The sequence below is a fragment of the Chamaea fasciata genome, unplaced genomic scaffold (genome assembly GCF_029207755.1).
Source record: "Chamaea fasciata isolate MVZ Bird 193981 ecotype frontalis unplaced genomic scaffold, bChaFas1.0.hap1 SCAF_4, whole genome shotgun sequence".
Taxonomy (NCBI): domain Eukaryota; kingdom Metazoa; phylum Chordata; class Aves; order Passeriformes; family Sylviidae; genus Chamaea; species Chamaea fasciata.
Genome location: NW_027094089.1, coordinates 71,659,197 through 71,781,092, shown reverse-complemented (window position 1 = coordinate 71,781,092; position 121,896 = coordinate 71,659,197). Strand labels below are relative to the sequence as shown.

Here is a 121,896-nt window from a genome sequence, read left to right as displayed (position 1 = left end):
GGATGGGGACCACCTGGAGAGCACACGAGACCCTTTATTAACTGGTAAACATCCCTCATAAAAGAGTGGTTTAGAGTTCTGCTTATGACTTCATCTCTGAGAGGTTTGGACAGCAAATGCAGAGTCTAATCTTAAAAAAAAAAAAAAAAAAAAAAAAAAAAAAAGGAAAAAAAGGAAAAAAACGTGGCTGGAGATGCATGGGTGGAGAAGCTTGGCTCGGGCGGCTGCCGATGTGAGGCTGCCTGTGAATTGGCATCAGCAGGGGAAGTTTGGAACCAGGACCAATTTATTCTTTCTTTGCAACCTCCGCTGAGACTGGGGAGGCAAAGGAGAAAAAGGCATTTCGGCCCCAGTCACTTTCCCCATTTCAACCGGCTTCGGGAGGCAGGGTGGAGGAGGTCTCTCCATTCTCTTCCCGGTTAATTGTCTAATTGGGGAACAATGCGCCTCTCGCACCCGCCTGCCCCTCTCCGGAGGGCTCCGGGCGAGCTCGGAGGGACCCGTCCCGCCGCACCGGGCTGCGGGTCCCCGCTCCGGGTCTGGGGGCCGGGGGGAGCCCCGAGGGGGCGGCCGGGCCGGGCCGGGGGCGGGGGGGCTCCGCTCCGCGGAGGCAGGCGCTGGGGGCTCTCCTGCGCCCAGCAGCTGCGGGAGCTTTGGAAATTGCAAGGAGGCTCTCGCAGAGCTTGTGAACCCTCCTCTCCCCGAGCCAGCGCCCCTCCTCTGCAGCGCTGACGGTACAACGATATAATAATGATGGGTGGCTGAGGCTCGCATTTGAACTTGCAGGCTCGCTCCCTTTGCCCACAGCTCGGTCCCGGCTCCGCGGCTCGGAGTCAGGTGCTCGCCGGCGGGAACCGAGCGAAGGAGGGGGAGACCGAGCTCCGGCACAAGGGGAGACCCCGGAACCACTGGCTGCTTCCAGCACTAACGAGGGGATTTACTCTTTCATGCGGCCACTGGGACCTCTGGACTAGCCCAACCACCACGTTGTGATTTTTTGCGATATCTGCAACACGCTACCTTTTAAGGTAACTATAACTCTTTTATTGCGGGTCGGTTTTTAGTGTTCCCCCCCCCCCCTTTTCTTTTTTTCTATATGTCTGATTGCCAGAAAACACCTAGTCTAAGATATGAAACAATTGTTTTACTGCTTATGCCAACAAAGAGTTTGAACTCTTAAGCGGGAGGGAATAGTGATGATTGGTGAATTTAAATAACCTGGGCTAAGTTCAACGACACGCGGGGGAAGAGGACAAGGAGGGATGCTCGGGAACCCACAAAAAAAAAAAAAAGAAAAAAAAAAAGAAAAAAAAAAGGAAAAAAAAAAACGGTGAAAAGAGGAGAACAAAGAAAACTAGGGAATAGAAGACTTTGGGGTGGGAGGCCTGACAGAAGTGTTCAGTGCTCGTGGTTTGGATGGCTGGGAAGATAGAGCCGCACCTTGGCGTGCGACGAGGCTCCGGAGGGAGACGAGAGGAGGCTGTTCCTTACGAGTGTTAAGTGCACAAAGCGCCTGTGTGGCAGGAGCGACGAAACGGACCTTTCCCCTTGCCCACCAGTTTTCTAGCGCTGGGAAAAGTGTGCGCTCTGCGTCCTCCACTCCTGTGTGCTCCCCATATCCCCCCCCCTCCCCCCCCTTTTTTTTTTTTTTCTCCAATCCCTTCCCCTGATGTTCCTGGAAAGCTGCTCGCAGGGCAGAACAGCTCTGAGGTGCTCAGCATCTTCTCTCCAGAGGAGCGGGAGAACAGCGTGCCCCGAACCACATTTTTTCTACGGAAAGGGGGGCGGTGGGGTGAGGAGGATCGCAAGGTCAGTGGAGCAAAACGCCCCCTCTTACACCCACATCCAGTTTCTGGGGCACGGGCTTTGCCTTCCCACTCTGCTGCCCGGGATTTCGCCTTTGTGTTACAAAGGCAAAGTGAGAGCACGGTGGAGGGCAAGCGGGGAGTTCCGACGGCGGGAAGGAGCGGGTGTGTGTGTGTGCGGGGACGGCAGCAGGACCGCGGGCAGCCTCCGCCGGCCCCCGGCATCGTCCCCACACAAAGGGGCGGCGGGCGGGGGCCGGGGCCGGCCCTCATTGTCCCCCTGGTCACGTCCTCCCGGCCACCCCCTCTCCCTCCCTCACAGCACCGGCTCTCGAGATTAAGCCCTCTCTCTTTCTCTCTCTTTCTCTCTCTTTCTCTCTCTTTCTCTCTCTTTCTCTCTCTTTCTCTCTCTTTCTCTCTCTTTCTCTCTCTTCTCTCTCTCTCTCTTCTCTCTCTTTCTCTCTCTTTCTCTCTCTTTCTCTCTCTTTCTCTCTCTTTCTCTCTCTTTCTCTCTCTTTCTCTCTCTTTCTCTCTCTTTCTCTCTCTCTCTCTTTCTCTCTCTTTCTCTTTTTTCCTTTTCCCCTTCTCCCTTCTTATCACCCGCTTCCCTCGGTTTTTCTCCCTTTCCCCCATTCTCTTCTTTTTCTTCCTCTTTTTCTCCTTCTTTCTCTCCCTCCCCTTTCTCCCTCCTTCCGTTCCTTTTCCCCCCTTTCCCCTTCTCCTTCCCTCTTTAACCCCCTTTTCCCTTCTTTTTGTTTCTTCCCCCCTTCGCTTTCTTCCCTTTCCCCACAGTTTTTTGCCCCCCTCTCTCCCCTTTTGCGCTGTCCCTCCCCTTTTTCCTCTCTTCCCCTTCCCCCCCTTCCCCCCTTTTTCTCTTCCTCCCCCCACCTTTCCCCCCCTTTTCTTTCCTTTTTTTTTTTTTTTTTTTTTTTTTTTTTTTTTTTCCTTTTCTTTTTGTTAATTGAGGCGTGAGCATTGAAACGCATGCAAAAAGTAAAAAACCCCACAAACCCATCCCAGGATGGGAGAGCGTAAATATTGGGTGGGTTCAGGGATTGCCTTTATTTCCTTGCCTTTTTTATTTAATTTTTTTTTTTTTTAATTTTTTCGCCTTTCGGCCTGAGCGAAAGGGGAAGTTTCCTCCCCCACAAGGAGGGAGCGAGGCTCGGCGGGGCGAGCCCGGGACGGGGCGGGCGCGGTCCCGCGCTGCCGGGGCGGGGGAGGCTGTGGCAGGGCTGGGCTTTGGGGAGGTCTCGTTGTCGCGTGTCCGCCGGGGGGTCGCGGGTTTAGTCCTGGTTTTGGGGTGGCGGGCTCGGCACCGTTGTGGGGCCACGGGTTCCGTCCCGGTTTGGGGTCGTGGGCCTGGTCCCGGCCCGGGGGCGCGGCCGCTGTCGAGGAACGGGGCGGGCGCGGCGGCCCCTCGGCGCCCCTTGGCGGCGAGCGGCGGCATGGCAGCCCCCGCGGCCGCCGGTTTCCCGCCAGAGGGCTCCGGGTCCGTCACCGTGAGGGGAAAAAAGGCCAAACTCCCCCCAAATCACCGCCGTAATAAAGTAATTTTAAATACCCAAGACCTCCTCGACAAAAGCCCCTGTCGCCGCTGTTCCCTCGCACTCCGCATCCAATCCTGGGGGTCCTCTTCACAAGAAGAGAATCCAGAGGAGGCACCCGGCTGAGCAGAGGGATGGAGCAGCTCTGCTGGGAGGAAAGGCTGGGAGAGCTGGGATTGTTCAGCCTGGACAGGAGAAGCTTTGGGGTGACCTCAGTGTGGCCTTGCAGGGCCTGAAGGAGCTGCAGAAAGGATGGAGAGAGATGACAAGGGCTGGAGAGACAGGACACAGGGAATGGCTTCCCAGTGCCAGAGGCAGGGCTCGGTGGGATATTGGGAAGGAATTGTTCCCTGGGATGGTGGGGAGGCCCTGGCACAGGGTTCCCAGAGAAGCTGTGGCTGCCCCTGGATCCCTGGCAGCATCCAAGGGCAGGTTGGACACTGGTGCTTGGAGCAGTCTGGGAAAGTGGAAGGTGTCCCTGCCCACAGCAGGGGGTGACACGGTGATATTTAAGGCCTCTTCCATCCCAAACAATTCTGTGAGTCAGTGATCCTGTGGCACAGGAGCAGCAGTGTCCCGCTGGACAGCAGGGTGGGATTGGCACGTTTCCAATTCTGGGCAGCCCCTCAGTGCCTGGGCTTGAGGTGTGAGGTGGCACTGGGGCTGTGGAGGTGGCTGAGCGAGGGGAGGGCACCTGCAGCCACCCTTGTGCCCAGCACTGGCACTGGGTGAACCCCAAGAGGTGCTGAGGAACCCCTGTTCGAGCCTGCAGGGCGGTCCTGGTGCCTAACACCGTGTTAGCAGTGCAGGGTTACATCTATAGGAGCCATGAGCGACACCTTCACATCTTTTCCACCTCTTGCTCCCTTCATCAGTGTGGGTGCTTGAGAGAGGTGGGCAGGAGAGGCCCTCAGTTCTCCTGGAACATGCTCATCAGGGCACCAAGCCTGACAGAAGTCCAGGTGCACTTGGGCAATGCTTTCAGGCACAGGGTAGGATTGTCAGAGTGTCCTGTGCAGGGCCAGGAGCTGGACTTGGTGATCCCTGTGTGTCCAGCTCGGGATATTCAATGTTTCTGGAAGGCAGGAGCAGGAAGGTGGAGCCGGGATGATGTAGAAGAAGCAGCGTGTGCTCATTGCTCCACTATGCGCTGCCTCTGGCAGTTCTCCCCTGTGTCTCTGCGTGGCTGTCCCAGAGCCTGGGGCTGCTCCTGGCATAAAAGCATGGGGCTGTGAGGGATGTCCCGAGGCAGCAGCTGCTGCAGCCAGGAGCGTCAGGACATGCTGTGCTCTGGTCACTGCTTCTGTCTGTGCTCCAGCCTGCAGGCAGCACCGCAAGGGCTCAGCCTGGAGGAGTTTCCCCCACAGCTGCTGGAGGTGATGAGGAAGGGATGATGCAGACACCCCTAAGACCTTCTCCGACACCTTGGGAGAGCCTTTCCAAGGGATAACAGGCCAAGCAGGGGCCCCTGATGAGTCGGATGCAGCCTGATGTGCCATGTGTCAGCACAGTGGGATAATTAATCACGAGGCAGAGAGGTGGTGAAGCTGGCAAAGTTAATTAGGCAGCGCTGATGGTGAGGTGGACACATTAACAGTAATTAGCAATTAACAGTACCAGGATTAAAGGATTGCAGAAGTAAAAGAAAATGCAGAATGTGTGCATTTGAGGAAGGATGACACCTGTGAAGTTTTCAGAGCTTGGAAGGTAGCAAGGGATGTGCTATGACTGGGATTGATCATTTCCAGCTTATTGGGGTTCCACTGGAAATTGTAATTTACTGTTTTACCCACTAGAATGAGCAGCCTTCCTTCTCTTCTCTAGGGCCAGGTTCTATCGGGTCCTACCCTTTTTTTTTTTTTTTTTTTTTTCCTTTCAATCTTTTATGTCATTCTGACTTTCACTATGAGGGTCAGATGGGCAGAGGCTGCTTTTTTAAATATTTAAGGAACATATCCAGATTTCTCAATGCAGCTGTAGAGCATGTGCAGAACCAATCTCAGTGTGACCTGAGAAGTTGCAGGTTTTAGAGACATTGTTACCTCTATGAAAATGGTTAATTCCTCATTGTCTCAGCTTCAGAGAAACCAGGAATATTTTTGGATGGAAAGCTTTAGTCTCTTCCACACCAGGACACTTCGCTTTCTGAACCTGGAGTTTTAAACAGAAAGAGAGACATGATGTTCTCCCATCTGGTTAAATTAAAATAGCATTGGTGTGAGATCAAGCTTACACTGCAAACTAAACACAAGCTGGAATTTGGTCAGAACTTACTGCTCCTATGAGTTTTTGCTGTAGTAAGGGAAGGTAGCAGCGCCTGCAAAAATAGGAGCTTGCTCTCTCACCCCAGATAGAACGCCTACTGCTAATTTTTAAAGATGTGAAGTTTGTCCAGGATTTTGGCATCTATTGGTTAAAAGACATTGCACTCAGGGTTGCATGCCATTTTGAAATGTAACACAAATTCCTACTGTAGATCCATCTGCCTGTAGTAGCTCCTAATAAAATGGATCAGCCCAGTTGGAAACCAGCCAGCAGGCAACCCAAGTTTGGTCACGTCAAGTGAGGTACTTTTTTAGTAGAAGGTGGAAATTAAACACTTATTCAAGTCTTGCAGCTTGAGTTGGCAAGATTTGCTCACTGTGTCTGTAGTATTATGGATTTCTTTTACTATGGTTGTAGTGACACCAAGGGGGAAAAAAAAATCTTGTGGAAAAAGGTATAGTTAGAAGGATTTTGGCTAATTGCAGTGGACTTAGGGGCAGTACAGCAGACTTCTGTGAAGCACAGAGTGCAGGAATGAGAAACACAAACCTGTTTTATAGCAGAGATTTGGCTCTGGAGGCTACAAGAGAGCACAGCCCGCTGCAGCCTCTGCCAGCAGAAGGGCAGGAGACAGGGGCAGTCACATCCAAGGACCTGGAAATGTGGGCAGGAATCAGGGGGAGGTGTAAGCAGCAACCTCTGCCTCACCTCTGTGTCCTGAGGATGATTTTTGGCACCAGGTCTGCAGAGCTTTGTGTCTTCCTAAGCCAGGCTACCCTGTGGGGCTCAGCAAGGTGCTGCTGTCATGAGTCTGCATGTTTGGGGAGGGTGGCAGGGTAATTGCACGTTTAATTCTGGCAGCTGGAGTGGAGCTGCACTGGGCAACCCAGGAGTGTTTATGGGAACCACCAAGGCCTGGAGCATGAAAACCAGCCATCAGATGTGGAGGGTTGTGTAGAAATCATGATCCTGACCCTAAGGGCTGACAATCAGACCATGATTCCAGAGTTTTTCATTGCTTAGAGTGAGCATTTCAGGATAAAGGAGATTTATAAAAGGTCAGGAGGTGGTTTTCCAAGAGTCAAGTAGGGATTTTTGGCAAGTGTCTCATATAAAGCTTTGTGCTCAAACAATGCAATTTTTTGGAGCTATCCAAGCCCTGGGTACAGCAGGTGTAATTCCTGCCCTAGTGAAAGGCTAGGAGCCATCACAGCCAGGAATGTCCTCTTCTGTTCCCATGGATACCTTGAAGATTGCCCTTCCACAGTTGCCTTTCTGTTTTCATCTGTCCCTGTGGCTGTGTGTGTTGTGTTTGGTGACTGCAAGCGTTAGCAGTAGGGTTTGTGTTCTTACTGAACATGGAAGCAGTTGTGTTATGACAGCAATTGCAATGAGCTTCCAAGGGCAACAGGATTCCACTGGCACGTGCCAGGCACCCAGGTATGCCAGGTCAGAGCCAGGGAAGTGAGCCAGTTGGTGGTTGCAAAATGTAACCAGCCCTGTTTAGGTGCAATATCACCATTGTCAGGAAAAAGAAAATACTTCATTCTTTTTCTTGTCCAGTTTCTTTGATTCTCTTGATTCTGGTCCCAAAAGGCAAGGTTGCCTCCAGGGGAAGGAGGGAGATAAAACTTTTGGGTAGACATGGAGAGCTAAACTTATAAAACATTCTGTTCTGGACTTCGGTGTCACTGTGGATGTGGCCAGTGTGTAACACATGGGAGCACATGTGGGCAGGACATCTCAAAAGGTCTGGAGCCACTCAGCTCTCACAGGAGCCAGAACTTTGTCTTGCAGGCAGGTCCTTCAGTCAGCACCTTGGAAGGTGGAGAATTCTGTCAGTCTTCTTTTCATGCTCTCATCAGAGCTCTTGTGTTACTGTAGGAACTTCACTGCAGTGGTTTTGGTGCTTGAAGCTTCCAGCAGTTTTGGGATACAAAGGTTGCTTGAAAGTCCTTCTGCACATCTGTCGACTCAGACTGACATCACTTTTTCTTTTAATTATTGTGTAGTACTGAGGCTCATTTAAGTGTTTATCTAAGCAGGCACGTGACTCTATTTCAGAGCTGGTCCATTGCATGCAAAGGACTTTGATGTCTACAGCTCTGATCTTGTGCAACCTCCTTGCTCATAATGACCTTCTGCAGGGAGTTTGCACTGGGGCACAGTATAGAATTTTAAAGTTAACTAATAAATAGTCACATGCAGCTTGACTTGTGTAAATGTAGGAAGACACAAAAGTCTGGCTGAGTGGTGTTGGGGGTAAGTGTTAGGGTCTTCAGAAGAAGTTTTATGGTGTGTAGGGTGTAAGCTGAATGAAGTCCTCATTCTAGTTTCAGACTTAGTTGAGAAAAGTGCAAATTCCATGAAGTTCATGTTGCAAAATAAGTGATATCACTCCCTACCCTCCGCTGTCCTGAATGGCTGCAGCAGAGATGGGGCGTCCTTGGCAGCGTGCAGCCTGCTCTGTGGAAAGCAGCTGCATTTCTCCCTCCACGCCCAGGGAATAGGTTGTAGCACATGTTTTGCAGTGCAACCAGCTGGCTCTGGCCATCCATGTACAGGGAATGGAAGGCTCTGGGGTTTTCAGCCCTGTTGAAGGGGAATTTTTAACTTGCCTCACTGGAAAGGCTTAGTTGGAGATGTTTTGCTTCTTTCCCGTGCTGCTCAGACGTTGCAGGATGTGTGCCAGTTCACACAGACTCATGTGGAGTTTGGGCTGCAGCTGTGAGCTTGTGAAGAGAACTGTCCTGAGGTTGAACACATCACCAGGAGTTTTCTGAAGTGGCCTGTGTGTCTTTGCTGTCATGTTCAGTGCAGCCTGTGGAGTTTTTAAAAGTGGAAGTTTTGAATTGTACATGTGTGCAGTGCAGGTTCCAGAGTTATAACGCAGACATGTAAATATCTATTAAATCTCTGCTTCACTGATTCTTAAGGCAGTTCAACTGCAAGCCCTCTTGAGCAGGAAAAAACTGTCAGCTTGCTTACTTGTCCAAGTGAAGAGCTCAGGTAGCAGATTTTGCAGCAATATCAGGAAAATCAAGGTTGTGATAAAAATTTGTCAGTGTTTTGACAAACTGCTGCTGAGAGTAATTTCTTATGTTCGGATGTTCATAGCACATATATGTAACTATATGGCTGAAGGATTATTTATAAACCCTTTGTAGTTGTTGGTGTTTGTGTGTCTTGCAATGCTTTTGTAACTTTGGGTATATTTACAGGTTCAACATGTGTAACTATGAACTGAAATGAAAACTGAGAAATAATGTTGTGAACATGCAATTTATTATCGTGTACATATGATACATGTGAAGAGCTTTCCAGCTGTTGGAAGGTGTAAAGGAAAGTGAGAAGGAAACCCAAAGGGAACTGACATGTCAGAGAATCATTCAGGATTCAACAACCTGAAACCCATTATAAATCTCTGTTCCATAGAGACACATGGTCATTATCACAAATTTCCACCATGAATTATTAAATGAAGATGCCTTGAAAGCAGGAAGGACTGCTTCTGATACCAGTGACAAGTATTAATGTGCTGAGTTACAAAATTTGCTAAGGACACAGTGCAAGAATAACCACTTCTTTGTTCTTCATTTCTAGGTCAAGATGTTGTTAAGTATAAAAAGTATCTTATGGATGTACTCTACGTTAGTTATAACATATATGCTGCCTAAAGGTAAGTCTTCTGTACATAGAACATTTAATTAAAATTAACTTAGTGGTCTAATTGGTAGGAAACAGTCGAAACTCAGGAAATTGACTTTCTTTGCCTCTGCCATGCTGCATCACGTCATTAATTTTGTTTCTGTGTCGTCCTCAAGGCATTCATGATTTATATCTACTTGGGTTGCCATGAGCTAAGCTGGGGCAGGTCCCTTGGTTGCTGGGGTCTGGAGCAAGGAGGTGTGAGGGCAGCTGCAGGTTTGGGTGGAAAGGAAGGAGGCCTTACTACCTCTCTTGGTGATTACATGCTAAAACTGAAGTATGTATCCATATGTGGTTGCCATGGTTATTTGAAAGTTTGGGTCAGGCCTTCAGTAACGAAAATATCCCAACAGCTGCTGCAGACTCACAAAATTGGGAAAGCAGCTTCCCAAGTCTCAAAGCAAGATTTTTCTGTATTTTCTTTCCAGGAACTCAAACTGATTTTAGCCTTTGGGAAAATCAAATTTACTACTTTTTTTTTTCCCATCTAGCTGGAAACACTGTTGCTAGTAACACCTTCAGGTAGTTCTGAATGATAAAAGGACTGGTTCATTAGTGGAACCAATTAAAAAAGAAAGGATAAAAGATTTAGATTGGATATAAGAAAGAAAGGTCTGGTTCAGATCACAGGCCTGACTCACTGCCTTGCACAAATGCAGAATTCAGGGATACAGGGATTGAGATGGCAGCACTGTATGGGGGGAGGTGTCACATGGATCCTTGGTTTTGTAGGATGTGGGATGGCATCTTTACATGTCCTCTCACTCCACCCTTTATTACATCTTAAGTGGCTCATCTTATTTCCAGAGTGGAATTTTTGGTACTTAGGAGGGTTTTTTTATGAATGTCTCATTCTTTGGAATGTAGATCAGGTTGTAACCCATCCTTATTTGCCCAATTTTTTCTGAAAAAATTCAGAGAGACCCTGATGTTCCTAGAACACGCTGTGAACTTTGTAGGGTTTCCTCTTTAAATTGGGGGCCATTCTTTTGCCCTGCAGGATCTTAGCCATTTTCAAACTATGGCCATAGTGAGGAGGACAAGGATGAAAAAATCTTCCTTTTTCATGGATTGGTCTAATTCAGGATCCCAAAGAATCTGTGGGATCAACTCATGTCCTTATCTTTTGTAGAAAAGTCAGTTGGTACAATAATATTTTTGAGGATGAGTGTTAGAAGACTACACACAATCTTTTTAAGTATGGCTTTTGTTTAAAAATGCTGTAAACAAGAAAATATATATCAATATTCTGAAAGACAGACACCCTAAGTTTCAACCTTTTTTTTTTTTTTAATCATTAGTTTGGATTTAAAATTGAAGCCTTTAAATCTTCAGTGAAACACCAATTCCCAACTTATCACTATTGCGGTTTACAAGCTGAATCTTGTGGTTATAACTGGCTTTTTTCCTACCTGTTTTAGGTGGCCATTTGTGGCATAATGTTGAGTTGTGCAACATTAGAGAGATTTACATTTGCCTGGCTTATTGTGAGTGTCTTGAAGACCATAAAAGTAGTTCTTCATCACTCTGCATGTGCTTCTCTTATTCTGCTTTCTTAGACCACAAACCACATGGTAAAGGACTCAGGGAAGTTTTTGTTTGGTCTCAGTCCATTACCTGTCGGTGTTTCCTACAAGTTTCACTCATTTTAATTCATTATTACCTTCACTAAAAGAATTGTGGTAAATGAGAAGGCTTCTCTTAGGCTCAGTGCTAGCAGCTGAATTGACAACACACACAATTTCACTGATCTTTTCTATTTCTGCTGCTAGACAGGGCAATGTACCATATGTCCCAGCAGGTTGTCGATGAACTGAAAAATTAGATGCAACGCTTTTCTTTTTTTTTTTTTTCTCATAAATTTAGCTAAAAATAAATAGAATATTTTATTCTTTAAGCATGTGGGATTTGTCTGCATAGTCAGTAGCAACATTCTGTTCAGTTAAACTCAATTATGTGGGAAATTCACTCCTCTAAGCAGTGTCACACCATGCAGGGCACTCTTTTCTTCAGACTCCTTGTTCACTGCAGACCTACTGGCCTGGTCATTGTGGTTAATGTGATACAGAAGGGCAGAATTCTGTTCTTTTTAAGAATTATCTAGACTCCTACTTTAGGAATTTTGTAACATTTACCACAGAACAAGTGTACATGTTTTGAAGAAAGAGACTTTGTTCTCAAGCAAGAATAATTTTCTCCCCACCTCAAAAGGAGGACGTCCAGCTATGTGTCATTGATCTATCACATCCCATTGATAGGGGCTGACATGGAATATAAGCTTAGCAAAAATGCTAAAGGGGAAAAAAAAAGGTTATATAGATTAACACAAGATACTGACAACTTCTTCATTGGTCAGTAAATTCTGCTAGACTAACTAATTTGGACTGCTGCAGGAAATCAAGCTTTTTTGGAACTGTGCAGGAACATAATTTAATCTTGTATTTCAGATATTACGTCAGCCAAATATTTTATTTTTCTCTGGGGAAAAACTTCCTCCTCCTCCTTTCTCCTCCTCTTCTTCCATCTCGTCTTCCTCTTCTACCTTCTTCTTTTCTTCTCCTCCTTCTTTCTTCCCCTCACCACAACAAATAGTTTTTAATAAAGTGTGATGTAGTGCTTTCTAAAGTTGGACAGAACTGTAGCTATACAGAATCTTCTGTTCTGGAAAGTAGCACAGCTTAGTCAGGATCTAGTTTGCCTATCAGGATGGTATGTGTTGTTTGCTAAGGCTTCTAGCTGGCTGATGTGAAGACACGAATTTTAAAAGGAGGAAATTTCCTCAGGGTTCAGTGCTCATATTCCAGGTCACTCATAATCAGAAACAATGCTCTTAAAAAGTTTATTGAGGTTCTGTCAGTCAATATAATTTTAATTTAGTCATTCTTCATTTAAGAAGAAAGTTCCTGTTAGGTGTATAGATGACAAGGGATCATATTAAATTCTAAATATTTTGAGACTGATTTTAATCTCCCACCTGTGCAATTTGGCAGTAATTCCATCACAAATGATAGAACTGAGAATTCATTCTGTTTCTTTATCTCTAAGGACTGTAACTCTGTGAAGTTTCAACAAAATAAAGGTGATAGAAAAGATCTCTGGTTTCATCAGTTTTGATACTTTCATCCTGACTCTATCTGACTTGTGTGCCCAAGGAATTCTAGTTTGGTAGGCATGGATGGAAAGGACCCGAGAACTTCCACTCAGAATTCTGTGTCTTCCTTGTTAGTTAATTTTTCTCTTTTTCTGGCTAGTACTTTTTTATTGAAATGCTTGACCACTAAGCTGATGATTTCTTGTATTGAACTTGTTTGGATAATACCATTAAGACTTTGTCTTGTGGGAAATTTGTCTCTGTTAAAAATAATCAGTTTAATGAGCAACTTTCCTTTTTTCCTCTTTTTTCTTTCTCTCCCTCCCCCCCCATTTTTTTCTGTTTTCTTTCTTATTTTTTTTCTTCCCCCCCCCCCTCTTCTTTTTTGTTTTCCCTCTTCTCCTTTTTTAATTCTCTCCCTCTGCTCACTCTTCCACTCCACCCTCCAATCTTCTACTCTTTATGGAGAGATTATATTTTTTGTCATAGAGAAACAGATAATTTTCATGTGCTGGTGTCTCCTGTTTCAAGTATCACTCTATTGATGGCTATTATTAGGTTACTATATTTCTAAACTTTATGAATCCTAGCTTCCTTCAAAATAATGATGACCATGTTCTACTTTTCAAAAATGTTAGAGTGAAGGACTGTGAAAGAGGTAAAATAGTTACTGTTGTGCATTAGCTTTTAATCCTCATTAAGCCATTATGTGTGATGAAATACATCACATTAAAAAGGTAAATCCATCAGAATCCCTCTCTTCAGTTGCAGTGTGCAGCTTGGATGAACAGTAGTCAACTTCGCCCTCAGGATATTGTCAGATGGGAGCATTTCACTGTGAAATGTTTGCAGCTGGAGATGACATAAAAAATGATAAAAGTCCTGATCATGTCAAGTCTGAACCAAGTAGGGACTTTTTGTGTGCTTTACTTCCTCCTTTGCTTTTACATCCTGAAATATTTAATTTCTGTGATGTTTAAAGGCCCTGAGGCTACAAGGAAACAACTTTGAAAGGGTGGCTATTTGGGAGACTCTCACTGGAAAGGCTTTTGTTTCAGCATGTGTGCAATAAAAAGAATTAACCCCTGAGAGAACAGCGGGGTCAGGGGTGACAGGGGTGCAGAGCCATGGTCTTTTTTCCTTCTGAGGACAGGAACAGCTGCTGTGAGGTAAGGCAAGGTGTGAACTCCAGCAGCTCCCCTGCAACCACGCTTTTGGCCAGTGAGGTAACTCATCATTTTTCACTCAGAGTGGTGTTCCTCCTGTGAATTGAAGAAACAGCTCCTTTAGTTCATCTGTCACCTAAAATTTCAGACCATTTTCCAAAGGTTAATTACTTGGTGACCATAAAAAATGGAAAAATAAGGCAGAATTGAATTTTCCCAAAGAGAGACATGCTCCGTCATCAACCTAAGATGTACCAAGATTGATACAAACTCTTTTTCAGCTTATACTCCCCAGTCCTGTTACAAATCAGCTAAGGTTCATGGATTTAAGGCTTTGCATTGATGAATCATTATTTAACAATGAAATATATCTGTTTCTGATTTTTCTGTTACACTAACGTGATTTCTCCTTTCTCTATCCTCGCTCACTCCTCTTTTTCTAGTTAAAGCAGAAAAAAAAACCCTGATCAAGGGATCTCTCTCTGGAACTTCAGTCCTGCCATGCTTCTTTTCAACCACACCCACCATATCCTCCAGCTATGCTGCTGAGTACCTCCGGATCAAATGGTCCAAGGTGGAACTGGACAAAAGTGGGAAGGATGCCAAGGAAACCACGGTCCTGGTGGCCCAAAATGGCAACATCAAAATAGGCCAGAGCTACAAGGACAGGGTGTCTGTCCCGAGCCATTCTGAGGAGACCGGGGATGCCTCACTGACCTTCTCCAAGCTGCGTGCCAGCGACGCTGGAGTCTATCGCTGCGATGTCATGTACGGAGTGGAGGACACACAGGGTATCGTCTCTCTGGCTGTTGAGGGTAAGGACCTGTGTATTTCATTTGTACCCAACAGTTAGTCCAGTTAAAGCAGTGAAACTTAGTAATTAGCACAAAACTAGAGAGGATTTGAAGGAGTGCCTTTAGCGATTTGCCTTTGAGTAGGGTGAAAAGAAGTAACTTATGATGAAAGGGACTTAGGATGAAAACAAGCCACCGAAGCTATGGTTGACCTGTCTTGATGTCTCAAACTATGCCATCAAAAGTGGGAGCCACTTTTTTTGAAAAAGGAACATCAAGCATGAAGGAAGTGCTTATTGCCCAGTAACATATTTTGGATGGGCAGAAGGAAAACTCATCTGGGAGAAGCTGCAAGAAAAGAAGTAGGGAGGTGTTTGCTAAATGTGGGGCAGGCAGTAAAAACAGTTTTCTTGTCATCTCTATTAGGAAATAGCCTCCAAAATTTTGAGAAGGAGAAGTCTATGTGTTGTAAAACAGAAGAGACAGGAGTTTCAGAACTGTTGATGTTGGAGAAGACATCTAAGATTATCAAGTCCAAACATTAACCCAGCACTGCCATGTTCACTACTAATCCCGGTCCCCCAATACCACATTCAAACATTTTTGGAACTCTCCCAGGGATGATGACACCCCCTCTTCCCTGGGAAGTGTATTCTAATGTCTTACCACCTTCTCAGTGAAGTTCTAGTTCCTAATGTCCAACCTGACCCTCCCCTGGCACAATTTGATGCTGTTCCCTGGGAGCAGAGCCCCCCCACCCTAGCTGACCCCTCCTGTCAGGGAGTTGTGCAGAGCCAGAAGGTCCCTTCTGAACCTCCTTTTCTCCAGGCTGAACCCCTTTCCCAGCTCCTTCAGCTGCTCCTGGTGCTCCAGACCTTTCCCCAGCTCTGTTCCATTCCCTGGACATGCTCCAGCCCCTCAATTTCTTGTTGTGAGTGGCCCAGGGCAGCCCCCAGGATTCGAAGTGGTCCCTCAGCAGTGCCAGCACAGGAACAGTCACTGCTCTGTGGCTGGGACAACTCAGGTGCCATTGGCCTCCTGCCTCCCTGGGCACCTCTGGGCTTATGTCCAGCTCCTGTCACCAACATCCCCAAAGTCTTTCTATCTTTCCAGCACCTCTGCCCCAGCCTGGAGTGTTCAATGGGTTTAAGCAAAACAAAAGAGTGAGTGGCCAAAGGAGCATGTGATGTGTAGGTGTTTATCCCCTCAGAACCTGCTCGTGGAGCATGGCACAAGGGCTGCTCCAGAGCTCCATTGGGCTGGCACTGAGCCTGAGCTAACAGGCTGTGCTGAAAGGCAGAGCATTAACCCAGGCTCTGTTTCTAGACCCAGGTTTCTGCCTGTGCTTAGGACAACACAGATGTGTGGATGGATCTCCTTGTAGGAGCCTCCTTGCTTGGGCCCTGTCTTGCACACGCCTTTGCAGCTCGGTGTTTTTTGGAAGTTCACTATTTACTCAGGTGGATGAATCCCAAAACAAACTTTAATATCTGCTGCTGGAAATTGTGTCTTTGGCTCAGGATTTTTTGGTGAGCTTAAAATGTATTGTTCTTCGAGTCTGCCTAAGCTAATGTGAACAGTCTGTTGGCAGTGATTTCACAAAAGGATTTAAAGGTGTGGCCTTAATTTGGAAATACAGTAAATCAGTGTAGCCATTAATGTCTGCATAACTTCATAAACTGTTAGGTCCTAATAACAAAAGCAAAAGAAATCCTGGTTTGAACATTGCTTTTCATAATCAGTCTACCTGGCATTTCTTACCCATTTTCAAGTGTTCTGTTGACAACATATCTATATCCAGGAGCAGCAGATGTTTATGACAATAAAATATCAGATGATTTATGGTGATACTGTAGCTTTTGTAGTTGCTGCTCCTGGAAAAATGCTGCAAAGCGTTGAACTGATTAGATTTATGATTTTATCTCATTGAAAATTTTACTCCGTTTTCTTTCTGCAATTGTTCTTTTCCATGACTACTTTAATGTCAGAATTTCAGGAGAGGAAAAAAGCTAAGTCTTGATCCAAATGGAAAATTGGTTTGCTAGACCATCATTTGTGTACCCATTCTCAATTTTCTCCATTATGTATACAAATGGCATTTATTAGACTCACAAGAACTTCATGTAAATGTGGCTGCTCTGATCTTTTGCTCCATACTTTATGGTTTCTTATGATTTCAGCTTTTATTTGTAAACAAAACAAAAAACAAACCCAAAAAACATTAGTCACATGCACAAATTATCTCTGTTGTTTATTTTTGAACCTGCACCCCAAAGTGACACCATTTGAAGAGACGTGATCCCCTGCACCCCCCCTTTGTGCATTCTGCAGTGCCTGTCCTGATTGGGGTGCAGGGAGGTACTTCCATGTTAACTGAGGTAATTCCAGAGCTGAGGGATAGCTTGGTTCAGCACTGTGCTTTGGTCAGCTCTCCTGGGTGGAGCAGGACTGCTGAAGCTCTGGTAAAACTATCACCAGTTTTTTAATTCTGCTCATTCTTGCTCAAATTAAGTAGGCCTAAACTTTTTGGCAGAGTTCTGCTGAAGCAGGTGTAATTCCTCTTTTGCCATTATGATGAATTTATAGGGGTTTTTTAATGCTTCATTGGGTATTTTTAAACAAATTCAGGACTTTTGTTCTATGTATTTTCAGGGTCTCAATTTGTTTTATGAACACTCCCTAATTTTAAACTTTCAAACAAAAAACATAATGCAGCATCAATGAAGCCAGGAAGATAAGATTAGACAGCTAGTCTGCTTGTTTTTCAAATTAACCTTTGTAGCATAATAGATAGCTGGGGGAGCTAACTTGAATAAAATTACTGTAATTGCCATTTCTCTCCTTTAGGTATCTGGGAACACAGAACTGCTATTGAACATACTGTGCATCAAATAAATGTATTTTACCAGTGATAGAATGTATCGTGAATGAAAAATGGGATTTCTGAGGAAGAATAATTTTCTCAGTAGCATACAGATTTTCCCAGGTTAAGCTGAATAGTAGGTATTAGTCACTGAAAGTAGAACTTCTAATGCCTAATTATTTATTTTGGCTGGGTCTGAAGTCCAGGACTATACAGAAGTTGTAACTGTGAACTTATTTTTTTTTTTCCGTTTAGCTATCACAACAGACAAATTTGATAACTTGTGTGCAAATATCCAGTTAATTTGCTGTTTTAGATGCCAAATAAACTTCTGAAGTCAGATTCATATGTTATTTGCAATAAACTGTTCAGACAAAAGATCTGGCTGTCCCAGGGTCCTATTCCAATGAAAGCAGTTGATATCAAAGTACAAACTTAGGCATTTAACATCTTGCTGTCAGAGACCTGTCACCCATGGAATTACCCACACAGAGACTTTTGTTATTTTATCCTGAACAGATATGGATTTGGTTTTTCCCATTTGTTTTTTGAATGTCTGTAGATTTTCATTATCCATGGATGGACAATGGACTCCTGGTTAAGCCACCACTTAACCACAGCTGATTATCTTAGTTATCGTTCACAAGGAAGATACTTTTCATCACACACATTGCCTTTGTCTCTGCAGTACATATTTCTGCTGCATCCTTTTTTGACAGGTAAAGGCTTTCTAAACAATGACAGGATCTTGGAAATTGGCATAAGTCTGTGGCCTTCCTTTTCCTTGATTATAGGAATTAACGATGCCAGCTACCTGGGTATCAATAGCTGCTTATATTTGGAAATAGATGATCTTTAAGATCCCTTCCATCCCCAACCATTTTATGATTCTGTCTCAGAGACATCATCAAGACACTGTGAATTCACATGGGATCCTTTATCTGCTGAGTAGTGCTTGGCTGTGTGTGCATCAAACAGAGATCAGATATTTTCATCTGAATATCTGTTTAAGTGTCTCATCTTAAAGCAAAAAACCTGAATTGGCTTGCTTAATTCTAGGAATGTGAGCAGTTGTGTTTTGGCTGGGGTGGCTTTGTGCGCACAGCCCTGGGTATCTGGGAAAGTTGCAGCAAAGTGTAGGAGAAGAATGACATATTGGGTTATTTGATCCAGTTTTCCTTTGGCATTGCAAGTCTCCACGTTCTGTGCTGAGCCGTATGGCCAAACCCAGCAGAGAAGACCCATCCACAGGGGCCTGGTGCTCTCCACACTGCACCCCTGAGATCACAGAGTTACTATTTTGCATTTTGCACTTGCTGAGGGTGTAAGAGGGAGGAGGGAAACACTTAATTTTAGCCCATGCAGGAAGGTTGGGGCAGCCAGGTGTCTGCCTTACTCATTTTTCACGCCTGCAGGGCTGTTCTTGGGGCAGGCAGCTCTGCAAGATCACTGGAGGGGCACTTTCCTCACACTGGATACCCCCTTTCCTGTTACTGATCATAGAGAATGCTTTCCTGACACCCTGGTTGCCGCTATAATTACACTGACCTCCCGGACAGGGATTTTTTGTGTTCAAAATGGATCTAACAGCATGGGAGTGTTAGAGGCTTCAGCTTCTCACAAGGAGAGGAATGAAGAATCTTAGAACATTGAGTTGGAAGGGACCTGCTAGGCTCATCCGAGTCCAGTCCTGGATATGTAGAACAAGTATTTCATACTCATTTTCACTTCCATGTGTTTTCTTCTCTGCCTTCTGTGCATGTTCCTCCCAAATTTTCCCTTTGTCTCAGAATCAACTCTTCCTTCGTCAGATTCTGTAATTTGATCTTTCTACGGCATTTTGTCCTTTTCTTCTAACCTCTCTTTGTGTTATTAAACCCACAATTCTAACTGTTTCATACTGGGAGTCCTTGGTCTCTCAGCTTTTGGATCTTCCTGGGTGAGGTAAGCTCTCTGCACTATATATCCCTGTCACCAATTAGGGAGATTTATAGGTGACTGTTTTAGACTCAACTTGTAACTTTCACGTGATGCTACCTTGGGTGAGTTGAATTACAGAAAGGATTTTATAAAAAGTATTGAGGTACCTTTCTGTGTCCACATTTATTCCTTCTCTCTATTTGTAATGAAGTCTACTTTTATAAAATACATTTAAGCTACTTTGTAAAAATCTGACCTAAAAATGAAATTACACAATACTTTTCATTCTGGAACATTTCTGAATATTTAATGAAATACTTGTTTTCTATGGTGCTATGATATTGGGCAATTAAGAAAAGCATGTATGATTAAATGTATTCAAAATTAGTAAGTCTGAACAAACCACTCATTTGAGTTGATTTTTTGTTCTCCTCCTTGGAGATAATTGGATTTAAAGGGATCAGAGTGGCAAATGGGATCCTCCTAGTTTACTTACTCTTTTGTCATGACTTCTCATTGAATATTTTTTTTTACCAATAATGAGAGCACTTTATTCTTTTCTAACTGATATTTTGGGAAGTCACTCTTTTCCTAGGCCTTATTTACTCAGTTTCTGTTTGATTCTGCTGCAAATCTGAAAGACTTCTTTTTTTTCCCCCAACTTTTTTTTTTGTGTTTTCTTTTTAAACCCTGTAAAGACAATCCCAGGCTTAAGATATTGATCTTGTTAATGGAAAGAAACAAGAATTAGGGAGGCAGCTGTAGATGATAATCCCCATTTTCATTTTTATGCAAACTTGTCTTTCTTGCAAGCATTTTAATGATAACAAATGAAAGTTGTTTCCGAAGTGGGAACGATGCCACTCAGTGATGCTGTTAGCACTGGGAGATGGTGTGCTGACAACCTAATTGATCTATTCTCTCTGCAGCAGAAATCCCCTTCTTTAATCTCATAAATAGGCATTTGAAGAGCTGCTTTTACCTAATCTTTCGGATTTACCTGTCTTGAAGCCTTACCACCTCTTGATGTTGAACTTCCGTGTAAATTATCATGGGCTGCTGGATTTTTCAGCTCGTGTTTTACTCTCCTGCCTAATGGATCCTGAGAAATCTTCCTGGCAAGGGAAGAGCACAATTGGTAGCGGCCATCTAAGGATCGCAGAGGGAAATTAATTTCTGGGTGATAAAGACCCAGGGTCTACATGCAAAGCGTGCCAGGAAGAGGGAAGGAAATGTTCTGGCCAAGCTGCTGTGTCCCTCACATAGAGTTCGGGAGCATGGCAGCCGCTGGGTGGACAGGCTGGTGTGGTTCTGCCTTGGGCTGGATGCAGGAGCATGCTGGTAGAGTAATAAAGGACAAAACCACAGGTGAAGCTCAGCATTGATCCCTCCTCTCATTATCTGGAGCTGTTCAGAGTCCCTGTGCCCCTCCACCTGTGTGCTGTGAGGCTGGACGCAAACATCGTGCACAGGGGAGCAAAGTGTGAGCTGGTGCAGAAAGTGTCTGTCCCTGGCAGGGCCGGGAGAAGGTACTTTCCCTCCCCACCGTAAGTTCCCTGAGGCACTTGGCAAGGCGAGCCTCTTCTTCTCAGGTTGCCAAAGCCCAAGACACGGTTCAGAAGACGGGTGCAAAGCCTAGAGAGAGAGAGACACAAACAAATTATTCATGCAGAGAACTGAAAATGCTGCCCTATTCCCTCCTTTTCATACAGTGCTCATTCCTGTAATCCATATTTTTGGGGGTGTATTTGTAATGTAAATGCCTTCTGTATTAAGGCCGGGGAGGATCTGAACTATGAACTGAACTGTGTGGCAGCTCTGGCAGTGGGGCGGGGGTTATTTCAGGGGTCTGCACCACAGTGTCCAAGGTCTGAAGACAAAAATTAACAGGATAACAAGCACTGCCATCGCAGTCTTTTCCCTTTAGGTATTTGCTGTGTGAGACAACTTCTGAGATTCAGGCTTTATGTTGCCACATCCAACACTGCATGTGGCAGCAGCGTGAGCTCACTAGTGAAAGTGAACTATAATTTATTAGCCATACCAGGAGCTAATAAACTAGCTTCCCCTGCAGTTCCACAGGGTTTTGATGCATGATATACAATAAAGCTGCAACCCAAAGGGGTGTAACCACAGCACTAGGCTCTTACCCACGGAAACCCTTGTTTGTTAAAAGTTAAACACTTCACGTTTTTATTTTCTGGTCTAAGACATGAGATAAATGACAAAAAGGCGTTCACCCTTGCTCTGACAGAAGTGAATTTTGGAAGCTACAAATTGCTTTCCTATGAGTGCTCTTTCTTGCTGCTACTCCTTCCTGTAATTACACTGACTTTGTTTGCCAGATGTTCAGTGACAACATTATACCGCTGTACTCTGTTTTCCAGTTGCCTTATTTGTTCCTAGGACAACTCCTTTCTTGCCTTTTCTTTTGGGGAGGAAATAGACAAAGGGGGACGAAAATCCTTTACAAATGTTTTAAAGTGCAAAGACCGGGACAATGGGTTTTGCCCCTCTCTCTGTCTAACTGAAACAATGAAAGTCCTGCACTTTAATCTTCTTAGCCCCAGGGGTCTTCTAATTATTGCAGCTGCTGCACAGGCTTATGCATAGTGACGTCCTCCTTCCCATTCATCTCGGAGGCTCTTTCATGTCCATCAGCTCCTCACTGGAAATGGAGGAGCCTGCAGCTCTGAGAATAGGTGAAGTTTACCTTGTGAATCAGGGCGAGGAGAACAAAGCATTCCCCGAGTTCCTTTCCAGGATTTACAAATGACCAAAGGCTCTTCTTTGCCTCTGCGAAATCCACTTTAAATTGGCTGGGATATTAACTCTTTAGTCCTGCCTTGTTCAGGTGGCACACGACTGTGCCAGGGTAGGAAGGGCAGCGTGCTTCCTACGTGAAAAAAAAAGGAAGGAATGAGAGGTGAAATAGCTGGTTGTGTAAAATGCACTCATATGTTTAAGCAGAAGGAGGCTTTAAAAAAAAATAACATACAGCTTTACAAAAAAATGTTGCCATCCCCTCTAAGGTAGCAAAGCTTTTGGTGGCTGTAATGAGAAGTAGAAACTCTTGTGTCCAGTTTGAAATCATATACTATCACTTAAGCAATCTCAGAAAAAAATTATAAAAAAGAGACAATCCAAGTTCACACAAAATACATTTTAATTAAGATTAAAACAACAAACTGAATTAACAAATTGCTTCATATACTTCAGCATTTCTGACTCAGCATCAAATATGCTTTATTACAGAAACACCAATGTTATATTAAAAAAAAATTAAAATGTTCATATATGTCCAAAAATAACATATAGTAAAGTCAGATGCACAACTTGTGAATATTATTATGGGTTCATAGTTATGAAGAGGGTAAATATTTTATATCCTTCTTTTGGGAGCTCTGTAAAAGTTGCCCGTTTTTGAATTCTAGATCCAGAACACCAAGCAGGCCACCTGAACTCCTGTTTTTATTTACTGCTGTGCTGCTAATATAGCAATCCTCATTTATACCAGCAGGTGCTCTGCTCACAGGGTCAACCACTGCTACTAAATTCTGAATATATTAAAACAGATATTTTTATGCACACCACATGTTAAAAAAATATAAATCTCTAGATAGTATTTTTTGTGATTTTAAGGTTTAAATGCTGACATTGCCTAACTCTGTGTTCTGGGGTGGTTTAGCAGTGAAACTGTGGGGAGCAGGGTGTCCCCCATTCACATTGAAACTCTCCCTTGGCTCCCAAAGGAGGTCCTTTGGCATCCCAGCACAGGATGAAGATGCCCTTTGGAAGCTGTCCCTGTTCTCTGCTTGTTCTTGAAATCTGCCCAGAAATTGTTTGGAACGGTGTTGTGGGACCTGAGCCAAATAATGCAGTGAAATAACCTAACAATTTAACACCCTTAATGACTAAATTTCAGGCACCTGGAAAGTTTAATGTAATGATACAAACACAGCCATAATTTTCCGGGGTGTATTCTTCACTTATCACTGTTGCCAAACAACACTTGGATCCATTTGAAGCTGAAATTACACGGTTGCTTGGAAGAAGCTGTTTGTGTTGGGCTTTGTCAGTTTTGAAAGGCATTTTATGGGGACACTGGTGGTCTGCACGCTTCCAGTTAGTGACTGCAGCTGGTGTGTGACTCCCTATTAAATGATGAAATAAGGGGATTCCCAGCCTTTTGTCTTTTATTTCCTGTTTTTCTGCAAGTGGCTTTGATAAAAATTTATGTTTGATGGCTGAGTAGTTTTCAGATATTTTCTGTATTAATTTCTTAGTGAATCACGACAAGAAGAAAAATGTGTATTCTCTACTTATTTGCCATATGCAGGTTATTGATGACTGGCAAAATTTTACTGAATTTGTCTGCATGAGAAAAATATTTCTAAATAAGTTGGAAATTCTTGCATCAGCAGTTTGTTAAGTCAGCTGCATTTCTATTTGCAAGCTATCTTTCAACCATGCTCTAATAGCAAAGTTGCGTTGTAAAATTAATTATTGCTACAGTATTACCATTTTCCCAAACTTTATTAAAGTACATTGTTTCCTCATCATGAAGTACTCTAGTAAAACCATCAGAGAAAAGGAACATTTAATGGTTTAGGGGCTTGGTTTTTTTTGGTGGTGTGTTTTTTTTTTTTTTTTCCTTCTGTGGATGTTTTATGGTGTTGAAACACTTCTGAGGATTTTAGAGTGCAATCAGTTAGGTATTGCAAAGGACTGATTTTTTAAGGTGGGATAACTGTTTTCTGCTACTTCAGTCCCCTTTATGGTTTGTTGCTGTTGAGCTGTTGTCAAATTCAGTGGGAATTGTGTGTGTGTAGAAAACAATGTGGCTTATAGACAGATCCTGCATTAAACAAAACTATCTTCACACCAGGCCTCCCACTGCAACAGTTTGATATGCTCCAGGAACTGCTGAAATGGACACCCGGCCCATCACCTATTAACAAATCTGCTTCAGAAAAAGCACATTTTTGTGGGTATTTTGTCATTACTGGTAGCAGCCACTAGAGGGGGAATATCATTTATACCGTAATAACTCACCTTTTTGTACTATTTTTCATTGTACCCATCAGTTTTCAGCATTGTGGCAACACCTAGGTAAGGTTACAGAGTGGTGATGGTTGCAGAAACAACTCAATATATGCCACTGACAGGGGTTTTTTTGGCTTCTCAGGTGTTGTGTTTCACTACCGGGCCGCCACCAGCAGGTACACCCTGAATTTTACCCAGGCCCACCAGACTTGCTGGGACAACGGCGCCGTCATGGCCAGCCCGGAGCAGCTGAAAGCAGCCTACGAGGATGGGTTTGAGCAATGTGATGCTGGATGGGTATCTGACCAGACTGTCAGGTGAGGCTTTCAAAATGCCCCTTCATGCTTTTCGCAAAATTTGTTTGTCTTGCCTGTGCAAACTTAAACTGCTGTCTTGCCATAATGGATGCCTTGGAGTGGCTACCTAGAACAGAGGCTAGACAAGATTGAGAGAATAAAGTGGGCATTTATTAAAGGCCATCAATAGATGCCTTGGGCAGTCAGAAGCCTCCCAGAGGCTACACCTAAGACGGATGATGCTCATGAGTTTATCACACAATTGTAAGTTTGGTCTTTTGCATATCAGGGCTAATCCTCCAATTACAGCTTCAGGTAATGAAGTCATTTACCCCCACTTTGCTCCCCCCCCCATTCATTTTTGTTTATACTGTTCAGGCCTGAGGCTGTCCTTGAATTTCAGGCCTAGAGGAATTATTTTGTTTGACTAAAATGTGAAGACAGTAAGTAACACTCTATATGGAGTTTAGAGTTATACACTAATGTAATACAGGATTTGAAAAATATGAAGGCTAAAATCCTAAGGCATCAAAATGATAAATTTTCTGCATTCCCAGGTATCCAATTAGACATCCAAGAGTTGGCTGCTTTGGAGATAAGATGGGAAAGAAAGGAGTCAGGACGTACGGGCGCCGCTTCCCTAATGAGACTTACGATGTTTATTGCTATGTGGAGCGCATGGAAGGTGAGATGGGTCTGCAAAGCCTGAAAGTGCACTGCGAGGCTTAAAAAGTGACTGGGGAGCCTAATGTGGAATAGCAGAGAAGGAGAAAATTCCATTTAAAATAAGTATTGGCTGCTCTGGATCCGAAGGGAATTGCTGAATGGAGGGAACCTATAGTTTGTGGTCTTGCTGGTCCTAAATAAAGGCCAGTGTGGAGTCTACAAAGAGGCTGTCAGGGTTCAAGCTGCCTGTAGTTGGTGCAGTAGATCTTACAAAAGTTGCTGTTGAAGTGTCTTATTTTTTAAATGTTATATTAAAGTATTTTCAAAGAAATGCATTTGATGTTTGAGAAACTATATAAGATATATAGTATATACAAGGATAGTATACACGAGGAAAGTATATACAAGGATAGATGTAGTATATCTGCTAAATGTATTAGAGTTCAGCAAGCATGTAATTAAGGCTTTTTATATGTCCATGGCATAAAATTAGACAGATATTGAATTGCCATCTATGTTTAGTACTATCTTTTTAATAATGGGCCATCTCAGATTCTGAAAGAAACAAACAAGAAAAAAATCTTTTTGGTTTCTGGGTCTTGTTTAATAAAATTATTAGAGAGATATTTTGCATCCAGGACTAAAGTACATTTTCCACTTACTACAGTGCTCTGAGCATATCATACTGCTTCTGTTTGACAGGTTTTTATTCATGCCAGTTCCACAGTTGCTTTCTAAAAAAACCCCTGATAATTCCTAACTAAACATCTTCAGGGGTGTTCCTTGGCTGTTACACATTTAATTTAGTGCTCTTAAAGTCGGCAGAACAATAAATCAGCCTTGGCTCTGGGCAAGCCTGCCTTTGTATGTTATATATATTTTTAAAAAACAATTGCAAAATGCAGGTGCTCAGTGTTTGCTTGTAATCTGTTTTAGAGAAGATGTAGATTAGGTTACAACAATTTTTCTCCTGCTGATGACTTACAGAGATTTTAGTTACCGAAATCAGTAAGTGTTTTATTTTTAGTTGCTGAAGATCTGTTCTAGAAAATTTGGAGATTTATGGAATACAAGCAGCACAGGTATTGCAAAGCCTCCAGAAAACATAAGTGCTTGAGAAATTTGTAACTTGAACTTGAAAATTAAGTGGCAGAATTTTGTTAGGCCTTCTCATTGTCTTAATTTTAGTTACGTCTTGTTTACATCTGTCAGTGAGTAGCACCTGTGAACATCTACAATTCATGACATTTCATCCTCCATCAGTCCTTGATGGGATTGGATTCTGAATCTCTTTTAAATCAATGCTTTTAAATTCAGTTTGTGTCTTTCCTAGCTTACAAAAAGAAGGTTTAGTAAAAAACCTAATGTGTATATTTGCTGGTTGAAGACCAATCCTTTCTTCCTTTCCCTCTTCAAGGACAGAGAAGTATCATTAATACAGAGAAGATTGTCCTGGGTGCATGTGAGCCAGCAGTTTCTCAGGGTCAAAAGATATCACTAAATTTTCAAAAATAAAACTTAAGTCAAAACTGAAGCAGTTTTCACTGAGGATGATGGTCTCTGCTTGGAACAGCCTGGAAACAGACTGTTGCATGGTTCAAAGAGGCTGCAGTGACTGTGCAGTCCTCATGGATGAAAATGTACAGATCCTCAATTTCTCATGGACATTAATTGATTCTTCATTATAAAATTTCATTTGCCAGGATTTATGACCTGGTTTCCCTCTCTGGCTGCATCTACACTTCTGTCCCGCTGCTGTGGCCTATCAGCTGGACTGTGGTGACATGATCTGCTTCTATATGAAACATCCAGATTTTAACAAATATATAAGCTAGAGCACAACATTGTAGAGATTTGGTTCATTATATTGCATTCATTATATTGAACAAGTTTAATGCCAGATTATAATAATAGCTAAAGACACACCCAACTTTTCCCTATTGTTGCTCTTTGGTTTTTTTGTTTGGTTGGTTTTTTGCTTGGTTGGGTTCCTTTTGTTTGTTTTGTTTATTTTGTTTTGGGTATTTTTGGTTTGCTGGTTTTAGTGTGTGTGTGTGTGTGTGTGAGATTTTATTATTTTCTTATTCTCTCAGAAGTTTTAAAATCAGGACTGTGACAACAACTTCTATGACTTCCAGAAGGAGTTTATGGGTCTAGAGCATAGAAACAGTATAGTTAGATTCTGCTGACATGCAGAAGAGTTAAATTACTCTTTTTGGATTAGGAGAAACAGGCACATGCTAGGAAAACACTGTGCCACATCGTGGTGTAGGATAAGCCATTCCTCAGTGCCTTCACAGAAACTTGAGCCTCTAAGCCTTTTTCAGGAGGGGCTGAGGAGCCAAGGTGGCTTTGTCTGTGTAACAGGAACAATTTGTGTTAGGACAGGGATTAATTTCAAGTGAGGAGGAGCTTGTTAGAAGATACCCAGCATCCATCAGAACAACTCATCCACAGAAGATGGAATTTTAGACAGGGTGTCAATGGAGTTATTGGAAGGTTGAACTAAACTAGATTGCTGTGCTGGTAGGAAACTTACAGTTCAAGAGCTAAAATTATGTCAGATTTTTGATGGCCCTGTTCACCAAAAGTTGATCCTGAAAGGTGTGACCTTTAGCTCATGACTTAATTCATAGCAAAATGAATCCATGGCACTTAGGGTGTGCTTCAATACAACTTTTTCCATGTGAATTTTAAAGCTCATATCTGTGTACCCTGCTCTGATTTAATGCCAAACCTATTAGACTTGCTTGCACTAAAGAGGTCCTTATTTGGAGGGTCTGTGTCAGTGGAATAACTATTCATGGCACAAGCCTGACTAATGATATCAAAATTTGGGCTATAACAAGGATGTCACCAGGGAAGTCATTGAACACTTATTAGTCTGTTGGCTGCTGTTGGTGTGTTACCCCAGAAGGCCATAAATGGTGGTGGGAATTCTTGCAATACATTTTAAAATAAATGTGCATTGAATTTGCAGTACAAATTTGGGTATTTGCACTGAGGATTTGTAGGATCAACCCCATCTCTATTTTATTCCTTTTTGGCCATATGGAATCAGGAAGTTAGCCAGAGACCCAGATTTCTCCTTAAATCACAAACTATTAGCTTAAATTGAAACCAGTTATCTGGGCTATCTCTAACCATTTCCTTGTTCTGAGGAAAGCCAGAGAGATTAATGACTGCACAATTCTAATTTAAATAGTATGAGTTTTGCTGCAACAGTCAGAAGAATAACTGTGGGAAGGATTGAAAATTTCTGAGCTCCTGGAGATAAAAATGAAAACTTGGAGCCAAAGCGTCATTAAAAAGGTACTAGGCATGGTGTTTTATTGCAAACTCTTTTACATTCCTCATATTTCATCTCTTATTTCAGTGTACCAAGCACTAACAGAAACATTTAGGGTATTTTAGCTGCAGGAAGTAATTTATGATTAAATATTGTAAAGTGACTGAGCTGCAATGGTTTGGGTGAGGATCTCTTAACACCACCAGCCAAAGGGATGTCTCCTGTGGTATAATCCCTTGGATGGAGATGGGTGGTGGGTGAGGAAGGGTTTGAATTTTTCAGACAAGCAGTGTGTGCTTAATTTGGCAGCGCTGTGGTGTCAGAAGGGGACATAGAACCACCACCAAAGCCCACTAGTGGAGTGAGGGCTTGTGCTGAGCCAAAGCACAAACCACCCCATCAGGATTGTCTCCTGGCCAGGCTCCCTCAGAACCCATGTATGCCTGACAAGCGACTGTCATGTGCAGATGGAGCACTCACTCTAACAGAGTTATTTTTGGGGTGCCTGTGTACAGCCTTCCTTCCATGCACCATCTCCTCCCCACAGTGAGTGTAGGGAAGAAGGACAAAAACCAAAACCGGATGTCCTTTGAATACTTTCCACCTACTCTCATGCGGTTTTGCTGTTGTCATGGAAATTTCTGTGAGAATGATAGTCATAATTAAAGGAGTCATAATCTAAAATGTGGCGTCATGTGAGAAGTTTCTTCTGTGTTTTGGGCACCTAAAGATCTCTGGAGTCTATTCTGATTCTGGAGTAACAACTAGATTAGATTTCAAAACTTTGACACTGAGAAAAGCATATTTTTTTCTCCAGTTCAGAGCCTGTGGTAGAATGATGAGCCTTTCCATTATACTGGACACTTATCCAGCCTTGGATTATGTGACAATCATTCAGGGTTAAGTTCTCGAGAGGATTCCTGTTCAGCCAATGGGTCTGCACAGAACAGACTCAAGACATTCAGGAAAGTTTATTTAAATCACTGCTGCTGTGCATCAAAAGAAATCAACTGACTTGTTCGGACATGCAAGAGAAGGACTTCTTCATCTTGTCCAGCCTTCTGCTTTAAAGCTGAACCAAGCTGCTTAGATGTTTGTGGTTTTCCAGCCCTGAAGAGTGGTTTTGGTAATTAGTGGCTTTGTTAAGGACGCCTCTTTATTACCCTGGTGTGTCAAAGAACCAGCCCTGAACAGCAGAGAAAGAGGGGTGGGGGACGTGGAAGTTCTTGGTCCTGAAGGCACAAGGGTATACGTTTTAGTCTTCAAAGTGGTCACGGTATTCCTGCTTCTTTGCACACTTGACTTGTCCTAGGAATGAAGTTTTGAACAGATTCCACACTTTTGAGGAAAAGAAAATCGTGATGGCAGTCTCATGACTGCCAAGGCTTTGACATGCTGGCTGTGTCCAGGTGAGGAGCAGTAACCACAGGTTACAGGTGCAGATGAGAAAATGCCCTCAAAATGCTCTAGATAACATCAGAAAAAATGGCATTTTGTCACTCTCAGCCAGCTTTTGTCTCTGGCCCAGGACGCCCTTGTCTGCAGCTGTAGTCACGGAATCCAGGAGCCCTAATACCCCCAAAGGACATCGCTGCTTGATAAACTAGGTGGGTTCCAACTCTCAGAAACAAATGAATAGTTCTGGGGCTCACCACAGGCACGCTGTGCCAAAAAAAAAAAAAAAAAAAAAAAAAAAAAAAAAAAGACTCCAAAGGCTCCCAAATTCTTAGTGGGAGATAGTGTTTATTCTCAAACAAAACTAGCACCAAAGGACTAAAATGAAAAGGCACTGGAAAGTTTTTGTCTTGGCTTTGTTTTTGTTTGTTTGTTTCTTTTTAAATTGTGAGAGTTAAGCATTTCCTCCTATGGGAAGGATTAGCTTTTCATACAATTAATATCCCTCTGCATTTTCTAATATCTGGCTTTGGATTACTGTGGAGGTTGTAGAATCTGAGCACCTGACCACAGAGTAAAGCTCATGAGCACCAAATTCCAGATGGGACAGTAATAATCACATTATCACAGAATCATTGAGGCTGGGTAAGAACACTTTTGAGATCATTAAGTCTAACTGTCAACCCAGCACCACCACCCCAGTCAGTACAGGTTGTGTGTTGACCCCTGGCTTTGGTTTTAGCCTGCCCTTCTTCCCACTTTTCTTTTAAGTTCTATGTTTCATGACATTCACATCTACCAACATGCCCAGCTCACCAAGACATCTCCTGAGGAGAGAAAGTGAATCAAAGCAATGAAACTTGCTATAAAATCCCCTGATAAGATTTGTAGGACTGATTCTTGTAGAACTTAAACTTTCTCCTGGGGGATTCTAGGTGAATCAGCTTTTGTCTTCAAGAGAAAAATCTGAGTTCTTCATCTGCCCTAATATTTTGGACAGAGATGGAAAAAGCCTGAATTTCATCAGGTATCTCTTTTGACCAAGCAAAACAAGGACGTGTAAGAGGAGAATCCTGGGGATTCTTGGAGTGCTGTGACTGCTGAGGCTGTTCCATCAGCCTGGAGATTGGTTTGGAGCAGGAGCCAGCAATAACAGACATTACATTATTGTCTACAGCCTAAACACTGTCACATTCTCCACCCCACCCCCTGGTACTGCAGAACCAGTTTTTCTTCATCTGCTGGCCTAAAAAAAGGGCTTTGCCTGCAGAGTGTTGCTGAGTTACTCAGGGTGTGCTCCAGCTATAAAAACATTGCACATGACTGTTTAACACACACAGAGAATTGAATTTGCCCTGCTGGTGTTGGTGGCTATGCCATTTGTTTGCTGAACAGACGAGTTTTCCCTCTTAAATTCCTTGTTTTCAATGTTTTGGCTGGCAAATTGAGGGGCTTCCAGTCATCTTAATAAAAACACTGTAAGAATGTGGTGGTATCAGTCCTCCTGTTAAATATGGAAGCTGTTGTGCTTGCAAAAACAGGAGTAAATTGTAGAGGCTGCATGGATAAAATACATTTCATTAACTTCAGAATTATTTTTCTTGCTTTTTAGAAGAAGTTTCTGTGCAAGGCTTGAGTCGTTTTCTCTTTGATAATTTGAAGGAGCCAGGATGTTTCAGCCACATGCTAGAAGTGAATGAGATTAAGAAACCCCAGGAAAACCCCCCATATTTAATTTGGTTTTTGTAAGGTGGTTTGAGAAGCTTGCAGAAGCAGAACAAACTTTCAAATGTTTCTAGATTCATATATCAAGCAAGGCCTTTATTCAACTTTATTAAAAGTTATTAAACTCTTTCTTTGTTTTTCACATTTCATCCCAACAATTATTAATCACATTAAGTGCTCATTTAATCATAAAGAATTTTAATCTATTTTCAAACTGGAGAGACAAATTGAGGAGTCATAGCTCCTAGAGTAAATGACTGCTATTTGCAATATGACTTTTGCCCATTACTTGATTTTTTTTAAAAATCAGAATTGTGGAATCATAGAAAAATGCTCTCTGACTAGAGCAATAACAAGATGACATGTTTTAATACCTTTGCCCTTTGTCTTATCACTAGCATTCCTGAAATAAATGTGCATTTACTTGGTATATGATGGAATTTTGCTCATTGCTCTGCTGCCTTTTTGCGTTCTTTGTGAGGTTATTCTCCTAAATTCTTAAATATACCAGTTAGGTGTCAAATACTTTGGATTTCACTTACTGGATTGTTTCGGTTAAGATATGTTTTTCCTGAAATATGTGGGGGGTTTATTTTTTTTTCCTTAATTTGTTTTTAATTGTGTTTCTTTGGTTTTGTTTTTTGTGAAACAATCCTTGACAAAGATGGTATCTGTTTGACAGCAGCTGATTTTAAGAGATGAATGAAATAAGCCCATGTGGGATCAGTAGAATATATTCAATGCAGAGAAAGGTATGACACCCATCTTTTAAGTGTGCAGGATTATCACTATTGCAGATACAGGCATACTCCGAGGCAAATTTGAGGCGGACTTCTGCCTAGGAAGTGCAGCTTGGGTAAGTCAGTTCTCTGCCAAGTGATGTCTCTTAAAGAAGAACCCTGCATTTTGAAGTCTTACACCAAGACATAGCCCCTCACTAAGTTTCTCTGCCTTAACTGAGTGCAGATGACTGCTCAGAGGAATAAATAGCACAGACTTCAATGATGTTGTGTACAAGCTCCATTTGGAGCCAGTAATTTAAATCACTTGGTGGAAAAATTGCTTTTCTAGTAATCTTGCACTGTTTACCCACTTTCCCATGTATTCTATAGGTTTCTCCTCAGAAGGAATGTTGTGGGATTGTCTGCAATTATTTTTTTGTTTACAGAAGTCATGACAATTCATTGTTCTTCACTTTTCTCACTTCCTCATCTCATCATATCTAACTGGACTGATATCTGCTATATAACTGCAATTAAATTGTATTTTAACTGCTAATTTTCATATACATCATGGCTGCTGTGAGTGGATTAATGAACAGTCCTCAGAGCAGAGAGGGCTGCCCTGGAGAGGTCCTTCTTTGCTCCCGTTCCATGGTGCTGCTTTTGGGACAGGATTTTGGGATAACTGCATCCATCACTCTGTGCTGGACATGGCACCAGAGCTGGCAGGTAGATGCAGAAGGATGTAACAAAAAATAGTCGTTATCTGTGTGGTCTGAAGAGCTGAATGAACCATTCTGAGGACAAATGGATCTTTGCTTCCTTTATCTGTCCCTCTCCAATAGACACACTCTGTCCCTCTACCTCCAGGCTGCAAGCTCCACACAATGTATATAAGGCAAGTTACACTATGGGATTGGTGCTACAGCTGTAATAACAAATCAAAGCCTCTACCTAGGAGGAAAAAGAAAGTTGGCACCTTGCCTCTTTTCACACTTGCATTCCTTTTAGTCCCCAAACAAGCGTAATATTGATGTGAATGAAACTGCTTGGGGTGATGTAGTTTCTGTCTGCGTTTTTCTGTGTTCCCTTCAGACTTGTGCAGGGGTTAAGACAGATTGCATGGCTGGTGTGGAAAAGCAGTGTTTTCCTGCAGGAGTGGCTGTTGTGTCCTGGCCTGCTGTGGCTGAGGGAGGGCATCGCTGTCTTGCAATACATATTTTGAATTTGCGCTGCTGGTTTGAATACTCTCATTTTAGGTCTAGTTGGTTTCATCTGAAGTCTAAGCGAAAACTGGGAAAGGGTCAGTTTACTGCTTTATTCCCAGGACATGAACATGGGAGGTTTGATTTTTCTTTAGAGTGTTTGGGTGAATGAGGCATCCAAGACAAGGTGATTTACCTTGGAAGCAAAATATTAGAGGTGCTATTTGCTTTGTTGTAGTTTCCAAATGGATGGCTATTACTTACAAATTGTTATTCCTTGGAAGCTGAACCACACTATCAACATTCTAGACTAATTCAGCTTCTTCACACAAAGAGGGCTTTGTGCATGCAACATGTCTTGTGCATTTCCTAACCTTTGTTTCCACATGGGGCAAGATGAAGACTGATGGAAATCTGACATTAGAAGCTGCTCTAGAGCAGCCTGTGAAGAATATTTCCTATTTTTTGGGTGTTTGAAATGAGATTCTAGCAATGCCTAAAAGGGCCAGGTAGGAGGCTTGCAGAAGCAGATGTGCGTTATGGAGAAAGCAAATTCTGATGGACTGGATTTAATTAACTCAGTTGAGCTGCAAAATATACTCTACTAGGGGTTACAGTGAAGCCTCAGGGCTGCTGTTACCTCTGCTAAAGACCAAGTAAGGGACTCAGTGTCCAGCCACAGTGTACTTCATGGCAAAAAGTTTGCTTATAAATGCTCATGCTTTGTGGCAGTTTAACTTTCAAAGTCAAGCCTGGAACATTTGTTTTACAACTATCTGATTATTTTTCTTTTTAAGGAAAAAAACACTTGTGTTTTAGGAAAAAGCCTCAACCTTGCAGGACTCTGGGGCCGGAGCGGGGGGAGGTGGGAATTGATTGATGGTGGAACGTGCTACTCAGCCTTTGTTATTTTTTTTGCTTCCTCCTCCAGATGAAGTGGTCCATGTCTCAGCCCCCCAGAAGTTCACCTTCGAGGAAGCTAGGGAGCTGTGTGAGGAGCGAGGCGGTGTTCTGGCTTCTGTGGGGAACCTCTATGTGGCCTGGAGGAATGGCTTTGACCAGTGTGACTACGGGTGGCTGGCGGACGGCAGTGTCCGGTACCCGGCCTCTGTGGCGCGGCCCCAGTGCGGTGGGGGTTTACTTGGGGTGAGGACCCTGTATCGCTATGAGAACCAAACAGGCTTCCCTTACCCCGATAGCAAGTTTGATGCCTACTGCTATGAACGTAAGCATTTAATTATTTTTTCTTTTAGTCGTGATTTTCAGCATGCTTGCCGCGGGAAGTGGTTTCTTTATCACATGTTTTGTTTCAATGTTTGCAGCCCTCGCGGGTTTTTAGAAACTAAAATGAATGTCTCAAAGTAACATTAGCAGGTGAAGACAGGCAGAGTTTCAAGGTAAGATTTCAGCCTGAGCAGTTTTTTGACTGTGACTCTGTGAGTGCTCCATATTTTAGCACCTGAGTGAACCTTGGTATCTTTGCATCTTGTCAATGGGCACAAGACAGACATTCAAAGCCCACCTGAGTATGTCACCTTCTCCAGGAGACTCTGCCTTGGCAGGGGCTGGAGTAGATGATCTTCAGAGTCCTTTCCAACCACATCTGTTCTGTGGTTCTGTGATAAATGTCCTAAAGGTGAGCAATGGATATTCTGTCTCCAAAGATGGTGGCAAGAGAAGATGCTGTACATGGGCCATGTACAAGGTTGGCAACTTTCAGGTCTCTCAGATGCCAGTAATTTGTGGGCTATCTCTGGATCCCAGGCATGTTGTCCTGGGATGCACATTCTTTCTCTTTCTTACTCAGTGTTTCATGGGCCATTGGGTGGTCTAAATTGCCTTTCTTACTGCTGCTTGTTTTCTTCCTGGTATTTTCACAGGCACTTCAAGCGCTTTCCACATTTACATGGTAGACTTCACCAATCTAAACCAAATGTTCTCCACACCTGCCAGGTTTCTTTTGGGGTCAAATATTGCTCTGTAACCTCATCTATTGTCAGTCCCAGCTGCCTGGTTCTGCTCTTATGGTGCAGCCTCTCCTTGCATGGGTCCCTGTTGTCCCAAAAGGTTTGCCTGCTTCCCAGCTGAATATCATGCTTCCCTGAGACTTGCAGCCTCAGCACAAGGGGAGCTTGGATAGCTCAAGTATTTCCCTGCAGGCCTCTCTGTCCAAGGGAGTTCCTTGTTGCAAATAGCATGACTGACATTAATGTTGTGTTGAGTTAAAAGTTCAGAACTTGGTCATTAACTATGAATATTTAGGTTTTTTGGACTCAGTCCAGTGACTGCAACTCAGAACTGTGAAATGTGCAGTTTGTACTGTCCCCATTTTTGTGGATGATGAACTTACTGCAGCTGCAGATCTTTCCAGCTCAGGCACTGAAGAGTCATTTATGAGCAAATCTTACTCTATGAGAACAAATCCTGACATCTGCTGCAACAGTATGGTCTGGCTGTTCTCAGACACTGTTGGTTTGTTGTTTTAATTTTCCTTTATAGTTTGTGGGTGTAATGTTCCAAAACTTTGCATGTGGAAATAGGCCTGATGGAACTGCTTACAGGAAAAAGGACTTAAGTTCAGGAGTCTGCTCTAGTCTGCAGAGCAGCATTTTGTCATGTCACTCCTTCTGTTCCTACTCCAAGTTGTTTATGACCTGTTTAAAGTGTTGTGGATAAAAAAGACTTTAATGAGGGTATGTTTCATAAGTCCCTCTAAAAGACTGGGGTAAGAACTGAACATTTTGCCTGTAATCTAGTCTTTAGTTAGGACAAATTCCAACCTGCTGTTTGTTTTTGTGGATTTTGCTGCTTTCAAGCAAGATGTGCCTTTACAGTGTTCTTTCCAGAAGTTTTAGTTAGCACGGTTTGTGGTAACATACTGTTTGTTCTAAGGGTGACCTTGATAGGTATTGGGTTGTTGCCTGTTATATAAAGGCTTTTCCTGCAAAGTCTTGCCCTTGGTATATAAAGAATAAATATTTCATCATTTTGCAACCCAGGAATAGACAGTTCAGGACTATCAAACTTTTTACAAGAGAAAATAAGACTAAACAGAACCAAAACAATTTGGTAGAGACTGAGCGGCTCTTTAGCACTTTTAATTACAAACAACCGAATATCAGAATTAATTAAACCCTGCTGGATAGAGGACTCAGATTTTGCCAGATACATCTGGCTTTGTGTAGGGTGTCATGCTGTGCCCTCCTTCAGGGTGCCACAAATTTCTGAAGTTACTGAAAGCTTTCTCTCCCTCTCAGAAGGTGCTTGGGATCTCACAGGAACCAGCTGTGACTCCTCACTGCTTTTGCTAAAAGATTTATGCAAGTGGTGAGTAATGAGACTCCTGCCCAGCATCTTGGTCCTCCACATCTCAAGCAGCTGTCTGGTGCAGTGGCTTTAGAGTGAGTCACTCTCTCCCACAGGGCCCTTGGAACCAGTCCCTTCTTTGGGGCAGAAAAAGAGAGAGGATTAAAAAAGAGGCTCTGCATGAAAGCAGAAGGCTTGAATTTAAGCCTTTTGTTGCAAATCATCTTTTGTCTGGAAGTTTCTTCCGAAATTTCGCATCATCTCAGTTTCAGAGTTTCAGTCCATCACAAAATCCACTGTCCCCCAGCTCTGCCTGCTTTGGGATTGACATTTAGTTTTCACACAGTGATTCACATAGTGCCTGACAACAAAACTGTCCTGCCCAGGAGCTGGGCTCTCAGTGAAACCCCAGACCCCTGCTCACAGCTCTCACTGTGTCTCACACTGCATGGGTGTGTCCCTCCTCACCTGGACATGCAGTCACACCACAGCACATCTGTGCCAAACCAGGCAGCTGATTCAGTCTTCACAAAGACAAACTGTGCTTTTGAGAAAGAGGATATCTTCTTCATCCCTGCTTAGGCTCCTCACTCCTGTTTCGTGATTATGAGTCTCTTTGGTGGAAAATCTCAAAATATTAATTTTAATTTGTGGTTTTAAGAAACCTCAATCTGTATTTTGGGCATTTTGCTTGCCTTTAAAGAGGAATCATAGTTATTGAAATACATGAAAAACACAAGGACTAAATTCAATTTAAAAATGATTTTCATTAGTTTCAGTAGGGCAACTAGCCTGGACAACTTTTAAAGTACAGTTAAGTTCAGGATTTTAACTTAAGCAGTGTTATGGGTACAAAATTGCACTGTATGAAGTGTTTTGACTTTATGAAAATAAGAGTGGCCCAGACTAATGATGCATGATTTAAAATCAAAAAGTCCTGTTAAAAACCCCTGAAACTTTCTCCCCTTTGATCACAAGTACTTTTAAAGTACTTTTTCACTCTTCAAAAACCACATGGGTCAAAGTTTCTGAAACACTGTCTGTGTGTTTCATTTCATGCCTCCAAGGCCTTTGCCAGACCTTTATTTTTTTAAAAAAATATTTATTTATTTATTTATTTGTTTGTTTATTTATTTTGTTTTTTTTTTCTTTTTCTTTCTTTTCTCTGAGAGATACCTAATCATGTATCTGATAGGGCCTGAAAAGGTTTCAAGTTGGACACATGATTAAGTACTTCCAACTCCTGGGAGGCCATCATCAGAGGGAAAGTTTTTCAAATGTTAACATATAGGACTTATATTAAGATGTTTAAATTAATTTAAAAAAAAGATAAAAAATAGAACAGCAGTTGCTGACCACTTATGCTAATTTGTAAGAGATTAAAACATTTTATCATTAAGACTATCCTTTTTAATAAATGCATATTTAATGATTAGTTCTTTCAGAGGGCTATAAGGGATTTATTTAATCATGTACTTCTGCCTCCCAGGCCTAATTCACTGTAGTTTGTAGAAATCTTGTCAGAGACTTCAGCTGACTTTCGATGGGCCTTTTTATCCCCCAGCACCTGTAGAACAAATTCCAGAAGGTCACTAAGCAAAAGGCATTCAGGTTTTTAACTTACATTGCTGCAACAAAGCTGAACTGGGTGAGCTTCGTACACAGAGGTGGTTGAATTTTTTTAAAACATAAATGTCCCTTTTGCTGAGAAACACTGATTTATTAAAGCTGAAATCTTTCATAGACCTGTATTGGTTTTGGCGAATCTTTCAGCAAAACATTTTTTACTTGACTCAAAACACGTGTTGACCATTTTGCTCTGGATTTGTCCATTCTCTTTCCCATTTTCCTCTCTCATTTTGACTTTGTTTCATGCACCTTTATTGCTTTTCTTTCGTTATACCACTTTGGTTTGGCATTGTGATTTAATTTTAGCTGGAGATTGGAAAATTCCAGATCTGGGATGGTGTTGCCATGTGTGTTCTTCAGAAATGGAGTCCATGCTGCTTTGATTGTTTCAATATAGCCCTATCGAGAGTGGATCCAAGTCCTCCACTGCTTGGGGCTGAGGGCCTCTTGCTTTGATGCTTCATCCATCTAAAGCTCAAAATCAGAGCACAATTTTCTAGAAGAGATATAGGAAATGATGGCCTTCTCAGATTTTGAGGTGTCCTACAGCATGAGCCACCGCAATGGCAGGCTCAGCCTCAGGGAACATCCACAGTACTCAGTGCTCCAGCAGCAGGAAGGATAAAGACTTTAGGCACAGCTCAAAAGCTGGCAGAAGAAATGTTGCCTTCCCCTTCTGCTGCACATGACTTAGCTTGGAAAACTTTGAATAGCTGGGCAGCTCTGTCCTTCTCCACAGCAACCGTCAGTAGCTGCTTGTCCCAGCTATTTCCTGGATGAGGGAATTATTTCCAGTCTGATGTCAGGGGCTGTGCTACGGGAGATCTGTGGATTTCTGATCAGTTTGGGAATGGACGCTGAATAATGAAGACATAGGACATGGTGATGCACGGGGAGCAAAATTGCCAGTCTGAAGGGAAAAAAAACCTGAAAAGAAACTTATCTCAGAAGTAGGACAGTGCAGTGATGGGCATAATAAAGACAGTGTGCTCCAGCATTTCAGAGTCCAGTATCAGAATGGGCAGGTGAGGATCCCAAGGTCAGGGCACTAACCACAGTGTGTGAAGGGCTGCAGGCTCTGCTCAGGCAGAGCTCAGGCACAACTTCACATCTTCGAAGGTGAAGCTGTGCAAAGAGATTACTCTCAGACAACTGTTCTCCAGCCTTCTATTATTTTCCTAGGAAAGTAAATCTGTGTTCCTCTCTCAGATATGCCATTTACCAAGACCCACACAGCTGCTGAGATCCCCAGTAATTTCTTGGCCAGGTGTGGCTTTAGTAAATTCTTCCCTCTCTCTGCTGGACTCATGGTGACCAGCACACCAACAGCTCCTTGCAATTTCTTCAAGCCACTCTGCCTAAGGAGTTTGAGAGCCCAGTCAGACCATGCCAAAAACTGCAGGATCACAATCCACTCCAAACCAGCCCATGCTATACATCTCAGCAGTATCTCACCCTGAGAAGGAGGGGGAGGATGTTGCTGGGTGCAGCTCAACCTTTTAAATGCTCGTAAAGTAGGAACAGAGGTTTATCAACCTGACTGATGAATGAGGAGCAACTGTTTGGTGCACCATGAAGTGCTGGGGAGGAGATATTTCTTTTGGCTGGGCAAGAGAACTTCCATTTACCTGAGTGATTCAAAACAAGGTGCTTTAGGAACAACCTCTAAGTGCAAACATTGTGGCCAGAGCAAGAGAGGAAAAAGAAGACACAGTGGGAGGCATTTTCCTTTCGTTGCCTCAGGTCACTGGATGGGTCAGGTAACAAGGATAGTCAGGAACAACAATGTGAAGAAGTGGAAGGTCCATCCCTTCAAGTGTTCAAGTTCAGAAGACATGAATTGATTTTGCTCTTTGTCACCTTTGCTCCATTACCACTGTGGGATCTGGGTATCACTCACAGCACACAGGGGTGACTTCTCTCCTTTCACACCAGCTGGAGGGAACAAAGCACCAAGAATTCTGCTGTCAGTTTTTACTCAAGTGACAATCTTGACCTTTTTGTTCTTCAATTGTTTTTTGTGGTCACAAAGCAAAGATTATTGCTTTTATTTGGTGCTGGGTTATAGATTTAATTAGGAAGAGCTGACTAAAGAGGCTTGCTGATTTTTTTTTTTGTCCTCTTTGGCAGTTTCATAATAAAATAATGTGGAAAGTGAAATGCTGTTTGCTATTTTTCTTTTGTGGATAGATTGGCAGGTTATAATTCATTCACAGAACTACACTTGCATGTGCGGAAAACAGGAGATTAAATAATGTATCTTTCCCCCTTCAATCTCTGACTTCAGAAGTTATGAAATAGCAAGTGGTTTTACTTAAGAGTATTTGTGTTCACAGAGCTAAAAAAGTTGCTGCTTCTGTTGTTTTGTTAGCTGGAAGAAAAGACCTTGGGCAATGGTGTGAAGAGGATGCAAAACTTTTCATTATAAGTCTTTCTTGCAAATAAGACAGACTGATAGCTTTCAAATTTCTTGGTTTTTTAAGAATCCTATTGGCTTTCTCTGGTATGGCACATGCTTTGTAAGCAGGAATGGATCCTGCATATAGACTTTCATATTTTTCTCATTACATTTGGCTTTTGATTTCGATGTCAAAACAGAGTGTAGGTGAGTGGGAGTATACACCTGGAGTTACAGAGGAATTCTCACAGCTGCACTGTCAGATTTTGAATTCTGCTATCAAAAGTCTCATTATTTATGAACAAAATCCCACATCTCTGCTTCTGGAAAGGTGTGAATGAGCAAGTACTGGATCAGTGCCATGATCAGAGGTTTCTTGCTCAGTCTGTAACTCAGAACACCAATTTTTTTTTTATTTTTTTTTTTTTTATTTTTTTTTTTTTTTAAGTCTGTTCTTTATCTTAACCTTGTTCATCTTGGAAGGTTCTGCTAGTCAAACTCCAGCTGGCAAAACGTTTGGACTCAGGGGAACATTCAAGGCTGTCCTCTCTGCCAGGATTGGTAGCAGGGAAGGAACAGACACCAAGAAGGAACTTAACAAATTAACATATAAAAATATGTACAAATTAAGCAAAGCAGCTCTCTTTATTGTCATTGTGCTTAAATTTGGCTTGAAGATTTCAAACATTAATTTTGAGTGTCTCAACATTTCTTATATTTTGTGATAAATAATTTATTTTGACTGTAATTCACAGAAAGAATTCACTATTTCCAACTTTTGTTCCAACTTAAAGCAGTTTTCTGTTGTTTTGGCTGTTAGCAGTGATTCAAAACAATCTCTGTCTATACGGTCTATGTCCTTCCATGTTCTTAGGTACATGCCTAAATGTAAACAGATCAACAGTATTTCTGAGTGCAGAAAAATTGCTCCAGTAGTTCAAGTTAGGTACCTGGGTAGATCTAGTAATGTTGAAAAACCATGTATATAAATTATAATATATACAATTCTTAAAATAAGGATTTTTCCTCCATAAAATACGCTAATACTAATCTCAAATTAAACAGCACAGAGCATACTAAAATCTTTTTCTGGAAATTGCAATGTTAAACCATGTCTGAAGTTGTTCAGTTTGATTTCCTTGAAAAAATAGTAAGCTTCAATACTGCTCCATAATTTTGAATCTTTGTTTAAAGCATGGTGGAAAAGAAGAGGAAGAAAATGCTGTACAGTAAAAACATAAAATAAATAAATGGAGAATGGAAATGCATAGCATCTCTGCAAAGTCCTACAGCCCTTCCAAAATCAACTTCATGCATGGTGTTCAATGTAGAAGGAATCGATTAAAAAAAAAAAAATATAGTCTTTGATATGAGCAGCTGTTGGTGAGATAATTTGCTTTCTTGCTGCTAATATGTTCATGAAGTTTATTAGGAAAATCTGCCTCATGTCTTGAACCAGAAGGAGGACAAAGGAGATAGCATATTGCACGCATGATGCAAGGGGTACAGTAATGCAAAACATCTGGGTGGAGTGGAGGACAGCTCAAACTAGTGTTGTGGATTAGAAAGCAACCTTTCCTTTGTTTATGGTTTGCTTTTTTTTTTCCACAAAGAAAAAAAAACATGGAGAGATTTCTCATTGAAGAAACGCTGTCAGGGTTTTTTTTATTCACTAAAATAAGGTTGTAATCCTGAATGATGTGTGTGAAAAAACTTATATATATTTGTTTTGACAAAGCGACTTTAGAGGCCCTCTAGTTGATTTTAACCAGAGCTGAATTGCACACAGTTTCCGTGGGAGAAAATCTGACTGTTTATTGATAAACTCTTAAATAATATGGGCTCTACTTATAACACTCTATAAAGGTAATATTTATTGATTTGGTTATTAATATAAGCAAACCAAATATGCTTGGTGTTTTTTCAGGTTGGCATAATAAATGTGTAACTATTCTGTCAAGTCATTAGCAGATAGTAAGTCATGAATAATAAATATCTGCATCCCAGGCATAAATATGTGAACTCTTGGGACTTCCAAACGTTTCTTGGAAATTTGGAAGCTGCGTAAGTGGTTGTGAGTAAGTGTACACAATTTCCCAGCAGCGATGAAATAAAGTTACCTTTTTATTCCACAGATTTAAAACATTTATCCGTATTGCCCTCATTTTTGTCTAGCTCTGTTAGAGGGTATTAACATTTTCATCTTCATTCAGAGGGTGATCCTGATGGTCTCTCAAAGGCATCTAGGGTCTGAGTGAGTGTTTGTGTTGGCTGCAAAGGCAATTCCATCCACATTAAAGAAACTGATTCTGTGATTAGAAGGGAGAGATTGAGACTTTGCTGCCTCCTTTCCATTTTGCCATTAAAAAAAAAAAAAAAAAAAAAGGCCGTTGAAGAAAATCGGTGAATTTTTGGTAGAGATTTAACAGCTACCACTCAGCAGCACCTACCACTTGTGTGCATCCTTCATTTCCCAAGCTGTGAAGCAGAACTTGCGTGGTTTAAACCAGCCCCATGCAAGAGGAGAGGGGAGGAAAAAATGTCAAAAATTCATTGATTCTTGATTGTGTGAGCACTGTCTCACAGATTGAAAAAAGCAACAAAAAAAGCAACAAGCATCCACTCTGGGCCGTGGAACCTCTCATGTTCAGGCTGTGCTTTGCTTAGTGGGGTTTCAAGAACTTTATTCCTTCTTGCTCAACCAAATGTTTAACTTAAAAAAAAAAATATATATATATATATGTGTGTGTGTGTGTCTGTGTGTGTGTGTGTAGCTAAATCTTCTTTGTAAAACCACAAAAAGTTTTACTGTGTGGTAGGGAAAAGAATCTGCTCCTTTTTTTTTCTTCTGGCAAAGAACACCATCACTTCTAAATGCAGTGACGTCATATTTTCTTGCCCTCACAATTTCCTTTTCACTTTCACTTCTCATTCAGGAAAGCTGAAATATCAACTCTTTTACCTCATTTTCCTACGCTGTAATTCTACATGTTCTTCTAGAAATCTTGAGCAGTCATCCTCTGACCAGTCCCTCCTGCTTCAGGGTGAATCAAACAGGTCTCTTCAAAGGTGGCATTTTCAAAGCTGAGTGTGTGAAACTGAACAAATATTTGTGTGACCCTGACTTGCACATGCAGAATTCATATCTGCAACTATCAAAGGGTCACTGAATTAGCTAAGGATTTGTGAAAAGACCTGATTTGTGCATGCATGCTGCCTATGCTTAAGTATAAACTCTAAAATTAACTGTTGATTTCTGTGTGGGAGGGGAAGAGACTTATTTGATCTATTAGAAACTAAGCAAGATTTTATTTTGCAAGAAGTTCTAGATATAGTCACATCTGTCTGGTAAACAGTGAGTCCTCCTAAGCACAGACTGTTTAATGCATTCTTCATATGTTTAGTGTGATTTAAAAGCTGTATTTTGCTCTATATTTGCATCCTTAAAGGTTTTTGACTCTCAGACACTTAGCACTTAACATCATTGGTTTAAGACATTCACATCTTCCACCCATCTGTTCCCATTGCCCTTCTGAAGATTAGTGACCTGGAAAAACTGGCAGAAGAGAAGATGGTTCCAACCTGGCCTTTTTCCAAGGAAAACCTCTTTTCTGAGCACTCACTTTTTACATGAATTTAGAACCTGCTGACACACCTTGCAGTCTTGGCACACAATTTCCTTCTCAGATGGCATGAAAATGTGGGCTAAAAGGAGCAGACAAACCATCAAGGCCATCAGGTTGTTTAAAACATCACAATTTACTTCACTGTAAGGACCTTTCTTTGTGCCTCCTGTTCGTCTAGGATAGCAACTCCCTTACCTTTCCCACCATCCAGAGGGTTCAACACTTCGCCTTTGCATGTTCAACAACACTCCCATGTAAGCATTTCTATTTGTGGAGGAGTTTCAGACATGCATATTTGAAGTGTTTTCAAAGATCAACATCATTTTAGTAGTATTAATTTTATGATCTTATTGTTCAACAGTCTCACCTTTCTCCACAATAAATTTCTCCCAGCATAATTTAAAGGCAGGGCACCAGCAGTATTTTCTGGTGGCATGCTTGATCCTGCTGCTTGAGCACACTCTCACTGCAGTGAGGATTCCTTTTTGCAGTTTGTAACTATGGGCTGAAAATAAATTAAAGCATTATTGCACTCCTTTTATACATCTCAGTTGGACGGTGCATAAAGCTTTGAAGAAAACCCACATCTCCACTCATTTGTGACAACTTGAAATAAACTTTTATGTCTCCAGATCAGTACCTGACTGGCCACTCATGTAACACAACGACTTCCAGGGGTATTATATAAACCACAAATATGAAGAATATTGCTACTTTTTTTTGCTTCATCTAACTTTAAGTTAGGCATTCTGCAGCTTTACAGTATGTTATTGCATGTCATTAAATGCTCTAAAGAAATACCTAAAGCCTTTGAATGTTACACTTATTTTTCAGCATGGCATTTAGGTTTTTTTTGGGAACATTCAAACTAATGAATTAAAGTAACTTGTGTACTGACTGTACCTTTTTGTCTTTTGTTTTTTTAAAGCTAAAAAAGTCACAACAGAGCCTACGACTGTTGAGCCTGTGACATCCCTGAGAACTGACAGTGTGAAGTTGTCACCTGCTGGAGTTCCTCTCGAAACTCCCATCTCTGAGACTCTGCTTACTGAAGTGCCTGCCACCCAAACAGTTTCTTTGGAGGAAACAACCCCAGAGTCTGAAGAAGACACAGAAATGACTACTGATGTGGCTGAGGAGAAAAGGGAGATGGAGGTGCTCATGGAGAACATTCCATTAACCACCCTTCTACCTCAGACTGTCACTGATGGTGAAATATTCACTTATGATACACTGGGAAGGACTGAATACGATGTCTCACCCAGACTGACAGACACCACGTCCCCAGATTTGGAACTGGATCACACTTACTCTGAAGCAGAGTTGCCTGAGGAACAAGGTAGGTCTGAAAGCATTGAGGACGCTTTCTTGACCTCTGTAATTTTTCAGGATAGCACAGCTATAGCTAAGAGTTCCACTGGTTTTTGGGAAGATGTTGAAACAGGAGATGCACGAAAGCATGATGCTGATAATCAGACTGAACAAATAGAAGTGGGTCCTCTGAGAACAGCTACACACAGCTTCTTACAGACTGCTTGGAGGGAGGCTGCCAGGACAGGGACTTCAGATTCATTAACAAAAGGGAGTATGTCTCACAGTGCCCACCTCACAAATTCACCCACAAAAAAATCAATGGAGGCAAAATCTGATGAGACACTTACAACTGTTGTAATCCCTAAAGCTTTGCTCACTGATGAGTCTGCAGAGAGGGAGGGCAGTGAGAGTATGCACACTGCTGTGCCTGGCACAAATTCTGGGGTGGCTACTGATCATGCCTCAGGATCAGAAGTGCCTGCTGCATCAGAGACAGTCCTAGACGAGCAGACAGTAACCACTGGACAGTTTTCTGCAGTGAAAGAGTCAACGCTGTGGGTTAAATTTAGCTCTGCGACACTGTTTGAAAGTGAGGCCTCAGCTCAAGACAGCAGAAAGGACCTGAGGGACGTGCAGCCCACCGTGGCATCTGGAACACCTGTATCCTTTTCTGTGTCAGCTGCTGATCAAACAGAATCTGAGGCCATCTCAGGAAGCACCGATTCCCTACCAAGCTTTGGAGAAGGCACCATGTCTCTTTTCCCCTCATCTCAGCAGACAGAAGCATCAGCTGTCTTAGAGGAGCAGGAGAAAACAAAACAGCCAGAAATGAGGACAACAGATGTGAAGGTCCCTCATTCCATAGCCACCATTCCTCCTTGTGTTACAGCAGAATCTGAGGGATGTTCTGCAAGGGAGAAGATCACACAGGCCCCTCTAGGTTCTGGCACATGGCTGCCAACAGATAAAGAGGAGGGGTATATGACAGAAGGGTCTTCTCACACTGGAAGAGTGATTGAGTTTGCTACAGAGGGTGGCTTCTCTGGATTGGAACCTACATCATCTCCAGGGCACAATGTGGAATCCACAGTGCATCCAGGAGCTCCAATTTCAGCAGCTACAGATGCAACCGAGATGAGCAGAGAGCCAGCAGAGAGCACAAGGGGTGAGGAAGTAGTATCAGCTGAACTTGGTGAGAGTAGAGACACCACAAGTGTATCCCACACAAGCAGCTCCTTGTATTTGGAAATGACCACAGTATTCAAAATACCAGTGGAAGAAAGTAGTGCAACCCTAGGGTCTTTTAGCTCCTCAAGTGTAACTGTATTGCCAAGTGCTGTGCCCACAGCTGTGGGGGTAACTGAGCATGAAGGAGATGAGACATCAGGGACAAAGAGAACTATTAAATTTACAGATGTAACAAAGGTAGATACTGCAGTTCTGCAGAAGGAGTATGTTGCTTCCCTAGTTCCAGTTACTGTAGAGAGTGAGGTCACTAGAGATATGACAATTACTGATCAGACTCCTTTTGATGATATCTTTCATACAGAAGCAACAGAAACAACTGCAAAACATAGCAAGGTGTTCCCAGAACTCTACACACTGGACCAAGGTTCGGAACCAAGAACTGTCACCGAGCCCACGCTTTCTGTGACATCTCCCCACACACATGAACCAGAGATGTCACCGGGATCTGAATGGCCTCAAACAGCGGTTCAGGGGACACAGGATGAGACAGGCTCAGCTTATGGTGAGACATACCCAGCCACTGTGCCTGCAGTGATGTTCACAGACCGTGGAAGAGTTCTGGGACCTGAGGAAACCAGTACCTGGTTGCACCTCACAGTGACTCCAACAGCTGAAACTGTTCCTGACCAGGACGAGGAGGTCACTGAGGTGATGCCCATAACTGCTGGAAGTGAAGTAAAGACACAGGACAGCCCGGGAGCCTCCACCAGGGAGGAAGATGATGCAGTAAGCTGGGATTCTGTGCCACCCTCCCAAACAATGCCAGCAGGAGGTTCCACTATGGAAAGCATTACTAGCCTGACTCTGGGAACTTCTCCAGGCCAGGCTACAGAAAGTTCAGGAATGACTACAGAACCTGAGAAAACCAGGCCGGCTGTATTTGCAGCTACTGCAACAGATAAGGCAACGATTCTCAGCAGCATGACAACACTGTCCATTGGTGCTGTAGACAAAATTCAGCCTACATCTGCAACCAAGCCTTTTGTCACTCATAAGTCTCCACGCATCATTCCTGAGGAAGAAGAGGAGGTAACAAGCCATGACATCATCATAATTGATGAATCTGTTTCTCCCAGAAAACCCACTGCTGAGGATGATCTGCCAGGAAAGATGCTAGAGCCAGAAATCGATAAGGAGTATTTCACAACATCAACTGCCACTGCAGTGGCACGACCTACTGCTCCACCCCAAGTGAAGGAGGCCACAGAGGCCTTGCAGCCTCAGGAGGTTTCTCCTTCTACTTCACACCCTGATAATGACATAAGATTGTATGTTATTCAAATCACAGGCAATGACACAGGTAAGATTTTGCCTTTTAGACCTGCAGTCCATCAGAGTGGACAGTTTGTCATGACAAACAGGTGTGCTTTAGAATATGCTGGAAATGTTTCTTGGATCACTGATGGATGCAAAGTACCACTTTTGTCTAGACAGCAACTTACTGAATATTGGTAGGTCTATTTTTCTATCTGTTTAAAGCCCCTCAGAAATGTATTTTATAAATGCTGTGTGGTAAGAATGATTTCTATGTGAGAATGAATATGCAACTGTTTTATTTCTTTCTAAAAGTCATGATGGCAACAGTCCAGTTTTCTTTTTTAATGTTGTCAAGTCACCAATTTAACTCCAGCTGTCTGTGAAACAAGCATTTTAATTTCACAGCTTCCATTCCATGCATTACTAGTCCTAAATGAAGCACTAGATTATTTTAACATTCCATTGGTCTGTAGCAATTAACAATGCCATGTACAGTGTAGTCAGCTAAAAAATGGTTATAGCACTCTAATGCCTCCTGTGATTTGGAGGAATGGGGTTTTTCATGTTTTCTTATAGCATATCATAGCATTTTCAAAATCCATCTTAGAGAATACATGGTGCAAATTGATGCAATATTTAACTCTGCCACATTTTTTAGCTGATGGTTCTGTACATGTGTATGTAGCTTCAATTCCATGGGTATCCAGAACAGAAACTTCTAAAGTAGCAATGAACTGTCGAGGTTGATGATGAGTATGTCTCCTTGAGGCAAATATTGAAGGGTGTGCAGTTTTACATTGAAGAAGCCTGTCAACTGACTATTATTTAAGCTGTCATGGTAAAACATTATATTTTAAAATTAAAAGTAAAGGAACTGACCAGCAGTGCAAAACACAGGATTTCTGTTAGGTTCAATGTTTTATTGTGTTTAATTATCTTATGGTTGTATAATAATTATTTTATTTTTTTGAAGGAACACAGTAAAAATGGATTTTTTTTTTGTCACATAACTTAACTACATGCATAGCTTTTGAATGGTTGTGTCAGGAACTGTTTTCTCTTTGGTTCTTGACCGTAATCACTGTGCCTCTGAAGAACTCATCCAGCTGAATTCATAATTTATGGGAGTCTTTTGGATGGTTTTGTCAGGTTTGTTCTCAGTAGGGTTCCATTCAAAAATCAAAAAGCAGTATTGTTTTTTTTTCTTTGAAATGTGCTATATGCTGGTTGGATATTTCATACCTTGCCTTGGTATCTTTTTTCATGTTATGCTAATTATCCTACTTTTTATTTACAGGATGCAAATCTGCACAAGTTATATCAATAGGAGGTTAGCCTTCTATTTCAGAAAATGATAGTTATGTAACTTTTGTTTCTGTGGTATATTATCATTGTTTTGTCTTTATATGTTACCAGTGCCTTGAGGGTCTCCATTAAATGATACAAGTCCAGTAAGTTAGAGCAGAGGGGTAATTTTGGAAAACAAGACTTAACCTACATATTAAGTCCTTTTGTACCTGTGGAAATTCACTTAATTTGACTTAATAGTGAGTAGCTGGACTAGGTAATAGTGACTTTGTTTTTCCTATTAGATTTTTGAGTTATGCTGCAGTTTATTTCATACAGGAGAGTGGGTTGTGCTGGACAGCTGTGTGTTCCAGGTGGTGGAAAGAAGTAGGATGTCTTGGAAGGGTTTGGATGTAAGATTACTCTCCATTTACATCAAGAACAGCCTTTTTTTTTTTTTTTTCCCAAAATAGTGGGGGTACTGTGATGCATTAAATTAGGATTTGTTTCAAAGTGGATTATCTAAACAACAGTGTATCAGTGTGCAGATGCTCTTCATAGCTGCTCTTAGTCTGCCTAGGGTGATCAGGTCTTTAGGACAAACTTTCTTCAGGGTTTGTCTTCTTCATCTTTGCAAACTTTCAAAGCTATGCATGCATTTCCCAGGTATAAATGTGCACTTGTGTCAGGGTGTTTATAAGCAGACTTGAAGTTATAAATCCTTAAAAATCTGCCTTTAAGAATTATCTAGTCTGTGAGAAGAGAAAAAAAGTTTATTTTCTTGAAATATTATTAAATTTTTCATATGGCATGATCTGTGTTCTCTTTAAACATAGAGAGCCTCATCATATATCTAGTGTAAGGTTAAAATGGGTTTTAGTCATTTTTCTGTTTTCAGGCCCTGGCAGTGGGAATTCCTCCACTTAGCTATCCACAGACTAAAGGCACCCTCTACCTGCTTAACCCAAAATCAGTTAGAACTACCAAAGGTTTATTCTCTCTGAGGATTTGGACTGATTTCTTTGATTGCTACAAAAGTGAAAGATGACATCTGAAAAATCCTGTCAGGCCCAGTTTCTCTTCATTGTTCCTTAGTCCACAAACTTTCCTTCATGCTGAAGAAAATTCATATAGGGAGTAAGGAAGAGGAATGAATCTGGCAAATATAACAAACCTATGCCTTTCACTAAGATGTAGTTTAACTTCTTATTCTTTCACTCCTTATTTGAGAATTTATTCACTATCATAAAGAACTACATAAACTGCACCTCTGGCTTTTTATTCTTAGCTGTTTAGAAGCTATAAATACAGTTTCCATCATTACATCTCTGATAAAGCAAAGGTTTTTCCTCCTTTGGCATGTTTTCAAGGTAATACAGTTTAGCATTTTTAGATAAAATTAGTCTGTGAGGGTTATAAACCAAGGCCTGCACTGATTTTCAAGTCAAGACTCCAAAAGTGCCTCCTAAGAAAGGACAGCTTGCTTACTAAAGCCCTTCAAGAAATAACTGATTCAAATAGGAATAATAATGAGAGGTTTTATATAGATGGCATTGTCTATAAACAAATGTATTTTCCTTTTTGTGTTTGCAGAAGTACTGGAACTATTTATGAGATTATTCTTTCCTCCTCATTCTTCATGTCCTTGTTATTCAGTTTTTGCCAGAAGCAACAGTTTAACAGTGAGGCAGGGCTCAGCAGAAATTCAGCACCATGTTTTGTTTCCTATCACTCAATTACAATAAAACCCTTGCTATTACACAGCTGAATATTGCTCCCTGCAGCTCCATTTGCCATCCACAGTGTGGGCACAGAAATATTTAAGTGCTCCATGGAGGTGCCATTAGGCTTTGTAAGGCAGGAGTAGTGTTTTACATTCCATGTGGAAGAGAAAGGCTGTGCTAAATGTGTGAATTCTTGAGATTTTGAGATATTTTTAGCAGTTTCCATTGAGCAGGACAAAGACCCTGTGGTAGTGGAGGCAGCACTGGCTCTGGTGAGCTCACCTGTGGCCAAGCACAGGTGGAAGGAGAGGGAGGAAGGATTCCCTGTGGCTTTCTTCCTCTCAAGTCCTCACAAGACTGGCCTCAACTTCTCTGAAGAACTTTGAAGTCTTTGGGCTGGAATGTGTTATGGATGTATAGAATTTTGGGGGATATTATTCATCATTATTTCAGGCTGAAGCTGCATTTGGAAGTTGTTGAGCTAAATTCAGTTAAATAAAGTGGCAAGGATATTATTCTGTCTCATAAACACATCCCCCTTAATATGAAGTAGTACAATATATATAACTGGAAGGTGCTATTAAACGTTCTCATTTCTAAGACTTTACAGTTATTAGACAAGAAAAAAGTTCTCCTAGAGGACTTCTTTTCTTGTCCTACAGGTAAATAGCTTTACTCCTAGCTTTTAAAATGCATGCTTGCAGTCAGTGAAAACATTCACAAAGGAAGTTTACTTTTAGATTAATAAAACAAAACAAAACAAGGCATGGAAACAGAAGTAATTTGGAGGCCTGGTAGAAGGTCAAACTCACTTTAAATTCTGGAGTACGTGTTCTAGGGCTGATAAGAAAGAACACAGAGCTGAAGAGATAAAGCTGTTTATTTGTGTAGAAATACAGCAGTTTTCATTGAGAAAATGTACAAACAATCCACACACTCCCATGTGGGCAAACGTGAGGCAGGTGCACAAATTAATCTGGGTAATAAGACTTGGGTTTTCTGACAGCCCATGGGCAGATGTAAGGGAGGCATTTCAATTAATGAGGAAAATATCTTTGCACATGAGGAAACATCCCTTTTTATGCTACAAAAAGGACCACGCACATGTTTCAGAATGGCCTGGTACTTTCATCCACTGGAGTGGTACCAGGAGCTTTTCTCTTGGAATCATGAGAGTGAGGAATACCCCCACAGTGCGAGGTGTTACCACATGCACAGCTTCCCATGGCACCAGATGGGACACAAGACTTTGTCTTTCACTGTGAAGATTTGCCACCTTGTGCCCTGTTGTGTCCTCACACCTCCAACGTTTCCTAGTGGTGAGGGCTGCTGCTGGTGCTGGAAGGTCATGGATTAACATCTGGGAAAGAAAAAAAAAACAAACCTGAAGGAACTTTTCAGCTCATAAAGCTTTTATGAGCTGAAAAATGCTTGTGGGGGTGTTGTTTTACAGTGGTTGAGGGGATGCTGGAAACATAAGACCTGTCTGAATCAGGAGTAATTTGCACACCTGCATTTTTTGGAGACATTTGAAAGTATTTATGTAGTGAATATGTTTCAAAATGCTTGTTGGACCTTGGAACTCACACCAGTTCTGTCTGGTTTCTTGTCCCCTCCAGTTTTGAAGAGACCAAAGTTGCAGGAACTTGTGCTTTGTAGGTGTGGAATTTCATGGAAAGAGGTTACAAACCTTTGTGTTTCAACATGTAATTCTCTGACATGCATATTTCTGTCTTAGCAGTGGGAGAGGGCATGTGAAATTTGAATGAAATGCAGAATGGTAATGAGTCATAGTCATAAACCTTAACAAAAGAGGCAGAATAGTCTTTTCAGGTCCATCTTAGGCCTTGCCTTAAAATTCATTTAATCTTGTTGTCTTCACAGCTCCTTCTGGAGTGCTGTCAAAGATTGTCATGGCTCTCTATAAGCCTGATTCTAATATCTAGCCTGAATTGCTTTTTGGCCAGTTTATACCCATGTTTATTCTTGCCAGCATTGTCTTTAGCCTGAATAGGTCTTTTTTCTTCCTGACACTTATCCCTTGATACTTTTATTTCTCTGCTCAGTCACAGAGAATGACCACGTCCACTTTTTCAGCCCTCGTTTTTGGTAACTCCTGGGGGGGGTGTGTGTGTAGGAGAGTGGGAATATGCTGGTGCTGTGTAGGGAGGGAAGATGCTGGCTCTGCCCTGGGGGCCGAGGGTGTTGGGATGACCACAGCAAAATAGGGGCAGGAGCAACAAACCTCACACTGCCTCTTCCAGGCATTGCAAGAGACAACCTAAAAGTTTGCAGCATCCAGGTTTGCATCTGTCTTTGTCTGTAGCCACATTGCTCTCCTTTAACATGTTGGGGTTTTTTTTTGTGGCCACTGGTAAATAATCTCTCTGGACATCATTATTTGTGGTATACACACAATGCTAGGTGCAATTTTTGGTGTGCCTTTTTGCTAATTATTGTGTTAGAGAGACTTCTACTGAAGGAGAAGAGACTTTGTCTTTTGTGTGCTGAAATCACCATTTGTTTTTCCCCAAATGAAGGGTATATGCTACTGAAAGCTATGGTTTCTTTATAGAAACTATTTCAAACCAAGGTTTACTGTGAGAAAAGATTCTGTCTTGCAGCTAGACTGACCTGAACTAATTTCTGGTGGGATCTTGAAGCAACGGCAAAAATGGCTTCACATGGGCAGGGCCAATTTCCCACCTTAATAAATGCAAAATCTCCTTCTTTTTTTTTTTTTTTTTTTTTTTTTTTTTTTTTTTTTTTTTTTTTTTTTTTTTTTTTTTTTTTGGGGGGGGTGTGGGTGTGTGTGGTTTTTTTTTTTTTTTTTTTTTTTTTTTTTTTACCTGAATGAAGGGCTGGGTTTGTCTCCTTATTAATTGTAATGTTCTGAAGTTCATTTCCCAGGGAAGCAGGTCTGACTGAAGTAATTTTAATGTCTTGAATGACCAAACTCTCTTTATTATTCATAAAATCTGCTGTAGAGATGGCCACGTTCTTCCTGTGCCTGGAGTTACTGAAGTGTTAAACACTAGGTAATGTGGCCAGATACTGATATCAGCTTCCCCAGTGTAATTACACCACAGTAATTCCAATGAGGTGATTGAGAGCAGAACTGCTGTGGGGATGTGGAGTTAGTAGATATCACAATGTCTTCATAACAGTTTTCAGTTTCTGGGTCATTGTATAATTAGGTGATTATTTTTATGCAGAATACGTTTGAGTTCAATCCAAACTGGTAGATCTGTTGTTCAACTAAACCAGTTAATATTTTTCCATATTAGAATACTCTTTTTTTTTTTTTCCTGGTGCTGTGGAGGGCTTTTCAAAATAGGTACACCATCCTATATAAATTATATTTAAGATGGAACAGCAATAATGCCCTATATGAAAGCAAAACTAATAACCAAGCAATTGTAATAAATTCAGACTTTTTTGTGCACTTCTCCTTTTCTCAAAGCAAAGGAAAAGAAAAAAACAAACCAACTCCACCAGCCCCATATCAAACAGAACTGAAATTTGACACTTAGATGGTTTCACAAGAAGCCAAAACTGAGTTAACAAATGGTCTCTAGGGCAAAATTGTGGCTTCTCCTGAAGAAAGACATTATAGAACAATAATTTCTTTTTACACATTCCTTTCTAGACTTCCATAGATACAAGGAACAGTGCCCTCACATTAAACACTGTTCAGAGGATGCCTACACATTCCCTCCTGTTTTTGCATTGTATCCAAGGAGACGTCTCAGATCTAGACATAGGGATTACACATTTCCAGCTTTCTTATAACTCTTTGTTTATTCATGAGAGAAATGAAGGAATTTTATTCATAGATACAATGTAGTTTTTCATACTTCTGTTGTGAAGAACAGGAATCTTTTTAGAGGTTTTGTTTACATGTGGAGAAAGCATTAAGAAATCCTAATGCAGAAAAGATGAGCTGTCTTTTACATGGTGATGCAATATGACTTAATTTTTTTGAGGAAAATGGTTTTTTGTACCAAAGTTTTCTGAATGTGTCCAGATTGTAACTTTCTTAGTATGGAATTTTCAATGATCTTTTGCAGGTTTTTTGCACAGTTTAAATTTAATGAGTGCATTAATCCTTGCTAATCCAGCCAGGTGTTTAAAATCTTCCTTGTTTTTTGAATTGATTAACCGATAAATTTGATCAATAATATACAAAAAACCCACTGGTGTCATTCAGAATATTTTCCTGCCACAAGTGAGGATATGTGCAGAGTGGCTGCTGCATATTTTGTGTTGTCTTTGGGAACATGATGCTGAAGTTATCAATCTTTCTTTATACAGTAATTTTTTTTTCCAAGCTGCTCAGTGCATTAGGACTTTTCTGACAAGTCTTGTATTACTACTTTTCTTAAATGAGGAGAATTCAGTATGAAAACTTTCTACTTCTGAGGAGGAGAAAAGCAGTTGGAATTTTATTCCTGGTCAGGAGTGTCTGCCAGTAGTCCCTGCCTGCCTAGATATTTACCTAATGCTAGTCTACCTAGTCTAATACTAGACTTCATTACCTTTTTGATACCCATCATTAGCTCAAAGAGTGCACAAGAAACATTATTTTTTTTTAACTTTAAACCACACTCTTGGATTTTACATATAGCTAGCACCTCATCAAGTAGGAGTCCCATAGTTTCGGTGGGAGGTTTTTTGGCATTAGGAAAAGAATTTCCATATATTTGATGCAAATTTTTTGTTGCTTTTGCCAAAATATCAGCAAAGAATGTGCCTATATTTACACAGAGTAGCACTGAGATTTTTGATTGTATTTCACTGTGGTATTTTTTTCTAAATGATTGCTTTTCTTTTCTTGAAAGTGGTGAGTAAAATGATTCTGGGCTTGTTTATATATTCACTACTCTGGGTTGTAGTGAGTTTCCAGTCACATGCCTAGTTAAATATTAAACATTAGAAGCAAAATTCATGAGTCCTTGGGAAATGCTTTGGACACTTGGTCCACCTGACAGGACCAAGGATTAACCCAAGATGTTCTTCAGACAAGTGCTTGTTCACACCTTAATGGAATTGTTTGACTTCTTGACGTATATATAATTTTTTCCCCAGTTTATTCTGGCCACATACAGAGCCTGTCAGGTGTGAACTAATTCTGCAGCAGTATTACCATGTTAGCACAGGATGAAGTTTGTGGCAGTAGTTTATAGTCAAAAATATGTCTCCCTCTGCTGATTTTTAGTGGTGCAGTAAGATTACCACTGCAAGGCATCTATTTTTAGCTGTAGTTGTTTTAAAACCTTTGTTCTCAAGTACTGTCCAATAGAAGTGTCTGTTATGAAAAACTCCCAAGTGCTTTTAAAAACAAATTAATATTTTTCCAGAACAAATGCTCCAGTTTTGCCAGGGAAAAACAAAACAAAACAGAAAAGAAAACCGAGGTTAAAAAAAGGTATTGAAAAGAAAAAATTATGTGATTCTATGGTTAAACAAATATTCATGATCTGTACACACAGTTTGAAATTGTGTCTGGTAAAGAGACACATTTGTGTCACTCCAACTGCAGCAGAGAGGAGCTTACAGACTTATGCTGATTTAACTAAGAACCTCTAGTTTATTCCTAGGCTGTTTTGGCTGTTTTATAACCAAAACAATTTTATTAACCCTTGTAGATAAACTTTAAAATTTTCAGGTCTTTTTTTTCTTTCTTTTTTGTCTTTTTTTTTTTTCAGGAGTAAGAGATGATACTGAGAATAATCCATTAAAGTTGCAATTGCAGAATCTACTCTGTATCTTCTGAGTAGTATTTGCAAAGCACAAGAGTCAGATTTATATGCAAAAATGCTTGTGTGATGTATGTCAATATTTATGTATGTAATCACTCTAGTTGTGTATTCTAAAAGTCATTTGCATTTAAGATGTTTTAAAGATACTACAGTACCTTGAGTTATCACTGTCACTTCTGTCGAAACTCAGTTAATTTTGCACATGCAGAAGGGTCCAGGACAAGACTGATTTGCCCCGAACAGAATTTTAGTCATATTTCAATGAAGAAAAGTGAAATTTAAAAAAAATATTTGCCGTGGAAGAAAAGATTGTGTCTTACCACATAATAATAGCTCAAAATAATGCCCCAAAAGAGCAGGAACTGCAGCTAAAGAATGTGATTTTGGATGCTTGCAACACGACCAGTGGGCTTGTCCAGGCATTAAATTACAAGTGTGTTTATGAGGTACTCAAAAAAGTGCTTGAGAAATAGTAGGAGATAAAATGCCAGAAAATTATCATGACAAGTGGAATAAACTTTGCTAGATAGTTGTAAAAAGAGCATTTTGGGGTACAGCAGGTCGGATAATTGTCATCACAGCTTCACTTCTTAAAAAAAAGACATTTTGTATGCTCCTTCCTTCCTTCCTGCCTTCCTGCCTTCCTGTCTTCCTTCCTTCTTCCCTCCCCTCTCTCCCCTCCTCTTTTTTCCTCTTCCTTTCTGCCTTGTACCCTATCTCCCTCCGTTCCTCTTTTCCTCTATTTCTGTCTCCTTTTCTTGCTGTTTTCCTCTTTTTCTCTCTTTCTCCTCTCATAAGCATACATTCACATATACAAACTCTGCTGTCTGTTTTAGAGCTTGAACTGCAAAATGTTTTTCTGGCTTTATTTTTGCCACATAAAGTTCCTCTCATGAGACAAGTCAAGAAAGTAAAATTTAGTACATGCCTAGTATGTAAACCAACCTTTATTACTCCTAAAATAATATGGTGTCAACCTATTTTTTCCTCAACTGCCACATTAAGGAGTATACTGTAAGGGTTTTTGTTTTTGTTTTTTTTTTTTCCTAAAGCCAAGTGATTTGGTATTACTGGAAAAAGCAAGAGGGGAAAGAATACTCCTTTCAGCCCTGAGCAGCCACAGGAGCCGTAAAAGGGTGGACATATGCTTTGAGATTCTAGGTGTAGTATTCTGGCTTTTGCCCAAATTTATGTTGAGGTAAGATAATTTTTGATTCTTGGAGGGGACACTCTCTCTCCATCTTGGAGAACTCGTTCTCTCTTGTGCCACTTGTGTCATGGCAGAAGCATTTGAGGTTCGCTCAGTTAGCAGGATGTAAATGTAACAAAGAGGTGGTGGGGAAATGGGACAGGAAAGCCTAAAATTCATTGATATCTCAGTGTTTCCACCTCTGTTGTGGAATATAACATGTGAAATAATGGATTAAGTCATTCTGGTGAGCAATTGCTGTTTCCCAACCAGCTTTTCCTACAGAGTTGGACTTCCCTCTGCACACACCCAGACACACCATCTAAGTCAAATACAGTCTGACTCCTTGCTTTGTTCTGGGTTCCATCTGGAGAAAAATGATTTCTTGCATGGCAGTTATTTGGGTTTGGGTTGTTTAGCCCTGCAGAGCTCTAGAACTGTCTTCTCCACAGGCAGTGAGTGAAATGTTGTCACTGGAAGGATGCTTACATCCAGGACTGAGCATCAGGAGGAGGCACCACAGGTTGGAGTCGTGTTTTGCTAGTAACATATTGCACAGTTTCTGCATCATCCTGTCTGTTGCTCTGGAGTTTAGCAGGGGTGAGAGGGCCCAGAGCCCTGTGCAGAGCAAATGTCCACCCAAGTGACATCCACTTTACACAGGTGCTTCTGGCTATGGCCAGAAGCTCCAGCCTGGGTTCCTGGCATGGCTGTAAAAAGGCTGCAGAGCAGGAACATGCCAGAAATTGATACTCATGGATTTTGCATGAAAACACCCAAATATGGTAAAGCAGACAGACTGGATAAGTGAATTTCAGTAGGCAAGACTGACCACCCACCTTGAATGACTTTCAACTCCTACCCAGCCAGCTGTGCAAAAGTCACTCCTTACAATCACTTTCTTCCAGAAGTTTACTTGAGTCATTGAGACTTTTATGAAAGGTAAATTTATATACGTGTGTGTAATGTGATAATCTCTTTTGACTCTGAGAGCAATAACAAAGCATAAATTTTGATAAACTTTAGAAGGTTAAAAAACCCCAAAACAATCCAAATCCCAAATTATCGAAACCTGCCCTACATACTTAAGGATTTGTAAAGGGAGCCAACTTTAACAAAATTTTGGAAATCTATATGTCCAGCTGGGAAACATTTTAAAGTGAACTAAATAAACCCTTTTGTTTATTTAGAGTGAATGCTAATCAAGAGCTGGATTTTACATGACCTCATCATATATACTAGTCATGTTAATGTGAGGTAGAAGGATTAAAAGCATAAAAAAAAAATATTTCTAGATTTTTTTTAAAAAAATTTTTGACTTACATGTGCATAATAGTAGCCATGTTTCTTTAATGCCTTAGACCAGCTCCTTGGCAGTATTCCTAGTTTTTCCTGAAGAGGAGAAGTGGGATGCCTGTAGCACTGTTGAATTTTGACCATGCTTAGGTGGCATTATGATACTACGAGATGTCACAAGTTAGAGGAATTTCATGTTCCAAAGGCTGGCACTTGAAATTTTGGTTCAGCAGGAAATATCTGTATTTCAAAATATTTTTTTTTAAATTAAATGAAAAGGACAATATACATAAAAAACCCCAAACCTCTTCTGTGAAACAAAACAGCCCAAAAGTTGTTATCAGATTGATTTATTTCTGTAAAATGGAATGGTTTTGTTCCAATTTGAATGTAATATTTTAAGGGGAATGAACACCCTACTTAATAGAAAGGTTTTGAATTTTTTGAATTTTTTTTTTTTTGGTATTGGGGACAGCTTTTTCAAATCTGTTTTTTATTTCCTCATTATGATTTTAAAACAGAATATATTCAATTAAACTGACACATTCCTGTGGAATTGGTTGAGTGTTTGGAGTTTTTTCCTAGCTGTAAGAGTTTCAGCAAGCCATGTTCATAAAGCTGCTTGAATTCACCCAGACTGCAGATCAGTTTCCTGGCAGAGCTGAGGTTCAGGGGAGTCAGTGCATGACATAAATGTGGTTAAGTCTTTCCTCATCCTAGATGCTCTCCAAAGCCTGGGTGTGAGGCTTTACTGGTCTCTCCGAGGGTTTCAAACATCTCCACTCTCTTTTGCTTTGACCACTCCTTGTTTTCCAGGTGAAGCAGAGTCTGGATTTTAGCTGTCCATAGGCTCTCTCTGGTGGGTAACATTTTTGATCCCACTATGAGCATTCCAAAATGTACAGGAATTTTGAAACAGCTCATTAAAACCATTTACATCTATCCATGTATTTTATCAGTGTCTTTATAGAACCATAGAAAATGGAATGGTTTGGGTTGGGACTGACCTTAAATCCCATCCCATTCCACCTCCTGCTGTGGGCAGGGACACTTTCCACTATCCCAGGCTGCTCCAAGCCCCAGTGTCCAACCTGCCCTTGGACGCTGCCAGGGATCCAGGGGCAGCCACAGCTACTCTGGGCACCCTGTGCCAGGGCCTCCCCACCATCCCAGGGAACAATTCCTTCCCAATATCCCATCCATCCCTGCCCTCTGGAACTGAGAAGCCATTCCCTGTGTCCTGTCCCTCCAGCCCTTGTCAATTGTCTCTCTCCATCCTTCCTGCAGCTCCTTCAGGCCCTGCAAGGCCACAGTGAGTTCACCCCAAAGCTTCTCCTGTCCAGGCTGAACAATCTCAGCTCTCCCAGCCTTTCCTCCCAGCAGAGCTGCTCCATCCCTCTAATCAGCTCTGGCTTCCTCTGTTGCTCTCTCCAACAATAACTAATAACATTTTAATCCTGATATGACTCTATTGAAGCCAACCCCAAAATTTTCTGATTATCAAGGGCAGGAAATAATTTGACTAATGCAAACTCTTTTGATTTTTCATGTTAACCTGTTTCATGGTTATGGGTTCTTGATAGTGAACATTAAGGATTTTGTGTTAGTGTCATATTATGCAATGAAGTGCTTTCAAAACAGAGTCCAAAATGGTTTTAGTCTTCTATCTAAAATCTCTTTTGTTTCCTGTTTAGCTGTGGTCAGAATATAGGGCCTGATTTAAAATCCACAGAATATTTTACGTGAATTTCATGGCTTCATCAGACCTCTAGTACTTCTACAAAAGACTGAACTGTACTATTGCTCACAAATAACTCAGCATGTGGCTCTGAAGAAATAAGTGGACAAATTGCAGGGGTGTGAAATTCCGTTATCTGCAGGATGCCAGATTAGATGTTAAGAGCCCCATTTTGAAAAGGACTTCTGAATGAAGTCTTCTGAATGAAATGTTTTGCGTTTCATAAGTTTGGAAAACATGATAATATGTTTTCTATTTAATTCCCCATCAATTCTTCTACAGATGCTTATCTGGTAGATTTTGAGAGAGAAAATGCTTTTTACTGCCTGCTTCCTCAAAGATGGTCTTGGAAAATATCTTTGTAGGATATTAAAAGTCTTCTCAAGAAAGGAAATATTGCTGCATGTTACACATTTTTGGATGTGTGCAGACATTATCTCGTGCACCAGTAAGCGGAAGGCAACTTTTCTGTTCGATCCACTGAAAAACTGACGTGGGTTTGGAACCAGTTGTGATGGATTGGAAGGGTTGTAATGAGAATTAGTGACACTTTGGTCTGTGGCACTGTGGTTATATGCAGTAGCAGGCTAAAATCTCTCTGTAGCCAGAGGGATTTCCATTTCTTACATACAAGAACTGTTATTGAGATAGATGCCTGTTCCTTGCAAGTCATTTAGAACATCTAGATGTATTAAATGGATTAAGAAATACTCTAGGCTGGATATACCCATCCTTTCCATCTCAATTTCACTGTATACCTCACTACTCCCCTCCAAGAGAGACTTTGCTGATAAATCTCTCCCAGGATTTGTTTGGGTTGGCATTCTGAACTGACAACCCTTGGCTTTGCTCCTTTTTAGCTACTTGTTTTCACTTTCCTTCTTCTGGAGCCAGAATAAAAAACCGCCTCTTTGAAAAGGGCTCTTTCTGGCTTTTTTCCATGAGCTATTGATAAGCATATTTGATAGGCAAACTCCATCCCTTTAAAGTCCTGGTTTCATCTCTTTTTTAGTAGCCTTGTGTTTACCTGCAGGAATGGGTGTGAAATAAACAGGGGTAGCATAAGTCAGTGGCATCTGGACAGTTTAAAACTAATTCAAGTGTCTGTGTTCCTGCCCTCAGGGTCTAATAAACCAGTTCAACAGATAAAGACTTTTTCTTCTATATTCATATTTTATGGTAGGTTTTCATCCCAGTGTCTTATACCCAGCTGACAAGGATGTATGCGACACATCATTATGTAGAGTATTTGCCGTGTCAGGAATTTAAGAACATTTTTCATAGCTCTTAACCCTGAGCCGTCTGAATGATAATACTGAATAATCAAACCTGTAGGAAGAAAAAGAATTTCTAATTAAAAAATAAAAATCAATCAATTACAATCTTCACTATCTCCTGAAAAGCTTTTTATTTTTTCTTTGGAAAAAACAAAGCATTAAAAAAAAAAAAAAACCCACCCCAAAAATACTTATTGTTTAATGAAAGACCCTCCTAAAAGTTTATTATCAGAATATCTTACCTTTTGCTAAGGTTCTTTTATGTGGATTGTTGTGGCATGTGAGATCTTGAAAAAGCTAACAAAGTAAAAGTAGGGTCTGATAGAGATCTCTGCATGTGTTAGAATTTGTATTTGTCTTCTAGGTGAATTTGGAACAGATGTTGTTCACTAAATTTATTGCCTACCATAAATGACTTAGCGTGACCTACTAATTTGAGGAACTCCCAGGTGTGCACTGCTGCAAAAACACTGCATTGTTGGTCAGAACTTGTTAGTCATGGGGCCCTCCTGCAAATTACAGCCCATCCAGTCCCATCCAGTCGTTATAATTTTTGATTTTTTAATGTACAATTTCTGTGCAAAACTGCACACTTTGTTTCAGGGTCTTAATTGCTGTGTGTGAAACTATACATTAATCTTTATGGAATACCAGTCTATATACCTGGTTGTTTATGCACATCCCTCCTTCAGCTGTTCACACAGCACAAGGCACGTTTCCTGGCCATTCAGATTTCTGTGTGCGGTTTTCTGGTTCTGTTTGTGGGTGCATTTATTTTATAGTGAATTTACCAAAAATCAGAAACTCTCAGAGCTCCCTATCAGTTCTGTCTTGCAATTCCACTCTCACTGACTGATTTCCCATGGGTTTTTGCATGCACAGATTTGAAAGGAAGATGTGAAGTTCTGTCTCAATTGAAATGTCTGCTTTTAGGAAGACATGGTTTCTCAGTATGTCCAGGGTGGCCTTCTGCTGAAATTCACAGATTCTGAAAGGATAGTTATTAGACATACTCCTCAAAGTCATACTGCCAGTCTTAGAGAGATTACCAAATTTCTGCTTTTCACAAAATTTGAAAGGGAAATCTGGGAAATCTTAAATAAATGGCTGCAGAAAATTTATTCTTCTGTGGCATTGGACAGCCTTTGTAAATATTTCTAATTTACTGGAGAAAAGTATTCATTCTTTGCAAGCATTACTTAAAATTATCCCCAACAAGCACACGTGAGGGAGAGAGAAGAAATCTCAGTTCTGTAGCTGTCTAATAGAGCTGTCATAGCACAGGGTAAACACCAGGCTTCTCTGGGCAATGTACAACAGCCAAGCAAGCAAAAGGTTAAAAACAACTTTTTTGTTTCACTGGGAGCGCTGAGCTTAGTGCTGTACAAACTTGACATTGTAGTTGAAATAAACAATGCTGAAGGTGATTTATTCTCTGTATTCTTCAACTGGAGCTTTAGCAAAGCTGAGATCCAGTAATACTTCATGAGTTTAGCTGTAAACACAGCATGAGATATTAGAACATTAATTCTCATTGGAGTTGCAGTGACCTTTTCAAAACCAAATTGAAGTAAATTTGCACACACAAGCCAGCCCAGGCCAAAGAATCACAAACCTTTCGTAGTGCTCTGTGTCAGTTTAATTTGATTGAATACATTCTTTTCCAGAATGATCACCTGATGACTCTGTCTCTGAGGACTCAGTAGTCACAGAGAGTAAATGATCTTCATAGGTAGGGGAATTACTTCAAATTTATGAAGTGCTTTACCTCAGGCTCTTGTTGTTTTATGACTTGTAGATAGTTTTAATGAGGAAGATTTGATTTAAAAATTGAGCTATGTCACGGACTGCAGATACTTTTCAGGAAGCAATGGCTGCTGACAGTGCTCTAAGGCATGAGTCCTTTTAGTTGGTTTAGATCCTCTCCTGGCAGATGTGGGGAAAGCTCCATTGGCCATTCCAGTTTGTACCATCAAGAAAGTAATCCTCTCTGGTTATAAAAATAGATCCAGAAGAAAGAAACACTCATGGAATAGGGTTTTGGCAGAAGGTTTCCAATTACGAGTCAGTTGGCCAAGCTTGAAATATGGCACTTTTTTCTGAGTACCCTTTTTTTCTATTATTATTTTTAATTTCATTTTAATTGGGATAGCTTCCATTGTCTGGAACAGAAGGTTTGAAGTAATGTTTGTGCTGAAAAGGGCAAGTTTTAAAAGTGTCTATGGAATTTGGGATCATAAATCTTGGAGGAATTCATGAGGCTTTCTGTAGCTAAAATCTTGCCTTCTTAGGTCTTCTTTCCTCCTCTTTCTCTGCCTGGCCACCTAGAAAAAAATTGTGAGAAGTTTGCAACCTGTGGGAGTGTGTAAATAATTCAGAGTGAATGGTAAACAGAAGAAAATTACTGGACTTGAGTCATGTTACCCTCTGAGTGAGAGTTGACCTTTGAATCTGTGATTTTTTTTTATTTGTTCCATTATACTTTAAAATTCCAAATAGCAATTTTTTTGTTTTGCAAAGCAAGACTTTATTCACTGACCTAGGGTCCAAGTCTAGTGAAGAGTGATTGATGTAGGTGTTATGGTGTTCCTAGTGATTTGAATTATGCTACACTAAAAGAATAAAAGGAAAAAGAAAATGGAGATGCAGAGGGAGGTTTTTTATGTCTTATTTTATTTTAGACGTTGCCTTACTTAGCTTTGGCTAGGTTCAGTTATTGGTAGAGGTTAATTAGTGTCTAAATCCATGGAAGCAGTTCCAGCAGGTTGGTCTGAAAAATGGGTTTCATCTTGTCCATTCCACATCTTTGCTGAAAATGTAGAAGGTAACTCAGGCATCAGTTTGGGACCAAGGGCGTGTGGCAATCAATAGTACTGAATAATCAATGTGTTCAATATGCAGAGAGGCTCCAGCTAGATAGTCACACACCATGGCAGAGTTTAATTTTATATCAACAGAAGAACACACTGAATTTACAACAAATTGTTGAATTTCAGACTTTTAGGTTTGAGTTTTACTTTTTTTTTCCGATGGCTTGCTTGTACTTCGTGTGTCTACTGTTACTTAGGGATTATGAAAAGCTCTTTTTTTCTTGCAGATCACCCGGTGAATGAATTTTTGGATCTGTTCAATCGCCACATGCTTCCTCATGCAATAGATGAAACCCACATTGATTCAGAGTCAGCTCAGACTGAACCCTGTACTTCAGACTCCGTGCAGGATTCATCTGAATATATAATATTGGATCCTTTCTTTCCAAACTATCCAGAGTTTGAAGAAGATGAAGACTGTGAAAATACTACTGATGTTACAACTCCTCCAGCTTTGCAGTTCATCAATGGGAAGCAACAAGTTACAAGTGCACCTAAGAGCACAAAAGCTGAGGAGGCAAGGAGTGACCAAATCGAAAGTGTTGCACATTCCAAAAATGTAACCTTTTCTCAAATCAATGAGACAAACACATTTATAATAAATGAAGCTGAAGCTTCTGGTACTATGCAACCAAGAAAAGCTGTAGAAGTAATAGGGGCTTTTGAGGTTACACAACCAACATCAGGAGCTGCAATGTTAGAACCTGTCTATAGTGGGGAGTCTGAAGTTGTTTCAACAGATAAGTCAATAGCCACCACTTCTTCACGCGAGCAGTCTCTGCAAAACAGTAGAGAGACCATGACATGGCAGGGAACTGAGGAAAGTTCTCCTAAAGACAGCAAAAACCAGCTTTTAATTTCTAGTGAATCCTCTGGAGATGGCTCCACTGAATCTGATCTCTCCACTTCAGTCTTAGAAGTTGTGATAGGGTCAAGAAAGGAAGACGATGAAAAAAATTCTGGTATAACATCTTCTCCTGATGCATTCACTGTGGAAAGTTCTGCTGTAACTGCTTCTCTGGAGGCAGTTTTTATTCCTGCTACGGTAGACAAAGGTGTAACTGACCTTATTTCAGAAGAAGCAACCCCTGCTCCAGAAGACCATTATAAAACCACTATTAAACTTAATGCAAATTCCTCTGTTGAAAATATTCTGGAAACAAGTCATACGGCAAAGCCTGAATTGAGTGTTGCTTCTTTTATGGTTCTGGAAGGCTCTGGAGATGTGAGAGATATCATCACTGTAACTTCAGCTGTGACAGAGGAAATAGCAGTAACAGAACCACTTTCAGTGCAAGACAGTTCTTTGGGCTCTGGCACAGCACTGCTGACAGAATTTTCTGTAACTGATTCAGGAATCACCTCTGCTTTGCCCAGAGCTATAAGTACTCCTTATTCTGCTTTTGATCAAAGTCCTGAAGTAACTGCTGCCACCAACTCTGTGTCTGAGCTTATTACAGAAAAAGTGTTTGCCAGTTCTTTTGTAACTGAAAAGAGTATTGATGATGAAAAAGAAATACTCACCACTGTTTATTCAGGTCACCAATACTCAGCTACTGCTGCAGAGGAGAATTTGGATTTGAATGAACTTGGGAGCACTACAAGTGAAGTCAGAACTGTAAGTCAAGAGCCACTCAGAACAGTACCAGGTACCATAAGTTCTGAAATCAAAAAGGTCACCACTGTTCCTCTCTTGAGAGAGAAGAAGTTTTTTGTAAATGAAGGATCAGCAGAAGAGCCAGCAGACTTATTTTCAGGGGGTCCCACAAGCAAATTGGTAAGTATTGGCTCCCCATTTATTGATCCAGGTTCTGGAGACATAGATTTTATCACTGAGTCTGCTACTTTGACTTCAGTTCCATTAAGGCCTGTCACAGAAACAAAACCAGAAAGGTATGAAGGAAAAGTGTACAGTACAGATGATGCTTCACCAAAGGATGCAACAACAGAATATGAAAAACATGCAAGAACAGATGAATCTGCAGTAACAGTTTTGAGTACTGTGTCAGAGAGCTTCACAGAGGGGTCTGGAGTAGAAAGTCAGATGTCCCTGGATATATTTAGTACAAGAAAACCAGGAGAATCAAACATGGAAACAAAACCAACCTACACAGCTCCCTCTGACATAAAATCTGGTTCTGTAAAAGAGAGAACATCTGACATTGCTCCAGGAGTTGAAACTCTGCATTCAGAAACAGGTGAGGCCACATCATCTCCAGGATCAGTGGTCAGCAGCACCTCTCATGAGGACGTGGTGACACATGGTACTGGCAGTATAAAAGCAGTAGCTGAATCTACAGAAAGCAAAGATGCAAAAGTTGGTTCTTCAACTGTCTCATTGGGCAAGATTTTCCTGATTGAGCATGGCTCTGGAGAAGAATTCAAAGATGACAGCAGCACCACAAAACTTATGTCTAATGGACCTACAGAAGAAATATTTGAAGGTCATTTCTCAATTACTGATCACGGATCTGGAGAACCAGACACATCCACTAGATCATTTGCAAAAACAGCAGTTGCCCCTAGCGGGAGACCAGAAACATGGGAAAAGGATGACAGACAAGCTGTCAGCACATCACCTCTGGATCTTGCCTTCACTACAGATCCTGATGAGCAGGTCACAAGTTCTGAACATGAGGTAACATCCATGGGAACTGCAGGGGACATGGAAACTGAAGAGAAAACAGTTGATGAGCTGACAGTGAGAACTTTTTCTACGAAGATTCCTATGATGGAAGAGATACATTCTGGGGAAGAGAGGCCAAGTGAAATTTCATCAGAAGCTACAGAATCTTCTGAAGAAACAACTACAGACACATTCTTTAGAAGTACGCAGACTAGCCATGAGCATCTGGGATTTTTAAATGTTCCGACTCTCAGTCCATATCAGGAAGAAAAGGAATTAGAAACTGAACCAGTTCAAAAAATATTTTTGCCATTTAATGATGACAGAGTAACTGAGCCTGTGACAATTGAAAGGAAATACGTAAGCTCTCCAGTCACAGCTATAGAGCAAGAAGAGGAGCTGGTGCAAAACATTTTCCCTACGAAAGATATTCCCAGAACATTCCTGACACCTAAGGAAGAAAAATTGTCAAATAACGAGCTCATTGGCGATCCACTGTTTTCAGGACAGGGGTCAGGAGATGACCTTGCTGTTCTTCCTTCTGTAGTGCCACTTATTGTCAAGGAAATCAAGAGTACCTCAAGTCCTCAAACTTCTCACCCTGCAAATATAGGACCTGAACTTTCCACTGACAGGACACAAGACTTTGAAAGAGGAAGCACTTCAGCAAATGTTGAAGTTAATGAAGAAGTCCTAAGTGCTGTAACTGAGCTGCTGCCAGAAACTGGAGACCCATTCCCCACCTCCATGTTACCCAGTTCCCCAGCTTTAGCAGAACACAGCTCAAAGAGTTTCATCTTTAAAGAGATTGAAGACACCACACATTATTTTGTTGCAAATGAAGAACATCAGGAACAGGAAACTGACTATAGGAGAGGAGAAAATGAAACCGATAGGACAACACCCTCTTCTAAAGCTATTTCTCAAGAAGAAAATTCACGTTTTCTGATTAAAGGTGGCACAACTCCTGTATCTGTTATACTGAGTGGAACTCCCAATCTTGAAACAGAGGAATCTCTTGTAACATCAGCAACAAAAACGCAAGGCAGAGTATTACCTGAGAACTCTGGGGAAGGATCTGGCTGGGTTGGTGTTTCAGATTCATCTTCCCCTAATATGTTTACTCATTTCTCAATACCCACTGTTTCTAAAGTAGAACTAAGTGTTTCATCTAGTGTTCCTGGACATGTTTATTCCAAAGTTATGACCACAGAGTCACCAAGAGATGGATCACAGACTGCAATCACAGGACTGGCCTCCCTTTTTACAGAAGAAACTGAGATTATGGCAAATCCATCTGCTGCTCATCCAAAGACAGCTTCATCAGAAGAACTAACAAGTGACACTGGGTTATATGAAAAAATTATTCCCATGGTTGATGACAAAAGAAGTGTTATATTGAATGTTTCTGTTTATGGTGATATTACCCTGATTGAAGAACGACTGCAAACTCCACCAGAAGAAACAACTATTATAGACATGGATCACTCAAAATCAATGCCTGAGGATATAATAAGTGTGCAGACAATGTCAAATCCTGTAACACAGTCAACATATGGCTATGATGATAGCATGACAGCTGAAGGGGAGAAATATTATTCAACTCCCAAGTTTTCCATAGCCAAAGAAAAGACACTTGGATCTGGTGATAATCTTCCTCTGACTACTTCCAGTCCACCGAGTAGAGAGTTGGTGACTTCTGGGCACAGACCAACCTCAGATGACATGGATGTGGGTTCAGGGAATGACATGAATTTTTCTACAGAAGCTCTCACCACCAAGGAATTCTCTGAACTGGGCATTTTCCTTCCTACAATGCCATCTCTGGCAAGGCCTCAGGTCCTTCATGAGTCTAAACCTGTTGTAACCAGCCCCACAGAAAACGCGCATGAGCCAAGTACTTCAGCAAACAACCAAGTGATAGCAGATCAAAGTGAAACAATCTCTGGCTTTTCTGGGATGGGCCAAGAAGAACTGGCTGATAATCAGCCTGTGATTCCTTCTCTTATACCAGTTGTAACTGGTGAGCCAGAAAAGACTCTGACAACTGGCAAGCTTGAGTTAAGTGTTGTCACCACACAGCCTACATCCCAGCTGACAACTGTGTCACCTACCAAGAGTGCAGGGAATCATCCCATGGTGTACACAAACACGAAATCAGCATCAACAGAATATGAGGAAACAGATCCAGTGAGTTTTTATTCTGTTCCTCAAACTCCTAATTCCTCAGTAACTGTTCACTTAGTAAACAGAGTATCTGAGTACCCTGACGTAATCATTACAAGCACATCATCATCATCAAGCGATTCACATCAGTCCAATCATTCATCAGGAGGAATATTCAAAGAGGTTAGTTCTGATATTACAGCAACATATAAACCACCCACTACTGACCTTCTTGACACTACAGAGTCCACTCTGCTGGAGCTTTCTCCTGGGCCTTTTTCAGACAGCACAAGCACGGAAAGCATTCCTCCCTTTGGTGGGCTTCTAACAGGTGGGACAGAGAAGACAGAAACCCCTGTAACTGATTTAGCCAGTGAGGAAGAAGCTGCTGTTTCTAGAGATTCTCCATCAAAACATGTCTTGCCTACTGCTTTTCTGAATTTTGGAGAAAGAGCAAGCACAGATGTTCCAAAACTCAGCACAACAAAAGTCGAAGCTTCCTCAGGGAGAGTCAATAATCCCCACCAGGAGGAAGACAGGAGTACTGAGAGCCAAAACCCCTGGCTTGTGTCCACAACTGTTTCAGACTCACCCAACAATATTGAAAGTGAAGGATTTAAACCTGGCCAGGAAGCAGTTACAATGCTAACCTTGCCTTCCCAGCTTTTAGATGGAGGCACAGAAACACAGCCAGCTTTGTTTGGTCAGGGGGAGATCACAACCACACCTTCTAACATTGCAACAAACAGCATTGCCCCTGGAAACAGTCCCTACCAAAACAAGCCATCAACACTGAGCTCTGAGGAGCCAAACACTGTGGAAGCCGTAACTTCATCATTTTCCCTTCCGGAAGTCACGAACGGATCAGATTTTGTGATTGGCACCAGTGTGGGTTCTGTTGAAGGCACAGCAGTGCAAATTCCAGGTAACTTCCCAAATATGATCCCTGTTGTGTTACGTGTGTTGTGGTACTTGTGAAGGTGTTGTCTGGGCTCTAGTAAGAGGTGTGACAATCAGAGCTCCACATGAAATGACAACTGACCTCGTCACCCTCCAGCTGAGCAATCAGCTTGCTTGTGACCCCTACAATGTGGAGGAGGATGGGGGGTGCCAAAATCGCAAGCCCAGTGACTTTCCATTGGTGTTTGCATCGTGGAGCTCTGGACCAGACTGGAGGTAACCAGCCAGTTCTAAAAAGAAAGTAACCTTGATTGCAGTAGGGAAACCAGCTGGAGTGATTTCATTTGCCTATTTCCAACAGATGAATTTATCTGATATTTTTTCTTGTGAGCGTGGTGATAGTTCTTACGCAATTGGTTTCTATGAAGGGTTGTTTTTAACACCTTGCAGTTGACTTAGAAAGCAACAGTGCGTGTTTTAGGGTCAGAATTTTCTGTAATAATGAACTTCTCTTGACCTACAAGATAGCTTTGCACACAAGAGAAAACAAAGACCTTCTTTTCAGCATGCCTGTAGCTTTAAGTGCTTGATACAGTGTCAGTCTCTTAAAAATTACTGAACTTTTTGTTAGACATCATTTGCCAGAGTATTTTGTTTTCCATGATGGTACTGGGAACCATTTCATCAAATACATGGGTGATGCCAGTTGTGTCACTTCAATTCAAATTTTATCTAGATACAGCTGAGGAAAGAACTGGATTGGTCTGATTTTATAGGTTTACTATTATTTTTCCTCAAATAATCCAGATAGCTGACAATTTAAAAATGTTTACAGTGGAGATACCCAGTCTGCAGGAGGACAGATAGCAAAAACACAAAAAACACCATTAAGGTGCTTAACAGAGCCCTACATTTGTGACTTTCAGTGAAGCAGTCCTAAAAAAAGCACCCTATTGAATGGATGGGATCAGATACTTTCCAAAACCTCCAAGGTGAAATCCTTAATTACTTAATTACAATCCTAAATTTATGCATATAGGATTTTCTTCTGGAGGCTTTCAGCTGGACCTTCTGCATTCTGCTGCCTAGACAGGGAACTTGGTACTATAAGAAGACTTTGAATGGCTAATTTGCAAGAGTAAATTTTTCTTCTTTTTCTTCTTCTTCTTCTTCTTCTTCTTCTTCTTCTCTTTTTTTTTTTTTTTTTTTTTTTTTTTTTTTTTTTTTTTTTTTTTTTTTAATTTCTGTCATAAATCCCAGTCAGATTATTTTGGGATAACATGACCAAAAAATCTTAATTTTTCTCATGCTTCTGATTTACAGAACTCTCTTATCTATTTTGTAAATTTTCAAAGCCAGGGCTTTATTTTTGCGTATCAGGACTGTCTTCAGGGTTTCCATCTCACTGTGAGAAACTGTTACAAATAGTTTGGTGTGGACTTGTTTGTGTGAATGAGTGCTCCTAGGCATGAAGTCAAATGCAAATACCCAGGTATCTAAACTCAGTGGAAATAAACATCAGTGGAAGGCATAAAGCTCTTCAAGGAAATGGGTATTTAAATGCTAACTTGCGTAACAACTGAAGATTTCACAGCAGGTAAGTTTTTGTCTTAATGTTCAGTCCAGTCACAAATGTATTCAGTGCCTTTGTTTGTATTCTTCAAATGTATCTTTAAGAACGGCAGGTGGGAAACACACATGTGAGAAAATAAATTGAACTCAGTGGGCATTGATTGATTAAATATAAGCAGCCAGTCAGTATGTTCTGTGTACCCTGTCATTCTGCATAAACTAACCCTGTTCAAGAAAAAAGCATTTTCCATTCATTTTGCATATGTTTAACTGTTTTCAGCTATAATTAATTGTCATGTCATGCAAACTAAATCCTCAACAGAGTATCATGACTGCCAAATATAGTACAAATTGCTGTGGAAAAAAGTAATTCCAAGAGTAATTTACATTGGTTCATAGTAAATGCCATATTGTTGTTAAAGTAAAAAGTAGTGATGCCTGAAGACCAACTTTACTGTTTTATAAATCTTATTTTGAGTAGTTGAGTATGTTATAGACTTTCTGTAACTACAATAAGGCCTGCACTACCAATGCAGCAATGAAGAAAGATTTGTTTTCCTCCTGAAAATCAAAAATACACCATTTCCTTGAAACTAGGAAGTCAAATTCCTTTTTCTACTTGTTTAACAGGCCAAGATCCCTGCAAGAGCAGCCCCTGCCTCAATGGGGGTACCTGCTATCCACGTGGTTCCTTCTACATCTGTACATGTCTGCCAGGTTTCAACGGGGAGCAGTGTGAATTAGGTAAACTGGTGCCATCTGGATGCTGATTAACTCAAGTTTAAAGCTCTTGTACATGAGATCTTGTGTGCTTTAAAGTTGAAGGCTGCATGGATATTTGAAAAATCCTACATTGAGGCTTTATTTCGGGACAATAAAATGGAGAGTTGTCCATAGTCTCTCCCCTTTTTCCTCTCCCCATTAAGTGCACAGGTTTGTGCACATACACAAGGGTTAAGGGAACTGTAAATGAACTGCAGGAGCTGGAATTCACATCACTGAATTCGAAACCACATCAAATAAAACAAAATAGACACCAATACTTGGGATAGCTCCCTAAGAGCTTCCCATAGTTATTTGAAAGACTGGTGAGATAACCAAATCCCAAATGAGAATGGGAAGCTGAACACAAACTTGAAAGTTTTTGCAGGAAATTTTAAATATTATCATAATCATATGCATCTTTGGTACAAATTAGTATTTTGGTAATAATTTTAGCTGAGGAATGTCTTCCAGTTGTCTGTGGCATCTTTGCACCTCCTGTAACTGTAGATTTCAAGAGACTCACCTTTGTGGTTCAAGATAACCAATTTTTCTTCCAGAAAGCCAACAGAAGTATTATAAAATGACTGGAACAAATAAGACCTAGCATCAGATTTGACCAGAGCATATTTTGAAATAGAAATATATATATTTTAAGCCTTCTACATGATGCAGCAATTATTCTTAGTTGTTTGTTGTTTTGTAGATAGGTCCGGCTTCTCTTTTATATTTTAATGAGTGAACCAGAACCAGCAGTTCATTTTTGAAGATGGAGATGTTTGCAAAATCTGTATTGAAGTTTACACTGTGATTGTTTCAGAGGAACAGAACACATTAGGAGACTTCATATGGTCTTTACAAAGAGACACACTAGCTTATAATTTGTGCAAAAGCGACCTGTGCTGAAAATAATTGTATAAAATGAACTTGTGCTCCAATTTAAAAGGTGAAGACAAGGTATTTTAGCAGAGGAGGCAGGGATAGCATGTTATTTGTTTACTGTGCAATACTATGAGTACTATGATGTTTTGTCCTTATCTCAATAAGATTAGACAAGAAAGAAATGAGAAATGCAAATCAAGGAGATTCCAGAGCCTGCTGCTCTGCAGACTGAAGTTAGCAGTGTATTTAATGCTACATGATAAGATTTCCAATATTTGAGTTTCATGAAGATATTCGAGGTCCTTGGTGGTTAATGGGAAATTTTGTTGTGCCAGGGTCACACAAGTCAGATTTTCCACCTGGAGAATGCTGCATGGCATTCTTCTTTCTCATCCACACAGTGACCACTGGGATCTTTTGCAATGCTTCATCCTTCTGCTCTGAAGTGTTCCCAGTCACCAGTCTGACTAAGGCTGCAGAACTTTTCCCTCCTGGGAGTTGGGTGGGTGATGAAACCACTTTTATTTCCTGCTGCAGATATTGATGAGTGCCAGTCCAACCCATGCCGGAACGGAGCCACGTGCATTGATGGCCTCAACACCTTCACCTGCCTGTGCCTGCCCAGCTACATCGGGGCTCTCTGTGAGCAAGGTAAGGGGTGTTCCCACACCTGTGCTGCTAGACACCCATTTCTAGCCCAAAATCCTTCTGCAGTGAGAGGTAAAGCCTCCTGAAAATGAGGTGAAAGAAACTGACAAAAGTCTGTGGGAAGTCACCAGTGGTGAGGAGAGCTCCTAATTTTTGTTAGACTTCCCTGACTTGTGATTCACTGTTTTTTCCCATCTCTCACTTTGCACAAGTGCTATCCACATGCTAGCCTGAGTGAAAGCTGTGTTGCCATGTACAAAATATAAAGAGATATATGGGGCAGTTTCTGTGTCAAAACAGCAGCTCTCAGGTTTTGCTTTTCAGCAACAGTTTTCAGGTGGCTCCAGAAAACTTATGCTGGCTTGCAAACTGTTGGGAAGACACACAACGAGGCTTTCTCATTACTGTAGTGATGCTTAATGAGTGGGAGCAAAGTTACTTTGTGGCTGAGTTTCTCTCTTAAAAAATTACATGTGGTGTAAAAGACATATTGGAACCCATCACCTCCAAAAAATGTCAGTGAGATGTAGGAATAGTTTAATGAATAAGACAGATTGTATATTAATATCCTCTGGGGACTACAGTTTTGACAACTTCATCCCACGGTTTTTGAAATTATTTGTGCTGAGAATATTTAGGAAAATAAGTGCAGGGTTTTCATTACAAGAAAATTATAAAAGGCTTTCTAAGCTGGACAACTGAAATAAGAAAGAATATCCAAGTGCCTCTAGTTGTTAGAAAATTGCCTTCAAGAAACCCCACTGTATTTACAGGAAACATTAAGCAAGATGCTTACTCAATCTGTGGGAGGAGGAATAGGATAGCAACATTTGTTCTGTCAATAAAATTAATGAAGGCATTTCCTTGGGAAAAAAGAAACGGTGTATTACAATGTGCTTGCTAAACTTATGAAAATATTTTTTTCCTTTTCCTTCAGCTAAATGATTTTGGTCACAGGTAAATGAACTAAACCTTTGGATTTGTTTAATTAATATTGTGTATTTTCATGTTTGTTTCTCAGCTTCAGTGAAGAGCAGTTTGCAAAGTCTTCCAGCTCAACCTATAGAGATCTGTTTGGTAGAGATGAAAAATCTCAGAGCTGGTCAGCTCCAGCATTTTTAGTGTTTAACCTTTTCAGCAGTCTGGCTAACCTTGTAATTTGAGAAGGCTCTCTGAATCTTGTCTCCCAAATTAAAAATTGACAGTGTTTTCACACCAAAAGAAATAAATGTTCTCACTCCCTTCCTCCTCCCCTTCATTCCAGCAAATCCATAGCAGTGAGTGGCTCTGAGTGCCATGGTAGCTTCAAGTTGCTTTTTATGACCAACCTGGGAGTGCATTTTAGGTGGTTAATGGGAACATTTCCTAGTTTGTCAGTCAGAACTAGAGCTGTGCTCTCTCAGCTTTGGAATTTAAATTTCCTCCACTTAAAGTCCTGCCGTGGTTTGGGACTTGGGAAAAGGTTTTAGTGCCAAATTTCCACTCCACCAGACAAAATAAAACTGTGTTGGCGATTCAGACATGGTTGTCTGGCAAGCAGGCTTTATTTCAAGGCATCAGTCCTGACCTCACTAGATTTAAAGACCAGCCAGGTCGACAGAATGTGCACCTCGGTGCCACAGGAAAGGTGGAGCTCAGCACACTGAGATTATATTTTATTGCCTTTTTCTTTTAAATTTCAAATGAATTATTCATTTTAGAAAGCTTAAAAAAATTAAACTGAAGGGATTTCTTAGGCACAGTGCTGAGCATTCAAAATGCCGTGGGAGGGAATGGGAGCAGAGAGCATGCACTGCCTTTGGAAATGAAGAGAGGGAGATCACCACATCTATAGGCACTACACTGATACAGAAGAGAATGCAGAGCTCAGAATTTCACCCAAATGTGCCTGTGGGACTGCTCTGGACTAAGGCATCTTCTGCAAGGGTATCATTCTTGTGTCAGCATTTGGAGGGGAAGTGACCAGGGGACAGCACAGCTGCGTGTCAGGGACCTCTGGCAGGTGGTGAAGTTAAGGGAACCTTCTGGGTGATCTAATCCAGACTGAGGCAAATCAGTCCTGAGGCTCAGGGAGCTGGAACTGGCTCTCTGACAGCCCTTCCTCTTGCCAGGTGGAAAGAGTTCAGTAATCTGAGCCCGGGAACATCTTCCTGAAGAGAGCTGAATTTGTTAGATGTTAGAAATAGTGCAGCTGAAAGTTCCTTGAAACGTTTGCCTTTAAACAAGATTGTTAGCTCAGTTAAGACAGCATAACTTCTGGTGCAGGTGAGATTAAAAGGGGCAATATCCTCTTTTGCCTACCACCTCTATCTTTTCAAAGGAAAAATGCATATTCTGCTTGTCACTTGTTGACATTTTAACATTGCCCCCTAAAATTCACAAATATCCCCAAAACACTTTTCCAAAGAGTGACAGGAGACCACAGTAAATCTTGGTGTGAGTTTTATTCTGGGACATCCATTAGTCTTTCCATTGTCATTCCTCTGTGAAAAGCCTCTATGACAACTCTCAGGAAATGGTACAGACTTCCAATTTGAACCTCAGTTTTAAGAGTGAGTTCTCTTTTTGAGAGTTGGATGAGCCCCTCTGTGGATTTTCCTCCTCCTTCCTTGGCTGGCTAGAGTTTCCTTTTCTTTTTCTGCTCTAGCTGGTGTCTACCTGCTCTCAAGGAATGTTCTAAGCTTAAGGTTTGGCTTGCTTATAGCTGGGCATGTGTGCAAAATGGCACATGTGTGTTTGTAACAGGATGAACCTCCTTGGGATAATTCAACCAGCTGCTCTCTTCCAGGTTCTGAAAATAAAACAACTGTGGGTTTTAACCACTCTATCAGGAATCACGTGTTCTTATAACCCAAGTTCATTCTTTCAGTGTCTGTGATTACTCCAGTCTCATTTAATTCACTTTGTTTCCAGGGCTGTTTGGTTGGGGTTGAAGTAGTTGAGAAGGGCTCAGGGAAAAGATACTTTCTGAAAACAGATGGTCTCTTACTGATGTCTATCAGCTGAAAAGCGATTGTTTTGGATATTTACTAGAGAAGTGGTTTTCTCCTTGTGGGCTAATGGCCTCCAGCATTCCCTCATTAGCTGAAGGCAGAGAGTCACTGATAAAACTCACAGCTGAGTTAAGACTCTCATTATGTTCTGTTACCTATGTCAGTCTTTATTTCCTTTAAGCCTCTTCTGGAATTTCTTTAAAAACAATGGACCAATTGTCAGCAGCCTTTTGAAAAAGCAGTCCCTATTTATGTATCAAACCTACAGAGAACTCTTTTTTTAATGCAATGTTTAGGGATGTTGTTACACATGTTCATTTGCAGTTACAGAGAACAGAAGCTGTGAGAGTAACTCCTTTGCACACACCACTGAAAACCCCTGTAAATTGTCATAAACCCTAGACGAGTTTTAAAGCACAACAAATATGGTGAACAAGTGTTTCAGTCTTTCCATCACATGCTGGAATAAGATTACAGAAGTCTGTGACTGGGTACACAATGAATGTGAAGTATTGCATTCAATAAGTGCTTGCACCTACTCTGCTCACTGTGGTTGGGCCGGAAAATTTACAGTCACCTGCAATTAGTGTCTACTGGTTCAGTAAAGGCACTAAAAATTTATACCTGTATGGAACGCTTTTACCTTTTTGTCACCCTTTCAGCTTTCTTAATTAATTGAGTAAAGGTTGCACACTGAGGACAAAACTCTGCGGACATGAAACGGTCCCCATAGTTTTACTTGCCTGGTTTGCATTTTTCATCCTCCATCATCTCAAATCTTCCTTTCCCTCTTCATTTTTTCCCTCCTCTCATCAGCTGTCCTCTAAAAAAACCCCAAAGCCAACCCCAAAATGCCAACAACAACAAACACCAAAAGCAAAATCCCCCAAAAGTCAAACATCAGAATCCCCAAACCACTCCTCCAACTCCAAACAAAAAAATCCTCTTTTCCACCATCTAAAAACGTAATGCATTTTATACCCATCATTTCTGGTGGTTTTTTTTTTGGGGGGGGGGTTTGTTTGTTTGTTTGTTTGTCTGTTTGGGTTTTTTGTTGGGTTTTTTTTTTGTTTTGTTTTGGTTTGGTTTTTTTGGGATACACACATGTGCAGAAGTTAGTTAACTTTTCCCTTTGTCAGTGTTTGGCACCTTTTGCCTTAAGAAGAGAAACTGTGTTATTTATAATTCATACTAAAGCCATTATATCTAACTTTGTAAACACAGTCCTCTCCATTTTGTCTTTTCAAGCCTCCCCAATGTGCCTTTCAGCAGATCTTCTCTCAAATCCTTCACTTCTTCTCTAGCAGAGGCACGGGAACATTTGATTAGAATAGCCTGGAAATCCTCTCTGACCACGTTTTTCTCAGCTCCTTGTTATTATCTGACTTGTTTCCTGTGCGACAAAGGACTCCCTGAACAAGATAAATACTAAAATCTTAAGTGTCTTCACAAAGGACATAGGTCTGTTAGTCAGTCTTGTGTGGTTAAACAAATGTTCTAAAAAGCCCAAGGCAGACTAAACTTTAAAAATTACCTAGATGCCAGAGATTACAGCTGTGTCTGCAGCCTGGATGTCACAGAGAATACCAAGAGGGAAAAGATAAAAAAACCTAACAATTTGGTTATGTAGATGACATTTCTTTTTTCATAGCTGGGATGACTCAAGGAACAACCACTTTTCTACAGTTCAACTTCCTGGACATAGAAGGGAGATAATTAGTGCAAGCTTTGTTATGCTTTCGCATTTGGTACATTTATCTCAATACCAATGACTTTTGGGAAATTATTTTGATATCAGACTCCTAAGGCAATGATTACATTATTAGTGTCAGAGAAATTCTGATCATCCTCTGACATGATATATTTGCACTTTGAAATCCATTTATGTACATGTAAAATCTAGTTTGTGTCATGGGGAATTTAAAACCTTTCTTTGAAAAAATAGACTCTTTGATGTGTCGGGATGGAAATAGCCTCTTCCGGCTGTCAATTAAGAACCTGTGTTGTGAAAAACTGTTTTTTAGATGGTAGCAGCTCAAACCTAGGTAATTCCTTGGTTAAGGTATTTGCAACCATCAGCCCTTGGCATATACTGCAATATTGGCTGTTTCTGTACTCAGGCAAAAAGAGCCCTTTTGGCCTAAGCATGTTAATGACTGACTGCATCGACTTACTGAAAATGAGAAATCCTGTTTTCAGCCCAGAATTTCTCCAAAACTCTGGAAAGGCTGGATCAGTTTTCTTCAGACATCATTTTGCTTGGGGGACTGATAAAATTTGTTGGGAAGTGGCTGATTGCTGGTGGGTGGGTGGGTGGAGTGGGGGAGGCCAGGCCTTGTGTTTCTGTCCCTCAGCATCCTGAGGCTCCTCAGGGGGAGCCGTCCCATGCTGAGATAGCTGTGGCTGAAACACACTGTAATCTTGTGCTGAAATGTCCTCTATGCTGCCATTGCATCTGTCACGGCTTGAAACTCTCTGCCTTCCTCTGTTGCTTCTCCTGCTCCTCCCAAAAACTCCCTCTTATCACTGGCAAGTCCTTCTCATCCTCAAGCACAGCTCAGACACATTTAGACATCACTCTTGTTTTGTCCATGTTATTAATGCTGATTTTTTCCTGTGATTCATCCCTGCAGAAGCAAACTTGGAACTGAAACTCTTGTTTTTTGCCATCTGTTTACAGCTGCCTAACCTTGACAGAATCATTAACATCAAATCCACGGGTTGTTCCTGTTCCAAGCTTGTGTTTATTTCTCTTTGGGCTAAAAGTATATAGTGGCTGGTGTGAGTTCTCTGTGGAATGCATTTTTATCAGCACCCTGCCTAATGCAAGCACAGACAACATGCAATTTCATTACTTTGTATTTCAGCTTTGAAAACCTCCCAACAAATTAGTGCCTAAAGTTGACTTCATCAAGGAAGATGGGTTTTAGGGGGGAGGATTTGGAGGCATGAGTTCAGAAAGATGAATATTGCAGTTTTGCTTCTGTGAGCTGAAAAATCATGATAATTTCCCTTCATACAGTCTTCAGTTATCAGTTTCTTCCGAACTTAAGTTAGTACAGTCACTTGAAGAACCATTTGTCCTTGCAAGTAAAAATTCCCATCACCACATACAGGCTCAGAAAAGTGATGAAATGTAGGTTCACTGCAGTCCAACATCCAGTCATTTCAACCATCCAGGGTTATACATGAAGATGTTCTCCTGAAATTTCCCAGATTCAACTTAATTCAATCGGTGGAAACCCACAAAGTTTCCAGTTGCAATTACATGCCTTAGATAAGTAATATTCTTGCAGTTTGTGCTGAAATTGGGTAAACAGAACTACCTGAAAGTGAGGTCTCAAGGATGGGTGTACTGGGTAAGCAGAACTACCTGAAAATGAGATTTCAATGACGAGTGTGTGATTTTGCATGCCTTAACAGATGGGTTTTTCTCAAAACTTTGTCCCACAGAAAATCTGTTAGTGTGGATGAGAAGTTCCTGGGTTTGGTGCATTGACCAAATGTGCCTGGTTTGGGTCCATTGACCAAACATGCCTGGTTTTGGTGCGCTGACCAAATGTGGCTGGCTTTGGTGCAGTGGCCAAATGTGGCTGGTTTTGACGCATTGACCAAACATGCCTGGTTTTGGTGCATTGATCAAATGTGCCACATTTTGGTTGATTGATCCAACGTGCCTGGTGTTGGTGCATTGATGGGGATGTGCTTTGTCTATTTGCTGCAGACACGGAGACCTGTGACTATGGCTGGCACAAGTTCCAGGGGCAGTGCTACAAGTACTTTGCGCACCGGCGCACGTGGGACACGGCGGAGCGGGAGTGCCGCCTGCAGGGAGCACACCTGACCAGCATCCTGTCCCACGAGGAGCAGATCTTTGTCAACCGTGCGTACCCACGGTGTTCCTCTGCCTCACATCTTGGGTGCCACAATGCCAGGGAGATCTGAACGTTTCAGGGAGTGCCCAAAGGAGGGGTGTGGAGATGGGGAAGGGTCTAGTCAGGAGCTGAGGTTACTCGGGCAGTTCAGTTGGAGAAGTGGAGACTGAGGTCAGACCTCCTTGTGGTCTCCAACATCCTCTGAGGGGTGTCTCTGATCTCTGCTCCCTGTGACAGGGACAGGACCTGAGGGAATGGCATGAAGTTGTGCCAGGGGAGGTTTATGTAGGATTTCAGGGAAAGGCTCTTCCTCCAGAAGGTGCGGGACACTGCCCAGGCTCCCCAGGGAATGGGCACAGCACCGAGGCTGCGAGAGCTCCAGGAACATTTGGACACTGCTCCCAGGGATGCACAGAGTGGATTGTTGGGGTGTCTGTGCAGGGCCAGGGGTGGGACTGATGATCCCTGTGGGTCCCTTCCAGCTCAGGGTATTCTGTGTCTCTAAACATGAAAGATCACTGAGGGTTCAGAATTGTTGAGATCTCCTCCTCATCACTCAGTTTTTACATCTCCAACTTAAAACATACTTCTAGAATGTTTAAAAGGCACACTTTGTGTTATAAATGCTTACTTTTGCAATTAATACATGTTCTGTATTACTATTAAGTTATTATTTGTTAAATGGAAAATACTTTTTGGGGGAGGGATGAAAACAGGAACTTTTGTTTTGGCATTGAAAGTTTTTGAAACATTTTTTTTTTCTGGAGACTTAAGGTATTTTGTGCATATGACATCAAGCCAATGCCACCACACATCATGTTAGTTAGGCATAAAGAAGTAACCGCTGTGTTGTATTGCAAAATTTAGACAACACTGGTCACAGCCTAACCAAAACTTGAAAAATGTGGATTAGAATATGTGATTTTTTTTCTTTTCTTCCGCTCATATGTTCTCAGGTAGGAAATTAACTCTCTCTGCCTCGGTAGACATCACTGGGACTGAAGAGACAGGGTTGTTTAATACCGTTAGATGAGAATCTGCATTTTTATATGCATCCCAAATTAAAACCAAAAAGCTGAAAAAGAGCCTCTAAACCAGTCATTAGCACAAAGAGCAGAATAATCTTAAGAACAGGATGTCTGATTCATTCTGCATAAAATTATTTTCTTTGGTGAAATCTCTTCCATTTATGGGAAGGTTAATAAAAATACCCTTCTGGTTCCCTAGGTATTGGCCATGACTACCAGTGGATTGGCCTCAATGACAAGATGTTTGAACGTGATTTCCGCTGGACTGATGGTAGCCCACTGGTAAGATGCCTTCGAGCTGAAATCACTGACTCATTTCTTTTTGTGGTGGCTTATTAAATTCCCACTAGCAATGAGGGAAGCTGCATTAAAAAAAAAAATTACCCCTGTCACTAAATATGGATGGAAGCAAACAGCCAGTAAATTCATTTTAGGACACCTGATATTTTGTGGTTCAGCTCTAAGGTCTTGTTATTAGTTCCTGTTATTGTGTGTGTTGGAAGTCTCAAAGGCTGTAAATAGAAATACCCCAAAATGTGAGACTGTGGTAATTTAAGAGTCTCTGCTGGAGCTCGTTTGTGATCTCCTTGCCTTGCGCAAGGCCATGTGTGGCAATTCTCCTCACTCACCAGGATGCATTTTTGGGTGATGATCTGGCATTCAAGTTCTTGCCTTTGCTGGGTCTCTGGGGTGCACAGAGGAGCCTCACAAGTATTTCTAGAGCCTGCTCTGTGTGGCAACTCTGCAGCAGCCATCCTTAGCTGGTTCAGGAGGCCTGTAACCCATAATTCACCCACAAAATTTTAAGATGCTGTTGATACCTCTTGCTGACTTAAAACAAAAAGGAAAATCAGCTGAAGGAGAGGGAAAACATCTTCACCCACCATCAACGAACCTAGATCAAAGAGCTGACGGACACAGGAAATAATCAAACTGTTCCCCATCCAAAATAATCTCTTCTGTAGGAGGAACAGGTAATTTATTTGTTGTTGAGCACCCAGTTAAGAACATTACATTAGGAAAAAGTCCAAACTGATCATTATTCTCCCTTCCAGTTGTGAACTTTTAAATCAGAGAGCATCTGGACACACCTGTTGTTGCTGCAGACCATATGGCTGCAGCTGGTGTAGAAAGACACCTGGTCAAGGCAGCCTTCATTTATTGCCATTTCATATAAATAACCAGACCTTTAAAGTGCTCTGAAATGATTTATAAATGAGACATTTCTTGAGGACATGGCTGTGGGTGGCAGGTGACAGCAAAGAGGGGTAGGAAATGGTGGTGAAACTTTCTGTTGTCTCACAGCATCTGGAGTGGTACCAAGGCACCCATTGGTGATTCCAGATACTAAGTGTAAAATAAGATAAATGCTTATTTATATTCCAAAGACAGAGTTGTTGTGCCACTGATTAATCACTCTGGTCTAATGGAAAGTGTCCCTGCCCATGGTCCCTCCCAATCCAAACCATTTCATGATTCTATGAATTTGAGGAAAATCAAAATTAGAGCTGAGATCCTATTTTTTAAATTCAGGCTACTGACTGAATGGGGCATTATATTTTTACTGTAATTTTCAATTTTATGAAGTTAAGATATTCTAGGAGCAGAGTGGTACCATCTGTCCAACAGATTTCTGTTTTGATTGATCTTTTTTTCCACCTTACTTTTCTTTCATTTTTAACAACTTCCCTCCGTCTCTTCCTTCAGAAACAGTTTAGGTGTCTCTTGAAATCATTTATGTTCATTGCTTCAATACATTTTCCTCATAACTTATTCCATATGGTTTCTGGATTCCATGGTTCTGAGTAGCTGCCTCATTTGTTCCTTTTCCCCTGGCTTTTAACTTACTTCTCATACTTTCTAACCACTCTTGTTGTTACAGTGATTTATTACTTTTCTAGTAAGTAATAGGAATGATAACATAATTAAATATATGCATCCAATCTATTTTCCTAGATGTCCTAAAATTGCAGTGAGTTTAAGTACTATGCAGGTAGAAAATTTTCCTCTTTTATGTGTGTGCAGGTGAGCAGAATTCATGTTGGCTGTAAACGCATTAGCATAATTTGTCATCATAAAAATCAGTATTATTACACCAACATTCAGGTTCTAAATTGAATTTCTGAATTTAGAGATGGCTCTTGCCTATAGCCAAAATTGAAATAACCTTGACGTGTTTTGTGTATCAGGGTGCATCTGTATTCAGCTGTTTCTAAATTTGTTTCCCAACTCTATGCACTCTCCAAAAAAATATTATCTATCTATTATTCTATTCAACACTTCTGCCATGGGGGAAAATTTTTCAGGCTGGCTGGGGATCCCCCTGATATCAGTTTTCTTGGAGATACTATCAGAAAAGTGATTGTGCATCTACAAGTGGTGCACATTCATCTTTATCTTGATACTTCTTTGAATTTTCTCCAGTAACAGCTTGGTTCAATCCAAAAAATCATGCTTGCATGACTTTATGAAGTTCTATGGATTAAAAATAAACCCCTAATAGTTCTGATGTAGACTTAAAAGAAAAAGCAAATTAACAACAACAACATCCGCATCAAGACATGTTGTGGGTGACAAGTTTCTCTTTCGTATGAATTTTCTTTCTGAACCAAAAAAAGCCCCTAGAACAGGGTATTGGGAATGCTTGAAACACAGGCTCCACTACTGGAGATACTGGAAAAGGTTTATACTACTTTGGTACTCATTTCCCACCAACATAAGGAAACCAATAGAAATATCTTTTGCCAGATATTTTATTGGCAATTTTGGGAAAAGGGATAAAATATCTTTTTTTTTTTTCTTTTCTTTTTTTTTTTTCTTTTTTTTTTTTTTTCTTTTTCTTTCTTTGCACCTAAAATGTTTTCCAGCCAATGGATTCAATGGAAGGAAATCATTAATTTTTTGACATTTTTTGTCCCTGACAAGTTGTGTTTTTCCAGACATTTTTAAACTGAGGCCAAGAACCAGCCACCATTAAACATGATATTTAGGCAAAGCATGTTAATGAGAATCTAGAATTAAGGTTCTTACCGGGAAATCTACATTGAATCTAAAGTTGCATTGACAGGCTTTCAGCCCTTCTGAAAAAGTCTGCATAGGTGCCTAATAGTGAATTATGTACAGTCAGACACTTTTGATAAGTTGGAATTCTTCCTTTTTCAACCCTATAGAAAATACTCTCTGTTAACAATTTGTCAAAGCCAGCAGCAGCAGTCAACCTCCCTCTCCCCCCCAAAAAACCACTCTGTATTCCTGTGCACATTATTTTGTGCTTCAACTGGAATTTATGTTCAACTTGGAAAAATAATGCCGGTAAGCAAGTTTTGGAAAAGATGAAGAGTGATCTTGTAAATTCATACTCTGGCTCTCAGAATTCCTGGAGGAAAATGTTGGTATCTTGAATAATGAAGCAAGTACAACCAAATTCAGTGAGAAAGTAAGAAATAATATTTAAATATTTTCAGCCCACATGACTTTTGTCCATATTTCATTGAGTCTGCGGTTTTCCAGAAAAAACCCCAAAATTCTTAGGACAAGAAAAATTATCCTAACAAAATAGAAACAGGCCCACTCCTCAGTCACAATATTGGAGGTTCTGACCCTGAATAGAGAACTTGAAGAGGCTTTTTGATCTACCTCACTGAAATGTCTGATGTATAATTATCTGTGATATTTTGGGGTGGGGGGTTGGCAAGTTTATTTCTTAACTGTAAAGTGGTTTTAATTCGAAACTAGTTAGCAGTTTCCTGCCTTTCAGGCAAAATGGCACAATCTTGTGCAGATAAAGCCGCATCATCTGCTGGTAAAACACACATTTTCAGCTTGTTGTACCCACTGCAACCCAAATACAGGGTTCTTCTGGGCTTGAGAAGAGTAAAATTACTCGAATAAAGTGATTGTGTCCCACCTCTCATGCCCTAAAGTTTAAATGTCTGCTCAGGTGGCACTTTCCATAAAGAAAATGGTTTTCAGGTAACTGCTCTATCATTGCAAGATTTTTTTTTGGCCAGATGAATTTGCTTATATTTGTCTTTCTTTTTTTGAAATTTTCTTTAAAAAACAAATTGGGATCTTCTTGGCTAAAGCCAGAATTTATCTTCAAAGTGCTCCTTGGCTAAGCTTAGGGCACATTGTCCTATAAGCAGAATAAAATGGGCTATAATTACAGTAAGCTCTGGGATCCAGTGACTGCTCACATGTATCTGTTTTTTTTTCTGATTTGCTGTGCTGTGTCTGGATGGCAGGGAGCAATCTTTTCTCATCTACATTGTGTCCTTGCGCTTTTTCTTTTTTTTTTTTTTTTTTTTTTTTTTTTTTTTTTTTTTTTTAAATTAGTCTTATTTATTTATTTTTCTGTTTTTGAAAGAAAGAACTTTTTAGTGGTTCCATTGGCTGGGAGAGGTGGAAATCATGTTGTGGAGCTGATAAGCCACACAGCAAAACAATTTTTTGGGGAAAATAACAACACCTTTTTCATATGAATGGCAAGGAGTTGTTGGACCTTTCCTTTTTATATGAAGGGGAAGGAGTTGTTGGCAGCTGTGTTAGTGCAGCACAAAAAGAGTGTGTCCTTTCAGGAAACCCAGATCCTCACATGTAGGGCAAGTTCAGTGAGAGCTGGAGATGAAGGGCCACTGCCACAAGGCTGGGACTGGGAGCATCCATTGTGTGGATGAGCCGGAAGCTGCAAACTTTGGCAAATCTGCCTGGTCCCTGATTTCAGATAATTTGTCCCGAAAGTAAAGGTGGTGAGAGCAGGCCCTGAGGTGTGTTCAGAGAACTCGCAGCACCCCAGTTCTTTTAGAGCTTTGTTATTCATTACTTCCTGAAAATCAAGCCAATTTCTGTTCAAGATGTTTCAGGTATGATTACATTGATAGATTCAAGAGGCAGGAGAGAATAATATAGTGTTTTTAAAAGCATGTTTTGCTAGCTCTGCTTTTCTTCTGTTCAGGGTAGTTATAGGACTGTTCTGTTTGCTTTAGTGTGGGAGAACATTATCTTCCCTCTGATTTACATTCTACAGTGCAATGAAAATCGCTATATATAGTCTTTATTTACATTTAGAAAATTACAGAATCTAAATTGTTCTTGCACTTTACTCTAGACTTTTCTCCAAGCATTTCTCTAACAGCCAACGACTCTTTTAAGTATGTATCAAGGACAATCTTAATCCCACAATTATCTGCAAGGCTCTAAGCAGTAAAAACAAACACATTTTGGAAAAAACACGGTGATGCAGGAGAAGGAAGCAAGGCCCAAACACTCACACAACTGTGTGAAAAGAGGAGTTTACCTACTTGGATTTTTTCATACTTTAAATGTGATGCAATACAAACCACAGAACAACAAAACTTACGTTATCAGCAGAGGCATTTAATAATTGATCAAAGGGAGAGAGGACACAACAGGACGCTTGAAAATACTCCAGAGAATTCGAATTCAAATAATTCACTTAGCTCTGTGAATGGTAACTTTTACAGATGTAAAGCAAACCCATCCAAACTGGGGGAAAAAGAAAAAAAATCTGGTGTTGCTTTTGGCAGCTCCCCCTTTGTGTTTGCTAAGGACCCTTGTGAGCAGGCACAGCAGACAAGGAGCCCTTTGGAGCTATTCATGTTATGGATTAAGCACATACAGCAACTTGGGGCTGTGCCCAGGGTCCCCCGCCCCACGACAGGGGTTATTCACATCCCCTGGAAAACGCTAGTGATAATTAGTGCTTTGCAGGGCGGTGAGCTCAGTGCCATTACATAAGATTAGTGCTGTAATAAGGAGCTGGCCAGTGTCTGTGGCCAGATTGTCTGTCACTGGGAGAATGCTGCCAGCCAGGAAAGGGATGGGGCATATTGCCACTTTTAAAGCTGTCCAGAGACCCTGCCTTGGTTTTTCTCCACTTCAGCACAGGGGTGCTTATGCTTTGTGCTCTGCAAAGCTGGTTCCTCAGGTTATCAGTGTTAGGTAGCTACATTAAAATAAAAAATTATCAAAACCTAAAAAAAAGAAGGAAAACAATCCAGAAGCTTAATTCTGGCATAAGCAAAGTCCTCTATTTTTCTTCCTTTATTGGTTGGTGAATCAGAAGGCTTTAACTTGAACAAGTCTGTAACTGCACCCCTCTCAGAATGAGTAACTTCATTGAACACACAAACAGAAAAAAAATCCAAAACCTTCAAAAGGCTTGGAGTATTGTACTGAAGGAGCCTGCCACTGAGGGTTAAGTAAAGCAAACAAACTAAAAAAGTGCTGTAGTCAGCTGCAAACAAAAAGCTCATTGTGCCCATATCCCACAGGATCCTTGCAGAAGGAGATTTTAAACCTACCAAATGTTTTGGTTCTGTGCTGCAGTTAGTCATTATGGCCTCTTTTTAAGATGCTCATTTGACCCACGTTTAAATGGAGGAGAACTATATACTCTTATTAATGACAGGTATATTTTTGGTTCAGGATGTCGTAACGAGGGCCTCTTGGACAAAGTGGGGTTTTGTCTTGTTTTTACCAGGGGTCAGCAGTTACTTCAGAGACTTGTTACTGTTGGGCTGAAATAATTTACTCGTTACCCTGGGCTAAAGTTCTTGGACAGCGTCAAACCTGCAGTAATTGTTGACGACAAAGTGCAGGATTTTTTTTTTTTTTTTCTTTTACTTTTTTTCTTTTTCTCCTTTTTTCCCCAGTGGCTCTCCTGGTAGCTGTGCACAAAAAGATTAAATCACACCCCACACCACAGTTTGCATCACGCTGCTAATATATATTCATGTCAAAGTGACTCCAAAACAAACATGAATTACGTCAAACCAGCACTTACCACCCTACTTTCTTTGCCACTCGTTTTTAACATGATTTCTCAGATGCTAAAGTGACTTCTGAGAGCCCATCACACACAGCACACCCTCAAAATTGAACTGTACAGTGTTTGATGAAAGCTACTATTCTGAAAACAAAACATGGTAGTGAGCAGGTGAAAGTCCACAGCTTCATTTAGCTTTGAAAGAGTTAATGAAAGAGTTGTCTTTTCGGAATAATTATAACTTTGGAGCGCTCTGGGCTTTGGAGAAAGTAGACAGCGTCATCTAGTGGGGGTTTCACGGCCATATTCACTGTTTTCTGCTTCTCATGGAAAAAATGGTCATTCTGTTTTAAAAACATCGCACAGCTAGTCGTCTGCTCCACCATACAATCACTGGTTCCCAAAACTATGAGTCTGATGGTGCTTTTATGTTTCAGTTTCGTCAGGTAGCCTTTTTTCCCACTGGTTGAATTTCAATTAATGAGATTTCTTTCCCAAATTATTTCTTTTTGCAGACCTCTTCCTGCTTATTCAATCTGCAATCCCTTCTTGTTGATACCCATAGATGCACATGAATGTATGTTTTCTAGAATCTCTTTTTTTTTTTTTTTTTTTTTTTTTTGCAAACTGCACAGGACTCAAAAAGTTTTCCAATACATTCCATATCTCTGTTACCAAAAAATCCAAACCCTGCAAGTGAAATCTTTTGCAGAAGTACTTAGCAAAGCTCCTCCTGGGAGTTTGTCTTGCTCACAGTGTGACTCAGTCATGGGAAGTGTTGGGTTCCTGCCTGACTCAAACCCTGCCAGTTTCCCAAATTCTGTGCAAATAAAACTCAGATTAGGAGCTGAAGGGAAGGCATTCAACCAGAACCTAAATAAATATCAGGATCACTACATGATTTTTGTGTGTACTTGTGGATTGTCTTCAAATTGATTTGAGTTTCTGCCAGCAAAGATTTATGCACACACTTGGTTGCTCCTTCAGGCAATTATTTTAGCATCTGCCTGAATCCTGCATATGATCTTCCCTGTGATTGTCCCCCTTAAGGCATGACCCATGTCTTTAAATCAAGGTGTGGGCTTAAGGTCTCACTGAATGTAGTTTTTAATCTCCAGAACTCTTTTGGTGAGTTCTGTCAGACTGCTTCCATCTGTAAAATTAAACAGAAAAATCCTTTGCAGGACTGGAGGGAATTTTAGTCTTAAAGAGCTTGCACTATAAGAAAACTTATTGTCTTTCCCATGTAAAAATGCATTTAAATACTAGATGACCTGAATGGAAGTATTTCGTACGTTGCCAAATCTTCACAGAAATCTGGTTGATTTTTTTTCCTATGGAAAAGAAATGCAATCCTGTTTAAACTTTTCAAGTGTGTCCTGTAAGAGCATCAGTGCTGTACAGCAGCATGAGTCACAAATGTGGATTTCCTGGACTGATGCACATGCTCATTGTAACCTCGTGCTGATCTTCTTGAAGTTCAGCCACTGAGTAATTCCAGAGACTCACTGTAAGTGAGATGTAATTTTTACTTAAACTGTCTAATTGTAACAACCCCCACAGTGAGGGACTCATTCAGGGCCTTTCCTGATAAGGATGGCTAAGACTTTGTCTGCTATTGTGTTGAGGGAAAAAAAAAGAAAAAAAGAAAAAAAAAAGAAAAAAAAAAGAAAAAAAAAGTGTATTCCTGTTCTTATCAGAGCTATGGCAGGAGAAGAAAAGGGTGATAGTAAGTTTTGCAATGGTGGTTTCAGCTTAGTGATAAATACCAGGCAGGAAATGTTGTTTCACTTTTAGATGAAATGGCATGGAAAGTCCAGCCAGTCCCTACCTCTTCCATTGTTGTTTTTTCTTTAATTTGCCTCATTAGTCTTGCATTAAGGAGGAATTGGATAGGGAAGTAGCCAGAACGAAAGAAAATAAAAATCACAACTGCAAACTCCAAAAAGTGCCAAGACAGATTTGTAAAGACATCTTATTTAAACATGCTGAAAGCATGTTTCCTTTCCCCAGAAGAAAAAGTCTTAACCTGTAAATCTCAATAGATGTATTTTAAGTAAATTATTTCCTAGATTCAGTCCTGTGCAGAAGATTACTGGCCTTTACACAATACTGAGGTCAAGCAGTAAAGTTTTCTTGGCATCAGTGGTTTTTTCGTTGTGCTTCGTTAAACACAATGCTTGTTGGCTGTTTTGGGATGTAAAATCTGAGTGATTGATCTCAGGCACTTGATGAGCCTTTTGGAGATAAAGGAATGGCTGAAATTTCCACAGGAGCATCTCAAAGCTGAGGTACTCCTTGGATTCACCTGGGTAGTGCAAGCACCTGAAAGAGCTGAGTGGATTACGCATTAATAAGGAAATGAGCCCATCAAGAAAGGCTGCTTATCTGAGAATTTAAATAACAAATCTCCCACGAGGTGGGATCTTGACCATGATGGGAAGATTATGCTCCTTCTGTTTAATTAGCAGCCACCTGAATGAGAATAGGTAGTTACTGGCTAATAAAATTTTCTGCTTTACAGCTCTTGCTATAGTCCTGGTTTTTTAATGTGACAAGTCAGTCTGCCACCCAACACGACGGTGAGTTGATGCAGTGCCATATAAGGAAATCCTCCCCAAAAACGTGGAACTTAATAAAAGGTCTTCATGGGCATTTGAAGCCATCATATCCAAACTCTTACTGTAAGGCAAGAGAATACATTTCCCCTGTTTTGTGGTCTGTGAGTGGCCAGCCAAGTACATTATCTAGTGCCACGTAAGAAGCCTGAAGAGATGAATCCCAGCTCAGCTCCCGCCCTAAGTCATGGACCATCCATACTCTGCAGGAAAATTTTCAGGGCCTTTTAACAGAGAAAGCCAGAACAAAGAAATCCAGTGTGACAGAGAAGGCTTTGATTTCAACAATAAAACCAAAAAAGGACAAGTAAGATGAACTAATTATTACAGTATAATTAAAAGCATAAAGAGTATAAACACCAGTTTTCATCCTGAAATGATGGTCAGGCAGACTCCCCAGGGACCAAATACCAAACTACTGTCCCTGGGGCTAAGTCCTGCAGTCACCTGATTACACAGAGACCTCAGGTTTTTTGAGGAAAAGTTCCCAACCACCGTGCCATGGAGGGTGTTGAGAACTTTGCAGAGTGGGTGGTGCAGTGGTGTCTGCCTGAGCCTGAAGTCTGTGCTTGATCAAGGACAGGTGGTGGTAAATAACACAGAGAATAAAAAATTTCAGCTGATTTTGGTATCAGTTGGACAGGGCTTGGAGCAACTTGGTCTGGTGGAAGGTGTCCCTGCCCATGGCAGGGGGTGGGACTGGATGATTTTAAAAGTTCCTTTCAACCCAGACCATTCTGGGATTCTGTGTTTGCTCTGGACCTCCCTCTCCACAGCCACCTCAGCTGGAGGACAAGTGTGGTCGGACAAACCTCCTCTGAAGTACCTTTTGAGTCTTGTACACAATTTAGATTATATGTCCAGAAAGGTACATTCTAGATGTGCTTTGCATTTTAATACAAAGAAAAATTCATGTTTGTTGTAGTAATGTTGCTTAAAAACCAGAGTAGTGACGGTTTTTAGGTCACTCTGTGCAATCACCCAGTATGAATATTTCTGATAAGGACTAAAAACCTTGCAGCAACTTTTCTTCCATGTATTCACTAAGTATTTGATTCTATTTAGGTTTTGTCTTATGAACAATACAGCTAAGAGCATTGCCAAAGGTTTTTTCCCATTAATTTTTTGCTGATATGGGTTTACTGGAGCTGGTCAGTCACCCAGATCTACACTAGTGAAAGCCAGATTCATGCCTATGCTCATGCAAAGATTTAATTCATAGGAGAAAAGCAAAATATTAGTTTATTTGTCTAGTAGCCTATTCCACTCAGATTATGAGAATCTCCTTGTATCATTGTCCCATTATCAGTGTCTAAATAAGGAACTGAAAAATTACAGAGGGGCTGGGTGGTGACCTAAGAAAGCAATTCAGCAGTCTGGAACTTCCTCTGCTAAGCAATTCTGGCACCAGACTCAGGCAAAATCAGAGCTCCTCAGCCAAAATAAATCTGTGCAATGATGATATCAGATGTGAGGTAACAGCAAGTCATGCTGGAGGATATCAGACATTCTTGAACAAACCACAGGGCCTAGATATAATACTTTGCCACTACACTGCAGCTCTGCCAGTTAAGCAAACACAAATTTTGGAGTCATTTTGGCAAGGCAAGTAAGAGAATATGGAATCTGTGTGTGGAGGGTGGGAGCTGGCAGGCTGCTGAGCACGTCCAGCTCACACACCCCCAGTAGCCACTAAATATCCTTCATTCCCACACTCTCATCCCTATGGAAGCAAGCAGCTCTGCAGTCAGTATCACTTCCACAAGAAACAGCTGCAACGCTTGTTGAAATCTTTCCTTGGTTCTCAGGACACAATTGATGAAACTTTCTGTCACTAACCTTACATTTTTTTTAATTTTTAATTTTTATGTGTATCTAGGCACACATTCTTGAAAGTGAATGGATTCCAGACTTGAGTAAATGAGTTGGTGTGCACTGTAATTTAGGACTGTTAAACACTGAAAAGTTGAGATGGAGTTAATTTAGTTCCAGGTGAAAAGGGGATGTTTTATTAGAGGTAATAAATTCAGTGCAGAACAAATTTATTCAGAATGTGCTGGTTAAATTGCCTAGATAATTAAAACCTATGATGGGTAAGATGACATGTTGTGGGAGAAGGTTAAGTATTTAACTCATTTTCCTTTCATAGTTTGATTCATTGTAAGGTAAATACTACTTGTGTGGGGTATGTTAGCTTTATTTCTAAAACATGTTCACCCAGGCACTGAATAGAGGTTACTTCACAAAGTTAAGAAAATAGAAAGCTAAACTTTTATGTCATTTATATGGCCCAACTCTAGTCAGAAAGATGTAAGCACTGAGAAAAATATAAGCACTGTGTCATATATAAATATGACACATAAATATAGAAACTGTGTCATTTTGCCCATACATGGGGCTAGCTGCCTGGTTAACGTCTAGCATTTATGTGAATTCCAGTTCTTACAGATATCTATTTTTATCGTTCCTTAAATTCGTCCGGGAATGACACAACAAAAATCCCAGAGAAAATGATTAGGAGTGGTTTCCAAATATTCTCTCTTTTCTTGACATAACATTATGCAAATCTCAGATTCCTGTGTTTTGTTTGGGAACTAGGTGAGGGACTATCCCACCTCTGCTGGCTGCCAGGACTGGAGGCTGTATGTCCCCTGACAAGAAGTGCTGCATGAGTTTCAGTCAGTCTGACAAAAGTGTTGCTACTTTTCCTTCTGATTGATTATAAAAACAGACTGGATCCTTCCGAATTTTTCTCCAAAAATGACATTGTGCTGGTATTTCACAGCCATTTGAAGGATCTTTTGTCAGTTAGTTTGTTTTGCACATACCAAAACCCGTATTTCTACTTCTAAAAGTAGTGTGCTTTGAAGAAGCACTTTCTGCTTTTATACATATATTTTCATAGATGTTTGAGGCTGATTTTTCAACAGAGGGCAGCATTTGAATCACCATTTCTAAAGCTGAGAGGCTGCTGACTGGGCTCAGTCTGCCACCTAGCATTTTTAGTGGAAACACCAATCTCTGGTGGTTTTTTGGGGCCACATTCTGATCCTTTCACTTATGCTGCAACTAATTCTGCATGTCATCCTGTGGAATGACTTCATTAACTGAATGAAGTCATCCAATGTTATAAATAACCCAACTCTGACAAGTTAGTCTGTAATTTCTCACTTAGTAGTTGTGCACTAATGAGGGTCATGGGCTATTTACTCTATTTTCTCGCATTATACTTCATGACATTTATGTAGGAAAGAGTGTTTTCGACACACTTAGGATCTGGTTTTCCTTGTGTCTCTTTGTTTTGTTCACCTGATATCAGTTTACAGTACTTGAGAAGTTAGAGTAGAATATTTTTCCCCTTGAGATAACCTTTAATATAGTGGGAGGATATAAATCTACCTTTGTTTAGCCCATGCCAGCTGCCTGAATTAAACAGTTGAGATTGCTTTTCACCACAGGTGATATCATGTACTCCTTTGTTAATGTAAATATTCTCCAGCACTGGGAATGATGGCTTTGCTTCTCTTTTCTGCAGCAATATGAGAACTGGAGACCAAACCAGCCAGACAGCTTCTTTTCTGCTGGAGAAGACTGTGTTGTTATAATCTGGCATGAGAACGGGCAGTGGAATGATGTCCCATGCAATTATCACCTTACTTATACTTGCAAGAAAGGAACAGGTACAAACTTTGCAGTGACAAAAGCATAATTTGCAAAATTGCCATTCAATACTTTTTACCATACTTTTTCTTGGACCTTGATGGATCCATCAGTTTTCAGTCCTTTTGAACATCCTGTCATTGAGGATGACATAAACGGTCCTGGAAAAAAGGACTTTTTTCCTTAAATGCTTGTAATAACTTCAGTGGTTTTCTGGTTTCTCAAAAACAACCTCTTTGTATGAGTATGCCAACTTTTTGTCTTCAATTTACATTTAGAATTTAAACCTGACCATAGTATCTGCCATTTTCCAATTTCCATCACTATTGTTTATGGTTTACAAGACTGGAGGTCTACAGGGCAGACTGATCCTTGTCTGGATGTTCCTCTTGGCAGTCCAGCTGAGGTCTGTCTCCTTCCCTTAGCCAGGCCTCAAGACTCCAGTCCCATTTCAAACTGGGCTCATAAACTGAAGTTTTGGGTGATGCTCTCTCTTCCTTCCAGTGGCTTGTGGCCAACCTCCTGTAGTGGAAAATGCAAAGACCTTCGGGAAGATGAAGCCTCGTTATGAGATCAACTCCCTCATCAGATACCACTGCAAGGATGGTTTCATCCAGCGCCACATCCCGACCATCCGCTGCCAGGGGAATGGACGATGGGATATGCCCAAAATTACTTGCATGAATCGTGAGTTCTCTGAAAGCGAACCAGTGACAAACAGAAACAGCGGGCTAATTTAGTATTAATAAGTAATGGATGTGTATTTTAAGAGAGGAGCAAATCTGTCAGGGCAGATTATGGCAAACCCAAAGCCTCCAAAACTAATGGAAATTTTCGTCTTCTGTTTCTACTGATGACTTAGAGTGGCTATCTAGGACAGAGGCTAGACAAGACTGAGAGAATAAAGTAGGTATTTATTAAAGGCCTTCAATAGATTCACCTTGGGCAGTCAGAAGCCTCCCAGAGGCTACACCCAAGATGGACGTTGGTCATGAGTTTTTCAGACCGTAAGTTTGGTCCGTTTATATATCGGGTTAATCCTCTAACTACAGCTTCAAGTAGTGAAATCATTTACCCCCAGTTTGCTCCCCACTAATTCACTTCTGTTTATACTTTTTGAGGCCTGAAACTGTAGGGTATCCATGAATCTCAGGCCTAGCAGAGTTATTTTGTCTGAACAAAATGTAAAGACAGTTCACTAACACTTTATGTGGAGTTTAGAGACGTATACCAATGCAGTAGAGGATTTGAAAAATATGAAGGCTAAAATCCTAAGGCATCATTACAGAAGGCATTAAGATTATTTTAAAATTAGAAAATCATGGAATCAACAGGTTCCAAATAATGTTAATGGTTCTTTCTGCAACTGTGTGTATGCCTGTAACACTGCCACAGCTCCAGTTAATCATTTATTAACTCTCTAATTGGCCAAAAGTAGAGGCAACTGTGTTGTGAAGTGTAGCCTTTCAAAAACAAATTTCCATTTTTTTTCCTTCTTTCCTCCCTTCTCTCTGCAGCCTCCACATACCAAAGGACTTACTCTAAGAAATACTTCTACAAACACTCCTCAGCAGGCAAGGGGACATCGTTAAACTCATCCAAGCACTATCACCGCTGGATCAGGACGTGGCAGGACTCGAGGCGCTGAGAGCTAAATGGTGAATTGGGGATTTCCACCATTTCAGCCAAAGTCATAACTTTCTGTGCCTTTTTCTATCACTTATAGGAGTATTATCGAATCGTTTTGAAACTATGGACTGCAGTATTCACGACGCGTTTTGCAAAAAAAAGGAAAAAATAAAAATTACGGTGTTTATCAGAAAATTTAAGAAATAAATAAAAAAGAGGAGAAGTGCTTATGGGGATAAAAGGAAACCATTTCCAGCCTAAAAGGATTATTAGTTTTCTATATGCCATCGGTGTGGACCATTTTATGATATGTACCAGCCTTCTGCAATATTTAAACAGCTCAATTTTAGCACCAATGAAAATGTAAATAAGATGATTTTAATGTTGTTTGACTGTGTGTTGTTTTTTAAAATCCTGTATATAAAATGAAAAGTCACACTAATTTCAGGCATATTTATGGTTAGAACGGCCTTAGAGGTCTTCAGTCTTTTATGACGTTGTTTCTGTGTTGTTTACCTAGGCTGGAAATGGTTGAAATAAAGACTTCACTGACTGAAATTTGCAATTATCAGGTGAAGATAAACACACAAGTGACATGATTTTTTTTTTTTTTTTTTTTTTTTTTTTTTTTTTTTTTTAGATAGGAACTGTGCCAATTCCCACCCAAGGTACGGTTTGTGTCCCATGAAATGAAAAGTTTAGACAGAGCACATAAAAGTGGCACAAAGAATCAGCTATGGACTGCAATATGGAACATTTTTTTGCTCTCCATTCCAGCTTCAGCACACCTGAGAAAGGTCTGCGTGGAGGAGTTGTGTATGACAAGGAGAGCCAGTAAAATTCCAAGTGCTAATACATTGACTTTATCAACCAGGGCCACTTTTTTTTTTTAAAAAAAAAAAAAAAAAAAGGAAAAAATTACTTTCATGATATTAGCCACAAGGTCTATATTACAGGTCTCTGCATTCTAAAATGGAGGTAGACCTGGTGTTTGGGGGATTTTTTTTTTTTTTAGAAAACAAACAAAAATCAAAAAAGTAAATAATTTTGTATATATAACCATTTTTTAATCTTTTTATAAAGTAATGAATGTTTGTGTATGAATGCTGCAGCTGTGAAGCGTACATAAATAAATGAAGTAAGCCATACTGATTTAATTTATTGGATGTTATTTTACCCATACAAAGAAGAGTCAAAGAGCTCACCAGTGCAGTATTGGCCCCTGAGCTCCACTTTTGGAACCATCTTTCAGTCTAACTTGCTCTTTTTACCCGGAGAACAAAAATTCCTGCAAACAGGATCATTTGTTTGCGGCTAGATGGGTGAGAACTGTGTGTGACCTACAGAAGAATCAGGATCTTGGCTTTCTCTAAAGAAGTGTGTGCACAGATTGGTTCTAGGTTGTAGTTTGGTGCAGTGTGTACGTAGGAGTTTTCTGTTATGATTTCTTGCCCTGGTCAGTGCCACCACTGACCTCGATGTGTACAGTGAGGGTGGGAGGTGATGTTTGAAACGGCCTCCCCACAGAAAGGACTGTTTAGCCTGCAAAGTGCCTTGCACACCTTTGGGCACAGGACAAAAACCACAAAAAAATTAAAAAAAAAAAAAAGGGAAAAATAGGAATAATAATAATAAAAAAAAGAAAATAAAGTAAGTTCCTTAGGATGTACCTTTTAAAGTAACATGAGAAACACACAGAGGCACGAGGTTTATGCCTTTGTGTTTGTGTGGGGTTGTGATGGGAAAAAAAAAACTGAGAGGGAAAGGAGAAGAATTGAAACCCAGCCAACATGGCAGAGCTGCCCATGGAGTGACCTTGCTGCAGCTGGTTAGGAGCTGAAACCAGAGTTCAGACAACATCCCCTGGCCCTGAGGAATGGCGGAGGCTGCTCCTCACCCTTGTGGCGGGGTGTCCCCGTGTTGGCCGGTCCATTCCCCACCCCTCGCCCCCAAACAATGCACATAATACTTTTCTCTATTTATATATTATCTTGTATAGTGTATAATGTGAATGTCTGGGGGGGGGTTTTTTGTGAATGAAAGTCTAAAATCTTTGTAACTTTTATATCTTCTTCTGTTTCACCAAAGAAACAAGGTTTTGCTATACTGTGACTTGTCTTGTTATTGCATGTCTTCCTGTTTAAATCTATGCAATGTGATTTTTTTTCATATGAATACAACAAGACTGTCAGGTACTTCACAATTACCATGGGCTTGGTCAAATGCCCACTGGAGTCAAAAAGTCAGCTGGCTGAACTTTAGTAGGTGCTGGATTTGACTTTATATGAGCAGCTTTAGGGGATATTTTAAGATATACATTGTATGTTTTGAAGTCAATTATTGCTTGTAAAAGTCAAGGCTCTGTTCATAAATATACACTAATCTGCACATCACTTCCTTGTACCAGAAACACACAGAACAGAAAATATATTTTAACACTTTGCAAACTTTCTCACCATATGTATAAAAAACCCTGCATAGATTTGTTGTTTTCTTGTCTACTTGTTGGATTTAAACAATGTTGTAAGACGTTCAGATAACATTGTGATTGTAGTTTTAATTAGGTTAGATGCAGTGCTTATATTGATTTTTTTCACCTCCTTTTATTATACATAATAAAATAGGACTGACAACATTCCTTATTAAAAAAAAAAAAAGGCAAAACAAAACCAAAAAAAACCCTAAAAAACCTGTCACCCATGCTTGTTTATTTAGACAGGGAATGGCAAGTTATTCAGCTCTGGAGAATTTTTCTAATACTGATGGAAACCCCAAAATGTTTCTGTACCAACACCCTGCAAAATGCACACACCTGTGTCCCAGAGTTGGTTCTGCTGTGAAGAACCAACAAATGCCATCATTCCTTCACCTGGAGCATCCCTGAACTCCAGTCTGTGAAAAAATTTTGGGGTTGGAGTGGAGCGATAGAAGACAAAAACCAGAAATATCACAAGGGTCTGGAGTGCCAGGACAAAGGGTGATGGCTTCAAACTGAGAGAGGGCAGGGTTAGATGGGGTATTGGGGAGGAATTCTTCCCTGTGAGGGTGGGGAGGCCCTGGCAAAGGGTGCCCAGAGAAGCTGTGGCTGCCCCTGGATCCCAGGCTGTGTCCACGGCCAGGTTGGACATTGGGGCCTAGAGCAGCCTGGGACAAGGGAAGGTGTCCCTGCCCATGGCAGGGGGTGGCACTGGATGGGCTTTATGACCCTTTTCAACCCAAACGATTCTATGGTTCTATGATCTGAATACAAATTTTGCATTTTTTGTGCCCATGACAGTCTCTGCAGAGTACCCATGGCTGCTCTGAACATCCTCCTGTCCCTTTAGACGCCTACATTGTTTGAATTCCTGGAATGCACCCCAGGGCTGACACCACACAGGGCAGAGATCAGCCAGGGCAACACTTCTGGGAGACTTTCTCAGACAGCAAGAGAAGATGATGGTTGGGGCACACATTCCTGCTTTCCAGCTACACCCTAATAGATGCACAAGTTCATGAAATTAGATAGAGACATCTCCAGGATGGATGGCAGGACTCCTTTGGTTTAATGGGATCTCCTGCCTGAGTCATCGCAATTCATCAGAAGCTGGGGATGGAGGAACCCTGTAGGAGAAAACAGCCTCTGGAATTGCAGCAGTGGGGCCAGGATGCAGGCAGGGTGGCAGGAGCCTGCCCAGTGGAAAGGATTTGTTGCCAAGAGGACATCAGAAATGGCTTTGCCAGGGCAGTGGCTGGAGGAACACTGAAGTTCACTGTGTGGGTATTGTTAAGGTCAATGTGATTTTCTGAGAGGAAATTCTTCATTTCTGTAGATGACATCTCTGCCCTGAGCACAAGCAGAGACTATCCCTGGGCCATAGGAGTTGAAACAGCTGGTACAAAAAGGCAAATCCATTGTTTTCCAGAGAAAACATGCAACTTGTGTTATTGATTTTAAGCAGTGACGTGTGCAGGACTCCATGAGCACATTGTTCTTCCTGATGAATGATAAAAAAGGTGCAAACAGTGCTTGGAGGAAACACGGACAAAAGCTTGGAGGCCACACAAAGCTGTTAGCATGGCAGAGACAAGAAGTGAAGACAGAAACATTATCCAGAGAAAGGTCTATATCATTTCAGCCCTTCAGCAGCAGACCTGGGAAGAAGCTTAAGGGCTTGTACAGTGCAATTTTATGACAAATATTGTTTTCACAAAAAATAAGTATTTTCAAGTGGGGAAGTCATCAGCTGTTAGTGCTGTAGAGGCTCAGTCACTGTGTAAATTCTGATAAAACAGAGAAGAGAACCTTGAGTTCTGCAAGCGAGAGATTTATTGCCAGAGTAGGAACAAATTCATGACAGTACCAAAATGCCTCCAGATTTCCAGATGTCAAAAGATGGGAGAAATGAAGCTGAAAATGGCTCTGCAGCTACCTTCTGTGGTGGCTGGAGGATAAAGTAAAAGTAAGACAAGCACTGTCGGTGGTCCTGCATGCATGCAGCAGTGTGAGGAGGGAGGTTGCTGGGATTAAGCTCTGGAACTTACATCATGCAGTGGTGAGCAGCCCCGTGGCAGTAAAAGTCCTTTTTGAGACAGGAGAGCAATTGGTTTAGGGAAGGGAATAAATGGTGTGGTTGTCTCTGGTAGCAGGAGAATGGCAGGAATTTGGGTCCTGTGTTTCTTACAGTTTTTGAGGTGATAATTGCACGTAATGTTCCTACTTGGTAGGGAAAAAGAGCAAAGCAGAGGTTTGGCACAGGTCACACAAAAAAGATCTGCAGCAGACCTGAGTGTTCACTAAAGACCCTGTTCTTTCACAGATTTTAAAAAATAAAAAGAGGAAAAAGAAAAAAAGAAACTTCTAAGCAGGCGATGGAAGATTTAACTGCAAAAGTCAGCAGGATCCCAGTTTAGTCTTCAGAGTTAGTACAAATGTTGGAGTCACCCAAGTTCCATGACTTTGTCAAAACAAATATTCATTATAAGCTTGGGAAATGAGGAAGAAGCACCAGATATTGCTGATGGTGCTGTTTGCTTGCTGAATGAGGGTTCCCTTTGGTTCTCCGTGAAGGGAACTTCTTCCACCTCTGCTTAAACCAGGGCGGCTTCCAGATGTGCTAAAATTATTAGCAAGGATCCAAAATCCAGGAATTGAAAGGATCTTGGATTAACAAAGATCAAAAATTCTTACCAAGGATCAAAAATTCAAAATACATGGATTTGTTATTACATGACAGGGTAACACCCCCTGTATCTCCCAAAAATGGATTTCCACAGGAAGATGTGTTCTGTTAACAAAATGTGTGGATTTTGGTGAATTTCAAACCATGCTGCAGCCAGACTGATATTTGCAGCTTGAAAACAGCTGATGGCAAAAGGCTGACATGCCAGGTCTTCCCATTCGGTTTTGGGGAAATAAAGATGTTTTCCTCTCAGCAGCATGTACAGGTCGTGCTGGTTTTCTCATCCTTTCAGGTTATAAAGAGAATCCTGAACCCAGGACAGAAGCATTAATGGTCCCAAAGACATTAAACCTTGCAGAACCCATCTTTCTTATCCCTGCAAGAAGATCTGGAGCAAAGTTCTGTCCCTTTGCACTCTGCCATCACCCATGGATCAGTGGATAAGGCTTTAAGAGAAAAGATATGATTTGGAATACTCATGTTTTGATCCCTTCTCCCCCATGTCCTTCCCATGCCCTCAGCCTAACTCACTCCGTGTGGAAAAGATTTCCAGGCTGTCATTTTCAGAGGCAAAGTAAGAAGGGTGAAAATCATCAGAAAATATTGTTGTTGTGAAAGGGAATTCTGGTGGCTGAGATGAAAAGGCAGGAAGGGTGATGGGAGGAAAAGTTTGTGGATATTGATTTGAAAATGGAAAATCAATCTGGGCTAGCTTTGTATTATGCCGGAATTTGAATTTATACCAATAAATTTAGACCAATCAGACAGTGACATCCCCAGGAAATGCACATCAATAGAACAGCTATATATGATAAAAAACATATGCTATTTTAATTTCTGGCAAACTGGCCTAAATGTGTTTGTGCTTTAGTGGTAGTTTTTGTCTGCACTATATAGTGCCAGGTGTTTTTTTTCTAACAGAAAGCTACTTCAATCCTTCAGGACCTTTTTTTTTTTTTTTTTTTTTTTTTTTTTTTTTTTTTTTTTTTTTAAGACAAGACCTGTTAGCCTGTGCTTGCACAACTGGGCTACACTTCCTGTCACTCTCTATTTAAAATTGTTAGAAACAGCAGTTTCTAACTAATTCTAAATCACAACACTTGAGTTTAAAATGACAGGCTGTGTGGACACAGGGATTTCTCAAGCTGATGTGACAGTAACATAGTGATGGTGTGAAACATCTTCTGAAGATAAGAGCTTTGGACATCCAGCATCACTTAATGCTGCTAATGTGGGTGGAGTGGGAGATTCTTCCTGAAGGAGAGATCCCAGATGTGAAAGCTAAGGAGAAATTTGGGGGTTAGACAACAAATGTCTTTTGAGATTGGCAATATACTGGATACTGGCTAGCTAGATTGACCCCAAAGCAAGGGACAGTTACTCACTGGATTTTGGATGTGAAATGTCCAGTTTCACATCTCTGAGATGTCTTATGGCAAGCAGCTAAGAGTCTGACCTACCTACACATTTTGCTAAGTGTTTTGGGGTCACCTTGGGAGCTATTCCCGTGCTCATTAACCTCGGGGCACAGCAGCACTGCAGGCTAATGCAAACCTCTTCACCCCCTTTCCCTCAAACCAACTGCTGACATTTTGTGCCAAGGGAAACTCATTTTTTCTGCTCCCCTACACCATCCAGAAAATGTTTATATAAGATATTAGGGACAATTTCTTCACTGAAAGGTGGGGATTGGGCATGGCTTGGACTTGATGGCCTTGGAGGGGTTTTCCAACCTAAATGATTCTGTGAAATCTATTCTGTGAAATCACGGAATTCAAGCCCAAGGAGGTGTTTTATGCAGCCTTCCCTTAAAAATGGGTAAAAGCATCAAATTCAGCACAATCTTTAGAAACAGATTATAGAAATCTATTAATATGTTACATATCTGATTCATGAGTAAATGAGGAGGAGCTGGAGACTAGAGAAATATTATGAAAACTCATTTCTTGGGATTAGGTTTTGGTGGATGTTAGTAAGTGTCCTTCCAAGATCAGCCTCTCTACACTCAAGAATGAGATAAACTCCAGGAAGGATTGAGCTACAAGAATTTTTTTCACAATTACAACAACTTCCACTTCACACATGTGGAAAAATTAAATCCATATAGCTGTGTCTAAGGGCAAAACATCTCTAGGTGAAACAGTCAGTTTGTCGACAGGAGCAGAATGGAAATTTTTGCATTTTAAGGAGCTGTATCTCTGTTTCGTACCCTTCTAGCAGCTGCATAACATCTGAGATACCCTCACTTTTTTTTGTGAAAAAGTTTTGTTTGTTTCCCAGTATCATTTATTTAAAAAATAAATTACTTGCTGAAAGCTTGAAAATGAGACCAAAAACTCAGGAAAAAAGAAAAGTTAATCAGGATTTTTTCCCCAAAAAATCTCAAGAGGAAGAAAAAAACCTGTACAGAAGAAATATTTGGTATCTTTACAGAGAATTCACTATCTCAAATATTATTCTTGTTGATGATAGATTCAAGATAGACAAGTGACTCAGAGACTTTTAATTCCTGGGAGGTTATCAAGACGAGGTAGAATTTGAGATGCCTTGCAAATCTGTAGCATTTTTTTTTATTCATTGGTAATTAATATTGCTGTTCAGCTATTGAAAGGATTCCTTTGGCTGGCTACAATGCCAGTTTTATATCATTACCAGTTTTATGTAATCTGATCTGACATGGATCAGGGCTGGGAAGGAAAAAATACAATAGATTAAAGAATGACTGTACTAATTGCTAATCATTGTACAAGCAATGCCAAAAAGCCATAATTTTTATAACATCATCCTGCAGGTAAATACCTACACCCAAGGATCCTGAAGAAATGCATTAACATAAAGAACTTAGTCGTACGAGATTTTAAACCTCCACACCCTTTGTTGTTCATTTAGATCTGGGCTGTGCAAATAAATTTCCAAAACAAAATGTGTCAGCACACCTGAGATTTCAGGCTTTGCTCCAATATTCGTTGTTGTAATACAGTATGTGATTTTGCAGTATGATTAACATTAAGCCCAGGGGCAATGTTTACCAATATAAAATCAAAAACAAATTATGAGACTTCCTTTCTTCATTGTCTGTTCAGGGGCAAGTTCAGAATGGCAGAGCTGAAGCTCTAAACACAGTTATCAGCAAGATCAAATACTCAGGCAGAAAATGTATCATAGGAAATAGTTTGTCATGAGCACAGACCCATTTTTAGTTTTCAAATCTCCCTTATAAGTCTGTAGAAGTGGCCTTGGGGGCTCCTGTGCCCATCCTTGTCTTTCAGCTCCCACCAGTGCCAGCAGCACCTTGAAATTCTCCTTCCCCTTGTGGCTGCAGGTCAGGCTTTTCCCAATTCTCCCCCCGTGGTAGCAACCACTTCTTTAATCTGTTCACACAAGGAAATTTTGGAATGTTACTGATTTTTTTTTTTTTTATTTTTTTTTTTTTATTTATTTTTTTTTTTTTTTGGTAAGGTTTTGCTGGGAAGCTACTAGGCCAAACATTTCTGCTTTTTAACAAATTCTGCATAGCTGAGAGATTTGGAAAATCAATAGACCACCCAAAACATTATAGGGCCTGTGGTGTAAGAATTGAATCTGGTGCCTTCATGGAAAAAAAAGCTTCTCTGGTGACAGGCAGACACAGACGCATTCAAAAGTCAATGTTGAGGCATAAACGTTTGCACCAACAACTTTGGTGTGTCTTTTATTTATAATTTTATTTTCAACTGACCTGGGAAACTCCAGTATCATTTAATATATTTTTTCTTTGTCACCCCTGTTAAAGTTTCTTGAACTGAAAAGAAATAAAAATAATATTTGCCTGCACTGTTTGAGTCATCATGGTGGCACTGTGTATCCTTTATTAAAGCAGAGAGCACCAATAAGAAGGTTAAAAAGTGTGTTTTCAGAGAAAATGCTGCTTCGGTTTTTACTATCTTCAAACATTTGTTACCTCAAGAGAAAATTGGACTTTCTTACCAGATCAGGACCAGTTTTCTTGTTTAACCTTTAAGCAGAAGTATAGAATGTTTGCCTCCTCTTCAGCAGCCACATGTAAAGCTCCCAGTCAGTCCTCACACAACAATAATCCTGAAATATCAGGTTATTTTTCCTTCCTCTCTGTGTATTTTGCTGAAGTAACACATGGCCCATTTAAGGACCAATTGGTCAAGCTCAAGCAGACAGACAGAACACACAAAACTGCTCCCCTTCAGCATAAAAATGTAGTTGTGGTTAAGGATTTGTGCAGGTGAATTAAGGGAGAAGAAAAAACCCCAAATTTCTGTGATGTGTCAACTGAGAGAGATTTACAGGGGTTTGTAATTTAACAGATTCTACCTAAGGGTTAGTGTCTCCAGACTTTGAGGTTATTATGGTTGGTTTTTTTTTTTTTTTTTTTTTTTTTTTTTTTTTTTTTTTTTTAATCCTATGCAACCAGCTAAGGACTGTGATAGGGGTTTTGAGTTAAATATCAGTGTTTTTAAGCCAAGACTTTCTAAATTAGTTTCCCAGGCATCTGATTCCCTGCTGCTCCTCTGGAGTTTTATTTCCTGTTAGTTGCTGAGTATGGGCAGAGTTATTTTTATTAGCTCTGTGATTAGTTACAGCCCCCTGCAATATGAGGTGTCTCTTTCAGGATCTGATTTGGTTTCTGGCAGAGACAGGCCAAACCAAAAGTTTGGCCTCCATCTGTTGATGTTTCCAACTCATGAGAAAAAGTGACCTCATGTGGCCTGTGAATTCATAGTATTTTCTGGTTTTTTTGCAAGGAAAATGTGCCACTTGTTTCGCCCTGCCTGGAGGAAAAATATCCTTGGATCTTACAACAGTGATCTGTAGCCATGGTGGACTACAAGTTACTCTGTGTAAGGATGGGCCACAAAAATTTGGTGATATGCAGGTTCAAGTCAGACCTCTGCAGTTTGACTTACATATTTTCTGCATTGAGGGGGAAAAAAGAAAGCACTGCACTCCCAGCAGCTCTTACTTTTCCTGTTGAAACAGGGGATTGAAAGGGTTTCATTTTCCCCTGTGTTGAAAAAATGTCTTTTTCTAAATTAGATCAGTTAAAGGAATGAAAAATCCTCTGCCTTCCTATAACCTTTCCCTTTTTTTTTTTTTTGTATCTCTAGACAGCCTTGGCTAAAATAGCAAATTTAATCTTAAGCCAGAAATACCATTTCAAATAGAAACTAAAAACCACATGCTTAAAAGCATGTTTTTATTCCTATCAGCCAATCAACAAGAAAGGCTCCTGAGGATTTTGTATTTTCCCTGGCAATAACTGATAAAGGTGGGATCCCAAAGAAGGTGCAGAGCTGAGGATGGCTTTACAATAGTATCCAGAGGATTGAGGGAAACAAGAATTGTTCACTTTCCGTTCAGCTCTTTATGACTTTATTATACTTTTAGGACCCTCTGAAAAATCTCTCCTCTGCACTTTATTTATTGGACCTGTCCACTGACAAGGACTGCAAGTGCAAATGTCAACGACTCTTCGTGACAGTGGTCATTACGTTCGTATCCAATTAAGGGTCTGAAATACAACTCAGGCATTCCTGGCAGTTTGTATGGAAATTAGAGCACTAAAGCTTGCTCAGTGAAGTTTCTTTCCTTAACTGATTTCTGGTTATGAACAGACCTCATGAACTACCCACAGAACACCTGTGAGATCTCCTTTTATTCACTCTTTAAATGAAATGAACTCAGTTAATTTTTTGCAGGCTCATTACAAGTAATAGCCTTGCTAGACTGGATAAAGCCATTTCATGCCTGTTATCAAATAATTGCATCATAATAATCCACTTTCCCCCCCCCCCACCCTGTAGCATGGGTGAGTGGCTGGGATGACCTGGATGAACCCTGAAACTCCAGGTTCTTTCCTCCTCCTTTCTTTAGAGATTGTGGCAGGGTCAACCCCGTCAGCACCCATGAGGTGACCCAGGGGTGACACTGATGGGGGACAGCAGTGCCATCACATCCTCTCCCCAGACGTCCCCTCCTGCCTCCTCTTTTCTGCAGAGCAGCATACACAGGACTCATAGAGCCTTGTCCTTTGAGCAAGCCAACGCTAGATGTCACACACAGGAGGGTTATTGCAAGCGGAAACAGCCTGGCAGAAGAGATTTTATTTTGTTTTTCTGTTTAACTTAATTTTTGCTTCTTTCGGCCGCACCTATGGGTTAACTTGTGACAGACCAGTAGAACCATGAATGTTGGTTGCTACAAAAAATAAAACTGAGGCATTCCATGGGTTATCCAAAGGAGAAAAAAATCCCTTACTGCTGTCAGGGGACCAACAGCTGAGGTCTGGGCTCTTTGTCTCAAGACCTCTATACTTCAGCGTGACTCTGTTCTAATTAAGGCTTGCTTAATTTCTCTTGAATATGGTAGACTGCCATTTGAAGGTGAATATTACTTAAAATTGTGTTTTCAGATATTGGAGATTGTTGGTGGAAGTTGCTACAGAAATTCCAGCTCTTGCTGCAATTACAATGACAATGTGGGAAATTAAAATGGAGACAAATCTGCACTAGGTGCTTCAGATAAACCATAAATGTCTCTGAACACAGAGTGTTTCCCTGGCTAACTTTGGATAGTTCATCTTTTCGTTAGTATCGTCAGTTTTTAGTCTTCTGCAATGGCTAGAAGAGTGAAACACTGGCTTTATACTGCACTTTTGATAAGTTTTTTTTTTTCCTGGTTGTAAAGTTTGGTAGTTTTATTAGTTAAACTCTGAGCTTTAAAGTATGATCCTCAAATTTTGCCCAAATTATGCAGAATTCCACAAATCATATTTGCAATCCTTTCATTACTTCATCTTGGAGACTCTGGTGCAAGGGGACGGTTACATCTTATTATGTCTATCAACAGAGTTTCTTATTTCTATTAAAACCACCACTGTTGCCCCATTCCCCCTACAGTTTCATTTGCAGTCTGGTTGCTTTTATTACTCTGAGTAATTATGAATGATCATTTTAAATTAATAATTGATGCCTGGAACACAGAATCTCTAAGTTGAATTTTGTATACTTTGTTACTTGAATCGTGAAAAGAGAGATATATTGGTGATGTGTAAGAATCTGATAGAAAAAATGTACATTTGCTGGTAAAAGTGTGCTGACTTGAAAGTGTAAGGGAAAATATCTTAAGGTGTAAAATCAGCAAGTCGTCTCCATTTTCAGGTTTCTAAAATCTTGATGGTTTCCTCCCGGGAGTTAAAGCTTTATTTTGTTTCTCAGACCTGTGCAGTAGCCTTTGTGCTTCTTTTCCTGCTACTCTCCCCAGCCCAGGTCTGTGGATCAGCACGTGAAAAATGCAAGTTTACAGTGGTTTTGGAAATGGAGAAATAAGCCAGGAAGGGGGAAAGAAGCTCCAGGTATTCAGATTGGGTCATTATGAGAAGGAATGGCTAGAGTAAGTACCAGAAACAGTGCTAGAGTAAGACAAAGAAAACATGTTTTCCATTGTCTCTAGAATTACCACTGAGAATGTTTGGTCTTTCTGTGGCTTGTTATTATCAAGATAAAACTGGACACTCTTCTGGGAGAGAAATATTGGACAGGAGTGTGTGATACCTGGTGAAGTTCAGATGTCTCAGGGTAGCAGAATGTCAGTTTCCACCAGGGCTGGCTTCACATTCATTTCCCAGATAATGTGTTATGGTCACGAATTATGTAGAAAATGGTGATTGGAATAGTTGAAACCTTAAATTATTGTGACTTTTAACAATTAGTTGGTTGCTGGGGGAAGAAGGAGGTGTTGACTTACAGAGAGTGTGGTCTAATTACTCAAAGAAAAACATTCAAGGATAAAAAGCAAAACAGAGCAGCTTATATTCAAACTTCATGTGATGTTGTTGCAATGTCTCATAGAAAATGTGATGCTGTTGCACCTTCACTTAGTTGGAATCACAAAAAAGCTGGGAATGGAAGGCACCTCCAGAGTCACCCTGTGCAAACCTCCTTTCTTGAAGATGAGTCAGCTAGACCAAGCTGACTGGGAGCTATGATTATTTCCATTTCTGGAGACTTTATAACCTCCCTGAATGTCTTTTCCCACTGTTTGACCACCCTCACAATTAAATAGTTTTTCTTGTGCTGAATTTGTGCCCATCACTTCCTCTCTTGTTACTGAGCATCACTGAGAGGAGCTGGTCTCTGCTTCCTTTACTCCAGGACTCAATGATTGGGCATTACAAAGGTCATTCCTAAGTTGTGATGTCTTGTGGAGGGGGCAGGCAGTAATGTCTTCTGCCTGAGTGCCCTGCAGATGTATTTATCTGCCAAGTAATGTCAGCCTTTTAATCAAATAAATAATTCATGGCTGGCGTGTGGTGATACCAGCGCCTGGGAATTGTGCACTGTATGGAATGAAATAAAGCTGTCAGTATGAAAGGGCAGTGTTAGAGCCCAGGATGGATCAATGGAAGCAGGAAAACATTTCTATTTGGTTTATAACTATGCAATCTTTTTTGGAAAGTCTAATTTTTCAGAGCTGTACTCCGGTGATTGTCTTCTTCCATGATCAGCAAAGGTCTGAGGCATTTTGAGTAACCTGAACATTATCTTTTTTTTAGTTAAATGACAAATCCACTATTTTTGGTAAACTGAGTGGCATTCTAAATGGATTTAATTTGTGGAGACATACAGCAATGAAACAACTCATTTACAACCTGTGCTCAACAATTATTGGCAAACATCCTTGGGGCAAATGGCTCATTTGGCTACTCACGACTTTCTGCAGGATTTCCCACTTATTCCTCACTCAAATACTGGGCCTAGACATAGTTGGTGCCCTGACTTGCTCCCCCTGAGGCAGCTGAGAATGCGCATCTTCCCTCCTAGAACAAAACATTCCACAGAGGCATTGGCAGTGGCACCATGACATGGTGGCCAAGGGCAAGCACCAGCCACAGCAGGGCTATATTTTCTTATGGTCCCAACCAGAATCCAAGCACAGTCATTGAATGAGGAGCCACTGCGAGTGAGGAGAGAAGCAGCCTTTTCATGGGCTGCTGATAGCTGGCCAGAGCTCTGATGAGTTTTGGGTGTTTGTGCTCAAATGGCCGTGTTCCTGTGAGAACACCTGAGGGTCAGTTAGAAAATCCATCACTCAGCAAATCTTACTCTAAGTGATAACAGCTTGGTTGGGCTTTGTTTTTCCATTTTAAGCTGAAGAAATAAAATGAGTCTTCCTAATTATTTTTGTAAAAACTCTTTCCTTATATCTAGAATTTACAAAAAAAAAAATACTGAATTCTCATGTTGGTTTGGTGACTTGTCTGGTCACATGATTGAAACCTCATTGAAGCTTGAGTGCAACCTACTACTAAGGAGTAACAAAAAATTGCCTAACATTAGGAAAAAAGGAATTATTTTCTATTCTTCTTCTTCCCCATCATTATGTTTCATTTTTCTTTACTTTGATTTATACAAATTTTTGTTTGAAAGATATATTTTTCCTTTTCTCATCTCTTCTTCTTTGCACACTCACCCCCCATCTTTGCCCCAGACTTTGCTAAAACCTTGATATTGACTTTTTTGTTAGTATGGCACCAAACCAGCCAAGTCGAACACAAACTCTAATTTTAGAAATCGTGCAATATTTTACCCAAGTAAAGTGGCATGCAGGCAGCCTAAAGCAAAAATTATCAACAATGGCATCTGTACAGTTTCTTCTGCCAGTGACACAGACCTCTGCAACATTCACATGGGTTCTTATTTCTTCTAAAAACGTGTCTCCAAAAAAATCTCCAAAGGGAGCATTTGTATAGAACAAAGGATTTCTGGGGAAGGTGTTTCAGTGTTCTTCCCATAATAATGGGGCTGCTGTTATAACTGGCTTTTTGGAGTTTTAAATTGCAAGAGAAATAAAATTGTGAATCTGTGCTGTATTTCCACAGTGCAGCATCCTTGTAATCTCCACTCAAAACTTGTCAAATAGACAAAGAGTGGGAAATGTACAAATATTTGCACATTGCCTGCAAGAGGAATGTCTTTAGTGCAACCCAAGTCAGCTTTGCATCTACTTTTTGTTGACTGAAGGGTTGGAATAGAGCTGAGGAACAACCCCAACATCTGGGCATGCCAAAAGCATCAGTCTCTCCTGGAGACAAAGATTACTTTTGCTAGCTAAAATCTCCTCCAGAGTGAAATTTGTTTATCTAAACTTTGTTTACTGTGAAATGCCTGGAAGCTATATTCATTAGATTCCTGCTTTTTTTTTTTTTTTTTTTTTTTTTTTTTTTTTTTAATGTGTGTGTATTGCTGGTTGCTTGTGTTTTCTTTTGTAATTTGATTAGTATGAGCTCAAATTCTTATTCAGTCATGGAACTGGTGAGTGAAATAGGCCAACTTCAGCAGGGTTCAAATAGCAAAGAGGTGCATTTATGCTTGTGCAAAATGAATATTATCGTGCAGGTACATGTAAAAGAAAACCAAATTAATGAGGAGCATTGGATATTTCTGATGAAAAAGAGGGGGAGGTCAGTGATGAGGGGTGGGTTTCTCACCCTGAGCAGAGTCCTGATCCTCACAGACCTGGCATTTGTTCTCTGTTGGAAACAGCAGCTCTCACCATCAATTAAGAGAGCTTTGGTCACAACACAGGCTGTCAGACCATTTCCAAGACCTCTTAGGGTTTGCCCTGGAAAAATCCAGCTGGCCCTGAAGGTCAATGGTGTTTCCTCAGACCCTGAGGAGCAGATCACAGCGTCCTGCTGTCACCACAGCTGCTTCCAGTCCCATCAGGCAGTAAAGCACAATTTGAAATTCACTGGTGGGTCAAAGGGTTGAATAAGCAGAGATTTGCTGGAAGACAACCCTGGACATTGCATGGCAGTGGTGTGAGGCAGAGGAGCCATAGCTGCAGAGGCTTGGCAGCAAAGGGGACCATCAAGCATCGCACAAAGTGCTAAATTGTGAGACAAGAATTTGGATAAGACATTTCTGTGACTCCTGTGACCACAGTTGTGAACTCCAGCTGAGATGCAGACAAAACTTGCCGATTTCTTGGCAAGAAGCACTAAGCAGCAGGATTGTCTCTTCAAAAGATGCCTGGCAGTTTATCTTGAGGTGTCCAGCCAATGAGGCTAAGTCAACATCTAAGATGAAGGGGTTAGTGATCTCTCTTTTCTCCCCTCTGCAGGTCCCGAGTCCTCTCCTGTCTGATTTATGAGTTCCTGCTGGTTTCCAAATGGCCCTGGATTCTCCCTCTGAAACCTGAGATCCAAAGAGCCCTCCAGAAGTTTCTCCTTCACACTCAAGTGAAAAACAAAAATCAGACACAAAGATTCTTAGGGGGTATTTTGTGACTACTACCCTTCCATCCTATCCCCATCCACGTTAGCAGCGGAGAATGGTTATGGATTATTACATGTCTGATAACAGCCCACATGGAGCAAGGCAAAGTTATCTCCATTTTATGTGACACACATGAAAGTCACAGAAATGAGCTGTGTAAGATTACACAGTGTTGTGTGATGGGCGAAATGCCTGAATCCAGCCTGTACAGAGTCCAGTCTACACTAATCCCTTTCCTGCATCCTAGGAGAGACCTCATTGCAAGAAGGAGGAAGATTTGCTGGTCGACTGAGAGGCAATCACAAAAAAAATCAATCTAAAGTGAAGTGCTCATTTGGTGGCTTCCAGTGAAATTTATTGCTTGTCATCTTCTTGACAGGTTTCTTCAGAATGTTCAAAGCTTGGGAGAAATTGGCGATGTTTGAAATTTGGCAGTGGGAAGTGTGATCTGTTTTGGGGGTATTTGCTGTGCTTTTGTTACACATTGGTCCTTATTATTGCTTCCGCTATCTTAGTGCAGATTGGAGCACGATGCTGTGAGCTAACAAGCTAATATTTAGCAGCTGAGCAATGGAGCCAGATGTTTTTGGCAGGGGGGAAATGGCTGCCATAGCAGTTCTAGAGTATGTGCTGTGTTTGAGACATCCCCTAGCTTCCCAAAGAGGTCTTTTTCCTGAGTTTTCAATGCAGTGTTTCAGGTCAAGGCAAGGAAAATATTCTTTCAGTAAATTCTATGTGACACTGAAGGCCTTTGTGATGAACCTTTTTGGGTCTCTGTGTCTTCCCCATGGACCAGGTGAGGGAAGGACCTAGAGTCCTCTAAAATCCATGGCTGTAAAACACTAAACAAACCTGGGACTGTAAGGCTTTCAGAAAGTCCTTGGCCAAACGCCATTGAATCTTGGGGATATTTGTAATTAACACAGCAACCTTGCTGGAAACTGTGAGCTGTGACTCCTGAGGAGTTTAAAGGACTTAGGCAAAAAACATTTTGTTTTTGTCCAGCGGGACAAACTTCAGGGATGTGGCAGGAACCTGGTGTCCCTTGTCCTCTGTGCTGCACATCACTGACTGGAACAGCTGGATGTGTCCATTTTGGTACTGTTACTGTGGAAAAATCAGGTGACACCTGAGGTGTGACTGGCTGGAGATTTGTTCAAACAAATGCTACATTCCACCCCAGAGGTCTTGACTTTAGTTTGCTGAAGTAAATTTATCCATTGCTAACACAGCAAAAAGCAGTAACATTTAAAAGACAGATTCCACCCTTGCTGTGGTGGTGGTTGCTTTATCTATGAAACCCTTGGTGCTACGTTGATCAGAAGGAGAACATTGATTTTTTTTTTTTTTTCCCCCCCTGCAGTCCCTTGATAAAAGATAAGATTCATGCAGGCATCAGATTTGGTCTGAGTAATAGGAATTTGCTGTCTTTCCAAGTGTTCTTCCACCCATGGGGGCCTTTGCTATCTTCCTTGGATAGACACCCCATTCCTGAATGCTGCCACATTTTTGTGGGTGGCATCTCAGCAGCTGTTCCTTCAGAATCAAGATCTCTGTGTCTTTTAACAAAAGATGTGAAAAGTGCTGCACTCCTTGGCTTTGCTCCTCATTTTCTTCATCCCAATCAGCCTGTGAGGTGACTTGCCACTGTTCTTTTTCATTAAATAATCTACCAAGCCAAAACATTATTGAGCCAGGCAGAGGTGCCAATGAAAACTGAGTCACACATACAGAGCAATGAATCATTGGGGCTCGGCTGAGACCTTGGCAGGCATGTGACTCTCCCACACAGTGACAAGTTTTTGCTGTTGATTGTGCTCAGGGGTCTTCACACTCTGTGTCAGGGTATCTGACAGGGGTGCATGTCACACTCGAGGTCTAAATAAAAATATTTAGAGGACTCTCATGGCTCTGTAGGAGGTAAATCTAAACTAACACAGGTTTGGTGCTGGTTTTGTATCCTGACTCTGGTGTGTGTATTTGGAGCCTTCACAAGTGTACCCTTGAAATACAAACAGGTTAAAGTACAAGCATGTGCTGCCTATTGGCTTTGGGAGACCAGAACAGCGGTGATGCAGACAGCAACACAGGCACTGGGCCTGGAGTGCTTAAGGCAACTGGACTTGAGGGTCCAGGCACACGGGAAGGGGTGTGGGATGCAGGAGGTGCATCCCCAAACCGCAGCAGAGATCCCAACCAAGAACAAAAACTGGGAAGAACTTCTATTCATTCAAAAGGAAAAAGAAGTTTGTGGGGTGGATGCATTGGAAAACTTTGCTTTAGTCTGCTGAATTCGTCTTTAAGGATGTTGCCGTTCTGTAAAATGCTGATGAGTTATCCCAGACTGTTTAGTTTAAGGTTTTGTGTTTGTTTTTTTCACTATGCCTGGAAAAAGGAGAGGCCGGACTGGCTGATGTATGTCAGCAGAGATGCCAAAGCCTGGCTGTACCCTGCAGCACTTTTTTTTTGTGCAAGACCTCTGAGTGAGAGTGGGGTGGTGGGCCCTTAGAGCCAGGGGGACACAGCTCATTTTGGGATCTGTTTAATTAGCAGCATGCATCATTATGGCTGACAATCCCTCCCTTTCTCTCTCGACAACCAGCCTGATTAACAGGAGATTGTGCTGCTTCACAAGGCTATTTCCTCACAGAAATGTGCAGGAAAATTCACCTCTTAATAGCCACGTGCAAACATTTGTCTACATTTGCTTCTGATTCCAGGTAAAATGGTGAATTCAGACATAAGAACCAGTCTGTGAGAGATGGCCCCTGTGAAATGTGATGTGAAATCCTGCCCCTTCCCTCCTCCCTCTTTTCCTTGGCATAGGGCTGGTGATTGCTCAACCCCTGGAGCTGTTTGGAGCACAGACCTCTGCAGGAGCATGCAGTGAAGGAAATCATCTGCAGCCCAGCACAGATAACAGCGTGCACATGTCCTGGGACCGTGAGAGAGTCAGCACAACAAATCTGGGGACACCATCAAACACATGAGTTTGTAGTAAACGTACACCCTTCTAAACGCACTGAAAAAAAATTATGGGCAGCCTTTCTCCCCTTAGGACAAACTCCCTAAATGGGAAGGGAGTGAGGAAGCTGGAGTTTGAAAAGTACAATTGTTCCTGGAAACAAGAATAGCTTTGTGATTTTTTTCCTAAAAACAAAACAAAACAAAACAAAACAACAACAATAACAAGAATAACAACAACAACAAAAAACAAACAACCAAGACCAAAATCAAACCAAAAGAAACCCAAAAAACCCCAAGTTGACTCATGAACCTTCATCCCCATCCCTGCCAGGTCTCCTTTTTTTCCCTTTTTGGACTGTGTTAGCTCAGATTTTCTCTGTGCTGCAGGATGCATGAAACAAGCTGAAAAAAAAAGTCATTGCAAAGATATACCTGTTCTCCAATTGCCTGTACAAAGTATGGCAACATGGATTCAGATTGAATTAATTAAGCTTTTATTTTGGAACTTTTAGGGCAGGAAAGCAGCTTCATTGTCTGTTCCAATGAGGCCAATGTTCCCTCCAGACCTTACTTGTCAGGCCCTTTCTTTTGTCCCAATCCTGACAGATTTCCAGTGGTTTTTTTACTTAGTCCTTGTGAATACCTGGTAGGGCTGGAGAACCCCAGAGTTGGTCAGAAAAATGCCAACTGAGAAATATCTGGGGCCTTCATAAATTTCATTAGGGCTACAGGCTCTTTGCAATTCAGAATGGACAATTTCCATTACCTTTCACGCAGAATTTGGACTCCACAAAACTGTGAATTTCACCCAGTGGTTTTTAGTTTTATCCCAATTATTTGTTAAGTGCTGTTTGTTAAGAAGTCATCTGGTCTTTATTTAAAATCTAGGAAATTAATTGGAACTGATGGAGGACTTCCACAAATGACAAATTCCATCAAAATCACTGGTTTCAACCTGATTGAAACAATACTTCAGAATTTTTTTGCCTAATATTTGTTTTTATGGATAAGTTAGGGAAGAATGAATGGCCTCTTTTGTGAAGACTTTCCTTGAAACTGCGGTGTTGTACTGCCAGGTTTTCATTATAATTACTTTTTATGTTGCAAGTTGGTCACTAATTCAATAGAAACTTAACATAACAGTAGCTTCAAATACATCCAAAGTGAGTTCTTAAATACTGTTCTAAACTCATTAAAAGCATGAACTGGCATAGAGTTTTAGCCGTGTAAGTTCAAAAATAAATTAAGCCAATAAATGAAGTGTGGGAATTAAACGGCACATCCTGACTCAGTTTTCATTCATTCTTTTGCTCATTAGCCTCAGTGCATGTGTTTTTTCCTCTCTCTGTGAGGACAAAATGTTGGGCAGGTCTGGTAGGAGAAACCAGAGCAGCAATGTGGCTTTGCTGTCCTTCAGGAAGATCACAGGGCTAAATCATGGCTCTGTTCAGTCAGAATCTGTGTCAGATCCTGTGTCTCACCAAATTTATGTTTCAGTGACAAATTCTGAACATCAGCAACTCAAACTCATCCTGTGCAGGGTAAATGTAGTGACAGAAAACAGGACTTCAAAGCCACCTGGGTGGTATTGCCTGGCAATCACAATTATCAGAATTTTCTTCCCAAATTCCCATTCTATAAATAAAAGAAAGCAATTTTGAGGCCACTTTGGAGGGTGTCACAGTACTGGGGTCAGTGGTTGCTTTGAAGGTTACCCAGTGCAGCTGTGGCTGCCCCTGGATCCCTGACAGTGTCCAAGGCCAGGCTGGACATTGGGGCTTGAGTGGCCTGAGGTAGTGGAAGGTGTCCCTGCCCATGGCAGGGGGTGGAACAAAATGAGATTTATTGTCCCTTCCATCCCAAACCATTCTGTGGTTTCATGATTTGTGTTTATCTAGTGAGAACTGCTGTGACCCAAGTCTTTTGGCTGGTTGGGTGAAGAAGTGCCAGTTGAAGTCAACACAGTGATCATGTTTATGCTTTCAACCTAAAGAAAAAAAAAGGTAAGACAGGTTAAGAGTCAAGCATGGAGACAGAAATGTCAGGATCCTGGACTCCCCAGACATCAAGGTCAAAAAAAAGTGCAAACTGGCCTCTGCCTTCTTAATCCCTACTAGAAAATAGATCTGCTTGGCCCTGTGGCCCATAAGGATGAATCCCTCCTCCCTGTGTTCCAAGAAATCAGAGAAGAGACTGGCAAAAAGGGAATCTCTGACTGCTAAAGCACATTACAGAATCAGGGTGAGGTTGGTGGGGTTTTTTTTGGGTTTGGGTTTTTTTTTTTTTTCCCCCCAGTGTGGCAACATCATTGAAAGGCATTCTTCTTTCAATTGATTGGGATAGTGTTTTCCTCATGTCTAGATCTGACTTCCTGAGCAAAAGACATATTTTTACAGAATGCTGTTCATTTAAACTTAGGAAAAAAAAAAGGGGGGAGGGTATGGGGGTCAGGGAAAATATTTTCTCCCTTAGCCTCTAAAAAATATAATATTTTCTGTATTTTTTGATTTTGGCAAAGACTGCAGTGTATGCCAGCCAGAAAGTAAGTAAAATACAGTCAAAGACTGCCCTTGTCCACATGTTTGAAATGGACTACCAAAAATGCATCATTTTTTCCAACATTTTTGTTGGGTGGAGCACGGAAGGTGATTCCCCTTTCACACCCTAACATAAATATTTATACAGAACAGCTCTAGCTTAACCTGAAAGGAAAATTCTGAGAGTGCTTCAGAAAGCTTGTGGCAGGAAATAAAAACTTAAAACAATTTCCATTAAATTTCTGGCTCTGAACACGATGTCGTGGGCTTGGCATACACCGTGGGTTTTGAGTCAAACAAACGGCCCTACAGAAAACCCTGAGGTTTTTTTGACTACATCTTCACAAACTGTCTCTGTTACTCACCAGCCACTGGAAAAGGAGAGGAGGAAACGCTGCACTGCCTTGGGAGAGCACTTTAAATAAGCCTGCTATCCTTGTCTACATCCTCACTGAAAAGCAGAAGAATAGTGAAAGGATACCCTATCCAAGGGGGAAAAAATTGCACAGCATCACAGACAGAAAGGGGATGTATAAGGGATCATAGGACAAGCACTTGTTTCAGAAATAAAAGAGTCTTTTGTGAGAGGATTGGAGCTTTGTGTTTGTTTCAGATTGTCCAGCTCTTGCTACGCTGTCCCTTCCAAAACCAGGAAAGGGGAAAAAAACAGGAATGTGCCCCCAAGTGTTCATCACAGCCAGAAACTGAGCTTGAAATTTAATTAATTCTTACATCAAATTTTAGAATGTCTTTTTTTCAATATAATACTGCTGATGTGGAGGAGGTATTCAGGAAGACCACATTATCAGCAATGATTATGTTCTTTACTGTTTACATTATGGTTTTTATATTGAGGGGTCTCCAAGCACTTTGTAATTATTAAACTATGGTGGCAAATGTCACCATCACTGGGATGAGGCATGATGTCTGGACGAGCTCCAAAGATGCATATCTCACTCTTCATTTTATGTACTTTAAGCTACTTTCAGTTTGGGGAAGTGCAAATAAGTGAATAAATGTATTTATAGTGCATTATAAATAAAAATTTCTTAAGCTGAGCTGAGCACTGGAGGTAGACTTTTCCCTGGTTTGGGTTAAGCCTCATAATTATCGTGTGGTCCCCTTTACCAGTGCCTCAGTTGGAGGCTTCAGTGCTTTGCAAGGACAGAGCTGAGGCTGGAGGACAACCTCTGCTGCCCTCCCTGCCCTGGGTTTACCCTTCTTGCACATTCTCACCTGTGGATCAGCGCTGGTGATCTTTCCCCTTTCTGAGCTGCGACATGGGTCAGGCACATGACTGGACCAGGGTTTGTCTGCCCTCCTGCTGCAGGTAACCCTTGAGGCCCTGCTCCAGTCTCCTTGTGTGCCCCCCCCCCCCCCCCCCCACCCCAAACAGAGAAAGTCAAGAAAAACCCCTGATTTTTGGAAAAAAACAGATGTCCTGTACAACCCCTCCAGTTTCATTTCCAAAGTATGGCAACTGACTGCGTGGCTACCTCCTTAAATTGATTTTGTCCTAACTTGAAACTGAGGACACAAATCTAATGGATCTTTACGTGAAAGAGGGCGGAGACATCCTTTAAAACCAGTAAATTTTGGCTCTGTTCTGGATCTCATGCTTTTCACTGTGTTCCCATCATGCATGCACATTGATCTACCAGTGGGCCTCCACTCCTGGTTAAGTACCCGGGAAAGGGAGGAGTAAAGCAATGAAGGCATCACTGCTCATCCTGATATCACCATCTCACCTGAGGTCACTATTTTGGTGTTCACCAATGTGGACACAAGTCACAGAGCAGTTTGGCAAAAAAATCTGTAATTCTAAGCAGTATACAAATTGAATTTTAATATAATTCTGTATATTTAGCCCAATGCCAAGGATTTTAATGCCTTATATAATTACAGCCTATATAATTGTAGGAAAATATTTTAACAAAGCCCACAGCAGTATGGGATGAGGGGTGTTTGTTTCCAGCATTCTGGGACATTTCTCCTAAGCGGGCTGGTTTGGGATGACTGGGGAGGATTGGGCAGCAGCAGTCCCTTTCTGAATTCCCTGCATGTACTCTTCTGGATGGAAGCACCACTTTGCAGTTATCTTTTTCTCTCAGAAACCCAGAGTTCAGCCTATCTGCTTTAGTCAGTACTAAATTGCTCTCTGTAATTAGCCAGTTAGCAGTTGTCAGTGAGCCTAAAAGCTTCTCTCCTTATCTGGGATCTCTGTAAATTGCAACAATTCTTAGATGTTTATAGTGTTATCCCAAAAAGAGGGCAACGCCTTTTATTTTATTTGGAAGTTTGCATTCAGCTGCTCTGTGAAGATTGTGAATCTGCCTTGCCATTATCCTGGGATATGAAGCTAAATCCCT

General features: G+C 41.0%; 1 protein-coding gene across 1 annotated transcript; it reads left to right on the top strand.

Moving 5' to 3' along the window:
• Positions 1-328: 328 nt before the first annotated feature.
• Positions 329-98,202, top strand: VCAN (versican). The gene is made up of 16 exons (XM_066181937.1): positions 329-398; positions 787-1,028; positions 9,221-9,296; positions 14,026-14,397; positions 24,348-24,522; positions 25,059-25,186; positions 34,435-34,728; positions 45,391-48,324; positions 65,652-71,141; positions 73,319-73,432; positions 74,870-74,983; positions 81,698-81,856; positions 83,076-83,158; positions 95,817-95,961; positions 96,446-96,628; positions 97,459-98,202. Exons 3-16 carry the CDS (start codon positions 9,227-9,229, stop codon positions 97,587-97,589), a joined length of 10,392 nt encoding a protein of 3,463 aa, XP_066038034.1. The 5' UTR covers positions 329-398; positions 787-1,028; positions 9,221-9,226; the 3' UTR covers positions 97,590-98,202.
• Positions 98,203-121,896: the final 23,694 nt, after the last annotated feature.

Coding starts and splice junctions, on each gene's coding strand:
- VCAN (XM_066181937.1), top strand. CDS start 9,227: ATGTTGTTAAGTATAAAAAGTATCTTATGGATGTACTCTACGTTAGTT. Junction 14,398..24,347: donor CGTCTCTCTGGCTGTTGAGG/GTAAGGACCTGT, acceptor TTGGCTTCTCAG/GTGTTGTGTTTCACTACCGG. Junction 73,433..74,869: donor CGGGGAGCAGTGTGAATTAG/GTAAACTGGTGC, acceptor TTCCTGCTGCAG/ATATTGATGAGTGCCAGTCC.